General features: G+C 42.4%; 6 protein-coding genes and 1 non-coding gene across 12 annotated transcripts in view; 6 read left to right on the forward strand and 1 right to left on the reverse strand.

Annotated features, from left to right (window-relative positions):
* The first annotated feature begins 28,967 nt into the window (after positions 1-28,967).
* opn4b (opsin 4b) lies at positions 28,968-59,511 on the forward strand. The gene is made up of 11 exons (XM_048267832.1): positions 28,968-29,297; positions 39,050-39,192; positions 40,087-40,220; positions 48,467-48,670; positions 48,851-49,022; positions 49,205-49,366; positions 51,403-51,510; positions 53,102-53,285; positions 53,411-53,632; positions 54,764-54,828; positions 56,914-59,511. The coding sequence occupies exons 1-10, from the start codon at positions 29,151-29,153 to the stop codon at positions 54,806-54,808; spliced, it is 1,521 nt and encodes a 506-aa protein (XP_048123789.1). The 5' UTR covers positions 28,968-29,150; the 3' UTR covers positions 54,809-54,828; positions 56,914-59,511.
* Positions 59,512-60,402: 891 nt separating this feature from the next.
* ldb3b (LIM domain binding 3b) lies at positions 60,403-78,727 on the forward strand. 5 transcript variants are annotated; one of them, XM_048267835.1, is made up of 10 exons: positions 60,406-60,774; positions 66,829-66,980; positions 69,070-69,145; positions 72,638-72,660; positions 73,297-73,305; positions 74,118-74,303; positions 75,465-75,494; positions 77,423-77,589; positions 77,942-77,978; positions 78,129-78,727. In XM_048267835.1, the coding sequence occupies exons 1-10, from the start codon at positions 60,679-60,681 to the stop codon at positions 78,223-78,225; spliced, it is 873 nt and encodes a 290-aa protein (XP_048123792.1). In that variant the 5' UTR covers positions 60,406-60,678; the 3' UTR covers positions 78,226-78,727. The 5 variants fall into 5 exon arrangements, with proteins under 5 accessions (XP_048123793.1, XP_048123794.1, XP_048123792.1 ...); XM_048267833.1 differs by having other exon boundaries at positions 60,407-60,774; positions 74,100-74,303; XM_048267836.1 differs by lacking the exon at positions 75,465-75,494 and having other exon boundaries at positions 60,403-60,774; positions 74,100-74,303.
* A 1,066-nt stretch (positions 78,728-79,793) lies between these two features.
* Positions 79,794-82,337, forward strand: dusp12 (dual specificity phosphatase 12). The gene is made up of 6 exons (XM_048268220.1): positions 79,794-80,211; positions 80,294-80,407; positions 80,501-80,619; positions 80,769-80,856; positions 80,939-81,116; positions 81,639-82,337. Exons 1-6 carry the CDS (start codon positions 79,958-79,960, stop codon positions 81,786-81,788), a joined length of 903 nt encoding a protein of 300 aa, XP_048124177.1. The 5' UTR covers positions 79,794-79,957; the 3' UTR covers positions 81,789-82,337.
* Positions 82,338-83,080: 743 nt separating this feature from the next.
* mta3 (metastasis associated 1 family, member 3) lies at positions 83,081-105,510 on the reverse strand. Its single transcript, XM_048267810.1, is given in 20 exon segments — positions 83,081-84,392; positions 88,607-88,725; positions 88,875-88,906; positions 88,988-89,167; positions 89,314-89,406; positions 92,673-92,895; positions 93,371-93,528; positions 93,825-93,861; positions 93,863-93,947; positions 94,068-94,126; positions 94,563-94,637; positions 95,503-95,691; positions 96,508-96,607; positions 98,466-98,568; positions 99,227-99,344; positions 100,002-100,065; positions 100,484-100,610; positions 100,933-101,026; positions 103,056-103,123; positions 105,110-105,510. Coding segments are annotated over 20 exon segments (2,118 nt in total). The 5' UTR covers positions 105,138-105,510; the 3' UTR covers positions 83,081-84,226.
* A 2,079-nt stretch (positions 105,511-107,589) lies between these two features.
* LOC125310420 (potassium voltage-gated channel subfamily G member 3-like) lies at positions 107,590-114,001 on the forward strand. Its single transcript, XM_048267811.1, has 2 exons — positions 107,590-108,444; positions 111,436-114,001. The coding sequence occupies exons 1-2, from the start codon at positions 107,816-107,818 to the stop codon at positions 112,079-112,081; spliced, it is 1,275 nt and encodes a 424-aa protein (XP_048123768.1). The 5' UTR covers positions 107,590-107,815; the 3' UTR covers positions 112,082-114,001.
* Positions 114,002-119,667: 5,666 nt separating this feature from the next.
* Positions 119,668-119,761, forward strand: trnai-uau. Its single transcript has 2 exons — positions 119,668-119,705; positions 119,726-119,761. It is a non-coding gene; the product is annotated as a tRNA-Ile (tRNA).
* A 24,067-nt stretch (positions 119,762-143,828) lies between these two features.
* The window catches only part of ppm1bb (protein phosphatase, Mg2+/Mn2+ dependent, 1Bb), a 17,387-nt gene continuing 17,036 nt past the window's right edge, over positions 143,829-144,179 (forward strand). Inside the window, exon 1 of one of the 2 annotated variants that reach the window (XM_048267874.1) lies at positions 143,829-144,179. This exon is cut by the window's right edge and continues 17 nt beyond it. The gene's annotated coding sequence lies outside the window, so the exon portion shown is untranslated. The other variant, XM_048267875.1, reaches the window with a different exon arrangement.

Consider the following 144,179-nt stretch of genomic DNA (forward strand, 5'->3'; position numbering starts at 1 on the left):
TATGGCACCTTTATAAAAGATGAGAAAAAGTTATTTCATGTGATGTCTGTGAGGCTACTTCGCGAGTAGTTCCTAGAGAAGAATGGGCGGCCACACTTTATGTCGGTCTGCCTCATGTCTAAATAGCAGCGTGTTTGGTGAAGGTGTCGCGGACCGAATTAAAATAGCCTAGTCAGCGAAATCAGAAATCAGAGAAAACTGCGCTGAGAACGTTGTAGGCGGATATTAGGCCTACCTGCTGTTGGTCTAGACATATGTATGCCTTAAACTCGTATCCTGTCATTTAGAAACAATGCTGGGGTCTAGTCTAGTCATCAACAAAAAAAATGAACGGATTGCAAAAAAAAAGAATGGATTTTGCGTGACATTTCTTGAGTGTGCGTGAGAGCGTGAGATTGGTGCTGAAAGCGTGAGTGTCACGCCAGATGCGTGAGAGTTGGCAACCATGACTAGTGCTACAGAAAACAACACGTAACTAGTGCTACAGAAAACAACACGTAACTAGTGCTACAGAAAACAATACGTAACTAGTGCTGGAGAAAACAACACATAACTAGCAACACATAACTAGCGCTGGAGAAAACAACACATAACTAGCAACACATAACTAGCAACACATAACTAGCAACACATAACTAGCACTGGAGAAAACAACACATAACTAGCAACACATAACTAGCGCTGGAGAAAACAACACGTAACTAGTGCTGGAGAGAACAACACGTGTTCATCTGTTCTTCACCTGGCCATCATGAACGCCTACATGCCACCAAAAATAGTTGCTTGAAAACCAGCTCAAAAGTGGCAGTGTGTCACTTTATGTTAAACAAAAAGTACTCCACTGATTTAAGCAAAAAACATTGTTAGGACTTTAAGGTCGGATGAGATTTTGTACACTTGTGTTTTGACACATTGTTGAAAATATTAAATTAAATTTCATTAATTTGTTAACTGTCAATAACAAAAGTTGTCTGAAACTAGACTTGCACCATGTGCTATTTCTGTATTCTTTTTGAACGGATAGCACGGATACTTTGAGCTCGGTTTTCACAGAGCATTAGATGGGTTTAATCATTTCAAACGCTGAAACCACACATAATCTTTCCCACCCACATTTAGGCCAGACTCCTCTGTGACTTTCCCCAGATGGGTGTTGTAACATGTCTGCCAGGGGGCTTAGTTAAATGTGGTTAGCGTGTAAAAATATATTTTGGGGTAATATATGTGGTGTCACAATTTTTCTAGGCCTCATGCTAGCATGAGTATGCATAAAGTCACTTTTCTCTCAAACTCCTAAATTTTAATTTAATATCTAACAGAAATGAATGTTGTATTTTAATTTCACTATGACCACCATGTTGCAGTAACCTTGCAAGCCCCCAGCATATCTACCATTATTAAAGTGGGACTCCAGCAATTTATCACACCCTTAGATCTCTTCTCTCTCTCCCTCTAAAGGTGTTTTTGCGGAAAAAAATCCCTACTGTATGTGGCCTTAAAATTACTATATATATATATAGTATACTCTTTTGATCTCGTGAGGGAAATTTGGTCTCTGCATTTATCCCAATCCGTGAATTAGTGAAACACACTCAGCACACAGTGAACACACAGCGTGGTGAAGCAGACACTCTAATTCCAACGCAGTGAGCTGCCTGCTACAGCAGTGAGGGGTTAGATGCCTTGCTCAAGGGCACTTCAGCCGTGCCTACTGGTCGGAGTTCGAGCCGGCAACCCTCCGGTTACAAGTCCGAAGCCCTAACCAGTAGGCCGCGGCTGCCCCAAATTGTGACAAAGACTTACTGTAAGTGTAGCAAAGATTTACGCCTTCCTCCTTATTTCGGGTGTTGGGATCTATCTCTCTATACAAACTGTCCCAGGTACTCAGGATTTGTTCTGTAACCTTATGACACACTAATGAACTGATGCCTGAATTGGCCCACCTGGGCTATGATTGATCGAAATGTAGAAATGTGTGGTAGGAGCAGGCTTTACTCAGTTTCTTACCTCTTTTTAGAGTGCTTGGCCAAATGTATGAGTAACATCAAAGAAGAAAAAGGCTGCTTTTTGCATACAAATGTGTTCATTGCACACTATACAATAAACTGTGCAATGAACACATTTGTATGCAAAGTGCAGCCTTTTTCTCCTTTGGTCGAAACATAGATCCAAAAGAGAAATCCTCAGCCATGACATTAGACTCATTCGACTTCACGCAGCACTGCGTAGGTCTGGCTTAATGTGATTCATGCGTTATGTTAAGTCCAGCATGCATCACGCCAGCCAGATTAGCACAGCTCTGCATTAAGTCGAATGAGCCTATTGACTGCTTATTTCACTCATGATATGTCTGAGTAAAACATAGAAGACATCAAACAAACAAGTTAACAAGGTTTAAAACTTGATTTTCACCATCGGGCGCCGAAATACCACCCTCAGTGTGTTTGGTTTAGATTGAAAACTTTACTTACTTATCAATCTGAAGTGTTAACTCTTTCAGGGTGGTCCCTAGTCATATATTTGTTTATGAGAATGGACTCGACCCTGAAACCCACTGCCTTTCTCCTGTCCTAACATGCTGACTAAGTTAACCATGAGTCATGTCCTCACTGAGGCAATGGACCAACCTGAACCTCTAAAACTTTCATATTTCTTGGGTGTCTGCATTACAGGTAAGTGTGATTCCACTAGTGTTTGAATATGCATTAGGTTAGTTTGGTATCTCAGGCATGTAGCTACCCCCATATCCCAGTCATTAGCCATGCTGAATGAGTGAAACCCAGTGGTTATGAATTGTTGTTAATACAGCTGGTATGTGTGTATGAAAGTTAAAGGGCGATTTTGCTCTTTGTCCTCTCAGCAGGGAATCTTCAAGCCTTATCCACCAGGTGTCAGCAAGGACCCACTTGTGGAGACATCGCTCTTGGCAGGGGTAGCCGCTATAATGTGTGGCAAGTTAACAGGACCTCTTAGGGTGAGTTTCACTCTGATAAATTAAAATGGTCTCAGGCTTCTCTTAATACCCCCTGTCATCTCTACAGTGCTTTGATCAGTAAAATGAGTCCATCAATGCGGCTCACATCACAACCTAAATGTCTACATGCGTACAGGTGTGTAAGTGGAGGGGGATGTTGAGAAGAAAAGACGATTAGAGAATTTCAATTGCAGTTCTTCAGTGTGTTGACCTTTCAAGACAGGTGGTAGCAACAATACAAATGTAGAACAGTGCCACAAATAAAGAGAAATGCTGATCTCCGCTTCATTCACAATCATTGTATTAATGCACATGCACTTGAGTGCTTTCGGTTCCTTAGCTTTCGGTTGATCTGAAATTGTCAAACAGCAACCTGAATGACACAAAGCCATGCTCTGCATTCCCATTGTTTTGGTGTTGATGAAAATGTCAAATTAAACAGGCTCTCTCTGGGGGGAGCGCAGCAAGAGATGATCGGGGAGGGAATCAATATTCCTTCTCTGTTGTTTGTTTACATGTTCTCCAGGAAATTGTGCAGGGCAACTTTGTTTCTTCTTTTTTTTTCAAGCGATGAGTTGTTTACTTATCCCAAGGGGGCCATGTTGATGTTCTGTTTTTAGTGTTTCACCCTCTTTCTTATCATGACTAAGGGAAAATAAGGCCCACTCATTGACACTGAGTGTAAGTGAATAGTCTGCAGTGCAGCTCAGCAAAAGCAAACAGCTTGTGTTTTTTAAAAGTGGATATCAAAGGGGTAAATATACTCTTTATTTTCTACAGCAGACCTCGTCTCAGGCTGTGCTGCACAGGGGGGAGTGTTTCTTCTGCAGCCCATCTTACTCAAAGAGCATGCTGTAGAGTGCAAGGCCATAGAATAAGCACAGAGGTCCACAGGATGTGCTTTTGTTGTGGATCTTTTGTTGAAGGTAAATTCGTCCTCCTCTGTGGCACTACCTTTATAGAAATTTCAGGTTTCTGATGAACAGAAGTCATATTATTTTCACATGCAAATTAGATTGCGGTTAACTTTTGGCAATGTTGCAGCAAATTTGCGGCAAAGTCATGTGCAAATTAGGTTTGTCACCAGAAGTTCACTGGAAGTTTGCCATTATTGGCTAATAGTCAGGGGGACTATGTGGTTTCTGTGGGATTAAAATGTTAATTTTTGGAGAGTGGTTGGACTGTCTTTAGAGGTCATTGAACATGGAGAAAAATGATGTCTCCATTTTTTTTTTACCTGTTTTAACCCTATTTCTGTGAATTTGTATATTTCACTATAATTAACACCATACATTTCGCCTAAATCACTGGCTATGTTGAATAAAGTGCACAAAACAGTTATTTTCTTATTTTTAACAGTATGATTGTATGTCAGTATTATGATTGTATGTCAAACAATTAGAGATAAGATCAATAACCAATCAGTTTCACCAAATACACATACTCCATTGCTGAGATGAGACCTCAAACAACATTTAATTCATTTACATATACACAACATATTAGATCTCACCTCCACAATTTCCTCATCAAAATCTACTAGTCTACTACTACAACTAGTCTACTAAACCTTATTCCTACTCACCTTCTTAAGACTGCTCTCCCCTTCCTAGATAATGTTTTGCTCTAGATTATAAATAATTCAATGCTATCAGGGCATGTACCGCAGTCGTTTAAGACATCTGTTATTAAGCCCTCCCTCAAAAAACCTAGCCTTGTATCGATACTGGTCTTCCTGGACCTCAGCGCTGCCTTTGACACCATAGACAATGACATACTACTTACAGGCTTGTAGGCTTGAAAATTTGGTAGGCATCAAAGACTCAGCACTCGCTTGGTTAGATCAGTGTTTTTCAACCACTGTGCTCAACCACTAGTGTGCCGTGAGAGATCATCAGGTGTGCCACAGAAAATTACCCAAATGTCACTCACTGGTCCAGAAAAGCAACTGTTGCATCAAAGAATTTACTACCACATACTCTCATTGATTGTATGATTGCACTATTTGTGGTATGCAGGCATTGTACAACGAGGGCCCCATATCCAGTATTCACAGAACCATCACAGATCCAGTTCAAAACAACAATTAAATTAGATATAGTCACCTACAAATGAAACAGAGGGCGCTTGTTATATTGAGCAGGTCTTGCATAGAAGCCATAATAAGGCCATATCTGTGTATTATTTGAAATTTTAGGCTATGGTATGTTTATTTTTTCTTCACACAGGATTAGTGTGTTAGTGTGCCGTGGGACATTTTAAGTGTCAAAAGTGTGCCGTGGCACAAAAAAAGGTCGAAAAACACTGGTTTAGATCATACCTTCCTAGCCGTCAACAATTTGTACAGGTCCATAATAAACCATCTACCCAGATTATGGTAAAATGTGGAGTGCCTCAAGGCTCAGTACTGAGGCCCCTGTTGTTTAGCAGATGATGCATAACTATGCCTCTCTATAAAACCTGATGAATTAACACTGTTAGCCAAACTTGACACATGTATAAGAGATATAAAGACATGGATGACGAATAATTTCCTGCTTTTGAACTCAGATAAAACAGAAGTCATGGTTTTAGGTTCTAAAAAGATGAGGGATATCCTATCCACATCACAGGCTACATACAGTATAGTGATCTTCCACTGACCTCATCCACAAGTGTTAAAAACCTAGGAGTTATAATTGACCAGGACCTAGCACTAAGTAATCACATAAAACAGATCACCAAAACTTAATTTTACCATTTAAGGAACATTTCAAAGATAAGAAAGTCCTTATCCTTACCAGATGCCGAGAAATTAATGTTTTGTCATCTCAAGGATAGACTATTGCAATGCTATTGCAATGCTATTGTGCTGGCTGTAACAATACCTGTCTAAAGAGCTTACAGCTTATACAAAATGCAGCTGCTCTCACACACAAAAAATATGAACATATTTCCCCCATTCTAGCATCTTAACACTGGCTACCTGTTAAAAGTCATTGACTTCAAAATATTACTTATAGTTCTTGGTTGGTTGCCTGCATTGAAAGAGGACATCTCATGAAGACGCTCTTTTGTCTGCTTCTGACAGAAGAAGCACTTATCTATGCTGCTGCTGAACAAGTGTCCCTCTAGATGGACTTGATGCAGTTGCAGGTGTTGCTGCAGGTTCAGAAGATGGTCTACCGCGTCTTTTCTTAAGACACTGAGTCCTGCCTGCTTCACATGATTTCTAGATGCTCACTGTTACAGGTGGATTTGTAGCAGTTCCTGTGCCAAACTGCTTTGTTCTGTTGTAAAATAACTGCACTGTAACAATTTAATCATTGGCTGATCTGTGATACCCATCTCCATACTCTCTCATGGACAAAAACAAGAAATTTGGCATATGTCTCTAGTGATGGGTCATTCACCAGTCCACACATATCTGCCACTGGATACAAAGCCCAAAATCTGTTTCTTTTAGAATATGTGTGCTATCACCTGACTAACAGAAAGACACACCTCAGAAACTAGACTGTGCCACCATGAACTATGAAAATGTGCTTGCTCAAATGTAGAAGGCTAGAAGGTCACTAATATCACCAACCATGAAGAACAGAGCACTATGTGCTTCAAGTTATTCGATATTCTAAATTCTATTACTGCCAGCTATCAACAGCCAACTGTCACTGGTAGTCAGGGATGGATTACTGCACGGGCCTACCGGGCCCAAACCCAGAGGCCCAAGGAGTCAGAGGGCCCAAGCCATTGCATGGAATCATTGCCTCAATATCAACACATCATATCAACACATAGGCTATGAATCTGATTGAAATAAAGTATTGGCCATCCCCAAAATGCACCAGAATACAGGAAATCACATTAATACATCTGGGCCCAGGGGCCAGAAAGTTCATAATCCGTCCATGCTGGTAGTGTCTCTCTTTCTCTTTCTCTCTCTTACACACACACACTCACCTGTCTGTTTGTCTAGCTGATCCTTTACCCTTTCTTTTCTTCACACTTACATAGGCTTCAGAAGGGCTTACAGACTTCAGCTGGTACTATGTAAAAGTCTATTAAACTTGATTTAACAGAGATCTCGGCACTTTGTGCTCTGAATTTTTTTTTTATAATGTTGTATTGTTTATGTGGTCCACTTTTGCACACTACCTTGTAGAATATCTTTGCTTTTTGGCACCAAACCCTATGCTATAATACCAGCAATGTGAGGTTTATGGACAAAACACCAAATTTGACCTTTGATTTGGGTCCTTCAAAACCTTCAAAAAAAATGGAGACATGTTTTTTTTTACTCTTAAGAACCTCTAGAACAAAGATATATATCTCCAAAAATTAACATGTGAATCCCACAAGCCCCCAAATTAGACACATAGGCCCCCCTACTATAAGCATGGTGGCAAATCACTGGCGAACACATTTGCCACTAGTGGGAAACTTCTCATTGTTGCCAGAACTTTGCTGGAAGTTTGCCTCTAGCGGTAGCCTGACGTTGTCATACTCAAATTCTAGTCAGAATATGAGTCTGATACTGCTCCATTGAGAAGTAATTATGGGGCGTGTTTCAACCAATACAGGGGGGGAATGCCTCTGCACTCAATTGGATAGACCTAACCAATCAGAGCAACAAAATAGCTTACCGTGAGATGTAGGAAGAACACACGAACCATCCTTCTTCTCCACAAATGCCTTAACATTGTTTTCTGGTCTTTTGTAAAAGTTATTGTGCCGTCAATATCTCCTACAACACTCATTTGCGAAATCTAAGAGATACAGAGCAGGGTATTAGGAAAAAACTGATAGCCTATATCCCCTCCGTTTTTAAAAATAATTCTGTTGAACACTGATATGCTACAAACATGTTATAAACAGCTGGGAAAGGCTGTCGCAAATCCCTCGAACAGGTGGTCAATCAGAGATTTCAAATGAACGAGGGAACATGTCGCAATGCAACAGCGCTGTTTTCCCTTGATGAAAGTGAAACCACCAGTTTTCCCACATCTCAACTTTGGCCAAAGTTTTCAGAAATAATCGTTTTCAGTGATAAAACCTCATTGAAATAATATGCATTTTCCATATGGGGTCTTAGAAGCCTGTCTCCTTCTAGCCACAGTGTTTTTGTTGCAAACATACTGTAATCAACCTAAGTGTGCTCAGATGATGTTATATACGAGGCGCTCACCTGTCCATCATCGCAAATCCCGATTTGATTGGTCCGCACAGCTCTGGCGCGAGCATAGTTGCTCCACAACGGAGCAATGCCAGACCGAACTTCCCGACCTCAAATGTTGTGGGCGGGACTAAGTTCGGCTGGCACCCAGGCTACTCTAGCTGCCAATATTGGCAAACTTCTGGCAATATTTTCTAGTGAATTCATTTGTTTCCCACAAATCGCCCAGTTTTAATTCCCAAATTTAATTTTTTTAAAGGTACAACCAAACAAAGATAGACTGGATACACAAACACATTGCAAACACATGATTTAGTCTTGAAAGACGCATTGGCTTCCTTGGGGAATGTTCTGTGATGAGATCAATAACTTTTAGTATACAGGTTTATTTCATTAGTAAACCAATCACATGGTGCAGCTCAGGGGGGTGTGTCTCCTCAGCAGCACATTCAGTTGTAATGTACATATCTGTAGTAGTTTGCTCATGGTATTTTCTTTTTTTTAATTTTTCTCACTGACTTTTTCCAGTAGTGTACTTTCCCATCTTTCAACATCTAATAGTCTGACATTAGATGGAGAAAAAAATGAGATAAACTGGCAGCGTGTGGTCTTTATGCCATTTTGTTTGACCCCACCAAAATTTTAGTTGACATGACTCCCAGAGTCGGAAGTCTTTTTTTCTGTTGTTTCATTCTTATATTCTGTCTTTCTTTCTGTCTTTTTTATTCTTTCTTTCTCTTTGTTGCTTTGATCCCGATTCCTGTACGTGAGCTGCAAACTGATTCAGCTCCTGACAGCGCGTGTGAGTGTGTGTGTCTGTGTGTGCGCGCATGTGTTTGTGAGGCTTGGCTGCACGTGTCGCTGTCTCACGTGCGTGGGGTTGCAGCAGAAGACTCAACGCCTGAATGAAAAACGTCTTGAGAGGCTAAAAATACACTCGACGAGAGCTCCATGCAGCAGGGGAGGAGAGAAATAGAAACAGGAGGTTATTTTTGTCTCAGGATGGTCCTTGTTGAATGTGAATTCCGGGCTTCCTGTTCAATTATTATGGCTCGTTTTTGAGGTCTTTTCTCTTCATCTCACTTTGCAGGTTTATTTTTAGAGCAGAAGCTACCGGAAGGATGATGCCTTGGCTGAGTTTATCAGGTGTTTCCTCACACTTACACAGACAACACATCAGTTTCCTAAAGGCGTCCTTTGTGTGGGGTGTGTGTGGGTGTGTGCATGTCAGTTTATGAGTGAGTGAGTGAGAGAGAGAGAGAGAGAGAGAGAGAGATAGATAGCTGGAAAGAAATTCACTTGAGGCTACTCCTTTCTTATATACAGATGTAAACCTGACAAATTCCTTGACTCATTTTTTGCAAGCAAATGTCCATCACTACCTTAGTGGCATCTCATCATACACCCAAACAAACCCCCGGGGACCAGCCTCCACTGGAGCAGAGCAGACGCACGCAGAGGCAGCTCAGTATCACTAACACACACACACACACACACACACTGTCCCCAAAACCTGTCTTTTGTACAGACAGCATATGACTCAAGGCTGATGCGCAAAGTCTGCTTGCGAGCACAGAAAGGTTAGGGGACATCAGTTCACAGTCCACAGACCTTTCCAGAAATAAAGGTTTGAGGACTTGCGGAGGCATTGCGGAGGCAATTTACATTAGCAATTAAGAGCAAGCAAATGTGATCTATTGTAATCGCCTTGCTTTTTCTTAGAACAGTGCTGCCCTTCAGCAGAAACTCATTAATTTATTCAGCTTGTTATCAGATTAATATAGGCATAATTGTTAGATCTCACACATTTGATGGCATGCATCTCCCTGTGACTCCCAGGCTTTTAAGGTATTAAATATACCATATATACATTGGAATTCCAAGAAATCCTGAATTACAGCATATATTTAGAATTGTGTTGCCTAGCAACAGTTTTAATGGGGCCATCACTTTCCCACTGAATTCGTGAAATCTCATTTTTATCTGTAGAATCCTGGGATGACATTTGAAATGTCAGTATTGTTTGCAAATAAATAAATAAGAACCAAACAACAGGAAAATAACACAGAAATGAGAAGCAGATAAAAAAATGGTGTCTTATTTACTGCCATGTCTGAGGACAGTCATGATGTGACCGCACCGTACACCCACGCACTTTATGACTTGCATGACTTCCCTTCCGGCTAATGCTGTCCTGCCCATAGTTCTTATGAGGTTGCATGCACACCTCTGCTGCATCTTAGGAAAAGCAAACAAGAACCACCCAAAGAGTCTCCAGTGGTGTAAATAGATAGGCTTGATGCAGGAGCTTTGGATTTTGACTTCAGGGATCATTTCCGTTTTTTTTTTTCCAAAACAGCTGAGCCAAAAGACGTAGGCCTTACTGACAGGCCCCAGATGAAAATGATCAGACTGATTGTCTTCTCCGCTCTAGTGTGAAAGCTTTTCTTTTCCACCTGGCAAGGCCCGTCTCACCGCCGCAGTGAGCTAATCACTTCTGAATCTGCCTGGAACAGACCTCAGGATGAGTCACAGCATGGGAACTCTAATGGCCATGTTAGAGGCTCTGGCCCTTGGTCAATACCCCACCGAAGCACTTAAGACAACCTCCTGCCGTTGATGTTGAGGAAATCTGGGCGCCTTTGAAGAATTTGTAGTGTCCTTCTTTGGGCAGAGGCTTCAAATCAGCCAGTAGGTGTCTTGTTGTGTGTGTGTGTGTGTGTGTGTGTGTGGAACAGGTCCGGTGATGTGCTCATGTGGAATCGGTTGTCCTCGTTTTTAATGGTTTTCAGACACTCCGCATGCGTTGCCTCCACCCACCAACTTCCAGACCTAATGACCTCTTCTATGCCTCTGCTGCCGTTATTTTCCAGTGGCCCTCTTTCCAGGTTAATTAACTACCAGTGCATCATAAGCCTGTGGGCAAGGGTGGGGGTCTGCGGCACAATTGATAGGATCTCCGGGAAAGGTCGATATTTGGCCTGGTGAGACCCAGTTCTTTGAAGTCAGAAGGGGCACATATTCACTCCTACTTCCACCCCACAGCTTTAGGACAGCTCCACGCCACCCTCCCCTCGTCTGGCCCAGGGGTGGAGAAGGCGGGTTTATGGGTTTGGGAGGAGAGGAGCTGATCCAGAGCAGTTAATTACCAGACAAGTTTTTGCCAAAACTCCCGGGAGAAGGATCCTGCTCCCTATGTTTACACATCAGACCTCCATAAGCCCACACCCCATACACTGCTAAATCTCTTCAACAGCAACGTTTAGTCTGCTTGCTTGTGTTCCCTCACAGAAGCCACTGTTGAATTGTTTAGACAAGTGGTGCCCCCTCCGGTCAGGGCTCCCAGTCCACAATACACTGATGTAGCTGACCTGAGGCGGACTGTCCCCCATCATCAGTCTGGTACTCCGCACTGGTATAATAGACATCACAAACATGCAGAGTGCAAAGTGCATTTCTACACTGAAAACAGTTTATTACTCAAATGACAAAATATTGTGAACATCTAGGAAACAACTGCAGCATTGTGAAATAGCTGATGTGGAGTTTGGAGAAGTTCCAGTGTAGTGGAGAAGATTTCTTGGCACACTAGGTGCCAGAAGTTGAAGACACTAATCTAAACACCTTTGTTTTTGAGAAAAAGAAATTGTGTGCAATATTGGAAATTCCCCAGCCGCCAGACAAAGGGTTGCATATATTTTTTCAGTAGCCTGACTTTTTTTTATTTATTTTTTTATCAATTACAGTGGTCGTATTCGCTTGAGACACTTTAAACACATTTTCATATAGGCATGATGAAGACCTGACAGTATTGTAAGTTATATATTTACAGAAACCATTCTACCATTATATTCATTCAAATGTTCTGTGTCATACTGTTTGAGCATGTTTGAAATCCAGAGTAAAATACGAATGCATTGATTTATTCTTCTCATATAATACTGTATTGAAAAAGTGCATGTTTGCAAAATTCGTATCAATTGCACACATTCATATTAGATGCAGAGGGTCACCAGTCTGCTCATAGATGTATGCAGTCTGAAACCTCAGTCTCTCTCTCCTACTTATCGTCCCATAGAGTAGAGGGGACCTCAGCCGAGGGCACTTACCACTGAATACTGCCATGTTAACTTGCCTTGTCGATACAGTTGCTCCATGCATTGATTTGTTTTTGTGGAAAGTGGTGGCAAGAGAGTAGAATTAATCACATCCTTTGTCATCAGCAGAGAAGTGTCTGACCCGCACTGGTGTGGAACTCGTGCAAAGTGACAGCGCCTCGAAAACAAATGGGCCTGTCGTCTTCTCAAAAGGCACAGTTAGCCTGACCTTGTCCTTCCTGTAAACCTGCCATGGCTTGTCAGATTAGATAGGCTACACCAGGGAAGCATAGTTCATGGAGAGCCTTTGCCGAATCAATGATCTGACAGGCCCAGTGGGCCAGCTGAAGACGAAGAGGATAAATCAGACATTCCACTAAGCGCTGGCTGTAAAGAAAGTTGTCTTTACAGCTGTTAAAGGCCAGAAATTAAATTCTGTAATTATCAGAATAGGCCTACACTATGTATTAGGTTTCTTGTGCGGCAAAGCATACTGTAAGTGGGTTAGACAGCAGAGCGTCTCATGCATGGTTTAGACTGTCTCTCTACAGGGTGCGTACAGAAAATGATGACCAATTCTGTCTGATCACAGGGATTCTTCTGGATAAATCATTTTAACGGCTCTGGCAAGCAAACCAGTGGCCCTCAATTGAACAGATTGGACTCAATTTTTGGATGAGCTATCCATTTTCACATTTTTATGTAAATGCAAAAGTTGTTGAATAATTTGTCTCCATTAAAAAAGTTGTTAATAATTTGTCTCCATTAATTCACAAGAAACACAGAACTTAAACTCATTGTTTCTACAGAAACGGACACAATAAGAAGCAGCAATATGTTATCCAATTAAGTGTAGCCCTATATCTTTTTTGTGTAATCAAGATTCTACAGCGTTGGTCCTCAACCTTTTTTTGTGGCATAATCAGTTTTTACGACATCCCACCTCTCCCCACTAGTGTGCTCCCTGCATTTATTTGCCCACAGACTGAATACATTTCCATTTTACATTTACTACTGTTTTTAGATTAGATTTTTCTGAGAAGCTTTCCCTGTAGGCATTGGATGGTGCTTCTACTTTACCAACTATCACAGGTTATGTAGGGCAATAATATAATGTTCATAACAGAAACACTTGACCATAAGCAACAATGCAGAGCTAATGGAGGACTATACACCAATCCGCCGCAAACTCTATGGGCGCCGCCATATTGCCTGTCGCCATTACTGCGTGCCTGCGGAGTGTGACGGTGTGACACTTGCGGTGCCTTCTAATGGCTTTTTTTAATGAAAGCATCCTGTCAGAGAATATCAAATAGGAGATCCTGCTCATGAAAAATGGTGAAAGGGAACATTGGGTAGATGATGTCAGGCAGTGGCCAAAACTTACCGATGAAGGTAATCTATTGACAACATAATGTATTAAGACGTGTATTAATTAATGACAACAATAAGCCGAATGCTATCATTAGTAGCTGTGTTGCTAATTAGGGGTTTGCACGGACGTCACGTTCTGGCTGGTAACCACGGTAACCCAGCACGCCATACCACCATACACCATAGTGGCGGTACTCAGTGAATGAAGTACATTGGAGTATTATGCACTTTGGATATCTTACGTGATTGTAGCCGTGTCTAAACAACAGAAAAGCTCATTACATCAAAATGCGTCTAAGATGCGAAGGCATATAGGGCAGGACTTGGACCACAAGAAAAGGCGCGATATTACGAAGTACCAAGTTCAACCACAAGCGCCCCCCCCTTCCTCTGATAACTTCTGGCATTATTCTCATTTCTCCCTGGTTTTTTAATAACTTTTGGAAGTTGATACCTACACCAGATGTTTTTGTCAGTCTGACCTACAGAATAGGGAGGGAAAGTGAAAACCAGCGCCCCAAGTGGTTGCGTTCCTATCGAAGAGCAGCTCCACTGTTAAGTCCCATAGACCTATTTCTTTTTTTAAATATTGTGAAGCCAAAACAGCGAAGTTATCCACCAAAAATATTTTTCAGTGTGTACAGTATACAGTAATAATCTTCTAACTGTGCAAATGTCAGGCCCTATTTTGCCTTATTTTAAAAAAATCGAAATTGCTCCTTTTGTTTCATAAATGGACTACAAAAGAAGTAACGTGACTACCCTTCGACGTTACTCACGGTAGCATGGTTTGTTTATTAGCCTGGTTAGCATTGACACTTAACACTTACTTCCAGTTCTTCATGTGAGTCGAAGCACAACACCAGTTATCCAGACATAAAGGTAATCACCACGCGATTTACATCACGCTCAGTTATTACAACAATATGTTAAGCCAGTTAAGCAAATTGCCGTATTGATCAGTTAGAGATGAAGCGCCCAAACCTGTGATGTCACATGCAACTGTAGTTCGTTATCACCATGTTAAGACAAAAACTCAAAACAATTCAACTGATCCTAAAAATAAGGTATGACCACTAGAAGCAATAGAGGTGACCCCAGTGCCTAACATATGGAAAGCATTAAATTAAGATCCCAATGTGCACCGAGATATATTTTTTCTAAAAAAAAAATCCCATCCACTCCGCTAAACTCTAGGAACGCAACCAGTAGGTGGCGATGAGATTACTTTCCCTACCTATTGGTACAACCTAAAACGCGGCATTAATTAACCATTTTCCTTAACGATGTTAGGGATTTACTTCATTGCCTAATGCGTTCTAATGAGGCGAGTATCTCCAATATGGCGACGTCCAGATCTGATGACACGCCGTGCAAACCCTAATATATTCACAAGCTTCAGAAGTTGCAAATAACTATTAGCCACGACCACTTGTAGCAGTAAAATACATGTTCTTACAGGTATTCAGGATTATTTTATATGTATTTCATCCACTTTTAACGCACATCTTGGTCCTCCACTCGACAAGGAACTGTGTGTAATCTGTAAGCCTGTAAACATGGGCACTCAGTGTGCAAGGTTTGTGAATTTCACAAACGGTTTAATTCTAGGTCTGTATATTCCTACTGTTGTTAAAACAGCTGACCACACAACACGCTTTTCCCGGCATCACTGAACAGCATACGTACTAAATAAAAATTAAGAAAAAGAAGAAGATTTCGCATCTACAGCTAACATCTGCTACAGCCGCCTATAGGACCAACATGTTACTTCGCTACTTCCTTAGCAGCAAGGCAACGCAGTAATGGCGGTGCTGCTTTACTTCCGTGTTTCGCTAGATTTGTGTATTAGCAGTGCCTGTCTACGGAGAGCCTGGCCACTCTGTATTAAGTCCCATTGTACCGAATTTTGGTTGCAGTTTCACCAGAGTTCCACTGGGGGAGATCGCCATGAGTGCAGAATGAATGGGAGTCAATGGAGCTAGACGGCTAAATTTGTCTCTTTCACCTGATTATCGTTGACAAATCTCAGATTTGATTGTAGTTTGTATAACTTCAACATGGGTTATAGGTCAAAAGTTGAATGAACGAGTACTTATGTCCTTTTGATTTCTTACAGGTTGGGTCGCTAGCATTGTGCTAATGAATGACGTCATTGACACGTTTGAAAGGCTTTTTAGAACAATTAAGTGACTTTAAAAAATATAATACGCAACCAAGTGTATTTTCTTTGCCTCCCCTTTCGAATACAATATTCAAATTACTTGGAAAAAAAATTATATCCCGAGAAAAGTGGATTTTGAGGGGTACAGCTCCATAGACCTCCATGCATTCTGCACTCGTGGACGAGCGTGGAACCACAGAAGGAACTGCAACCAGTTCAGAAACCTAAAGTTTTCCGAGAGTGGCAGTCCCCTTATTAGACATTCTCTGGTATTAGCTACCTGTTTGCATTAGCTATACCTGTTTGCATTAGCTATTCCTGTTTGCATTAGCTATACTGTACCTGTTTGCATTAGCTATACTGTACCTTTTTGCATTAGCTATTCCTGTTTGCATTAGCTATACTGTACCTGTTTGCATTAGCTATACCTGTTTGCATTAGTTATTCCTGTTTGCATTAGCTATTCCTGTTTGCATTAGCTATTCCTGTTTGCATTAGCTATACTGTACCTGTTTGCATTAGCTATACTGTACCTTTTTGCATTAGCTATTCCTGTTTGCATTAGCTATACCTGTTTGCATTAGTTATTCCTGTTTGCATTAGCTATTCCTGTTTGCATTAGCTATTCCTATGTGCATTAGCTATTCCTGTTTGCTTTTGTTTATGTAAAGCACATATGAATGAGCCTTTTGCAGTATAGTCCATGAGCCACAGGCCCAAAAAGGGGCGTGTCACTACCACTTGGGGGGGCAAATTCTCACTATATTTTTCTGAAAGCTACATATCTCTGGAGTATAAAATGGTATGATAGCAAGTTGGATCTTGTAGCTTTGTGGCTGTACAGGCCTTCAAAGTTGACCTCTGATTTGAAAAAAGGAAATTCCACCTATTGGCTTTTTTTTGTTAAACCACTCATAAGAGCCCAGAAAACAATTCAAACCTCATTATTACTTTAACATTATTATTACCTCATTAATCAATGTATTTATACCTTCCTACCTCCCAGCAGAGACTTGAAATACAAATGATTACATAGGTCTGCATTGCTATGCTATTTACTATTTGTAAATGTACTATTCGGAAACACCCCAAAATTCAGTAAATTAGTATTTTATTGAAACTACCCATAAGAGATATTCCAAGAGATCAAAACATCATGATTACCAATAACATATTACCTTTACATTCAAGAAATACCATATGAAAATTGTTCACATCACCACATGTACCCAGCTTAACATAAATATTATAATTTTATAATGTCCAGGGCACATGAAATACATACAGTAATTTCCTGTGTATTAGCCGTATTGTGTATAAGCCACAGGACAGTGTTTTATGCAAGTTAAAAGAAACAAAACCATATACCATATTAACTGCCCCCGTGTATTAACCTCATAGCTGAAGAAATTTTGCAAAATCATTGTATAAGCTGCAGCTAATAGTTGGGAAATTATGGTACAGTAATTGCATCACAGGTGCTAAAATGATCTACATTATACATTTCAGTTGTACTTTTGACTAGTAAGAATGTGGGAATGAGATGTAGATGAACTGGTTGGTGAAAATATTCATACTTTACACATTGTTATCATTATGTACAATTATTATTATTGTTATTATTATTATTATTATTATTATTATTATTATCATTATTATTATCATACTTAACGTTGTCTTTCATCTGATGTTAAAATAATTTCCATTAAAAAGAAATAATAACTATTTTCCAAGACTTGATCTACAAGTACATACATTTACAACAGTTTTAAAAATTCTACACAGTTAGATTTGATGAGACAGAAACTGAAATTGGATCAATCCATTTTCAGAGGAACATGAGTTCATTTGCATATCTACAGCAGGCAAAGCAACACGAGGTTAGGGATGATCTGATTCAGGCTCATACTACAGGCAAAGATCATGACATAGAGGCTGGAGTCAGATACACCTAAGCACAAATTCCATGATACATTGACAAAGCAAAAATTAAATACATTTACGAGCATGAGTCAAAAAAGAAAACACAGGCACATGGCAAGACCATCATGTTAAAGACTGGACATGAGAGAAGTCTTTTGTCACCCTTTGGACCTTAACCATGGTCATTGGCGACACCTGAGGGGACCCCAAGGAAAACCTCTAAAGCAGCACTTGCAAAGCATTTGCAGAAACTTGCATCACTATCAGATAATCTTCCAGATGAATATAATACAGCAACAATCATTGATGGAATGTCTCTGGTCCAGAAGGTCAATAACAATGTCTCAACTTATGCAGGCATTGCTGCTGCTATTCATAGCATGATCCGTAAAGAGGCAAAGCAGAGGCAGATCATTTTTTAGATTAAATTAGATTAGATTTAACTTTATTGTCATTGTGCAGAGAACAAGTACTGAGACAACAAAATGCAGTTTGTGTCTAACCAGAAGTGCAAAAAAGCAGAAAAGTACAATGTGATATACACAGTATAGGCAGGTGGTGCATAGACAGGACAAGAAATATAGTGCAGTGTAGACAGTAGTATACAGTTGTTTTGCAGAAGGTGGTTTAGAGTAGCATAAATTAAATATAAATATGTGCAGTGTATTAGAAGTTACCTTATAAGAGCAGAATAAATATGGCTATGTACTGTAATATGAACAATGTATGAACAACATGTACAGGTATGTGCAATGTAGTGGCGGTACCATTATAGTAGTAGTAAGAACAATATAGATATATGCAGGGTATTAACAGAATATATTACAGAAAAACTGAATAAATATGGATATTTAGTATGAACCATATAGACAGATATGTACAGTATGTACAACTATGTGCAGTGTGGTAACAGTACCATTGTAGTGCAGAAACAGTAACATTACAATAGTATTAATAATAAGTGTATGTGCAGGATGAAAAGCAGTAGAATATGGCTATGTACAGTATAAGTGTAATTACAGTATGTACATTTGTAAATAAATAGATGGATGGGATAGATGGGTGGGATAGGGTAGTGCAGTTGTGGGGGGGGCTAGGGGATGTCCGCCTCCTTGTTGTCTCTGTCAAGGTTGCCATGGTCGTGGACACCTCAACAGGCACAGGCAAGGAGGCATCAGGCGGGGGCGGGGCAGGGGGTGATGGGGGCTTAGTTTGTTGGATGTCACCGGGATGGAGAGCTAGAGTTCAGTAGGGTGACAGCCGCAGGAAAGAAGCTTCCTCTGAACCTGCTGGTTTGGATGCGGAGAGACCTGTAACGCCTTCCGGAGGGGAGTGGGGTGAACAGTCTGTGGTTGGGGTGAGAACAGTCTTTGATGATGCGCGCCTTACGCAAGCATCGCTTGCCCTGGATGGCCTCGATGGAGGGGAGTGAGGAACCGGTGATGTGTTGGGCAGTTTTCACCACCCTCTGCAGTGCTTTCCGGTCGTGGGCAGAGCAGTTGCCATACCAAACTGTGACACAGTTGGTGAGGATGCCTTGATGTTGCAGCGGTAGACGTTCACCAGGATCTGAGGAGACAGATGGACCTCAGAAAGAAGAGACGCTGGTGAGCCTTTTTGATCAGGGTAGAGGTGTTGAGGGTCCAATCGGGTCCTCAGAGATGTGGACACCCAGAAACTTGAAGCTGGTGACATGCTCCACCTCAGTCCTGTTGATGAAAATGGGTGTGTGTGTGCTGGCTTTAGACTTCCTGAAGTCCACAATGAGCTCTTTGGTCTTCTTGGTGTTGAGAGCCAGGTTGTTATCAGTGCACCACGATGTTAGGTGCTGGACCTCCTCCCTGTAGGCCGTCTCATTGTTATTGCTGATGAGCCCAATCACCGTAGTGTCATCTGCAAACTTGACAATGGTGTTAGAGCCATGTACAGGTGTGCAGTCGTAGATGAAGAGGGAGTAAAGGAGAGGGCTCAGCACACATCCCTGTGGTACACTGGTGTTCGATGGTTGAGGAGGTGAGGTCTCAGGTGAGACTGAGGTCTGTTGGTTAGGAAGTCCAGAATCCATAAGTTTGTTTTTTCTTTTATCACATACACATATGAATGTCATCAAAAAACTGACAGGTGGATCACACCTCCGTAACAACATCAGCTGATAAAAACAAGTCACACTACTCCACCGTGTGACCTTCTGATGAAGATGGAAGTATACGTCGAAACATGTCAAGGTAAAGAAAAAACATCTACCAATAAATGTGAATGTGATAAAAGAAAAACCAAACTTATTTATCTCAAGTGTAGACACAATGAATGCAATACAAGTAGTCCAGAATCCAGTTACAGACGGAGGTATTGATGCCCAGTTCACTGAGTTTGGTGATCCGTTTGGAGGGGATGATGGTGTTGAAAGCTGAGCTGAAGTCAATGAACAGCATTCTTACATAGACGTTGCTATTGTCAAGGTGGGACAGGGCAGAGTGAAGTGCCATGGAGATGGCATCCTCTGTGCTCCTGTTCTGACGATGAATTCAATGAATAGATTAAAGATCCTTTGTACTCGTTTCAGCTACAATTTAAAAAACATTTCTACTGCAGACCTATGTATGTCATAATTTAACATTAATTTCAACTCGCAATTGAAAGTAAGGAGGGTAGAATAGTAATGATCAATAAGGTCTGCATTCAGGTATTGCCATAACATGTTGCTCTGAAAACTCAAATTAGCTTTTTTTTTTGCACATAAATCTTGAATTTTATCAGCCAAAATGAAGAGCAAAATCACATAATGAGTCAAAATATGTATGCCAACATCAAACACCACATATGCATCAGTAATAATAAGATTTGGATTATTTTCTGGGCTCTTATGAGTATTTTAACAAAAAAAAGCCAATAGGCGGAATTTCCTTTTTTTTCAATCAGAGGTCAACTTTGAAGGCCTGTACAGCCACAAAGCTACAAGATCCAACTTGCTATCATACCATTTTATACTCCAGAGATATGTAGCTTTCAGAAAAATATAGTGAGAATTTGCCCCCCCAAGTGGTAGTGACGACCCCCTGTGGCTCATGGACTAGTAGGCTACATTGGTATCTCTTGGCATGGCGTGCAGGGGCTGTGAAACTTAATCTGATATTCTCTGCTCTTTTGTGATGATATGCTTTGCCGTGTTGTCATGAGATGAGTCTGAAATAGGGCATCGCTATGTTCTTAATCCTGCATGGGCAGGTATGTAAGCACAAATTAAATCTCTTTTGTTCTTGTCATCCCAACATGCAAGAGCAGACGCATAACCTAAACCCAAGGTATTTCAAGGCCAGTATCCATTACTGTTTCATTTGCAGGCGCTAATGTATGTTTGTTCATTTTGCATAAAATATTGGAAATGTATAAATTACATATGCCATTATCAGAGCAAAACATTTCACCATTAACCTCACCCTTTACCTTCTCTTTACAAGATCATCAGACATCCTTTACCAACTTCCTATTCAGCTTTCACTTTATTCATCATTATCTTGCCATTCATGGAGATTTGTTTTATAATTATGTCCATTCATTTGGTAGTCTAATATTTCTTATCTTAAGACTTTATCCTCATTTAATATTCTCAAACTTTTCATTGGGCTTGTGCCTGCATGGAATGACCACTTCTGAATATTCAAAAAAAAAAAAGAGATTGAAATGAAATTCCAACTTGGACTTTTCTAAAACACCTGTAGGATACACTATCACATTTGAACAGACAGGACTTATGTAACTAGTTCTTCCAGAGGAAATCCTCCACACCTGATTTCTGAGTGCCCCATTCATGTCCTTCCTTCATCTCTCACAAATGTGCAATAGGTTATATATATATATATATATATATATATATATATATATATATATATATATATATATATATATATATATATATATATATATATATATATATATATATATATATATATATATATATATATATATATATATATATATATATGTGTGTGTGTATTGTCTGTATATATAATGTTTTGTCCTTTCTACAAATATTCCCCATTCGTTACCACACACACACACACACACACAGATACCACTGCCATGCTCTGGTGGATAGGTTTACTGGCCACTCTAGGCTGCACTATAGCATTGTGTGTTGAGGAGGGATGCTGCAGGATTATTGTGGGATTAATGTAAATTGTGTTTGAAAATCCAGTCTCCCTGTTTTGCCATAATCCTCCCATCAGTCTAAATCCTGACATGGAGGAAGGAAGAGATCTCTGGGGGTTATAATCTTAGAGCAACTGCCTGATTTCCTCAACGATGACTCTTTGTCACACAGATGAACCTCTCTGCTCTCACATGAGTCTCAACTTTTGAAAAGCAGAGAATTGGTTTCCTAAGTCTTTTAAAAATGACCTCGCTGGGGCAGTTTGTCGTGTATGACAGGGGCTTCAGCTGGGTTTTCACACAGATATACTGGAGTAAGCACCAACCTCCGTAAATCCAAGGGATGTTTAAGCCCTGACATGAAAACTCCTAGAAAGTATACCACTCACTCATTGATGTGCTTAATCATCCACATATTTCCCTTTTCTTGATAGCAACAAGTCAACTGAGCTCAGTCCTGTGAATACCAGCAAGGTCACTGTATGGCCCCTGTACTGTTCTATATGAATAGCCTTTACACAGTACAATGCAACAAAATTAATCTCCTTATGATAGTCATTAGAGTGTAAACAGACATCTAGGCTTTCTATGATCTTGTGGGATTTCCTGAGTCTTTAACTAAGCAGAATATTTTACTGGACATATTTATTCTAAGCCTGTCTTTACCATTCCACAAGTTTCAGTCCTCTCTCCGTGGTCTGGAATCTCTTAGTATGGATTTCTTGTGTGGGCTAATGCCATTGTTGATAGGCCTAGACCAGCAAATACAAATACAGCAACTGGATCAGCTCATGCCATTTACTATATTGAAATTCTGTTTGTGACAATTTAGGCAGACAAAATATGGATGAGGAGACCTTGGACTCAGAAACAAAAAGTCAGAATGTCTTTCATTTGATGACATTAAATGCAGCGGCCAATTTGCAAGCTACAATTTCAGTACTTTGACTGTATTTATATAACTGGTCAATGCCACTCACCTGTGCCTTCAATGGCAGGTCAAGCTTCAAGAATGTCAATTGGTACACAACATTGTGTCATTACCAACATATAGTGCCAATTCCGCCATGCACCTTTGGACTACCTCTAGCCTGGTAAACCAGACCCTGGAATCTTTCAGATTAAGGGTCTGGCCACGAGTAATGAAAATGGCCCAATTCGAGGGGCGGCACCAAGCATGCATTTGAAACTCTCACTGCACGCAGTTGGATAACGCTACGACCAATCACAACAATTCATCAGTGTCAGTCATCAGTGTAGCTCGCCTTTGTCCCGCCTACACCGATTTGATTGGTCCCTCTCGCTCGAGAGATAGAAGAAATTTGGATCATTGCTCGTGGCCAGAGTATCTTGCGGGCACAATTCAAATTGTGCTCTCGCGAGAACTCTGGATTTCCAGGGTAGACTACCTCTGGAATGAAGCACTACTATATTCTGCACCTGAGTGTCAGGTCATTAGAGAGTGGCTTTTATCTGTGTCATTATCTGTGGCTATCTAATGGATATTGTTCAGTCATAATTGATGCTGTCATTTATTATATACTAATTCTAATTCCATAATGATGACTTCCTCAAAGTTTCTGAAGTGTTTGTATTTTTCCTGGCCTCCATAGCTGTTGTTGCTCTGTTTTCCAGGAAAAATCTATGGGGAGAGATTCACTGTGCAGTGAAGTGGATGTCTATTTTGTGTGTCTTCCTTGTGTCAATAATATTTAATATTGGAGGGAGCACTGAAAGGTGAAAAGGTCATCGATTCCTTCAAAGTGTGTCTAGATCCATGCTGACAGCATGTCAGTTGAAAGTAGACCAAAAGACTGCATTCAAAGGCAAGCCTGTTGTGTTTTATGTGTGTATACTGTATATCATATAATTTTATTTTGAATAGAGTCATTGGAGCATGTTTACCTGACAAGATTCATTATTGTAATGTTTGTATGTAATCTTTGTATGTATTGTTTGTCTTAATCCCTGATCTTGAGGGAATGTTCAATTTATGCCTACCCTTATCTTTTGGGTTAGCCAAGGTGACAACTGTGTTTAGATCCATGTGTATGGCCCATACACTGTTTAAAGGAACTGTTTGTGATTCACTGATGTAAAAATGTGTGAATTTCAAATAAGGACAACAAACAAGGACCTTCTTAGTCCATATTATGCTATGCTGTGTCAGTTTGCATTGAAATACAGAATGTTCGTTCTGTTAATTTCACAATTGAAACAGTTACCAGTTCACCATCATTATCAAACATTTTAATTTTAAGGGTTGTGCAGGATCAAGCAATTCTTTGGTAATGAACAATCACTTACTTCTTGTCTGAATTGTTTAGTGATTAGTTGGTGTAATGACGCATGCCTTACTTTAGCTGGCAAGGCTTACACCCCTCTAGGTGTAATCTGGCTGCTGTGAGCAGTGAGACTGGTAGACTAGGTAGATGATCTGTCCCCTCAGATCTGATCAGATCTGCCCCTGATCTTCTTGGAAGGTTTTTATTCAAAATAACTCCCCACCACACTGGACTGTGGAGGTGAGCCAAACAATTAAAAACCTAACAATGGACTCTTTGCCGCAGTGGGTCCAGCTTTAAAGCCATAACTCGAATATAAAGCTCTGTTTATACGCGTATCAATCCGTGTGCCAGAATTCTGAGCATATGACACATTTAGCAGACTGCAGCTTCTCTTGGGAATTATACAAGTTATTAATACTATTAGCATAACACTGTTACTCGGTGGAATGATTTCAAAGTTATTGGACAAAGGTTGGTCTTTTAAACGCTGATCCACTTACAGGGGGTTTATGTTCTTGACCTATTTCTTTTTGTTTGTTTTTTGCTCCTTCCACGAATAATTAATAAGAATAATAAGACATTGCTTAGTTTTTCAATCTCTTGCACAGAGATAAGATGAATATTTCATCTTATATTATATATTGCCTCATTATTAGTGTGTTGAAGGGAAAGCACATATTTTCCTGCAGTTGGCTGATAGGGGGGGTTCCTGTGTTAGCTTGCTTATTTTCGCTGGTGTGAGTATGTGGATACTGGGTGACTTCCACCAACAACCATTGTGGTGGATGTCGATGTTCTTGTTCTCACTGGTTTGGGCTCCCTGGTGCTAACCAATGGTCTGTGTTTCCTCAGTCGGGCAGCCAAGTTTGAGTTACAGCTTCCTGGTGCTCCCATGAGCCTCTGCTTCATCTCCGACAGCTGTGAGAGAAATAGATTGCATGTTTGGCTGTGGGTGAGAGAGATTGGGAGTTTGGCTGTGTGTGAGAGAGATTGGGTGTTTGGCTGTGTGTGAGAGAGATTGGGTGTTTGGCTGTGTGTGAGAGAGATTGGGTGTTTGGCTGTGTGTGAGAGAGATTGGGTGTTTGGCTGTGTGTGAGAGAGATTGGGTGTTTGCGTGGGTGAGCCTGGTGTGCACAGGAGGGTAGAAGTAATGGTGAAATAACAAAAATCTGTGAGGTGCAGAGAGAAAAAACAAGACGTGTCTCGGGTCTTGAGAGGGTTTGCTAAACAACAGAATTAATTAAATACATTATAGGCATAGGTTGTTTCTTTGGTAGATTTACTGTAGTATATTAAAGCAACAACAAAGAGTTTTTGTACCTTAAAACAATGTTTCCAAAATCCCATGTTTCCAAATGGTTCAACTCGTAACAGGGTGAACGGCACTTCTGCATTCGCTTCGCGGCCCTCTATCGGCTATAACCGCACTATGTAAGTTTGCCAGCTCGGGTAGCGGATCTGTAGTTCGATGGAATGAGACAGAAGAAAGTACTTTTATAAGTCATGCAAAATATTCTACCTTGTCTGTGGACATCGTTATTTGCAAAGCCGGTGCTGGATAAACAATTAGTGTGCGTGCGACAGAGGGAAAGTTCTTTGGTGTTGCTTTAAAGGGAAGGCAGTCACAAGAGTGCCCAATACAATAAATTGACCTTTTCAAAACAAAGTTTAGTTTTAGGACAAACAAGTGGTGGAAGGATAACAGAACACATCACAACCCTCTGTGCAGGGGCGCTGCTAGAAAATGTCCTGTCAGTGCTGGGTCCTTAGAATCGTCCTGCACTGGACTGTTACTCAGCTGATTTTACTTTTTGTATCTTTGTATAATAATTTAAACTACAATAAAGATAATAGGTTGTATTGTTGTGATAATAAAAAAATAAATAAATACTGACAAAATAATCTTACAAATGTCAACACACTTGTTTTTATTTCAATTTAGTGTATTCTTTTGTCTTTCCCTTGTTGATAGATTACTAGGAGATTTAGCCTCTATTGGTTTATTTAGCCTACTTTGGTGAAAAAGAAAGTCATTAATTACTTCTTAAAGTTCTCAGACACTCATTAACTTAAAGAAATTGAATATAAATGCTTCTGTTACATTTTGTATATAAGATTTTCTAGTGGTGCCAGTAATTGTGGGCAGTGTGTTTTTGTTAAAAAATATTTATTTCTTTATGAATTTTTCCTTTTTCTCAGAATAAATTTGGATTGGATGGAAAGGTTGGATTTTGCCTCATTGATTTCATTGTGAGATTATAATAAATCACCAAAAGATAATTTTTTGTACCCTTTTTTAGTCAACTTTACCAAAGGTGCCAATAATTCTGGAGGGTACTAGCCTGGGTGTTCCCATGCTGCCTTGCGCGCGATTTGATTCACGCTGCTAAGGCAGCCTGGAGACCATGGAGCAAATTTTCGCCTGAGATAGGGAACCAATCACAGAACAGGGGGGAAAGCAAGACGATGATGAGCTATGCACAGACGCATTTGATGGACATCCATGGCACCCAATAAACGGATCTGGGCATTTTTTTAAAATACGAGAAAATGAACGTTTGGTTCCCAGACCACGTCTCATTGAGAACCCTAGCCAGGCTAGGAGGGTACTGTATTGGAGTTGGATGATGCAGTTGATTAGCAGTAGATTTAAGACCACTATAAAGCCATTGCGTAGTACGTACAGTAGTAACCCCCTCTAACCTATCCTAGTCTGTGCAGAGAAGATGCCAGAATGCTCTGAAAGACAGACTGATTTATGCCATGGATGTTGCATACTGAAATGTATTTCATAGGCTTATCGGGTTATGACAATATCAGCATAGAACCAAAAGCAAGCACAGCAAACCAAGGGCAGTAGTCAATCACAAAGCTGCAAATTTAAGACCATTGAGACTATTAACATGTCCCATGGCCAAAGATTCATCACTCGTATATCCCACCAGTGCAGGCAGGAGGTGGTTCAGATAAAAGCAGTGGCCATCACGCTGAACCTTTCTGTTTGATCAGAAGAGCAGAGGATGGTAAGCAAATCTAGGGACAGCTTCCTACAATGATTGCTCACTCTTAGTCGAAAGAAACCATATATGGAGACAAGGAATTCATCAGTGACCTTGAAAACGCAGTTCTGTGGGGAAGTATGGAGACGTTCTGAGAAAAGGGGGCAACAATGTGTAAAGCAGAATAACATAAAAATCATTCAGATCCATATTAATTTATTAAAGTTTGACATGGCAGGGTACAACAACATAAAACATAGTTTTTAAAACAGTGCAACCTGAATAGCAACTTGAACAGTGCATGGGAAAAAATCAATGACACCCTAAAATATCAGCAGTAGACAAAGACTATACTGGCCCCTTTTGCAGTACTTGCCACTTGTAACGCTGTCTGTAGTCTGCTGTCTGTATTTTGAACTCTAGACCCCCACAGTCTTTACCAGCCAGCTCAGGTTGGAGGGCAGAGGTCAAAGGTTGCCTTTCAAAACAGACCGCATGCTTCCTCCCCAAAATCTCTCCCACTATTCTTTCGTTTGTGTTGTTTGTTTTCCTTTATGCACCATTGTGGAAATAGACATGCTGTTGTATTTCTTGAACAACAAAAGTTTTCTTGTGTCTCTATCACAGTAGTCGATTTTGTGTTTTCTGCATTTCAGTACTAAGCAGCACAACGTCCTCTTGCATATCCTTCTGCACGTACTGATGCCTGACATGATGCACGGCCGGCATCCTCTCTGGGTTCAACCTCAGCAGCACACTATCTCTGACATTCTGCTCCATCTGGCTTCTCTGCATGGCTATTGGTCAGCTCAATGGGCAGCCAGTCTTATGATGAAAATTATGGAGAACAGCCAAACCTAAACAAGAGGATCAATCATGAGAAACTGTTACGTACGCATTCATATGTCGACCGATTGCACAATGGTTGCTTACTGGGTAAACAGCTCTTTTCCACTTCCCTTGGGTAACAAAGGTAGTCTTTGTCGCTGACCCCAAGAATGCCCCATATCCTGTTCTTAACCTCAGGAAAGCACTTTAGACGATTTTCATTGTGAATGCATTGATCTTTTCTCCCTGCATACTAGGTCAAGCAAATTCACTGTCTTGCCAATTGGCACTATAGCTGCTCGTTTGTGAAACCATGAACAGTTGGTGAAACTTGTTTAATCAGTTTAGACCTACCACCCTCAAAGTTTTATTCAAAGGAAATAATTTGTGATTGATTTTATTTACCTCAAAAGCACCATAACTTTAACCGCAATTCTTGAGAATTCCTGCTAAAAAGACAGAAATGTTTCTTGCAGAAAATTCAGTCACTTTTGGCAACAATCCAGCTCCTGAAGGGGAAAGTTATTTCTAAAGGATTTAACCATGCAAGTTCATGATATGATGACTTGAAACAAGCAGTGTACGTGAGAGTCATTAAGTATGGATTCCAGGCAAGTAAACAGGTCACACAAATAGATAAGTGAAAAATATGCTGAGTTATTTCCCCATGAGTAACTGCAGGACGCGTTGGCGTTGGCTATGTGGACGGAATGAAGCATTTGAAGCAGTGTTATAAAACACTGTTCAGAATTCTGTTTGTGCACAGAGGCAACTAGATATTAATTGGAATTAACCTGGGATGGAGAGAGAGAGAGATTGCACTTGCTTCACCCCAACATACACACACACACACACATATTCCAGGAAAAATAAATAAATTCCCTGCAGGCATTCTTATCAGATATTATACAGTAGGTGAACAGCTGCGGCACACCCACAAGCACACTATAATCTATACTTGCATGTCTGCACTCACACACTGTCCACACACATTTCCATCCCATACGTGGTTAGGCCACCAAACTCCGAGCATCAGCGGGCTTTAGAGAGGGAAGGGAGGCTGAAGCATAGCGGGCATAGTGACATCTACTTCGCACACTTTCGGTCAGTCCGTCACGCCGTGAATGGGAAATAAAAAAGTGATGCGGGGTTTATGGAACTAAAGCGACCGCTCTCTCGTCAACGTTGACACCAGCCCGGCAATGATGACCACGCTCCCGCCGGTCATCAAGGGCACCCCTACTCTGGATCCTCACGGTACCTTTAGCATAACTGAGACGGAGAAACCATGGAATTACAGCGCTGCCAGTGCCTACAATTTGATGGAACTGCCCGCTCTCTCCACCTCGGTAAGTGGTACAGCTGTTGTGTAGCCTATATTACGCGTCTTTTTGCGCACTGTGGCGAGATACGAGATGTATTTTACTCAAGCATTGCATCATAGGCAGTACGTTAGGCTCTGAGAAGTTCAAAAGGTTGTGTATTTGGAGAAATAAAGAGCGCTGTGGATGTATTGTTTCTTTCCTTTTCATGAAAGTGCAGGCGTAATAAATGCGGAGCGCAACGAATGAACTTCAGTGTTTGTGAATGACGCGTCACGCGTGCCGGTCTAGTGTCTAGGATCGTGCAAATTCAGAACAGCTCATGAATGGGAAATATTCAGTGGACTCATTCACGGCGATTATTTCATATCACATTCAATAGAAAACACACAATTTGAACAGAATTGGAACTGAGAATGTAGTAGTGAGCCTAATAAGATTCTTCCAAATATTTGTAACAGTTTAATTGCGAAAACATTTAACAAAGGAAGAGTAATCATACATAAACCAAACATTTTGGTTAAAACATATTCATGAAATACTTAGATTAAGTGGTTTGTTTCATTTATCATTTATGTGTAGGCGGGCCAGTTCGAGATCATGTTTGGTAAAGTGGAGAAATACGATCGTTTATTGTCACCTTTACAGAGTGTGAGCGATGGGAAATGGGAAATTCATCTTTATTTGAGAAGGTTGAGTTTTCCCTTTATGTAGATCCTGTCTACCACTTCTCGTCTCATTGAGGAAAACTTGGGCAAGGTCTAACTGGCGGTTCTGTGCAGACTCTAATTAGGTGCGAAGCCAAAAGCACATTTACAGTAGAGTACATGAGTCTAATAAATCTGTGAACATGAAAAAAAACATGAAAACATGTATCGTAACTATGGTAAGCTTAAGTGATGCTTCTCCTTCCTGTAGTCGTAGCATTCGCCAATTTCGTCATGTGCATTCTGGTTCGACTGCACTTGGCAAACTGATCGCCTGGACACTCCAAAAGTTCTTCGTGAACAAGATAAGCAGACACTGAAGCATGTTACACATGTCCGCAATGGTCATTGCTCATGACTCACTGTGGAATATCCCACAATTTCTTGCAAACATAGGCATGACGATCATATTGAATCCAATATTATCTCTTCCGATAAGAATATGAGTAAAGCCAGTATTTTGAAAACTATTAGTCAAATGGGGTGCTTAGAGCACACTGTGTAGCCTATCATACTATCCGTAGCCTATATTGTCATGACCAACTTTCTTAAATGAAATGAAAGGCTATAGCAGCACTGTGGATATGTGTGGACACATTTTGTCATGTGTATTGATCTTCCTTCACCTGATATTCTAGTTTGTTAGTCAAGTCAAGTCAAGTCAAAATGTATTATCCCACAGGGGGAAATTAAGTAGATGAATGTTATACATTCATTTCAATTCAGACTGTCATATTCCTATGGGAGACATTTCTATCACTCAGTGGTATTACCGCATCAGTAATTACTGCCTCATAATACCAGTACCATGGTAATTCACTAATAATGAACTGAATCCACAATCTTAATAGAATCTTGTTCTGGATGAGGTTGTCAGGATTAACAAGTCTTAGCTAATCACTCTGTGGTATTACTGTCAAATTACTATCAAATTCATTGCCATGTGTGTGGACATTTCTTTGAAGATCTCACATGATAATTGTGACAGAAATGCATTCTGTCTACCAGAGTTATTACAAGTTTGCAGGCTTGGGTAGTCAGAAGACTGTTGCAGCTCATGGCAAGAAGAAGGCATTATTGTGGTTACGGGGTAATCCAGAGGTTTACATGAAAGTACACATCAACATCTAATTAGTGGCTATATCAAATGATACAAATAAATACATTCAGCATAATGTGACCACTGCCGGTCTCTACTCTGGTGGACATTAGTGTTGCTTTCAAATGTTTAAGAAGATGGCATTGATATTTTTATTCTGTTATAGCATGTTTATATTACACGCGCATACGGTATACAAGAGAGGGAGAGGGAGAGAGAGAGGGGGGGAGAGAGAGAGAGACATGAAGGGTTAGACAATAGACAGACAGTTATAAGATCAAAATAGAGATAGTGATAGCAGTATGTCTGATTGAACATATTGATGGTCACAGAAGGACTGCAAATTTATCTGCTCCATTGGTTTTCATATAGTATTTTGCAACTCAACAGCAAGAGTCATCACTTTTAGTCACTTAATCAAACAACAACAATGACTGAAAAGTAACTACGTAAATGCAACTAAATTACACATTTCAGTAACATACTCAGGAACCTCATCACTCCTATAGCACTGACTTTTCTGGCATGACGATTTGCACAAGAGAGAGAACGGGGAGCTACTTAGCTACAGTACAAAGAAAGCTTAACTATTGCAGCATTTGATACCTTGTGAATAGGGAAGCAGACCTGCTGCCTGCTAATTAACCATAATGATGGAAGCTATGAACCTTTTGTGGAGAGTTACTTGACTGAAATGGGGGTCCGTTTGTGCGAGAGGTACGGACAGCATTACGTGTATAGTATGCAGAGCTCTTACAGCATAATAGTAGACCTGTGATGTCATGACTGACAGACTTTGCAATACGATTATCTTCCTTGTGACTCTGGAGACAATCAGTGATGTGAAAAAAAGGGTAAAAAAAAACAAAGAAAACAAACAGACGCTAGAACTTCATAGAAAATCTCAAGGTCTAAGACTCTCTACAAGTATACATTTCAAAATGATTAAGAGTGGGATTTGTGTTGGCAGCAGCACTGTATAAATATTACAACCAAAATGAGTTTCAAAATGGAAAGCAGAAAAACACAGAGTGACCTTAAGACACTGTGCAAATGCTGTAATTGCTTTGAACTGGTCAACTACTGTCCCTCTTTCTCTCTGTACGGACAGAGGAGAGTCTCCGAGGATTTACTGCTGGTTGTAGTTGGAGTCCTAGGTGGCACTGTCGTGCTCCCTATACTTCATCTGCTCTGATTAAGTAGATTCTACTTATCCTGACTCAAGTTACAGGATGCTAAGCTGAGCTTACGTGCTGCTGTTTGTGAGTACAGCTGTCTCTCCTAGATAAGTAATGTTCAGGCAAATGAAATGGCAATAAGCTGAAAATACTGTAGAGGGGGGAAATCTAACTAATTTATAGTATACGCAAATCCAGACAGACACCTCTTCTTTCGCCATTGATGAATGTGCACTCACCTGAGAAATGAACAGGGGGAAGGAGAAGTTGAATTGAGATTGCTTGTCTGCTCAGAATTGGCGGAGGAGAGAGTGGTGGGCTTTGTGTTGTGTTTGGTCACTGTAGCAGCTAATTCATCTCCTGTTGTTACTGCTTCAGAAACAGCTGTAAAAGCAGGAGACCACTTTTGCCTTTTCACTCAGTGGCAGAGAGACATATTTATACTAACTTTCAGTTTTACTTGTGTGGCCTAATCTGTTTAATGTTTTAATACTCATATGATTCTATGAGGTTGTGAGTTGCGAGCGTTAAGGGTTGTTTTAAAGACATGTTTGTGCATGCCTGTAGCCAGCCACTCTGAAGCAGTCAAAGGCGATTTTAAACGAGTCAAAAAGTCGAGACAGGACCCATCATCAACATTTTTCTGTTCACCACTCTAGTTCATTCTAAACAAACCAGTAAAGGGACTCAAAGTGCTACATACCGGAATTGTCCTTTAACTGGAAACATAGTTCAGTTCAGTTCAGATAAAACTTGTCTTTTTGACTGATCACCAATTAAGACCTGTGAAATATATGAATATTGTTCCTGTCGTTCAGGTATGAAGTATTTTACATTTTACAAAAAAATCCATATTTCCCTTTTCCTTGACAATTTCTGTTATGTCCTGGAGTTGCCTTTGTGAAAAACAGGATATGAATAAGCCACTGCAGTGACCAAACACAACACAAACACTGTCACAGAGCTCTCTCTCCTCAGCCAATTCTTTGGTAAGGATTTTCTGTAGGCAGTGATTTCATATGATAACATTATGATGACATCTAATGTACTGTACTCAGACAAAGGACAACGAGAGAGGAGGAAACAGCAGAACTGATGCGACACCAAGTCAATTCTTGTCCATTTTACCAGTGCTAATGAAATGATGCATGCAGCTGTGAAGATGAAAACATCCAAATGAAAACATCAGACTAGGGAGAAATGCAACACACCTGGTGTGATCTTCAGGTTGGATGGTTTGGAAGATGCTCTGTAATATTTTGTATTCACCTTTTTCAAATAGGATCAATCACAGAATCTTCTGGCTGCTGACTAGAATAGAGTAGTACAGCATCCCTTCTAATTTGTCAAGACCTCAGACATTCAGACGTAGGCAGTGGTGTAGACTATGTGATACGCAGAATTACGCAGTATACCCACTTAAAAAGCATAACCATCTCTGTATACCCACTTAAAGAGCATAACAATATCTGTATACCCAATTAAAATAGGCAAGGATACAATATGTATTAACATGGGGTTGATTGCAGTATACCCACTACAGCTACAGTAACTAGACTACACCACTGGACATAGGCATTAGAAAAGTATGACTGGTGCATCAGCATTCTGCAGTACATCAGTGCAACAGGATTGTCATGACTGAACCCTTTCTACCACTAAAGTGAAATGCACCTGTTCTCTGAACAACCCCCTCTCCTGCCTCTCATCATTACAGTATAGTGTCTGGACACTAATGTTAGTGTAACTGACATGCATTGACTTGCAACAGTCTGCGATATTTTGGTGGTGAAACTATTTGGTGTGAGTTCAGACAGGGTCAGTGACGTGGTCTGAATCTCCCTCGGATCATCTCTCTATTTGGCTCTACTCACGGCCCCCTCTCACCCACCCATTTATCCTCTGCTGAGCTCTCTCCTCACACAGTAGCGTGCGCGCAGTTATCACATCCTGATGCTGTGCAGTAACACTGAGGTCTGGACCTGACTTCCTGCCTCTGGCAAAAGAGCCAATGACGACTCTGCCACCACCCTCACCTGCTGGGGCGCCTCCATAGCACACGGCCAGTGTCCACTCACCCACACTCCGGTCTCCGGTCAACCCTCCTCATTAACAGTGCCAAGGTGTCTCTCACATGGCGAGGACCCACGAGAGCCCGGGGACCCCCAGCCGCTCTATTAAACAGCACTAATGAGATGAGTGCAGTCACGCTCAAGGGAGGAGATATGGGGGCTCTGGCCAGCTCACACTGACCGCTCACAGTCACATGTTGGACTCTCAGTGTGAGAGTGAAGAGATAAGAGCAATAGCCTGAAATGTTGTGTGCATGTTGCCATGACATTGTTTATCTGTTACTCCAAGTGCGTGTGTGTAATGACCCAAGAGATATAACATAAACCGGAAAACTACTGTGTAGAGAGACTCTTACAATTATGAACACATCTAGCAACACCTTTACATACATCCCAACCTGCAAAAAGTCCTTTCAGCTATTCCTTTTCCATCTGAGGCTAACTAAGACACACCAGGCACAGGCAAACCATGGACATACTGTACTGTAGCTCTCGGAAACTTCATCGATACGTGGGGCAGAGCCACAGACACTTTCGGCGAGTGTTTGGCTCAGGTGACACTGCAAAAAATCGAAAATGGCCAACATATAGCCTGTGAAAACACATCAACCAGAAGTAAAATCAATAGCAGACACATTCCAAAGGTGCTGTGCTAGTTAAAGGTTAGTTGGAGTTGAAAGGCATGTAACTGAACAGCAAATGAACAGTTCATCATCCAGTGAGCACATGTCAGGTAATGGCATGCCTTTACTCTCTTTAAAGATGTGTACCCTCAAATACACCTTGGCAGAGAAAGCAAAAACAGTATTCACTTTATGAAATATATATGATAACGTCTTAGAGAAGCAGAAGGCCCAAGTGAGATTTTAGGAACTTTGCTTTGTGTCATGCCCAACAACATCCCTTAGCTATTCTAAAATCATGGGCTTATTACACTCTATCAGACATCTCATTTATTTGACTGATCCCAGTGTTTACAATTATTCACATGTCACATGCTCTCTCCCAACAGCCGAACTAAACTAAATTAAACTAAATTAACTAAAGTGCATACAAATGTGGAGGAAGATGTGCACAGACGTCCACATTTCTATGCACTTTAGTTAATATACAAAATGTAAAAGGAGAATACAACATTAGCAATTGTGAAAGTAAATTTACTGGGCATGTCATCACTGACAAATAAGATCTTAGCTAACCTGTCAATTACTGGAAAAGAAATGTTGTGGGATGTGAGCTGGTGTAGTTACTATTGTAGGTCTACTTATTATACTCAGGGCATATGTATTCAATAAAAAATATGGCATTAATGTATCTATTATTAGATTATTATTCATCTTGAATGCTGTGAAAATTAAATGAGTTGTAAGTAAGTCTTTCCTTGTTCTCTCTGTGGATTGTGGCTGTGAAAAAGAGACATTGGGTAAAACATGTGGTAAAAACATCTGTGTCCAGATGAGGGCTTCACAGCTGGACCATCAGCTAAGCACAGCCGTGCACCCACGCACAGTTCTTTGTGCGTTGACATCGTCTGCTCACACAGCTGCCTGACCGGTCCTGATGCTTCTGCTCTGCGGTGTCAACAGCTGTGCAGAGTGCTGCGTTAGATTTCCATCCTCATCTAAAAGAGCCGCCGTGTAATTAGGGGCTCTTTTCTACTGCTCCGCTGACTAAAGGGACCCGATGTCCTGAACTCAATAGGAAATCTATTTGTTACCATTTCTATGGATTACTGCTTATCATGCTCAAGTCGCACAGTAGCAAACAGCGTGGGGGGAATTAAGGCCTGATGTGACACTATTCTACTGCCCACACAGCACCTGACACCTCCTGCAACACTTTTGGTTTTGTAAATAGACATTGATTGCAGCGTTGAATTAAGATATATTGATATTCTCTCAAGTGTATGACGTGTGTGTGTGTGTGTGTGTGTGTGTGTGTGTGAGAGAGAGAGAGAGAGAGAGAGAGAGAGAGAGAGAGAGAGAGAGAGAGAGACACTGCAAGTAACCTAAACAATCTCAGCATGGTGAACACTTAAGCATTATCAGCCACCACTGCTGTGGAATGCAAATGTAATGCCCGCCCTGACAGGAACATGGCCTACATGAGCATGACTGCCAAACATACTCTTTAGTCAAGGCATTCTGCCACTTTACAATAGTGTGACACCAGTGTTATTACATTTAAAATACAAACCACACTGACTCACAGTTGCATTACATTCATAATTACATTCATGCTCATCCTTATTAATAACATCAGAACTATATTACATTTGGTTACAAATCAAGTCTTCCAGTAATGGAGAGTGATCAAATGTCTCAGTGGGGAACCTAAAGCAATGTTGAGAATAGTGTTTTAATGTGGCAAGCAGGGGATGGCTGTGGCCGCCTGCTCTTCACTGCCTGCAGTAAGCTCCGGGCCTCAGTGGAAAATGCTCTTTTGGCCGTTTGGCCATCTACAACGTCACATTTAATATGTCTAACACAGAGGGTATTACGTGTTTTAGGAACATCAGACATGGAAAAGCTGTGTGATACTATGATAAAGAAAATGAAACTGCCATCTCATCCCATTTGAATCAAAAAACATTTATCCTTTTAAGGGAAATTGGAAATAGTTTTCCAAGAAACATGACAAATGTTATACAACAGCATTTACTTTAGAGAACGTTTTTAATATTATTGAGGTTACTTTACAATTGAGGTTACTTTTCTGCATCACTAATTCATTTGTTTAGTGCGCTTCAGATGCCAGACACCTTTAGCAAAATGATGCTATGCAACCATTTAAATATGCATGACACCATATGAAGAACGAAGCACAAATGCATGCATTCAGAAAATATTCACAACCCTTCACTTTTTCACTTTTGTTATGTTGTAACTAAAACCATTTCAATTATTTCCCCCTTATCATCCCACACTCAATAACCCATAATGACAAAGCAAAAACAGGATTTAAAAAAAAAAAAAAGCTAATGTATTAAAAAATGAAATGGCCCGGAAAACTATGCAGGCCCTTTACACAATAATTAAATTAACAACTTCTGTAGCAATAACATCCTCCAGACTTCATGGCAAAACAAATTTTGCACACCGGGATTTGGGGATTTTCTTCCACTCTACTCTGCAGACACTCTCATGCTCTGTCAGGTTGGATGAGGACCAACAGTGGACAGACTTTTTGAAGGGTTCTCCAGAGATGTTTGATTGAATTCAGGTCAAGGTTTGGCCACTCACAGAGTTGTCCCCAACACTCAAGTGTTTTCAAAGTTCCTGTGACCTCAGTGCTTGGGTCTGATATTCCTTTACAGCTCTGAGACCTTTTGGGCGCTAAATGTTAAGGGTCACAAGGATCTGAACACTTATGGCAACATGTGAGATCAGCATTCTTAAGAACGATAATTATTTCTCACATAATTGCACACCTACAAATTATTTCATTACGCTTGTATCAATTTGCCAAACTCCTTGAGAAGTTTAAATGAACTGTCACGTTGCAACAGAGCTATAAATTAGCAATCTGACAGACAACATAGCAACATTGTATGAGGTGTTATGAGGATAAGAATGAGCATACCACTGGGAAATTGTAAGATGAAAGTCCAACATGTCTGCTAGAATGCAAGGGCACAAGATTTAAAGATGGCCTTACTTTGAACAACTTTGGAAACATATTACAATTTGAGAGAGAGAGAGAGAGAGAGAGAGAGAGAGAGAGAGAGAGAGGAATCTAACATTCCAGCTGGAGTTATTATTTGTGTGGTTCAAAACGATGCTTAGCTATCATCTCAATTATATCAGGGCTATACACTGGAACAGACCAAACTCTTATTTAATGACAGGAGTGGACCAGGTCAAGACCAAAGGTCTTGAGTGAGTTCTGCCCAATGGTGCCTTTTTCTGCTAGATCTAACTGCTTCAAAGGGAGGTATGAATCTCTCTGATGTTAAGAAGGGCATTTGAACCACTCTGGATAAGCAGAATAAATCTAAAATCTTCTACAGTAATCAGACCTACTTTTCTGGGGGTGAATGAGGGGTAGACGCAAGGAATCTTTGCCACATCTTTCTCTTTCTGATGAGGCCAACGGATTATTCCATTATACCATGGAAATAACTGTGTATTTACAGACACTCTGACAAACACACACACACACACACACACAGACACACTCACACACACACAGACACACTTGGACACACACACACACACACACACTAATCCACTCCAAAAGGAAAGATTATAAACTCATTAATTCAGCTCTGTCACTCCTCTGATGCGATTTGTGTGCTTTCACTGAAAGTGTAACTAACTGATGCAGTGACCTGTCATTGTGTTCAGGTTCACATTCAAGCTGATTGCTCCAGTTTGCCTGTCGATACAGTGATTGACAGTAGTTAGGGTCACAGTGCATGACAGTCACATTCAGATGTACTGCATCTTTTATGCTGTTGTGGAAACCCGATAATCCCAGGAGAGGAACTTGTCTGCAGTCTCTTCTGGCAGTCTTAGCAGTTTTCTCAGGGCAGAATCACCATTATACTAAACTCCATCTGTACACTTCAGGTACAGTTGGTTTAACACTGCTTACACACAAAATCCGTACAAGTCGTGTCACACAATTTCTGAAAGTTGTCAAACAGCAAAATCACATACCATATCTGCAAAACATTTCTCAGTTTTCATCAGCTGTTTCACAATCTCATCTTTGCTTCAAGGTGGCAATGGTTAGAGATCTCCGCTACCCTTTCCCCACTGTGGACGTCCCAGACCATGCCCACTACACAATTGGCTCCGTCATCCTAGGTGTGGGAATCACTGGCATGGTGGGCAACTTCCTGGTCATTTACGCCTTCTGCAAGTAAGAGTCATTCCTTTTTAGAACCTTTCCTCTTTAGAACCCTTCCTCTAGAATGTTACTCTCTCTTCCTTCTTGTCCTTTACTGTCTAACCATAATTAACATGCAGCCCACACATGGAATGAATCAGGCTGGGATTGCTTTGGGATTGAAATCTTGGGGGAATAATATGAATGAGAATTGACCTAAGACAGATTCTTAAATGGTTCTCAGAAGCAAAGGGATGTACTCTCATGGCCCAGAATGCTTTGCTCCCAGTGATGTGTTTGTATGCTCCTCACAGAGAGACCTGAGGGGCCTGGAGCCAATTCCCATTGGCAGCAAGACACCTGGAAGACAGTTGGAGAGGACAGATGAGAGGAGTGGAGATGTGAGGAGAGGAGAGGAGAATAAAATGGAATTGATGAAAGGAGGCGAGAGGAAAAATAAGACATGAGATGAGGACAGAACATGAAAGAGTGATAGAGGAGAGACTGAGACGATAGGTTAAAGACGGGGGGAGATGGAGGGTGTTGGAAGGAGAGTGAGAAACATAGAAGATGGAGAGAGTAGGAGGAGGAGGAGGAGTGTGAGAGTCAGAGGAGGAGAGAGCAGGGCCCAAAGGCATGAGATTTATCCAATCTCTCAGGTCCAGCCAATGATCTGTATTGAGTAAGCGCCTCGGGCAGAGAGATGGGTGCTGCTCCCCCTCACAGCCAGAGAGATCCCGGGAGGAAAGTCGCAGCTTCAAACGCACACGATTTATTTATGATTTATCACAAGCCTTATCAGACACTTTACACTACCCCCACACGCACACCATGTTTTTAAACTTCTCACGCGTCTATTGTATGTATGTATGTATGTGTGTGTGTGTGTGTGTGTGTGTGTGTGTGTGTGTGTGTGGTGTGTTGCAGGAGCAGAGGTCTGCGAACGCCTTCCAACATGTTCATCATCAACCTGGCCATCGCAGACTTCCTGATGTGCATCACGCAGACGCCCACCTTCTTCGTCAACAGCATGCACAAGCGCTGGGTCTTTGGGGAGAAAGGTAGAGTAGAGAAGCTGTCCATCTGCAACCTGCTGCTCCTGCTCCCGCAGGCCTCAGATGTCCCCTCCATGGGGAAGTCCCAGGCTCCTTTTGTGTGTGTGCCCCAAGCCTGTCGTCTTAGGCTTTTACACAGAATTAAGTGATCAACTCAGACAAGCTTGAACTTGCACAGTAGTTTCTCTTTCAAGTCCATCACAACCCATGACGTCATTCCCTATGGCCTTGACAGTGACCGGCTGTATGTTGTGTGTTCACTAAAAGTTCTGTGCAGAAGTTCTTTGTCAACAAAGGATTTAATGTCCATTAAGTAGCTGTCAGAATGTGTAATGGTAGAGTATGTCCTCTCCTGTGGACTAGACTGAACTTTATTTGGCCTTGTCTAGAATGGCAAAATGCTTGCTTCGTGTGCCCAATGTAGACTTCATGATGCTGGAGATGGAGATGCCATGTAAGTGAAGGGATTGGTCTTTTTCACTTTAGGGAAACTCATTTGACTAATCAAGTCAAGTCAGTTTATTTATAGAGCACATTTTAAACAACAGGGTTGACCCAAAGTGCTTTACAAATGATTAAATATGAGTAATAACAAAATAACAAATAATAATGTAATAATATACAAAATGCCTACAAAAGAAATACAATAAAATCAAAACAAATGAAGAATACATCAAATAATAATAAAGCAGTGGTAATAGTAATACATAACCACAAGCGGTAATTCTGGGGTCCAAGCAAAATGGCAAGCACTGTAGTGCTTACACTTATACTGCGGAAAAACAATAATAATAGGGAAGAATAATCAGAACAAAAACAATATGTGTTCCCATGCACAGCTTCTCTACTTGAACCCCTAAAAGGTTTGCTGGGCGCTAGGCTAAGGTGGCAAACTACAATCCTTCTGTCAAAGCAGAATTGAACAGTGTTTGATAATCTCTACCATTTCTGCAAACAGTGGTGCGACCAACACAGCTCTGTAGAGTGCCAGGGACCAATGTGAACAATAGGAAGAGCTCATCTTTCAGCACTGACTCATGAGTCATCGTGCTCTCTTTCTGTCAGCCTCACCCGAACTCTTTGGTGTCCAACGTTTTGGAGTTAGATGAAGTTTATGTCTAACTTCATCCTTTTTTGTGATATGACATTTGAGCAACCATGCTCTTGTCTTGATGTGTAATGCAATGCTTTGTAGTAGTAAACACAAATACTATTACATGTTTAGACATCCCCTCCTCTCTCCCTCTCTATCTATCTATATATCTATCACTCTATCCAGTTGTCTTGCCCTTACACTTCTCTTTAATTAGTTTCTTTCTCTCCATGACCTTTCATGTGGTGCAGTTCTCCTGAAAGCTTCCCTGGGCAGTTGAAGATTATGAAGCATGATTGCAGACTCATGGCCACATATTTGACCCACAGACATTTGTACGCCAGTGGCTATATATGGAAGCCTGCGATATTAATTCCTTTCATCGCCTTCCATTATGGCCATTATCTTATTGACTTGGCTCGGGTCTCCTAGGTGACTGAAGGACCTCTCTCTGGCCTCAGAATAGAAGATTAGACACCATGATCCGGTGCCTCAACTCATTAGATAATCTCATGACTGTCTTCTGAAATGGTCCATGTAAATTCAAAACAGAACGGTTATACAGTTTTACTGTCTATCCTTTATCTTATTTTTTTATGGTTGGTTGGCATTGCAATCCTTCTAGAAACTCACACTTTTACCCCAACACTCTGAGAATATGGACAGGATCTGAAGCATTATGAATCAAAATTCACTTGTCTTCCACTCACTTAACCTTTGCATAGCCACCAGCACTGTATTTAAATGTCAGTTGTTTGGAAACCTTAAGGGCCTATTTTGACGATCAGAAACGCAGTGCAAAACGTATTCTTATTACAACGCAAAGCTTATTTCTATCTTACACACAATTTCTTTGCTATGTGCTTCTCTTTTATTAAACAATGAACCCAGGAGTGTGGCAATTAATGACCTAAGGTATGGTCTGGTGCATTATCTAAAAATCACTATCTTACATCATCTAAAAAGCATTACGCCACTGACCAAGAAAAACCTGGTCTATAGCGAAAGATGCATATCAAGCATAGCTGAAGACGCACTGTCACGAGATGTAAGCGGCAACTCCTCTGCAGGATAAATGTCCTTAGGTTTTTTTATTCAGTCATTAGAACATTATTGGGATAAGTGTTTTCGATGGTAACCCATTGTCAGTCAATAGTGAAAGTAATTAACTGTGTATAACTGTTTTGTCGTTGACTATGACACCACGGTGAAGTTAGTTTCACTTTGCCTATGAGTTCAAATAATAGACGAGTGCAGATCCGTGTAGGCTATACTCTGCTAGGTTTTAGTAAAGCATGGTTTAGTGGAATAACTCGTGGTGCAAGGAGATTACTTCAAATGCGCCGCTGAATATCAAAATACTGATGCGCTGCTTGAAGTTGCGCTGCTTGCTGTCAAAGGGAATGACAGATGTCATTTTCATTGGTTAAAAGGATGTTACGCCCAAAACACACCCATGACTGATTAAGAAACATAAGAACCGCCTTTTTGTGCCAAGTGCCCGACATTTGATAACAAAACCATCCCGAATGTGGACTGGACAAACCCCTAGTACCCCTGTATTTAAGCTATTCGCCAGTGACCCTGAGTTTTAGATCGCTGAAATAGGGCCCAAACAGTTTCTCCATTCATATATGGTCAAACACATGGCGCATACTCCAGACAGACACACATTATACATGGATGCAAGCAAGGCATTCTCTCTTTCTCTCTCTTACACACACATGTTCACACACATATACACCTACACATAGACACGTATGTGCACACACACAAGCACACACACGCACACACAAGCACACACACACACACAAGTCCGCGCACACACACTCATACTGTACAGACACTCGCCCCTCATTTGTTTGATTGAGTAGAAATCCCTTGAACAAAGCTAAACCTTTATCGCATTCTAATCCTCTAATGGTCTCTTCCCAGAAGTGAGGCACCCACCGTTACTGGGTTACCATCCTGCCTGTGTTTTGATTCCAGGTCACTTATTTGCTCTCTCTCTCTCTCTCTCTCTCTCTCTCTCTCTCTCTCTCTCTCTCTCTCTCTCTCTCTCTCTCTCTCTCTCTCTCTCTCCATCTCTTTCACTCCCGCCTCCCGATTTTCTTCCTTTTGTTTCCTTCATTGTCACTCTCTCCTCTTTGTGCACTATCTACAGTACTTGCCTTCCTTCATTTCAACTCTTCTGCTCTCATTTTTTCCCCCCATAGTTGTCTTCCTCCAAGCTTCTCATCTCCCACTGTGTTATTGTCTGTGCCTCATTCCATTTCAGTATTAATCACTTCCTGGGCTACCATCAGGGAAAGGCTTTAATTAATATTGTTTTATCTCTAAAAGTGGGCACACGCCCATCACAGGAAAGACAGAATTCTTCCTCAAATAGTCCTGACCGAGCTTACCAGTGGGACTCTCTCAGGGCATACATAATCCATAAACAAAGACAAGTAAATACATAAACCTATTTTCTTCAATCCGTCAATATCTCTAGGATCATATTTATCTATTTGTTTCTTTATGTGTTTACTTATACTGATATTAGATGGTGCTTAGGGGTTGCTAAGTAACCTTTTAAGCCCTTTTTACATTAACAAATATGACATAATAACATGTTCCTTGTGACAATCATGTCTTTTTTATCAACATTTTGCCTAATGCTAAGTTTGAATGTCACTGTAACTCAGTGTTGTCTGTGTAGGTGCCAAGTGCTGAACAGAAAGAAAACATCCACAATCAAAAGAAAAGAAATCTCAAACGAAACAAAAAGACAGGTGACAGATCAAAGCAAACACATCCAAGCGAGGCTAAATCTGCACACTGTTTGATGCTTTCAGACTGGATTTAATCATTGGTGCGTCACTTCGCGCTGTCGGACCCTCATCAGGTAAAAGACGCCCACTTGAGAGGGTTAGCTGTCAGGCCAGCTGTGACCCTTTAGCTGAATCAGATGGTATTGGACAGCGAAAACAGCTCAACTCCCTGCAAACTCCTGAGACGTCACCCTTGGTTGTTTCCTGTGTATAGGATGTATCTTTGTGTTATCTACAGTATGTAAGAATCAGTGCCTTGTTGTTAGCCTGGTTTCACCAGACTCACTCACATTGTGCATTGTGAACAGTCAGTTACTTCCTACTTCACCTAACATTTACAAGCTGATCATAAATCACATTGACAGTAAAGAAACAACATATTTACCTTTGCTGGTAAATTTACACATTCTTCTGACTGCAATTTGTTTTATGTTTGCAGGTGTTGCTACTACCGTTTACTACAGCCACTTTCGATTAGTAAAACTAACATCCCTTCTTGTTGCTGTTTGGTGCACCATCCTGGTGGCTTGAGGGAAACGTAAACACATTGAGAGGAGCCAGACTATAATAATACTACTAATAATAACAACAACAACAGCAACAACAACAATAATAATAATTAGGGCTGTCAATCGATTAAAAAAAATAATCTAATTAATTACATACTCTGTGATTAATTAATCTAAATTAATCGCATATATAATTTTTGCTGTGAAAGTATTTTAAATATTTAAATTCAGTTATTTTTTCTCAAATTAATTAATCAAAATGAATCAGTTATTTTGACAGCCCTAATAATAATAGTACATTTATTTTGTATAATGCTTTTACAGACACTCAAATACGCTTTTATAGTTTTATATAGGGTGAAAGGGGGTCAGCTGAGTTCTGGACGTATTGAAGTTTATTGGTGATTTTGTTGCATGTCAGGTGAGGGAGTTTGGACCAATTATGAGAATCTCTGATTCATTGCAGTTGAGTTGGAGAAAGCGTTCTTGCATCCATGATTTTATGTCAGTGAGACAGGATGTGAGGGTGGAGTGGGTAGAGGAGAGGTAGAGCATTAGGCATAGGCATAGCAGTGGAAGTAGAGGCCATGTTGGCGGAGGATCTGTCCAAGGGGGAGGATGTACAGGATGAAAAGGAGGGGGCCAAGAACTGAACCCTGGGGGACACCATGAGTTAGTGGTGGAGTACTTGCAGTTGATTATAGAGATGCAATGGTGTCTGTCAGAAAGATAGCAGGTGAACCAGGTGAGGGCGGAGCCAGTTACCAATTAGGTGCTGAAGGCGTGAGAGGAGGGTGGAGTGTTGGAGTGTCAAAGGCTGCACTGAGGTCTAGAAGGATGAGGATGGTGAGGAGACCGGAGTCAGCAGCAGGAAGAATTTTGAGGAGGCCAGTTTCGGTGCTGTGTTTGGAGCGGAAGCCAGATTGGAATGGTTCATAGAGGTTACTGTGAGTTTGAAATTGAGTAGTTGAACAGCTCGTTCCAGGGTTTTAGACAGAAATGGGAGGTTTAAGATGGGGCAGTAGTTGTTGGGGATGTCTGGGTCCAGACTAGGGATGGCGAAAACAAAAATTTTTGTTGACCGACCACCGAGCCTCATTAGCCGGTTGAAACCGGTTAACTGATTAGTTTAGAATATGCTACGCTATTTGAAATAACAGCCATTTCGAGCCGGGCCTGCAATTTCGCAACTCTGTCGCATCGCCGCCCTTCCACTCACGTCACTTTTTTTTAAATCCCCTACAGCGCGAAACATGAGTCCCGCAAACGCGCCGCCAAGGAGCTTGTCGGAGGACAAATGGCTTCTTAGTTTCGAAATGGTTTGGGTACAAGGTGATCGCGTTGAAAATAAAGGTGTTTGTCTAGCGTTAGAAGCTCATTTGAAACATTGAACTCAAGAAAATGACAGCTCCGAAGAGACGCCGCTTTAGTTTGAGGTAGTGCTAACAATAATAAAGAAAGCTGATGATCATCAACACCTTATCTGTTACCATTGATGATACTTCCTGAAATGTAGATGTAATGTATTTCCAAATCTAAGCCCATCTTATGCGGAATGTTGCCTAATAGACTGCAACACGATAAAACTAATGGATAAAACAAGCACCTTCAGAATGCGTAAAAGACGCACCGGCCAAGGCAGGTCTAACCTTCTAATAGCGGACAGAACAACTCTTTTCTTTAATTAATTGCGTAAGCTCTAGAAAGCCCTCACCGCTTACAAAGTCAAGGGGCAGCATGTCTTTTTCAATCCTTCCGCATATCTTTTGGGTAATAGTCTCTGGGCGCTGTTTGTCACATTTCCTACCAGCTAGCATAGATGACACGGTAGGTTGGCTTTGGCTTGCGGGTGTCGCGTTTTCAAGTGATACATCATTAGGGGTTTGCACGGACGTCACATTCTGGCCGGTAACCATGGTAACCCAGCACGCGCGGCCATATTGGCGATACTCGGTGAATGAAGTACAATGGAGTATTATGCACTTTGGATATCTTAGGTGATTGTAGCCGTGTCTAAACAACAGAAAAGCTAATCAAAATGCGTCTAAGATGCAAAGGAATATAGGGCAGGACTTGGACCACAAGAAAAGGCGCGATGTTTCGAGAAATTACAGTTTATTGGCAGCGCAGATCCATATGAGTTGGGTGAGGGAGACGAAGTACCAAGTTCAACCACAAGCGCCCCCCTTCCTCTGATAACTTCTGGCATTATTCTCCTTTCTCCCTGTTTTTTTAATAACTTTTGGAAGTCGATACCTACACCAGATGTTTTTCTCAGTCTGACCTATTGGTACAACCTAAAACACGGCAATAATTAACCATTTTCCTTGACGATGTTAGGGATTTACTTCAGTGCCTAATGTTTTCTAATGAGGCTAGTATCTCCAATATGGCAACGTCCAGATCTGATGACACGCCGTGCAAACCGCTAATAGACGATGTGCTACTAGGCTACTATATTTAAAGGACAATTCCGGCGCAAAATGAACCTAGGGGTTAATAACACATGTGTACCGAGTTCGACCGTTCGCTGGGATTTGTTTTCATGCTAGTCGAATGTGACCAGTATGTGAACCAGACGTGAACGGTAATGTGATTCTTTTTAATAAACTGCCTGTACACTTACAAAGTTCTCAATGTTTCGGTTTACATGTAGAGACCCTCATTATGCTACTGTGTAAGTGTGGTGCTATTTTGAGCCTTGTTAGAGGTATAGAAATAGCGATTTCTTTTTACTGTACGTGTGCCCCGAAGGCTAGCGTTAAACGCAGCGGTTTGCAATAAAACTGGTCACATTCGACTAGCATGAAAACAAATCCCAGCGAACGGTCGAACTCGGTACACGTGTGTTATTAACCCCTAGGTTCATTTTGCGCCGGAATTGTCCTTTAAGCACTGTATCACACAAGTTGCAACTTACATCTGTGTCATTCTTTTAGATGAAATGGTCCAACACACTACTTTTATTTCCACGCTTCATCCTGTCGTATGCCCTGGCTCTAACCTTGAGTGTTTTAGCCTGTAGCCTATACTTTTCGCAAACCTTGTGAGCGCGCGAACCCAAACGCTGTGACCTCACGCCAAATGTTGTATTGGTTTATTAAGTACAAACACGCAAACACGCAAGGGAGTGATGGCAGCAAGCTTGATGTGGGAGAGGACAATGCCAGAGGCCAGAGAGAAGTTGATTATGTTGGTGATGAGAGGAGAGAGTGAGGGGAGCAGGCCTGAGCAGGAAATGTTGGGATCAGGTCAAGGGGAGAGGTTGAGGACTTCAGCTTCAGTGATTGGAGTGATTATAGAAAGTGATTTGGATGGAGGAGGGTGGGAGGGGAGTGGGGGTCCAGGGTTGAGGGAGGGAGAATTATGGGCCAGTTGGTTATGCATGATCTTGGTTTTGAAGGAGAGGAAGGAATCACACTTGGAGGTGGAGATAGCCTGGCTCCATATGGGTAGTATCTCGACCTAGTAGGCTATCTTCTTGTGGCTTGCCCCATTAAATTAGCACCAACTCCGATAATAATATAACCATTATTCTGAGTGAGGCTGTATTGTATGTGTTATATTTTGTCTGCTTAATCAACCAAATAAAAAATGAATGACTGAATGAATACCTAATGAGATAGTGTTAGTGTCGTGCCTAAGTGTTTCAGAAATGAGGTTTCCGTGTCGTGCCTCTTTGTTTCAGAAATGAGGTTTCAGTGTCATGCCTCTGTGTTTGAGAAATGAGGTTTCAGTGTCGTGCCTCTGTGTTTGAGAAATGAGGTTTCAGTGTCGTGCCTCTGTGTTTGAGAAATGAGGTTTCAGTGTCGTGCCTCTGTTGTTCCTCTTTGGCAGCCTGTGAGTTCTATGCGTTCTGTGGGGCTCTGTTCGGGATTTGCTCCATGATTACACTCACAGTCATCGCAGTGGACCGCTACTTTGTGATCACCCGACCGCTGGCGTCCATTGGGAAGATGTCCCGCAAACGATCCCTGCTCATCCTGGCAGCAGCCTGGATTTACTCCATGTTGTGGAGTCTGCCTCCTTTCTTTGGATGGAGTGAGTTTGTTGTGTTATTTCTCTCTCTCTCTCTCTCTCTCTCTCTCTCTCTCTCTCTCTCACTCACTCACACACACACACACACACACACACACACACACACACACACACACACACACACACACACACACACACACACACACAGGGCTAATGTTGATACGGTCTAATTTGTTGCTATAGGTGCCTATGTCCCGGAGGGCCTGATGACCTCCTGTTCGTGGGACTACACAACCTTCACTCCATCAGTGAGGGCCTACACCATGCTCCTCTTCACCTTCGTCTTCTTCATCCCCCTCTTCATCATCATGTACTGCTACTTCTTCATCTTCCGCGCCATCCGCAACACCAACAGGTACCATGGGGACAGTTAGAAAGATTACACAAGCCGCAAGACAGCAGTTACAATTCTTTATGACGAAAATGATTAAGATATCAGTGCAGCAGAATCAATTGGGTGATGATTGCCAGATGGGGTCAATATGGTCTTGATTATTATGCATGGTCACTTCTCATCTCTCTTGTGTATGCTGTCAGGGCGGTGGGAAAAATCAATGGGGAGAGCACGAGAGACTCCGTGAGGAGGTCCAACCACATGCAGAACGAGTGGAAGATGGCGAAGGTGGCCCTCATCGTCATCCTCCTGTATGTCATCTCCTGGTCACCATACTCGTGTGTGGCACTCACTGCCTTTGCTGGGTAAGGGTCGGTCTATTCATTTATAATTTTTTATTTACATTTATTTTGTTTATTTAAAACTTCTTTAAACATCTTATCCTTTAACAATTGAACCGATCTGTTATCACACGTTACATTGGTGGTGGTTGAAGTGAGGTTCCACTGTGTAAGTGCTTTGAGTAATTAGATAAAGCGCTATGTAAACGTTTAGTGTTGTAGTTTTTGTTGTTTTGAAATCATTACTGTGCACACATGACTACAGCATCATTCATTTTCCATGAGACCCGGCATCTCTCAGCGGCGAGAAGCAGCAAAGCTGTTTGTCACGCTTTGACCGTTTTGAGCATCGAGAGCGTCAAACGGAAAGTTGAAGCTTGGCCAACTTTATGGTTGTGAGCTATAATGCGAATCAGAGGCAATCACCCACCACCAATTCAGAATTAGTTGTGCGCAGTTGATAGAACCCTATATGAACTTTAGTTCCTATGAAACATGTGTCTCGTTTAGTGTTTACAATCATGAGAATGAGAGGTTAAAGGGACACCAGGCAACGTTTTCGTGTTAATTACTCATCTTCGTAAGTCGGTATATGGTTAAATGACTCATTACAGGGCGAATGAAGACTCTCTCGCCCGCCCCTACTGCCTGTAGGAAGAATATCCCGCTTGCAAGTTCAGTGTATCGTACCCGGCGACCGAAGCAGTTTCAGTTTCCATCCTGCATCCACAGCACAGAAACGCTATGAAACCCATTACTTTCAATGCCATGCTCACGCAAGAACTGGTCTGCCGCAGAAATTTTGCTAAATCAATGTATAAGCCACGGCTAATAGTTGGGAAATGACGGTATGTCAAAATGGTTGTTTCTTAAATGTTTTAAACATGGGGCAGCCGTGGCCTACTGGTTAGGGCTTCAGACTTGTAACCGGAGGGTTGCCGGTAGAACCCCGACCAGTAGGCATGGCTGAAGTGCCCTTGAGCAAGGCACCTAACCTCTCACTGCTGGCGGAGCGCCGCTGTTGTGCAGGCAGCTCATTGCGCCGGGATTAGTGTGTGCTTCACCTCACTGTGTGTTCACTAATTCACGGATTGGGATAAATGCAGAGACCAAATTTCCCTCACGGGATCAAAAGGCTATATATACTTATACTTAAACTAAACTCCACATAGCCCATTTAGCAGGTCCATTGTTACAGCCATGTAGAACTCTGAAAGGTCCTCGAATAATCCAATAAATGGTTCTTTGTAGCATCCTATGGAACTTTGAAAGGTTGTATGAAACCTCAATGTTATCAGAGAACCTATGAAGGTCATTTAGGGGTGCTACTCAGCATTTCTGTCAGAATACAGTGTTATGGCAGCTAAAGGTCACACATGTGAGGCCTTCATGTGTCAAACATGCCTCATTACCTAGTCCTGAGTGAATGTTCCTGTTGTCTACCTTTGATCAGTAATGATAGAGTTCCCTGGCTGGTAGGTTAATTACAACAATTTCATCTTTTCAAATGCTAATGACATAATACTATCAACAACAGCATGATGTGGCTGAACAGCAGCAGTTTTGTTTGCTGATTTAATGATTTTGTTTTCTGCCCGGAAATTGCCCTTCTGATAACAAAATTTAGACGGTTACTCCACTGCACTGTCACCTCTCCCGGCAGCTCATTTTCTTCTTTAAATAAACACATGAAATTACAAAATATGTTATATGAAAATCTTGTTAGAAACACAGTTAAACAAGCGCATTGCCTTGTCCTCCAAAAGGTTTCTATAGACTAAAATGAGAGCATATAATCAATATTCTCTGTTTAAGCATGCAATGAGAAAACAAGGGTATTTGAAATCTTCACAGCTCGCTTCATAACTATTTCACAACATACCTGTATGAATATATCTCCACATGTTCATGTTTTTGATCAGAACAAGGCCACCCTGTTTTTCTGCAGATGCTCTAGTTTTCAGCTAGCTATTACCTTTTCTCATGTGAGTTATACAACATCCATTTGTGAGTCCACCATGTTTATGTCTAATCCATGTCTTCCACTTTCCTCCCTCTAGCTATGCAGACAAACTCACACCATACATTCATTCTGTTCCGGCTGTGATTGCCAAGGCCTCTGCCATCCACAACCCCATAATCTACGCCATCACACATCCTAAGTACAGGTACAGTGTGTTGTTATTACGCTCCCCCTCTCCCGCCACACACACACACACACACACACACACACACACACACACACACACACACACACACACACCACCATCACCATCACCATCACACACCAATTATGGCAGCTGGACTTTTGAAACAATGGAGAATTAGTGACCTGACTTTTACTTCCGTTCAATTATGGCAGCTGGGCTTTTTTAGACACAATCATACATGTTAAAGCAAAGACGTGACAGGAATGTAGCAGACCCAAGTCTGACAGATCGTCTGCCAGCCACACTACTGCAGCTCCGGCACGGCCATGTTTGTTGTAAAGCACATATGGCAACGGTACTGTCATAAGGAGTCAGGTCCATAAGGCGAGCCTGACGTCATGTGTCGAAGGGAAAACATGCACATTTGTTGGGCAGCATTTCAATAGCTCAGGGGAGAAATGAACATTCCTGGGGAAGGTGTGACCTTTCCATTCTGCAACACATGAACCGTGATAATTATCACAACGCTAAAGGCTCTTGAGTTTCTAAGTGCTGTTTTTTCCTCCTTTATATACTTGAAATGTCAGGCCAAATTTACTCTGTTGCAGGTGTAAGATAGAGCTGAGAGCAGACACCGAAATCATGAAAAGATGTCAGAATATTTGGAACCCTGGACTGGGCTGTTTGCTATCATCGTGTCAGATTTTTTTAGAAGTTCATGATCAGTTTTTACAGGGCTGCGGAGAGGAAAAAATTGCAAAAAAACAAAAATAGTACAGGTGTCTGAAGCGCTCTGCCCTTTGAAAGAAAACGAAATAATCCTCTCCAGGGAAGAGTGACTCACTCACACTCACTCCTAACAAGCAAGCTACTGGGTGTTTATGCACTCTCCTGGAGAGAAGAAAGATGCTTTCGCAGGCCGTCCAATCTCCGCTTTGAAATCCAGCACTTTCTGAACAATCGGATTCAGAGATGTGAGATTGGAGGTGTGGTGACTGCACACACTTGTGTCAGGCAGGCTTTCACTGTAACCTTTAAGAGGAAGAAATAAATTTTGGAGTCCCAGCTCACCCCTTTGGTAGCCCTGCACGCTGTTCACCTCCCACTTTTGGACAGCTGCAGTGTAACAGCACTTACCACACACTTCACAAACCACATGTGTTATGGTCTGTTATTAAGTGACATTCGGTTTTTGTCATAACAAGTTAGGGTTAGGATTAGGGTTAGGGTTAGGTTTAGAGTTAGGGTTGGGTTTAGGATTAGGGTTAGAGGTTAAGTTTAGGGTTAGGTTTCATGTGTCATGACAGTGTCATGTGTTCATGACAGTGTCATGTCACTCTTATGTCGATACTGTCAAGTAAAGTGTTAACTATTACCCTAATCATGGTACACTTGTATCTTATGACACTTGCATTTAGCATTAACCCTTTAATATCTGCAAATGAGACGGTGAAATCAGTTCACCCCAAAGATGTCATGCTGGAATACTGTATGCATTCACACTATAATTACAATCACCAGATAATGTGATGATACCTTTGTCATAAATGCCATAAAAAGGCTGAATTCTGCACTGGTCCCTCTGGTCTCCGTCCCCCTCTGTCCGCAGGTCAGCCCTCGCTAAGTACATCCCATGGCTGGGAGTGATCATGTGTGTCCCGCGCCGAGATCGCTTCACCAGCAGCAGCTTCATGTCCACCCGCCGCTCCACTGTCACTAGCCAGTCATCCGAGAACAGCACCTACCACCGCACCGTCAAGCCCTGCCTCTCCTCCGTGTCCGACAGCGAGTCGGTAAGAATCAGCCCTCAGCCCTCGCCCCTGCCCAGCCCTGACCATCTCCGTGTCTAGTCTGTATATTTTGGTCAGTGCACTGGCCCAACTCAATTGTGTGTGTGGGTGTGTGTGCGCTCACTCAGGGGTGGACAGACTTGGACGGAGACGTCTCCAGTGTGGGCTCTCGGCCCGTCAGTCGGCAGATGTCTTGCGATGTGCCGAGACGGGACACTGCAGAGCTGGTCAACCTGAGGCCCACCAGCTCGCTCAAGGTCAAAGTGCACCGGCTTGACTCCGGCACCACTGACAAGAAGTCGGGCCAAAGCCCAGCAGAAGCGGGCCGCAGCCGGTCTCAGCAGATCAGGGTGAGTTGCTACTCTCATCTCATATGGCACGTGCCCATGCATGTGTGACCAATATTAACAACTGCACTCAATATTTACTGGTCTTAAATCATTTCTGAACTCCCAAGTAACTTTAATCCACTTGCACACATTATAAATGTAATGAGCAAGCAGTACTCTGGAACCACTTAAATAATTCCATTAGAATTGGTGGGTCTCAGTGGTGTACCAGGTACATGTTCTTGTTGAGCTTTAAAAGAGCTACAGTGTGAGTGGTCCATCACAAAACAACTCTATTGAAAGAGATGTATCGGTTACAGGCAATAATCTAGAGCAAATCAATCCATTTCTGTGCCGTAATACATGAAAATGGAAACACCACTTTATCCAGTCAATGTGGTTGTGTAACTGACCGAGACATGCTTTAGAATAAATGTAGCAGCTCATACATGATCAGATTAGTCCCGAGAAGAATTAAGGCTATTGGGTAGATTGCGCAACAGTGACTGTAGAGTTTCACAGCGTTTCACACTGTGGGAAGATTTCTAAGCGGCATTTTATTTTGTGAATGAATGTGAGCCATTGAACATATCGACTTGTTGGGGGTGAGTGGGAAACATTGATTTTCCTCTGGTTTTTCCACTGGCCGACTGAGGGGACGAGGCCCTGGGCCCTAATGGGCTGGCTCAGCTCCACAGGCTGATGTGGGTCAGTGTTTGCCTGGCCAGGCCAGTCTCCACAGCCTCCGCTGCCAGATTAGCCACTTTCCTCGCAGGCCGGCGTAATCTGTTGGACCTTCTCATAATCCCGCAACTGGCCAAGAGCGGGACTGACCATATCCTCAGGGCATCGTTCGATAACCTGCTTCTCAGATGAAAAAACGAATTCCTTTTCCTTCCAGCGTGGCAGTGGGGTTGAAAGTGATGCGCTTACGTCACTGTCTTTCCTTGTTGCTGATTTCCTCATCAGTGTAAAGGATGCATCCACCCACATGCCGTTCCGTGGAGACAGCCATTACACATCATTTGTATTTGTTTCCATGTTTCCAATGGAATACACATGTTTAATAAAATCTATCACTCTCTAAGTTTCCAAATGGCCTATCAGCTCAGACCTTGCATGTCCTCACACCCTTTTCTCTCTTCTCTGTAGACCCTGACGGATGCAGACGCCGTCTCCCTGACTGACGTCCCGTAGCCTGCCGCCTACCCTCACTGGTTAGCAGCTATTGATTTCAGGGCTTGTCCTCTGCCTGGCAGATTGCCTCCTATTGCATGAATGAGTTTGTTTTAGTGTGTCTCTGAGCGAGTTCCCCAAACACAGTCAGCAGCAGCAGCACACATCAGCTTGATGACAAAGGACACAGAATAAGCACTTCGGACCCGTCCACCCCTGACCCACTGGGGGATAGCGCACCACATTAAAGATGGGAGTGTTCGGCCCAATTGTCTTCTGTATTCTGTGTCACTAAGGACCCTTTTGAAATATGCAAGACCCGCGGAGTCAGCCGGAGTTAATGGAAGATGCTTGAACGAGGCTCCCGACTCCAGCTCTCAGCTCCCTCCCCTCCCTCCTGCGCCTAGTTGGCCTGGGTTGTGTGCACCGTGTCGGCCGGGCGAGGAGTGGGAGTGTTTGTGACGGCTCAGTGGCCACTGGGAGAGCTGTTATCGGGGACATCATCAGCTACATTTGCACTAATTGTGGAAGAGATGGCATTAGACAGGTTCTAGGGCTTCTCCCCTCTGCCGTGGCCTCCCCATCTCTCCTCCTCATCCCTTTCTCCTCCTTCAATCTGTCTTTCATTCCAGTCTGCCTCTTTCTCTTTTTCACCCCTTCATCCTCTCTTATCTTTCCTCTAGACTCCTTATCTCTCTTTCCCTCTGCCCCTCTGATTCCTTATTTCCTCTCTCTACTTCTTTATCCTAGTCCTTATCGTATCCCTCTTCCCCCTGCCTCTATCTCTCCATCTCTCCTTGACTCATATTCTCTCACCCTTTCTCTCTCTCCTCTCTTTCACTCTCTCTCTCTGTCTTCCTCATCTCTGGTTCTGTCAGTATCCTGTGGTTAGAGGGGAGGCTTGTGGACATGGCTCTGCGCAAGACTCATTAATGGATTAAAGGTTGCCCCTCTGAACGTTTTGAGACTCACTGAAAAGAGAAATTGGTTTGTTATTTTAGGGGGGAGGGATGTTTTTGCTTAAGCAAATGCATTGTTTTCCCCCTGAAATGTCCCCAGAAATGAAAGGCTACACTCCAGATTTTCCAAGAAGATCCGTAATGATGACAAGGATCTCAAAACAATCTCACAGTCTCTGTCTGTGGATTTGATGTGAACAAGACTCCTCTAGCGCCACCCCCTGACTGATATTGATACATCTGCCTTGTCCCCACTTGAACCAAATTCTCAGGACTCTCACTACTATATACATTTCTCTCCTATTAATTTCCCAAAGCAGTTTTTTCTTATCATCTCAGTATCAGACATCTGTGTTTTTTACATGGAATACTTCCCATGAACTACATGGCCTCAGGGGCTTTGGATTTGCTTTGTTTTAACCAAACAACAATATGGTCAATGTACACAAACTATTAAACTAAGTAAATGTCATCTCTGTTCCAAAAACTTAAGGGTCCTTGGTACTTAACCATTTCAGCTCTAGGCTGCCATCTGGTGGAATCATCTCACTCAAAAAATGGCTGGTCAATTTGGACCAATCTTCACTGTGTCCCCCAAAGGGAAAGTCTGGGAAGTGGGTCCACTGTTCCTCAGGTCTCTGATATAACCCACAACAAACAGTCACTAATCTCTCTCCGAGATGAATAAAGGGTGAAAGTTCCTGTTGTTCCTTTGTAGGTGTACAGCAAATTAAATGTGCCCCACATTTTGGATTCTGGTTTCCTGACTGGAGCAGGGATCTTTTACACATCACTAAGAATATATATTTTTTCATTTCCTCATTTCCTATGTACAAGTAATTATGGATATTCAAAGAACCCCATCACCAGAAATAGTTTGGCATACCTTTAATAAGTAGGGCCTGAAAGGAAATGAATGAAAAAATATGAGTTGTTGTTATACTGTGCTTAAGAATGTTGGTACAAAATAACCTGTAACCAGTTACCAGTTCTAACTTGAAAAATATAAGTTTTTTAGAAGGATTTTCCTACACAGGACTGCATTGCACTTCACAATAGCAAGTCATAAATATAATCTGACAGGCCAGATAAGAAAAAAAAACATACTTTAATGAAATCTACATTCCAAAGCAGAATAATATACTCTCTCTCTCTCTTCTGTTGCAGCCATGCACAGTCATGGACCATTCGAGCCAAATACCTTCCATCATTGTCACTTCAGAATCCACCCCTACCTTGACCTCAACCAGTCTCCGTGGCAACCAAGCTGGAAAGAGTGCTCCATCCAGTGTGGCGGAGCCTGCTGGTGCCCCTGAGCTCGCCACTTCCTCCCCAACTCCCCCACTGCCTTAAGACTCTGACTTAAACTCCACACGCTTTTTCTCTCTGTGCTTGAAGTCCAAATAAGGCTTTCTCAACAAGAAACATGCACTGTTCGTAATCCCATCATTTTACCTGACTTTGGTACTAGTTGTCATCGTGCACCTTCACTCGTCTGCCTCGTCTGTGACATTTCCACATCATCGTTGTTTTTGATGTAATTATGCACATGTTCTGTTTTATCTGTGAAGCCGGACTGTGAGGGCTTCACGGCAAAGCTGCAGAGCATGCACATGCAGAAGTGTGTGGTGGCTCTTCTTCCGCATGGCTCACGCTGCTTCACAGCTGGACGGGTGCAGTAGGGGGCGCAACATTCTAAAGGGTGATGGAGGGGTTGGACCTGTGAGGTTGCGATGGCCGCCAGGTCCTGGCATGGTGCGGAGCGGTCAAACGCTGCAGCATTAAAGAGCAGATAGAGTGGCAGCACTGTAGAGGATCACACCAGCCCCAGAGAGGAAGGCTGCAGCTTCCTCATCGGCTCTGCAAGAACAGCATAATGGCTGCCCTGAGAGAAATTCAATTTTTTTCAAGGTAGTGTAAGTGGTAAAATATGAGAATATAATTTAACTTTTTAGTTTGATGAATTTCAGAGGTTAGAGTGCTTGGGGCCTTGAAAGAAAATGGTCAGGAGTTAAGGAACTACTGAGATTTTATTCTCTCAGGTGTATGGAAAATACACACTGTATTCAAGGTAAAACTAAAAGATTAAAAAATAGTGTGTGTGTGTATTAAAGGCACTCTAAGCTATGTAACGTGGTTTCTAAGCTAAAACATTTTTTGTCACATACAGCTAACATCACCTCACCATCCGCTAGCTGCCTGTGCCCTGAATTCACAAAAAATGCTGTCTCTGCAGACAGCCCAGGCTCCAAAAACGGCAACAAAAACAACTTGCACCAACCTGGACCATAACAAACTGTTCCAGCCAATCACCAACAAGATGCGCATTTAGGAGAGTTTCAGATGATTGGAAGGGAGGGGGAGGGAGTAGCGAGCTAGCTCTCTGTTTTGTGTGAACGTCAACAGAAGTGACGTTACCCAACATTGCTTAGAGCGCCTTTAATATGGGGAATAGGTGCAGAATTCAGAGTGAGTCCTTCAAGCTGCTGACATGTTCTGTGTCAGCCAAATAGCATCCTGCCCTTCTCACAGCACAGTCAAGTAAAACCCCTTCTCCATCTCTGTGTCCCTCTACGTGTAGAGATGCCTGCGGGGCCACCCACACCCTGGCCCAAGTCAGAGCCAGTCTCTGCAGTACAGTACAATATGCCCCCTGGTCTCTTCTCAGCAGAGAACCTAGCGCAGCATGGACACCTCCAACATATCGCCACACCTGGCTCCTGCACCTTCCATGCCCTGGAGGAAAGCTATGTGGAGGCAGGCCACCAGGCAGGATGCACGTGTGTATGTGTCACCCACAGGCACAGCTGAGATACTATGTGTCTCTGAGATTAGCTAGTGAGGCATGAGGCTGGAGAGCAGAGAGCAGAGAGATGTCTTTCCTCCTCCCTGAGGTGGCCCAGACAACCCTGAGAAATAGGGCCTCGTAGTCTCCATCTGTCAGCTTGGATAGCTGGGGGCTGGACGTGCCCACACAGGGATGTCTCGCTTTCCTAAAAGCCCATTGTCTTCATCCTTCCTCCATCCATTTCCATTTATCCATCTCTCTGTCCTTGTGCAATCTCTTTCTCCACAACATTTACCAGCTCTGCTCGCTCCCAAGGTTTTATCTCCTGCAGTGGCCACTAGTCCAACTGCTTAATGTATTTGAATAAATGCAATGATATTTTTGATACCTGAGCAATGTTTTCATCATGAATATTGTACATAGAGCTGTATTGTAATCATTTGTAGTGTTGCAAGATCATTGCCATCCAAATAAATGATTTATCTATCCCAGCAGTGCTAATGTAACGTCAGCAGTGATGTAAGTCATCTTTGTGAGCGCTGTCCTGATGATGTGTGTAAGAGTGATTATCTAGATTACTTCATTTTTTTTTCTCAAGTTCATGTGGTTTTCTGCTGTTGTGAAATAAAACACGTGCAAATTTGATCTGCATATTTTAAATACGGCTTCCATCTAGGTGGAGGTGGACTGTTGTCTGCTGTTGTGTGCTGTGCGTCTGTGGCCCCCACAGGCTGTGATGGGCCAGAAAGGGTTCAGAGGCAGATCTGTCCTCCGTCTGTTGTGTGCGGTTAGCTGCAGGTACATGTTTAGTTTGTTCACGTGCTGTACGCCATGGATTTGAAATGCACTGTCATATTACGGGTGTCTGTGAGGTCAGTCAGCAGTTGTGTGTTTTAGAAGCTGAAGTGATTTCATGCTGATTTGGTTTTGTGTTTGTGTTTTTACTTATTTTTTTAAAATAAAATCATTAATTAACACTATTGTTTGCTAGTGTTTTTGTATTTATGTGTGTGTGTGTGTGTGTGTGTGTGTGTTTGTGTGTGTGTGTGTGTGTGTGTGTGTGTGTGTGTGTGTGTGGTCCTACTACCGTCTGGCATGCACCAGCTACAAAGTGGTGGCAGCAGTGAGTTATTGGACAGGCAGAAGACGAGGATTATATTACACACACTCACACACAAACAAACTCACATAAACGCATATTATGTAACTCCTATTATACTGACAGGCATGCAGAGAAAAGCAATGAAAGGGACCTAAGAAGGTTAACCCTCCCCCGTCACACAGGCTTAATGGGCTGTTGAAACTGACCTCCTGGATGTCCATGCTAAAGAAGAAGAGAGGGGGAGAGAAAGGGAAGTGAGAGAATGGGAGGATATAGAGGATGGAAATAAAAAAGAATAAGAGCAAATATTACCATTTGAGAGACAATGTGCTGTTGTGTGTATGTATGTGTGTGTGTGTGTGTGTGTGTGTGTGTGTGTGCACAAACACTTGTGTAATTGTCTGTATGTGCGTGGTCTCATCAAAGAGGGAATGAGTGAGTGTGTGTGTGTGTGTGTGTGTGTGTGTGTGTTGTGTGTTGTGTGTGTGTGTGTGTGCCCATCAGGGGAGATAAGAAGAATGTGTTGGCCTAAGACGAGGCTAAATTCGCCCGCATGAATCACGGTGCCCCCCAGCAAACACAGTGTCCCCTTACATTCCATATATGGACCCTGGGGGTCGGAGCGCTATCGGCACTCTTCAGTGAGGGGCTATTCTTAGGCTTGTCTGTCCAGGCCATCCGAGCAGGCAAGAGCTCTTCCTCTTTCCTGTGCCTAGCGCCTTTTCCATTAAATATTCAGGGAGCTCAAGGGGGTCTTTGGGGGCTATCAGAGGGTGGGGTCGGACTCAGGGCTATAGTACGCTTGTGTGCACGTGGGCAAGGGAGAGTACTGCTGTTAAGGGCCCGCAGTGGCCAACGTCTGACTCCGCTGTTTGCATTTGTTGTTGTTGATTGTTTACAGAGGCTCCTTCGGCGGCCGTCACCCCGTGCGCAGGGAGAGACGTGACTGGAAGAACACTCCACGGAGTTCCCGACGCCCCCCCTTGCCCCCACGTTCAAAAGAAGCGTTCGAGCTCTCTCACTACTTACTTCTCGGATCAAGATGAGCGGCTACACTGTCACCCTCAGTGGCCCTGCGCCCTGGGGCTTCAGACTGCAAGGGGGCAAAGACTTCAACATGCCCCTGACCATCTCCAGGGTAAGGACCTGGTGTCCTGCACCCACTCACCAGCACACTCGGCTCACACTCATCCTCACTCTCACCTCATTACACAGCACTAGTCCACAGCTCACACTTACTCTTACCACAACCTCCGACACCCACTAACAACTACAAACATACACTAACAAAACTCGTCAAAAACAAATACTTGCCTGCTGCAAACACATTTCACACAAACAAACCAACCAGATACAGATGCTTCACTGTCCCGTTACACTGCTTACACTTGGGTAGTGCTGAAACATTTATCAGTGGTCCATACAACCCTAATACAAACTCTTTCACACCATCTCTTACATAACCACTTAAAGTGTACAGCATGATAACAAACTTTTCACTACATAACACCCCTTCACTTTAGTCAAGCTTGTCACATTTCTCAGATCTATGTATGTGATGTTCACCTCTACTGTCACTGAAAATATCTGTTGTAGTGTATTGTACTTGTAATGTAATGTAATGTAATGTAATGTAATGTAATGGGACTGAGATGGGTACACCTCAGTGCTAGAACATTCTCTGTTGTTATTGTTTATGGTTTGGCTGAGCCTGCCATGGCCTTAGGACAGTGAATCTTCTGAGGTATTTACAGTCTGTTGGCCTATGAATAGCTGATGGTGAGGTGTGCTTTGTGCTAAAGTTGTCTGCGCGTGTGTGTGTGTGTGTGTGTGTGTGTGTGTGTGTGTGTGTGTGTGTGTGTGTGTGTGTGTGTGTGTGTGTGTGTGTGTGTGTGTGTGTGTGTGTGTGTGTGTGTATGTGTGTGTATGTGTGTGAGTGTGTGTGTATGTGTGTGTGTGAGTGTGTGTGTATGTGTGTGTGTAAGTGTATGTGTGTGTGTGAGTGTATGTGTGTGTGTGAGTGTGTGTGTGTGTTTGTGTGTGAGTGTGTGTGCGTACGTATGTATGTGTGAAAGTTGAGGGTAAGTGAAAGGTGAGAGCCCCCCCACCCCACAATTCAGCTGTGATGGCTCTCTCTATCCGCTCACATAATCTTGTCACGGCTTTGGCTCTTGAGGGAGCTGTCTGGTTTCCTCATTAAATGATTTATTTCTCTCGTGTTCCAGCCACCGTCACCCCAGGGAGTGTTACCTGCTCACGTGTACCAACCCCGTCCATAAAACAAAAGCCCCAAAGCCTTAACCTCCCCTACCCAGAGTCAGAGGGGGCATTGCATTAGCTAATACTGCCAGGTCCATCACCCAAGTGTGTTCTGTTCATATATTTCTCTCAGAGACAAGGTGTTATTGCCTAAGCTCATTGAAACAGGCTTTAGTTCAGAAATCTCAGCTTACTGGACATGAGATGTGCGCGGTGTGCTTTCTGACCGATGGCACTGCCAACCTCTCAGTCTGACACTGAGCTGCTGGGTCGGGCAGATGTGTGTGAGAGAGAAAGAGAGAGAGAGAGAGAGAGAGAGAGAGAGAGAGAGAGAGAGAGAGAGATAGATATGTGTGTGTGTGTGTGTGAGAGAGAGATAGAAAGAGAGAGAGAGAGAGAGAGAGAGAGAGAGAGAGAGAGAGAGAGAGGGAGAGATAGTGTGTATGTGTGCGAGTGTGTGTGTGTGAGAGAGAGAAAGAGAGAGATTGTGTGTATGTGTGCGAGTGTGTGTGTGTGTGAGAGAGAGAGAGATAGTGTGTATGTGTGTGAGTGTGTGTGTGAGAGAGAGATAGAGATAGAAAGAGAGAGAGAGAGAGAGAGAGGGGGAGAGAGAGATTGTTCACTATTATATTAGTGCAAGTAAATATTAGATATTTATTGATATTAATATTAGATATTTATTGAGTATCAATGAGAATACAGAGGCTTCTACCTATGGACACCAGGAAAGAACTGATCACTAGGAATATGGGAACATTCAGATAGGAAATCCACTTGAAACTGTTTGAATTTGACAAGCATTTTCAATATGAATGCCCTGGGGTCTGACAGGAAATACCTTCATTGCAAAGCAGGGGATCCATTGTAGTTGTAAGGATATGAAAAATATTTCTGAACACCAAAGAAATCTGGACTCAAATTGGTACTAAAATTGAGCTGACAGGGCAATAAGCCAAATGCTACAGAAGTTGGGGTGTTAATAAGCAATGCAGTACGGAGTAAGACTTGTATACTACTACTACTACTACTGACCACAAGTGAAATGTGATTATGTTATATGTTTCCCACCTGTATTTAAGTAGATTACAGTGCGATATTCTAATTCCACTTATTATCAAATTCAATGAATTGCTCCTCTCGGTCTTTGAGCTATCTGTTCACCAGTGTTTGTGCTCAGAAAACAGTGTTTGTATACAATGCTTCCTCTTTAAATGGGAAATAAATATAGTGGCTTGAGCCATAAACTACCCCTGCCAATCAAGCACAGGAGGGCGTTGTGTGGCTGTAGCACAAAAATCAACAACATTTCGCAAAACCTTAAACAAATCATAGCCCAGTCTAGCCCAGAGATGGCATATGCCCCCTGCTTATATGTCTGGTTTTGTATAAACCTGTCTGTGTCTTAGTGCTAGGTTATCCTAGGAATTCAAGGGGAGAAGCATCCCATGCAATTTCATAGATTTTTATTTTGTGTGTGACAAAGAACAAACAGAGAATGTAATAAATTTGATCTAATTTATTATTTTTCCTGACATTTCATTCTGTCAATGACTGTGAGATTGGCCATTACGTATTGACAAATGGATCTGTGTTTGTGCAGCAACCTTTCGAAAATGTCATTTTAAGAAAGCCCCTGCTTTAGTGGTCTTAGTGTTGCAGCAGGGAGTGATCTTGCGTTGACACTGACATCCTGCATTCCATCTCACACAGTAAAAAGAAACACAACTCTGATTAAACAATGTGTGCACTACTAGCCTGCTCCAACGCTCAATGCTAAATTATCAATCACTTTATCTTACACCATACACATCTGCCACTCAAAACAAACACACCGCACCACACAATAAACCATTCACTGACTAAATAATGCCCCGCTACATCATTTACACATAAAACCATAAGTCACTTTTCTGTCCATATTAGTCATGGGCGTCCATGTGGGGCTCCCTATAAAAAGCATTCTGTAATCTCAGCTGATGGCCAGGGCTGGGGTGGCATCCTGCCACTCGGAGGGCTCTGCCTGGTAACTGATTTAGAATGGGGATGAGAATGGGGATGAGAGGGTGAAGGTCGGAGCTCATGCAGATTTGGTGGGCCATAAATATGTTTGGGATCAAGACAATGGACAGCAAAGGACAATGGCTGCTCTCTCTCTCTCTCTCTCTCTCTCTCTCTCTCTCCTCTCTCTCTCTCTCTCTCTCCTCTGATATGTTTGGAGAAAGATGCATGGAAGAGTTGATGGTAGCCATTGGCAACCCTTCAGCATTCAGATTCACTTATAACACTCTTGCTATTTCCGTGAGGGGGGTTTGTTCACTCTGCCAAAAGAAAGTCTCTCTTCAGCATGTTCTGTTGGCAAACATGCTTCTCAAAAGGGTGACAGTCAACTCCTGCTGTGTCTGTATTCTGTTTCCCTCCCTCCTCTCCCTCTCTCTCTCTCTCTCTCTCTCTCTCTCTTTCACCAATTCTGTTTCTTGCTTCTGTTTGTGTTCTCGGTTATGTGTAGGAGTTTCTCAGCCTCTGTGTATTGACAGCATTAGGGAAGAGGCGGGAGGTATGCATTGTGAAGGTCAGCTGTGGAAAAGCCAAAGGTCAAGGTACCGTTCCCATGGTGAAGTACTCTCCTACAGTAATAATGGGATATGGATTGCGCTCTGTGCATATGGAACTATACTAGAGGACACTGCCTGACAGCAGGGATGTTCAGCCCATCATCAACCATCACAATCACTGCCTCTCTCCAGGGCACCTGTCAATCACGCACCAATTGCTCACTGGTGGAGGGCAGGTCTGTCACACACCTCCCCCTAATCGCCACTGGTCTGGACACTTCAGCTGCAAGAGCTCCAATAATCAGCACACAGCTCTTCCCAGCTTGGCACCTCTTCACTCCCTTTCGCTGCCTCTCTGCCACAACGCAGAGTGAACACCAAAGCTTCTCATTGCCTTTGTGGCTAATTGCATTGATAGCCGAAACTACGATTTCACACCTTATAAGGTTACTCATGAAGTGTGGACTTATTAATCAAAGCGAGGCTCTTTTGTGTGCGCGACGGATGCCAGTGGGAGTCTGTGCCAGTAGCCTCTTTCTCAAGTGCCCTCACAGTGCCAGGGTGAGGAGAGGGTTTAATGAACGGCGAGGGCTTTGGTTTTGATCGTCATTTGTCTAATTAGGGTTCCGTTCGCTGCTCAAGACAGATAGGCAAAGCCATCCAATGAGAATGATCCAAAGCCCCCTATTATTGATAAGTGATGTAATGGTCCCACAGGAATGTGTAGAAGGACTTTCGCATACTGAAAGGACTGGTTGTCCTAGTGACTACTCTGAATCACTCGTGTGAAACTACCTCGTCTTCAAAGGCAGTGAATGCTGATGGACACCGGCATTTCGGCTTGATCACTTCAAAACGTTTTAGAGGCTAATTTTATTTGCCAAAACCCACTGATCTAAATGACACCAAATGTTCCAGTTATTCAGGTCTGCACTTTGGAGATTTGTTTTTTCCGACCCACAAAAGATTGTCTTGGTTATACAACTGAAACTGAGCAATGCTGAAGTCTGAGCAGAGCCACACCCCTCCTCCACTTCTCTCTTCCATGTCGAGCTTACATAAGCAGAGTGCAACAGTAAACCTCAGGGGCGACATAACTGGGAGCCCTAAAAAAGCTCATGGCATCCGACTGTGGATCCGTTCCGTGCCTGCGGCAAACTCTGCTTAGAGAGAGGATGGGGAGAGATGCTCCAAGTTTAACGTAGTGTGCCCACTGCTTTAAGCATCCAAATCCCTTTATTTGTGGTGAAAGGGTGAATAAACTCCCAATGAAGGGAGAGTCTACAGAGGCTTTGCAGGTCAGTTCTACTGATGGCACTTTATGAGGAGGGTAGGAGACACTGGATCTGCGCCAACTGTAGGAAAACATCATACTGATGACCATACCACTGTCATGAATGAGATATATTGTCAATAAACCCAACAGGGGAGCAATGAGTCACTTGACTGTCATTAGTTGACCATGTCTGATTCTGCATATTTGAAAGCTGATAAATATATTTATACATTTTATTATTTATAAATGTATCACAGCTATCATGTGGAAACTCTGGCTTAATGATCCCAGCTTGTGTACTGATCTCATGGAGCAGATGATGCTCACCCATGCCTGCTGAGAAGCAAAGCTACAAATAGCTGGTGTTTTTCTGGTATATTACCGAATAGAGTTTTGCGGAGCATGTGTGCGTGCGCGTGTGTGTAGGATCACCTATTCGTTAAGGGAACACCTCTGGGACTGGTGCTGTGCCATGCTGCCCCCTCTCTGGGCTGTGAGTGATGGGAGCACATGGATGGGCAAAGAAGGAAGCGGGGGGGGTTGGGGGAGTGGGCGTGAACAACGGCCTTTATTTTTAACACTTTAACGAGCTGCCTGTAAGAGTAGTCATGCACCCCTGGCCCCAGAGCATACTCACTTTGAGCTGTTTCTTTGTTTGTTTGTTGCGCGCGTTCATTTAAATTCATAACTGTTTGGTAAAAAGAGGTAAAAACCATTCTTGAGGGAAGACGGTATATAAAAAGAACCTCATAATGTCATTTTACGTCATTATTATGAAAATGAATCTCTGTTACCTCTGCTGCAGCATTAGTAATAGGATATGTACAAAACACAGCAATCCCAAACATGTCATAGTAATAGCCCCCACATATGCTGGAGTACTCATGAACTAAAACTTGTCAGACAGAGGTCATAGCTTATACTTTGTTTCCTAGCGCTGTATATTTTAACTGTTCAATTGTAGTATATCCTTAGATTGAAATCTTAACATGGGCAAAGTTAGGGCTTGTGGCAGTTTACTGGCAGTAGAGGCTGTATTAAGATCAGGGAGAGTGACAGTGGTACTGTGAGACTTGTGTCCACTGATGGATCTCTCTATCCCTAGATCTCACCAGGCAGCAAGGCAGCAACAGGCAACCTGGCCCAGGGTGATGTCATCGCTTCCATCGATGGTGTCAGCACAGAGGGCATGAGCCACCTGGAGGCCCAGAACAAGATCAAGCAAGCTACCCACAAACTCGTTCTCACCATGCAGAGGTAAGCTAACAGCTTACACCAAACTCATCTTCACTATGCAGAGGTATCCAGACCAACAATTGCCAAAATCTAACATCCTAGTCCAGCGATATGACAATTCATGCCATACTCATAGCATCAGCATCCTCCCTGTATACAGTACTGGTACATTAGTCAGCATTACACTTCTTCTATAAAGGATAAAGTACCCATTAAGTAAACATCCTTCTCACCTTTGTATATGTAAGCTATAGGAACCCCACAACATCATAAACAGGAAAGGACACACTAATAAAAACTTGAAGCCACACCTTGTACACAGCCCAAAATCCAAACACATCATAAGAACTCCACTCCATGTTCAGTGACTGATGGTGAGGATAACAATTTTATCAGCATCATTTGAAAGCATTATCATTGGATGAAAGATAAGTGAATTTGGAAAAGAGAAAGCTGAACTATTTTGCCTGGTGTATCTAAACAGTGTTCAAAGAGATCTGTGGTCTGTGTTTATCTTGTGGCTCTTCCCTCCTTCAAGGGATGCACTCCAAACTAATCCCAGCGAGGCTTATCCCCCTTTTAGTCACAACAAAAGCCTCCCTACCCAAAGGGGACTTGTCACCCAGTGTTAGAATACATTATGACATTTTGGATGAGAAACATTTCACTTAGCTTTATATATCTCTCTATGTCCCTTAATGAAGGATGAAGCACACCTTACTTTCAACAGTAATAGGTGACATATGGGCAATATATTCATAATTGTTATGTTGCCAAACAGTCTATCAGGCAGGCATATATCCGACAGGCACCCACATATCTGACTAGAACAGCATGCCTTCATTTTAGGTTATAAGCTTTATTATCATGATTGTTTGATGGTGATCCAAACACATTTCCTTTGATGGTTTCGAAATGTGCACTGAGAATGCTGCGATTTTGAGTCTGCTCCCACGTTGATTAATTATTTAATGTCACGTTTCTCTCATTCACTCTCTGTTTTCTCAGTTCATGTCCTTCTTTTTGGGGCAGCAGCAGTGATTGACAGGCTCAGCTTTGCAGAGGAGTAGGGGCAGTCTTGCTTCTCATATTGAGTGCTGTGTTATGGATTTCAAGTGACTGTTTAGAGATGGCTGCTATTTTTCCAGAGTAAATGTAACCCTCCACAGGGGCTGTGATTATCTACCATCTTTAAAAGCAAAAGTTAAGGCAACAGACACCATTTGTATGAGGAAGAATAAGAAAGAAAGAGAAAGGAACTTTTAAGGTTATTACTAATGTCTTGGTTTGATACAAAAAGTGAGTAGAGCTGGAACAATTATGGCATCAAGACACTATATCATAAGACACAATATCATAAACGTGATATTCATATTGACTCATATTGAATAGACTTGGGGAGTTTTATGTGAATTATCAATGAGTGATGTTGAGGGCTCTCAGGGACCCAGAATATGTGGGGAATTGTTTCCCTGTAGTGAGTGGATAGCCTGGGAATACCCATACGAACTTTCAGCAATTTTGGGAGGCCATTGAAGTCTGTTTCCAATGTCCCTAAAAAACGGGCACACAAATACAATTGCTAATCTGGCATGGACATGTATTTCTTTGTAACTGAGTAAACAACTGCATTTAAAACCTTGGTTTACAAGATTGCTACATTTCTGAAACGATTTGGTAGAGTTTAATGCACTAATTTAAGTTTACCTTTTCCAGACCCACTCTCAATTGAGAAGGGTCTGGTGTCAACGAGACTATAGTGTGGATGTACCCTCATGGTGATATTTAATAACACTGTAATATGAGATATTACACACTGCCTCTAAAAGTTGCTATGCCATAATGGATCATGATGACCCCTATCTGATGAGTTACATTATCAGTAATTTGATGATAATGATAATATTAATGATAGGGTAAGTGAAACATTGTATCTCCATAAGTGACACTCGTTGATAGGACCGGTTCAAAAGCTCTTCACCCTGAATGGCTAGGACAGTGTGGTGTGATAGACCTGACCCTCTCTAATCTTACACAGTCCATCTGTAAAGGTCTAGCTGTTGAGTGACCAGAGGCAGTCACAGTCATAGGTGCTGTCATTGTGTTCCAGGTCGAGACGTCCCGCCCCTGTTCCAACAGCCACCCCCAGAATGGACTCACCAATGCCAGTTATCCCACACCAGAAGGTATGGCAAACATTTTGACACAAATAAACGCACATGCACACACACACACACACACACACACACACACACACACACACACACACACACACACACACACACACACCCATATATCTATGTATGTGTATACTCAAACGGACGTGCATGTATTTATAATGTCATATCTCAAACAGATACAATAATTTAGTCCACCAAGATGAAAAAACTCTGGGCTCTGGTCCATATTTAGCTCTGTGGGGAGATTTCCTCTGAGATCTTTACATGGCTGTGGACTCCCCCTGCCCCCCTACAGTCAGCTGTTGAAAAAGCTGTCATCCCCTGGCTTCCCCTGAACTCCCCATTTGTATAAGCAGCGTGTGATGACATAAGACGGCAGCTTTGAGAGGACTCGCACCTGAATTATTTACATAATACCTGCCTAGAGCAGCTGGAGCTGGAGCTGGCCCTGGCCCTGGCCCGCATCCTCCTCGTCTGGGTCGAGTAGAGGAAGCATGTGGAGCACACAGAGGACCATCCAGACAGTGTGCCTGTCAAACGTGGCTAGACAGCCTTTCGAAAAGCTCCTCGGCACTTCAAGGCTGAGGCATGGGACAGACAGAGAGAGAAGGATGGACAGAGAGAGAGAGAGAGAGAGGTGGTGGGTTAGGTGAGAAGAGCAGAATGGAACATTAATAAGCTGCTAAAAGCTGCTCTTGGATGAACTTCTGCTGCCCATCATAAAGCTCAGAGCACACTGTGGTCATTCATGGCAATCCAGAACAGATGAAAGAGTGCTGGAATCACACACACACACACACACACACAGACACACACAGACACACAGATATACACAGATATACACACATATACACAGATACACACATACACACATACACACACACACACACACACACACACACACACACACACACACACACACACACACACACACACACACACACACACACACACACACACACACACACACACACACCTCCCTCTACCTGCCTTCTCTACCTGGACCACAGTCTACAATCTCTTCTACAGTGGAAGTTAAGATAGGCTAGATGCTCAGAACAGAGTGCAATTGGCACCACACTTTCTAACCCCTCACATGCCAAGCTCAGCTGGGAATGTGCCTGCTGAAGAGAACAGCAGGCTTACCTGACCCCGACCATACCACCACCCCGTCCCCCACGGCCCCCATCACTTAACCCTGCTCTCGGTAACATGAACAGTACCCTGGCAAAAGCCTCCTGCTTCTATGAGCGCAAGCGTTTTCCAAATGACAGCATACAGTGGTTATTTTTGACCGTGCTCATGACGGTTCCGCCCCGAGACGAGTGTCACGTTTCTTGGAAAAGTGGCCGCCAGGAGCCTAGCAGGATCATTTAAAAGATATCCTGCACATAGCATTCATATCACTTTGCTTTAGCCGGTTAAAAAACAAAACAAAAATGGCCTCTAAGCTAGCACTATCTAGCATAACCTTTTCATTGGTGAGAGCCTGTGTCTCAAGACAGGACACCCTAGAGAACATACTTGGGGACAATTTGAAGCATTTGGTATAGATAGACAACAATCTGTTAGTTGTGCATTAGGGTGAGTGTTTAGCCCTCTGCCTCTCAGCACCTACAGGTGGTATGATATGGCTTGGGTTACCCCCATATCCCAAATCTAACCCCTCTCAGGTATGTTCCATAATTTATTCCAGCCTCTATTTGCAGCTCACGGGAACAGAATTCCCACCAAGAGACAGCACATGGTGTCTCTGCCAGTTACACGTGCCGGTGTTCTAATACTCAACGGGGCATTTAATCCGCGTTGTACTCCGACCTTTAAGACAGTATAGAGTGTTGGGCCAAACTGTATGTCATCTCATTATATCCACGCGGTATGGGAGCAGCCTGACTGGTTGTGTGTCATCATCGTGTCATCATTTTCAGGGAAACATAATGTTACATTAATGTTAATCACAGGCAGCGTTGTGGACGCCTAACTTCTGTCCTTGTCAGTCACAGTCCACCTGTGGGCCTGGCCATTTCTTCCCAATGAGATGTACACCACTAATATCTATGCCATCATGTGACAAGAAAAGAGCACGTGCCACCATTTCCATGGCTAGGTTATAACGCTGTGGGTGAAAGGATATATTCGTGTCTGTATTCTGCCAAGCACTAAATACGTAGTGTTATTGAGGACTGAAGCACTAAATATGTAGTGTCACTGAGGACTGAAGCACTAAATACGTAGTGTTATTGAGGACTGAAGCACTAAATATGTAGTGTCACTGAGGACTGAAGCACTAAATACGTAGTGTTATTGAGGACTGAAGCACTAAATACGTAGTGTCACTGAGGACTGAAGCACTAAATACGATGAGTGTCACTGAGGACTGAAGCACTAAATAATGTGGTGTGTCATTGAGGACTGAAGCACTAAATAATGTAGTGTCACTGAGGACTGAAGCACTAAATAATGTAGTGTGTCTTTGAGGACTGAAGCACTAAATACGAGTGTTATTGAGGACTGAAGCACTAAATAATGTAGTGTCATTGAGGACTGAAGCACTAAATAATGAGTGTCACTGAGGACTGAAGCACTAAATACGTAGTGTTATTGAGGACTGAAGCACTAAATACGTAGTGTCACTGAGGACTGAAGCACTAAATACGTAGTGTCACTGAGGACTGAAGCACTAAATACGTAGTGTTATTGAGGACTGAAGCACTAAATATGTAGTGTCACTGAGGACTGAAGCACTAAATACGTAGTGTTATTGAGGACTGAAGCACTAGAAGGGCACAGCCCTTAATAATAATTCAATATGACTGGGATTATTGTACCCTTATATCACACTGCAATTGAGGGACTGGGTTTTTACAAGTATTTTGTAATAGATGTGTGGTCTATTGGCTTGTGTGAAATCATGATTTACTCTGCTGCTTATTTTAATCACAGACACAGAGACAAATTGCATTGCTTTTTATGAGCAGACGATTTCCACAACCATGCTGAATTTCTTTTGACACTGATCCAATGAAGTCGTTGTAATTGTTACATGATTTAGAAGCAGTACACTCCTTTTCATGATGAGTTGTGAAGTGTGTTACTGAGTTAAAGCAAACACTTCCACTTTAATCATTCACCACAGCCTCTGATACTCTTGACACTGGTGCAAATTGTGCTCATTTACGCATTACTTAAGAGTATAATTAAATACAATTGTTTTGCTTTTTCTCTGTATTACCAGTGAATATTAAGCTTATGAAATTATGAGTACGGGAGCATGACAGACAGAATAGACCTGAGTATATTAAAGCACAGTGCATGCTATCTTTCAAACATCTTTCAACGTGTCTCCAATCACAATATTGATTCAAATAAAAACAAATTTTTATTTTGATTCAAATAAAAACAAATTACTATTATTCACACAGAGACATTATGAAGTGAAGAGCTCTAGGGCTGAGTTATAACTGCTGTCATATGTTTCTCTTTTGGTTTCTCCTGCAGATCATTGCCAACACAGCAGGAAAGTCAGTACCAACACTTCTACAAATTGCTCATGTGTGTGTTTGTGTGTCCTGGCCTGGCCTGGTGTGACTACATTCATTCTGACATTAAGAGTGTACATTTCTGGTTGTCTTATGTGATTAATGTGTTAATTTGATTTACATTTGAATGCATGTACGGATACATTTAAAGTATATTTAATGTATCAATAAAGCTGAGTGTTGTTTGAGGTTGGCTATTTCATATGTGATGAATGTGTGATAAATCTGCAATCCGTCTAACTCTCAACATCAACAGAAGCTGCTCCATTTGGGCATGTGCTAAATCTGCTTCATTTAAATCATAAACCTTGACAAAAAGTACAGTCTGCGCAGTAAGTATTGAGGGGACTGTTGTAGTGCATGAAAATAGACCTGCCTGCTCTTCGATTAAGTATTCAAAAACCCCAAGACCAATGAGCATGAGATAAAAGCCACACTGTTAATAAAATATAACTGAACTTGTTCTAGTCACAACTAGTTAAAGCACATTAGTTCTGAAACTTTGCACTGTTTGAACACATCCCTTTGCGCTCACTTCATCTCACTGCACAACAGCACCCCCATCTGGTCGTTTTGAATTATCACATTCTGTATGTCTTGTCTTCTTTTGTCTTTCAGTTCATCAAAGTAAGTTTGTCTTCAAGTGTGTGCAAGCAAGCTTGAACCCTAAAATCAGAAATAGAAAACTCTGGCTTTAGAGAGTAAAGGCCTCCACACTCTCTGCTTTCGATATTTGAATATGTTTCGATTCCATTGTTTTTCAATACAACCCCACACACCAGCGGCCAGCTACGCTGCTGCCATAGTGGCAATACTGATACAGTTCTATTTTTGGCGGCACCGCTCAATAAAATCCATTGTTAAGCAAATGCTTGTCAGTTAAAAATGTCGAAGCTGGGATGTGTGGCAAGTAACAGGGCACTCATGTTGGTGCTCATTTGTGGAGCGCTTAAATGTCCTACCGTATTTTGGTTCCAACCATTCACTAATTCAGCTGATTCTACTTAGCACACGTCTTTGGCCAGCTACATAGATAGATAGATAGATAGATAGATAGATAGATAGATAGATAGATAGATAGATAGATAGATAGATAGATACTTTATTGATCCCCAAGGGGAAATTCAAGACATCAACTCAATGGTGAAATCACCTGTGCTAAGTGCACAGATAGAACCAATACATGGTAGGACTTTCTGAAGCCGGAGTTTTTTACACCTCAGACCAATTAATGTGGCTACATCCAAAAGCTCCTCCTGCTTCTTCCTTCTAACAGTCCCCCTCCCACAACCTGTTCTATCCCTTTCTTTGTTCCCCTCTTTCACAACTCCAACTCCTCCCTGTGTGGAAATCCCTCTCTAACCAACCTCTCACCACCCTAAACTCCACCCTTGGGCCTCACTACCTGCTGCCACTCACAGTCAAGAGTATGTCCCCAGCTTCAACCCCAGCGTGCTGAAGGACTCCGCCCTGTCCACCCACAAGCCCATTGAGGTGAAAGGGCCCGGTGGCAAGGCCACCATCATCCACGCGCAGTACAACACTCCCATTAGTATGTACTCACAGGACGCCATCATGGACGCTATCGCTGGCCAGGCGCAGGCCAAGGGCCACGAGGGAGCGAGGTACGTGCCAAAACTCGACCGAAACTCACCACCACCTCTCGTCCACAGAGTCTGCGCTTGTTTAGGCAAGCATAGCGCTGAATGCCTCTGGCAGTGCAGAATTATGGATCTCTCCTTCTCTGCTGACCTCTGACCTATGGGGTTTTGCATTTGCCATGCTAAGTTTTGCATTGAAATGTATTTCATTATTGCAGATGGAATGGTAAATGATGACAATAAACTGTACTGTGGATTCTGTGATTTGTAGTTTTATGGATATCTGTGGTCTGCTAAATCTAAACATTTCCAGTACAGAAGTGTGTGTAGTTTGGGTTGGCTGGCCTGCCTTGTGGTTACAGTAGATTTTGAGCTTTTGCATTTGTTGTCTGTATCAACTTCATCTCTGCTTTCCCTCTGATCTCTGTTCTCCCCCATCCACACTCCACCACTCCACCAACACTCCACCAACACTCCACCACCACTCCACCAACACTCCACCACTCCACCACCACTCCACCACCACTCCACCAACACTCCACCACTCCACCACCACCCACCAACACTCCACCACCACTCCACCAACACTCCACCACTCCACCAACACTCCACCAACACTCCACCACTCCACCAACACTCCACCACCACTCCACCACCACTCCACCACCACTCCACCACCACTACACCACCACTACACCAACACTCCACAACCACTCTACCAACACTCCACACTCCACCAACACTCCACCAACACTCCACCAACACACCACCACTCCACCAACACTCCACCACTCCACCAACACACCACCACTCCACCAACACACCACCAACACACCACCACTCTACCAACACACCACCACTCCACCAACACTCCACCACTCCACCAACACTCCACCACCACTCTACCAACACTCCACCACTCCACCAACACTCCACCAACACTCCACCACTCCACCAACACTCCACTAACACTCCACCACTCCACCAACTCTCCACCAACTCTCCACCAACACACCACCACTCCACCAATACTCCACCACTCCACCAACACTCCACCTCATCCACCTGCACCCCCCCTCGCACCCCACAACTCCCTTCTGCTTACCCCCCCTTTCCCTATCCCCCACCCCACCCCACCTCAATACCCTCCTACCCACCTCTGGCCCATCATGTGACCGTCACTAGTGAGGAGCCAGAACCCGGAGCGGCCTTTGCGTAAGTAAAACCCACTGCCGTCCCAGCGCTCTGTGCCCAATTCTGCCCACTAGCTGCCCGTTCACCTCGCCCATCTCTTTCCTGACCCATCCTCAGCTGCATGCATGCACATCCATCTCCATTCAGCGTCTGCATCTGTGACCTGAGCATTCCAAGGCTCGCTCTCAGCTCGAGGCCCACAGGACATGGAAACCGCTGGAAACTATTCCACTGATTCTGTTGAATGTACAGCAGGGCGTTCTAGTAAATTGTTTCCAATTACACTGAAATCAATGAATACACTCTACAGACTGACGGATGGGTTTTGATTTAAAAAAAAAAAAAAAAGATTAGGGCTCGAACTGGTGCCATGACAACAACAAATGGAAATGCATCATGTTTGAAGACAACAACAGTAAAGCAGAGATTAACAATCATGAAAGCATACTTATGTGTAAAAACTAGGGCTGTCAAAATAACTGATTAATTTCGATTCATTAATTTCAGAAAAAATAACTGATTAAAAAAAATAGCGCAGATAAATCGATTCTGTATGACCTTTGACCCTGATCCGTTCTAGTCAGTAACCATTAGACTGTAAAATGAAGGAGAGAGAAGAATATGTGCTGCCTAGATCATTGATTGGAACATTTACTTTTAAAAAACGGCCTGATGGTGTTGATAAAAATAAAGTGATTAAAATAAATTCCTCTGCAATGTCTGCAGCAAGTCGCACATCAATGCAAAGAAATAGTGTTGATATTGAGGGGAGTGTTCATTTATTTTCATTGTGTCTATGTGAAAAACTTTTGAATTTATTTCCTCAGCGTATTAGGTAATATCATAGATTATTATGGCCATTATTTGAACAGTGAAAATAATAATAAAAGAGTTTTTGAACTTTAATGTCACTAACGCTGAATATTCAATGATTCATTTGAATTTAAATATTTAAAATACTTTCACAGCAAAAATTATATATGCGATTAATTCAGATTAATTAATCACAGAGTATGTAATTAATTCTATTAATTTTTTTAATCGATTGACAGACCTAGTAAAAACAATCTGCCATCTCCTTCAGGCAGCATTGAACTTGGGTCATTTTCTTTAAAGGAAAATTCCGGTATTTAGCACTATAAGTCCCTTTTCTGGTTTGTTTTGGATGAACTAGGGTGGTGGATACCGAAATTTTGACGATTGGTCCTGTCTCGACTTTTCTGACTCAACAAACCTTAACAACCCTTAACGTTCGTTTTCAAAACTGTGCAACTCACCGAGTGGTTAGTGGTGTTCGTTGATTATTAAAATAAAATATATCGGCGCAATGTATGATTTCCAGCCGTCTTATTTGCTATTGTGGAACTATTTTTTCAGACACCTCACAACCCTGTATAAACTTCCGCTTAAATATTTGAACCTGAAGCATAGACGGTGGCGCAGTAATATCAATGTGCAATGAGTCTTCCAACAGAAATCAATGGGATTTAACAAAATGGCAAATAAAACACGCCAGAAACTGTATTTCACTACGCTACTTGTTTTGGAACATAAACGAACACCACTAACCACTCGGTGAGTTGCACAGTTTTGAAAACGAACGTTAAGGGTTGTTTTAGGACATGTTTCAGCATGCCTGTTGGCAGCCACTCTGAGTAGTCAAAGGCCATTCAAAACGAGTCAGAAAAGTCGAGACAGGACCAATCGTCAAAATTTCGGTGTCTACCACTCTAGTTCATCCAAAACAAACCAGAAAGGGGACTCAAAGTGCTAAATACCGGAATTGTCCTTTAAATATGATTCTCCAAACTCTCAATTCAACAATTCCACAATAAGTCCACAATTATGACATTAACTAGTCTTAACTTAAAAATAATAAATCACTGGATATCCACAGCAGACTGATATACTGAGAGCTCTCTCTCTCGTTCTCTCATTTCTCTCTCTAGCACTCTCCCTATGAAAGACCCTCTGGTAGACAGTGCTTCCCCTGTATACCAGGCCTGTATTAAGCCAGAGGACAGGGAGTCCGAGATGTCCGAGTGGGCTCGCCGTGCAGCCAACCTACAGTCCAAGTCCTTCCGCATCCTTGCCCATCTTACAGGGACCGAATACAGTAAGTCCAATCCTCATCTCTTCCTGTCCTCCTCTCTCTATTCAGTTACTACAGTTGTCCTCGGATTGCTAAAAAATATGTTTTGGGGGAGTGCAGCATGTGGCACAAGCAAGTAACATGTACAGGTCCAGGTGCTCCTACCTGCAGTCATTTCCCGATCCCAATCTCTCTCTGCCAGTCATTTCCAGTCTTTCTCCATGCATCCTAAATAAACAAAACACAAAGCCTGGTGAAGTACAGATAAATTGTGTAATTCAGTCGGTCCTAAATGGAATTGTCACTTACATTAGATGGAAATAAAGTTAGTTATCAAGAATGTTAGTTCTTTTCTCATATTTCTTTTTCTTCACAGTGCAAGACCCAGATGAGGAAGCTCTGAGGAAATCGAGGTACTGTAAATTTGAGTGTGCCACAGTTTCCTTTTTCATAGTACAGATGTTAGCATCAAGTGTAGAGAATATACACTGTGTCATTTCAGGATAACGATTCTAAAATATTTCTTAAACATTAATAACGTCTCCTTTTGCTTCCCTGCACAGGGAAAAGTTCGAGTCTGAGGTGAAAGGCCCACGATTTGCTAAACTGAAGAACTGGCACCAGGGCCTGTCCTCACAGATCCTCAATGTCACGGAGTGAGCTGGACCTATAGACTATGGCAGGGGGGCAGAGAAAAGAGGAGGAAGAGAGGAGGTGCAGGAGAGGAGAGGAGAGGAGTTATCTAACTTACTGTCTGGGTTGTGAGTTCAACTGGTAGACGGTGGCCCATATAAGGGGAATCGGCTCCCTTCGTGTGTGTGCTGTTCATGCGTCCACTTGTCTCATGCAATGCTCCGCCTGTAGCCGCAGTTTTCACTTTCACTCGTTTTCACTTTTTTTTCGTAGACTTCTTTGTTTGTGTATGTTTTGCTTGTTCTGTTTCTCCTGAAAATGAAAGTTATTATTGATGTACAAAGACAAAGCCAGAAAAGGGAATGATGAAAATGATACTCTAAACTTGTAACACAAATTTCTCACTTTCACACACATGAACACTACCCTTACACTTCCCACGCACACACCTTACCAAATGTACTATTGTTAATGTGAATAATATATATATATATATATACATATAATAAAATACTTTATTTAAAACATATCAAAGTGTTATGTGCTTTTGTGTGACTATGTACCAGCCTAAACTCATAAATGTTGTCTCACCTTGAACAATAAAGTTTCATTTAATGTGTTTCAAGTAATTCTAGATTATAATTCACCAATGTCAGCATTTTCCACATGTTGTGGCAAAGGCCTATAAACCGAATGCCTTGTCCATTCTGTGAACTACCTGCTCTTCGTCACTGGTGCCAGAGAAGAGAGTTTGGCCTGCAGTCACAGTCAGCCCAGTGGTATGCAGCCCGCTTCATAAGACTGCAGAACTCTTCATCCGTGACACTGATCAAGGGAACATAATCCCTATGTGGATCATCTTGAAAGTGTCTGGCTAAACTACAGGATAGTCAGTTCTCTCTCTCTCTCTCTCTCTCTCTCTCTGTCAAAGTTTGCTGCTCTCCAGGGAACTTTAGAGTGATGAAAACGGCTCTGCCAGCGGGAAGGCCCTGCTGCATCAGCATTTGGCCAAACTCCTATCAAAGAGCAAGCTTACATTCCTCTGCACAGAACTTAACAGTTTATTAGAGCTGTGTTTGTGACAAGAGCTGCAGTCCTCGTCATGTAAGCTATTTTCTATCAGCTGTCCATGATGGCCTCTATCAATGATCAGCCACATCTAGATTAATGATTCCTATAGGCTACTTACCCCAATGTCAACATAACCTGCACCTTGCAAGTTACTCAAGGCTATTTTTGAAACGTCTATTGATGAACATACTGGCTAATTCTTAAAATAATGTAATCACATTTCATCCACCACAAGCAGGGGCAGTAGTCTACCTGAGACAGTCCAGTGATCTGTTCTACTCTGTAAGAGAGTCAGAGGTCGATTGTTGCCATCTAGCGCTCATAGGCCGGCACACACATAGGCTAAATCATTTTACATCAATAACACACATAATGTTACAAATGCAATTGTGAGCTGTTAGCCAGACCCAAAGGTAGCCTACGCTCATTATTTTTTTCTAGGTAGACTACAGGTTCCAGTTTGACGTGTTCTTCAACGTCAAGAAAACAATCAAGTCGGAACCAATGTTTTTCGCAGGGGTTTATTCCGGGACTGCAAAGATGGAGGACATCAACAAACTCTGGTCCTCACTCGTGGTAGTAGCAGAGAATGTCTAATCATAGGAACTATTGGGGTCCATGCACTTATCTCTCATTTATATAGATTTATTTAGCGATTTGATCATATGTCGTCTTTGTTCTCATAAGCATGATTTTGGTTGAATCTGGTCTTTACATTGGGGCTGCCTCGGACCTCAAAGACCTCACAAAATTATCAAGTCAGGGTATCACTCATGTTCTCACTGTGGATTCGGAACAAGTAGCTCTACCGTCGTCTCAGTTCATCACCAAATATGTTCGGGCCCTTGACGATTCGACCACTGATCTCCTGAGTAAATTCGACGAGTGCGTTCAATTTATCGACGTTGGGAAGGAACCCTCGTGTTCAGTACTTGTTCACTGGTAAGGTGGCATGCTGTAGGTGGAAATTGTGACAATATAACACTTGATGCAGGAGGCTAATCGGCAATGACTTGTCTCACAGTCATGCAGGCCAAAGTAGGAGTGCTGCGGTGGTGACAGCATACCTCATGAAAACTCACAAGATTACTCTTGAACAAGCTCAAAGTAAACTCATTCAGGTTAAACCTGATGTGAAGTAAGCCATTTCTATATCTCGTACTCGCTCAAGCTGTGATTTGTTTTGGCACAGGTAGTGTATTTTTAACGTGCCTCAATGTCACACTTTTAGGATAAACGAGAATTTTCTGGATCAGTTAACATTGTTCGAGTCGTTTGGATACGTAGTGGACATCTCCTCGCCACAGTACAAACAGTTCAGATTAAAAAACCTGACGGAACGGTACTCAGGTATTGTACCTATTAACTTACTTTTCTTGTCAGATCGCAGTAAATTATGAAATATTCCTCATGTTCTGTCATACCATATCAGAAAACGTATTTCTGGTAAGATGTCAGTTTAGAGAATACCAGTGAGCAGTATCTCTTTACCTCTCCAGATCTGAAAGATTTGCCAAAAGAGGTCTTTGCTGCAGATCCTGGACAAAGCCAAAACACAGAGATTTCCTACAGATGTAGAAAGTGCAGGTATATCTCTGCCAACAATATTACAGTCAGTTTTTTTTTCTTTTTACGGGACTTACTGCCTTGAGTTTATCCCCCCATCTAGGCGCACACTCTTCTGTGGTTCCAGTATCCTCAGCCATGAGGTGGGTAACGGCCCAAATGCCTTTCCCCACAAGAAGACTGCAGGCCCTGGCTCTGGACACCACGCAAGCTGCACCTCCTACTTTATTGAACCAGTGCGGTGGATGGAGGACGCCCTGCTGGGAGTCATGGATGGGCAGGTAAGTTAATATCACCTCTTAGCTTTATCAATAGGTCAACACACTGTACCATACTGTAGAAATCTTTCTATCTTTCTGTTAGGTAAAGAAAGCAGTTCTGCACTCTGCCACGCCCAGTAATGTTGCTTCTGTGTGGGTCTGACCCCTACATTCTTACACTAACCATCTTACTCTTGACCAACTAACCAGCAAAGGCAACGAGCACTAGCCACTCAGAGGCAGAGTAGAAAGCCAGTGGGAAGAGCTTTAGGACTCGTTCTGAGGAGGAGACCGTTGAAGAATCAGCTAAGACCAGACACTTTGAAAAGGGGCTATATTTTGAGGCGAAAAGGACACAGCAGATATACTGTAATAGCTAGAAATGCGTAAGCAAAGTTAATATCTCTCTGAAGTGTATCCCAAAGAGCATGAATCAGACATTGGAATTCTGTGGACACGTAAACAGTGTGGATGAAGAACCAGTGTGTGAATCATTGCACAGTAACATGGATTCCCTATCCTCTATGTTCCTGCTGGTTTCAGCTCCTATGTCCGAAGTGCACCTCCAAGCTGGGCTCCTTCAACTGGTATGGGGAGCAGTGTTCCTGTGGCCGCTGGGTGACTCCTGCCTTCCAGATACACAAGAACAGAGTGGACGAAATCAAGCACATCAACATACCTGCTCTTAAGTGATGGATTGGGAAGTGTCTGAATTTAAAATCACAACTTGATTGTGATTTTTGATATTGTGACTGTAAATCCCACGTGTGAACTTTGACCAAGTGCTTATGTTTAGTGGTGCAATGCAAAACAGCTTGAATAAGAATCAGAATCATGCTATGCTTTATGTTTTATACTGCATTTTTACACCTTGATTATTCTTTTCCTAAATCTACACTCTGAATGAATAGCTGACATTCTCCCAATGTCCTGATATTATGATATTTTTTGCAATACATTTCATAACCACAAGGGGTCATTGAAAGCATGAGAGAACAGCTCCACGGTACGGTATACAGTACTACAAGCATTCTCAAATTATGGAAAATCTAAAAAATGCAGACAGTCTATTTTAGGTATTCGTGTACTGTTTAAGTACACTACAATAACACATATGTACAAGTACTCTGCTTATTTGTACATTTTGTATTCAAAATGAACATCTGGGGGAAAATAAGTGTTTGTCATACACAAATATTTCACCTTACTCTGTAGAATTAAACTGTATTTGCAATGATCTAATCAGCCTATGAGTGCTCATCTCTTACTATGACATTATGTGTAGGAATGTTCTGCTACATCTTAGAATAGATCAGATTCAGCATATTTTCATTGATCGAATTAAAATAGTGTGGTTTAAGTTGTACCAACGAGGAAGCTTCTTCATTTGAAACCTAGCTGTTCAGAAGAAGCCCTTTTGAGAGAGAACATGGTGTGCCTTCGTTTGTTTTTATCACAAAATGTCTGGTAGGCACAGCCTGGCTCAGAGTATCCTCCACTGGTTGTGCTAGTCAATGATATGAGGGTAGCTGGCGGGGCTAAGAAACTCCAGACCCTTATGTCCATAATGGTAACTAATTTTCTCTTTTTATTCGATTAAGGGAGGGGAATGACTAGGCAATACTTCAACAATCCCCACTATGTAATGAGACAGCCTGAAATGAATTTTGCTGTAGACTAAAAGTGGGTATAGACATTGATGCATTAAAACATAATTTTTTGGATGAAATAATGAGAAGGCATCAGTTATCACAGAATAAGCCTGATGAGATCAGATGGGTCAACATCATTTCCTCCTCTGTTATTCTTTTCTAAACAGCTCAGCCAATAAAGGAAAGGCTTCCAGCTCCACACTTCAAAAGGGGATTTTTAAACTAATGTAGTGTTCATATGCTGCAAGTCACATAACAGTCGCACAATGTAGTCTTATTTGTACTTATTTGTAAATGCTTACAGATTGTTGTTCGTAGATGTATACACATAAATGTGTTTCGATTTTTTTTTATTTAGCATATTTCATCAAACACTTGTGACATACAAGGGAAACCAACAAAAACATGACAAATTAGAAATGAAAGTTCATTATTACAACGGCCACATGCAGATGCGGGTCCTATGGGTGATCGCTCTCTGGACAAGTGCATGATCACCAGAAGTCCCATTTTTTTTATTTTACATTTTTGAAGAAGAGATAGGATAGAACCTGTAAGAGATAGCATGGGAGAAATAACTAGGCTTTTTCTTCCGCAGTTGTTTAGACATCATATCAGGTGTCCTCTTACAGTCACTTTACCTAATAAGGTAATCAAAAGAGGCTTCAAGCAGCCAGTGATTGAGGATGTAAAAGAGCTGGCATTAGCAGTCTGCTAGCCATTCCTCTGCTGTAGAATATGATCAAACTCTGATGCAGTCTTGTACTGGAGGAAGGCCAAATGAATGTCTGTTCACTATACTCAACATGCTGTACATACATCATTTTCATGGCTGAAAAGATTTTTTTTTTCCAAAATAAAAAAGCACATACATTGGTACAGCCATGTTTGCACTCACAGAAGACAGATGAAAAAGAATAAGAATCCTTCAAAGGTTTGTTAATAACTTTATAAAAAAGAGCACATTAATCTTTCCAGAGAAGTTTGTTTTGAGTGGTGAGCTTTTTTTTGTTGCTGGAGGGGATCTGTACACTGTTCTTGCACAGCCATGTCATCTTGCTAAGTGCCACCCTGTTTTACATGAGAACTTTAAAGCTGCCGTCTCTTTTCCACGCTTGTCAGAAGCAGAAGCACAGCTGGCCGTACCGGGGGCAGCCAAGGGCTGGGACAGAAGTTAGAAGGTAGATATCATATCAGCAATGAATGAGGTCAGCTTTTAAAGAAAGATTTACTGGATGCATTAATACAGACTCTGTGCAGTCTATCAGATGCCTGTACTGAAATACTGGAGGATAGGCGGTCACATGAGTAAAGATTTGGAGTTCTTTGGGAGGAGGGTGTAGAAGAGTGATCTGGAGCAGTGTTTGGGCAGTGTGGGTGTGTGGGGGGGGGAGGCGGAGGGTCAGGGGAGGATGAGAGGGGCCAGGCGGGGCAGTTGGGAAGGGGATCGGAGCAGAGGGTGGCCAGCAGCACTAGAGATCAGTCGTGGATGACAATGGGGCCGCGCATCCTCAGGCTGGGGTGTGGGGGGGCCACCACCGGCCCCTGAGGAGGCCCCTGGGAGACCCTGCGCAGGTGGATCTGCTCACATGGCTGTCTACAAGCTTTTCTGAGTTGAGAGCGAGTGAGCAGCCTCCGAGCTTTCCTAGAGGCCAGAGAAAGACAGAGAGAAAAGAATGGGACTGAATGCAGTCATTTGAAAAGTCACTTAGCTTGTCAAATGCTAAACGTTCTCTTATAAGCACATAGACAAACAAACTATTTTAGAAGCACATTCACTAAATAGCAACAACATTGCTTCTATCTACATCTATCCCTTTAGCTGATAGCCACTGCCAAATGCGAAAAGCAGTTGAGAAAAGGGCATTATCCTTACCCTTGTGAGTAAATGTCAGCCTTGTCGTGGTGAGCTTGCCTCAACGTGTGACAAGAGTTTCGCAAAACACGATTTTCTAAATGCTTGTTTGGGGTGTTCAGACACTGTTTGAGTTGTTGGTATTCAGACACTGCTAAGCCAGCATGTCTCCTCCAGACCCCACCCTGCACCAGTGATCTCAATGAAAAGTTTTAGGTTTCTTCTCTCTTTCCATTAACTGGTCAATCAGCTGCACTCTATGCAATACATGATAAACCAGACGACTCAGATTGATGCCTTTTACTGTAAAGTACTCCCTATGGTGTAGTGCACTTCTAAGTTACGTTGTGCAAATGGCATACTGTAACAACCTAACTGAGTAGGTGCCCAATAAAATCCTCTATAATAATAATAATAATAATAATAATAATAATAATAATAATAATAAAAGCGTATGACTCAGTGGCTGACTCTTCCACAAGAATTCGTTTTTACCTGCTGGTAGACAGTGTGTTTGAAATGCATGATGAACCAGAGGGCTGCAGAGGGATCTGCCTCAAATGAGTCCCTATGGTGTAGTGTCCTTCTAAGTTGTGCAAATGAACTGTAGGGTGTGTGTGTGTGTGTGTGTGTGTGTGTGTGTGTGTGTGTGTGTGTGTGTGTGTGTGTGTGTGTGTGTGTGTGCATGTGTGTGTGTGTGTGTGTGTGTGTGTGTGTGTGTGTGTGTGTGTTTGCATGCTCACGTATTGTGTTTGCTATTCTGATGTTTTGTGCTCCAGTGGACACTGCATGCCCTGTTACAGTGCATTATTGAACAGAAAAGTTTGATTCATTTTTATTTCATTTGTACTTTCATTGAGACCTCAAGGTTCTAAAGGCACAGAGATCATCACCACACCCACAGACCTGATCAAATAAATGTCTGCTATGTGGTAATAATCTGAGTGATGGACTATGGCTCTAGCCTACATCTCCAACTCATGCAAAATGCAAGAGAAACGAATGAGAAAGTCACAAGCTGGGTTCCAAATGGTCCATTTAACTGATTCATTATTATTGTGTGTGTGTGTGTGTGTGTGTGTGTGTGTGTGTGTGTGTGTGTGTGTGTGTGTGTGTGTGTGTGTGTGTGTGTTTGAGAGACGGTGGGAGAGAGATTAAAGACAATGCAGCTACAGTGCATTGTCTGACTCTTTTGATCACCCATCACCCATTTTCAGATCTCAGATAATTAACACACAAGCGTGTCTATCAACTCATCACATCACCAATCACGCATGACAGCTCCAATGGGAGGGGGGCGGGCGGTGACGGGGGGCTGTACTGGAGAAAAATGTGGCGCGCATGATGATTTGTACATTTGTCAGTACTGCTGAATATTCTAGATGATTCTGCTTGTGTACCAGCACAATAACACATCAATCATGGGTACCCGTGAGCGCTGGGCAGTGCAGGCCGGCCTGGCTGGCGGCCTGCCTCAGCAGGTTCATGGCTATTCTCAGTGGACTCATGATGAATGAGACGCCCGCCCCAGTTCCACTCCCACACAATCATTTCCCAGGGATCGAATAATTTCCTGTGCATTTAAGACATCTTTTGAATGGGCTTTTAGCTTTCTGCAACAACATGGAAGGTGGAAAATGGAGTGCTGCTTGCTCGCACGAACGTAATAGCCACATACTGAGGTGGAAAACAAGCAAGCGTTTTTGGATGTTTCAACAACAGAATTACAATGCACTCATGCATGCATGAAACTGCCATCTCATTAGACTGTGTGAGATATCAGATCATTATTTAACAGGGCCGTTCGCGCGTGAAGAGCTGCCGTTAACGTGGAGCTGCAGCAGGCGGCCTGGCGCTGCTGTCTGGCGTGGGCTCATTCGTCTCCCCGTGCGCTGGCAGCTCCTCCTGGCCCAGCCTGCCCAGCCGCCCTCTACCCAGCCGGGGGGTCAGAGATCAGTGGGCTCCTGCTGCAGGGCGCAGGGGTGGCCGTGACTCACTCTGATGCTCCGCTAATAGCCCAGTGGGTGGGTGTGGAGTTCCACTGCAGTCCCTGCTGGGTCTCCCCACCAGCCCTCATTTGAGAGCACTCACTCTGGCTGGGCTTTCTCAGAGGCTGGGCTAAGACATCTTGAAAATATGTGGGGCAATTTGGCTTTAACATTAACTAAATCTATCACACTATCTGAGTTCATTCATACAGGAAAATACACTGGCTGCATATCCACAACCAAAATGTAAACAAACTCAGGACTAACATCATATAAGACCGGGGTTATCCCTATGTTCCGCGGGTCCTATGTTCCCCGCTCGGGGTTAGGGTTAGGTTTTTTTTTTTTTTTTTTAGGGTCCTATGTTCCCCAGCCCCATATACAAAGCGGGGAACATAGGACCCGGGAAACATAGGTAGGCCTACACTCCCATAAGACCCTTCTGTATGCTATTCTATGGATCTATATCTATATTGGACGTTTGGCCTGCATCAGCAAAAGCTGTTTTAAAGATCCTATTTTATAAGGTCTCTTGAGTCTGCATTGTGTGTCTCTCTGAAGCTTGATATTGCTGCTCCCTCTCTGCAACAGACTGCCCAGGGGCAGCAAGGAAGTGATCAACTGTTGGCCCACTCTATTGCTCAGGGGAAAAATGTATCAGGAGGCGATGAGAAATAATCTCCGGTGCCAAGCAGTCATTAAACTTTAATCTGGTTGCAGCAACTCGCTGCACATTAAGGACCGGAATCAATGCTTGGCTTTAGGGAATATTATTCTCTGGTGTGATGCTAGATCTCCACAGGTAAGCTAGGTTTGTGGTGTGTGTGTGTGTGTGTGTGTGTGTGTGTGTGTGTGTGTGGAGTGGACTTACCATGAGCAGGTGTCTAACGGCTGCAGCACTGAAATGAAACAAGCAGCCAGTCATTAGCAGACAGTCACAACGACACGTGACCCATGATGCAGTGGGGCACGGGTGCAGAGGGGACCTTTGAGGGACCCACACACTGCCACAAAGAAAAATAACAGAGAGCCATCGTCCATTAGGCTGCTTTTGCACAGCTCACAACTGGACCATGTTTTGTAACCACATCCCTTTAGGACGGACATGTTCAGGTTACAGTGTGGCCTTAAAGTCTCAGCTCCGATCGAGCGTCAACATTCAATCATTGTGTAGGTGGGATTCAAAAAGGCTCCCGTGGCTCTGAGCAATGATGTACCAGGAATGCTGTAATGGCTCAGGTGAAATCACCTGCTACACAATATGCCCTGTGTAAATAACAGGGCAGGAATTCTCACAATGACAAGGCACGGTATGTAGAAATATATCAAAACAACTGTGTATAAATGCCATGATTATGTGTAACTGGATATGTGTGTGAGCATTTGTGTGTGCTTTGTCTTTTGTCCAGCCTTAAGTTACCTGTGGAGCATTCATCACAGAACAACATGGCCAATTATGCTACAGAAAGCTGAGGATACAGAAAAATAGTGAACTGAACCTCCGTGAACCAACAGGGATCTTGAATAGATTTGCATTAGTGCTTGGGCAATATATGGATATTACAGAAACACTACACTCTGTCATTGCAACATTATTGTGTGGGCAGTATCAAACTAAGAGACAGACAAACATCAGTCTCACTGTTAACCAGGGAGATATCTATCAATGTTATGCAGGGGTCATGAGCTCCTTTCTGTCAATTGTGTCTCTATTGATCTATTGTTGTGTGTTAAATTGGATCGAGGCATTCATGATGATTGGATTGAAACAGTCAGAATTCATGATGTTTGTGGGTGGCCATGTGTGTCTGACCAGAGATGTCTGGGTCTATTGTCTCTGGGCACAAGGTTAGATATTGGCTCTCCACAAACTGGCCTTGGGTCAGTTAGCTTTGGCATGATTTAGTTCTCTCTGGGCAGGCACTGACACAAGTGGCCGCAGAGACAGGAGTGAGTGTGTGCTACGATGCAGCGGTGAGAGGAACGTGCACGTAAGATATAACCCAGCAAACCTACCTGGTCTCCCGGGAAACGAGGAAGAAGCTGTCGTCAGGGGCGTCGATCCAGTTGGGCCGGCGCTTACGCAGCATCATGCTGCTAGCACGCATGTTTGACCCGCTGCTCTTCCCATTATGCTGAGAGAGGGGGATAGAGGGAGAGAGAGAGAGAGAAAGCTAAGGACCAGATTCAAAGGCTATCATTTACTTTATTACCAATGCATAAGTGCATTTATATTTTATTATATTATATAACACTTCTATCTTATATAAACAATCAAGCTTACCAGAACAGGTCCTACAATGTGTCCTGGGTTATCTATTAGAGCAGAAACAAAACATTAGACATGAAGTATACCGGTATGTGTCTAAGGAAATGCAGAGGACAGGATCGGCTGACCTTGCGCTGCGGTGGCTCCCCTCCTCTCCGCCTCTGGCCGGCTGTGGTGCTGGTAGCTGCGTTTCCCCAGCATGCTGAGTGACCCGTGACTGGGCAGGGAGGAGAGCAGACGACGCGGAGGCTGCACCTGCAGACTGGGGGTCCTCGGGGGCCTCAATCCGTGGGGGGCTGGGCGGGACTCTGACGTAAACAAACAAAGCACACACACACACACACACACACATACCGCATCACTTCAACATGAACCAAACCGAGCAGCCCCAGCCCCCACTTATAGGGGGCGACGTTGAGTGTTTGTGGTATCGCATGCGGGACAGCGGACTCACCAAGGAACTGCAGCACGCTGGTCAGGGTGCTTCTGGGTGTGGGTCTGACTCGCACCGGCCTTCCTCCTGTCCCCTCCGACGCTCTGATCATATCTACACATCAGAATGCAGTGAGGCACGGTGAACAACTCTCTCTCATGCTCTCTCGCTCTCCCTCACCGCCCTCCACCTCAGCAGATTTAACCAGTCAGCTTGATGAAGGGGCCCGCGAGACTCCAGCCTCTAGTTATTGATGGCTGGTGAGTTTGCCCAGACAGATGCTTACAGAGGCTGCGCACTCACAGAGGGGGAAAAAAATCTCCTTCAGCGTAATCAACCCGCTCCTTCAGCTCTCTGAGCACCCGACTGATGTCTGAAAACATTAACATTTCATGAGGCGTCACAAGGTGACACAGGCACAACACACACTCAGCCTCATGTCTGACAGAACGTGTTTGAGAAATATTTGGAAAATTTAATATGCATGACAGGTTTCTATTTCTATGAGTAAGATTTATTCAAGATTACTGCCGCTGTCAGTTTTTTAGGTAAGTGATTTAGGATGGTCTGAGTAAGCTTCCTGTTCACAACAGCTGCTCTAATCTACCAGTCTGTGCCTCACAGCTGACAGGCCACTTAGATGCTTTCACTTTTATATGTAAACAGTCCTGAATTACATTTGACAAACAAGCCATTTGCATATGTTTTGCAGACAATCACAGCCAGAAAGTTGGCATGTCACTGGTTTTATGTTGCAGAGTTTCAAGACTATTTAATGTACAAGGATGAATTGTGCAGACTTTCCGAGCTGTAGGCTGAAATACAAATGAGCCTTAGCAGAGCGGAGGATTGCAGTGGCAGCAATTCTCAGAAGTGGTGAGATTCAATAACTGTGTCTTTTGGCAGCAAAGGTGCTGAGTGGGTCTAGGTCTCGGTCGTGACAAAAACCAATAGCAATCGGAGTGGTGCTTGGGGGCAGCAGGATTCAGCTGGACAGGCTTAGCCTCGCAGGAGTGCTGGTCATTAGCCTGGAACTTGAGAAGTGAAGCACCAGTAGATTGGTCTGACAGTGTGACAGGCTCCAACCCAGCAGAGAAGGCCATGGAACTAACAGCACTAAAGCTCTGGGCATGCTGCTGAGTGGTTGCAAGAAATACCCACAACACACACACAAGCATACACACACACACACACACACAATGAAACACACATATACAAGCACACATAGGCACACACACACACACACACACACACACACATACACAATCACACACACACAACGAAACACACATACACAACACTATCACACACACAATGAAACACACATACACAATACAATCACACACATACACACACACACATACATATATATACACTGATATCTGATATTGACTGCAACTAAAGAGTGTTGATGGCGGGGATGGGGATGGGTGGAGGCCATGCTGATCTCCTGTTTGAGATACACACTGTTGTGGTGGTGGACAACTGATGGACACACAGGACACATGAACACTACGAGGACGCGCAGAGGATGCTTTCAGCCATGGTTTTATTGGGAGTCCTTTTTGTTGTAGTTTTTTTTTTTTTTTTTTTTTGGTGTTGCTCAGAAAACTTTCTCTGTCATTCCTTCTCAGGGGCACACACATGCACACACAAAAAAGTTAAAAGTCAAACGGAGGAGAGAGAGAGAGAGAGAGAGAGAGAGAGCAACGAAGGACAAAAAAAAGAAGAAAAAAAAACAGAGAGCATGCCACCGGGTCTTGGTGCTGTGGGACAGAGGAGACAGCACACTCCTGGAGCAGACGGAGGCATTCACGGGACAAACACCGGCGTGAGACAGGCAAAGACAAAACAGGCAGGGGGAGGGAGGGAGGGAGGCTGGGGAGAACCAATGTGGCATGGGGGAGCAATGCAAGAACACCAATGAGATGGAGGGCGTGTTGTGAGTGTTGATGTGTATAGGAGGGGACAGCTTCTCTTATCTTTGACACTGAGGGCAGAGTTCTCTCCTGACAGAGAATCTCATCGCCTCAAACTAATTGGTGCCTTTTCTGCTAAGGCGGAAAACCACTGATCCTAAGACTGCGGATAGTTTCTGTTTGGGGAAAAGGAATAGCAAACTTAGCAGTGATGGAGAAGCATGTGTAATCTTGGCCACCTCATGCTCTGGTTAACCATCTAGGGAGCGGAGAGCGTCTCTCTCTCCTGAATCAGGCCATCCTACTAACCCTCCAGCATACAACTGCCCTGATTAGTTTCCCCCTACACTAAATCAGCAGATGACCGTAGAGTTACTCGATATGAGACTGGAAAATCTACTATCTTCGATAGTAGTCAATCTCGATGTCAATCTAACGCATCTAACAAAACCAAACCTCATCACAGCTCAACTACCTCTTCTTCTCATGACTACAAGCCATATTCTGAATCACCGCCACATCACTAACACAACAGTTCCTTCCCATATTCCAACAGTGCTTTGGTACACTTCCAACTGCACTCAACTTATTAGATCAACTGCTTCATACAGGTTCAACAGTAGCACCCTGCCCAATCACCCTGTATACACTAAGAGCTAAGTGATTGCCAGCACTAGCTTAATCGCACACACACATACACTCGCTTATGATAGAGAACAGGGCTATATGCCAGGTCTGCAGTCAATAGGTTATTATTATCTGTCTCAGATGTTTAAGCTGACGGTCTAACCGCTAGTTAAACAAAATAAAATTGTCTCTAATTTTAAAAAACAGCATTTTATAATAAATTGATTATGATGTGCAGCTTTCATAGGCAAAATACATTCATCAATCTGGATTTGGGTTTGTCAGTGTAAGGCTCTTACTATGACATATTCAGGTGTAACCACAAGTTGTGGCTTCAGCAAGATGATGTTCTGGTGCATGTTTCAAATGTGTATGTGCACGTTCCTTTTACTCTGGAGTCTAAGAAGGATGTGCTTGTGTTTAACCCTTTGTAGTGCACTGTCTGTCATATTTACAATAAGACGTTCATGACAAATGGAAACTGATCACGGGACAAAGAAACGTAAACAAAAGAAACAAAGAAGCCGGACAGAACAAAAGATGATGAAACACTTGTGTGATGGAGGACAGGCAGTCTTTATTGGAAACGGAGGGAGTGGGGGAAGAATACAAAAAATGAAATAATAATATAATAACAATAATAATAATAAAAAGAGCGAGAGACAGAGGGGGATGAGGGAGGAATGGCAGCGCGATGTGGTGGCCGTGCGTGAGCGTGTTATCTGTCTGTCTGTGAGAGTGTGTGTGTGTGTGTGTGTGTCTGTGTGTCTGTCTGTGTGCATGTGGGTCGGTGAGTGTGTGAGGACTGAAGTTAGGAATTTAAAGAGCTCTTACACTCCGCCTTTATGGCGCCACAGTTAATGGGCACAAAGGGGCGGCGCGCGGCGCGGCGCAGCCTGATGAGGTCACGGCACATGTGACGCGCCAGCTTGGTGAGGCGCGTGGCTTGCAGCAGGAAGGCCTGTTTGGTCTTCATGGAGGACTTGGGGCTGCCGCTGTTGCGCACCGGCACCATGTGGGAGGACTGGCGCATGCCGTGACTGCGGGACCGAGGTTCCTGGAAGAACACGCAGAAGAGAAGAGAAGGAGGAGAGAAAGAGGGGAGGGGCAAAAAGAGAAACAGAAAAGAAAGGAAGAGTGTTAACATTCTTCAGGAACAAGAGTAGCTTTTTCAAACTGAAAGACAACTTTCAGTTTCATCTCATCTCACCTCCCTGACTGACTGTGCGTGCTGCAGCTACGTAGCCTCTTTCTGCTTCTCTGCTCTCTTCATCAGAGCTGTTTCTCCAACACTGACTGTCTGGCCATCCCATCAACCTATCTCTGTTGGCATGGCAACACATCTGCCTTATGTACATTCTGGGACTGCTCTCTGAGTGCTCCATTATTCGGAGATTGAGGCACTAGGGTGGGGTGCCTGAAGAGATTGGTGTGTGTGTGTGTGTGTGTGTGTGTGTGTGTGTGTGTGTGTGTGTGTGTGTGTGTGTGAGTGCGAGGGGGCGTGCTCTTACGGTGGATGTGTGTGCTCTTACGGTGGCTGTGGGGCTCGGAGGTGTTCTCTCCTCAGCACCTTCTGCTCTGCTTGGCATCTTCAGGCCACCGTACTTTTTCCAGTACATCCAGCAGGCGATGCACAGACGACACTGCATGTTGGGGGGACCCCATGAGTACCACTGTGGGGACTGGATGGCTGCAGAGGGACAGAGCAAATGGGGTCAGAAACACACACCAAGGCATGGGTACATGTGGTGTGTGTACTTTCTTACATATGGCTCATGTGAAGCTTCCCTACAATACAGTTGTGTGTGTGTGTAATGTGCATATGTATGTTAGATAGGGAGAGAGAGAGAGAGAGAGAGAGAGAGAGAGAGAGAGAGAGAGAGAGAGAGAGAGAAGGAGAGAGAGGCAGAGAAGAGGGAGAGAGAAAGAGGTATGTGTGTGTGTGTGTGTGTGTGTGTGTGTAAGTGCACATGAGGAGTTCCTCACCGAAGCAGCTCTCGCATGCGCGGCCGGGCCCCTGAGGAAGGGAAGGTTCCAGGAGCTGCAGCCCCGTTCATGGTGGCCATTTTGCCGTTACTCAGCGAGATCTGGTTGGGGTTGGGCTTATTACTGCAGCACAGACAGACAGACAGCAGGGAGAGAGAAGAGAGTCTTAGCTGAGCACATAATGCATCTCACACAATCACACCACATGGTGATGGAGCCGTAGGTTAGTCTAGACACACTCACTATGTTGGGATGTAAACCTGCTTCAGTTTGCTCTCGGCTTCTGCTGCTTTCAGACGTTTCTGGAAAGAACAGAGAGAGAGAGAACAGAGAGAGAGAGAGAGAGAGAGAGAGAGAGAGAGAGAGAGAGAGAGAGAGAGAGAACAGAGAGAGAGAGAACAGAGAACAGAGAGAGAAACAGAGAGAGAGAGAGAGAGAGAGAGAGAGAGAGGGAGAGAGAGAGAGAGGGAGAGAGAGAGCAGAGAGAGAGCGAGAGGGAGAGAACAGAGAGAGAGAGAGAGAGAGAGAGCAGAGAGGGAGAGAGAGCAGAGAGAGAGAGAGAGAGCAGAGAGAGAGAGAGCAGAGAGAGAGAGAGAGAGAGAGAGAGAGAGAGAGAGAGAGAGAGAGAGAGAGAGAGAGAGAGGGAGGATCAGCAAAGTCCACATGGGGAAAAAGCTCTTCAAGCATTCAGGTCAGGCAAGGTGGCTTTATTATCTCTATACTTCTAGTGAGCCTTACCTGTTGAACGTATCTGTCTGTGGTCTTCCACATGTAGTAATACTCAATGATGCTGGTAAGAGACTTCCACGGGAGCTGGCAAGCCAAAAGGAATGGATGACATTAGTCGCAAATCAACAAGTGTTACCCTGCGTTGCGGTTTCAATAAAACCTGCTACTTCACACTTCACACTTTAATAACATTTGTTATTAAATACTGACTTATATCATTTATTTTGCTTAATTAATGAAGTGCACTTTACTCCCAAGATTCCAGAGAAAGCGTTCATGCTTTTCCCCCCAGCAGTGTTGATTATGGCAATGTTTTTTTTTCACAGGACTTCCAAAATGCTCAAAAAAAGACCATAAAACAGCTTCAGCCTGCACAAAATGCAGCTGCTAGAATTCTTAGGAAAACCAAAGCGACTAACCACATTACTCCAATACTTGAGTCCTTGCACTGGCATGCAGTAAATCACAGAACTGCGTCTTCTTTATAAATCACTTAATGGGCCAGAGCTAAAATACCTCTCAGATATGTTTCAGCAGTACACAGCTGCTAGAGCTCTCTAGTGACAGGAGAGAAATGTGCTGGTAATACCTACAGACCAAACTAATGCCTTCTAGCTGCAGTGCTGCTCAGCTCTGGAACCACCTTCCTGAAGTTATCAAAGACGCAAGAAAGAACTGTAGCCAATATCAACTTTAGACTGAAAACCCAGCCGTTCTCAGATGCTTTTTATGACCTTTTCTATTATCTGGTCTAATGCACTCTTCCTTTTAATCTGTTAATTTCAACAGTTTTCATGTAATTTACCTTTTTAATCTATTTTTTTTATATGCTCTTTTTATCAGCTCATGTGGAAAGCACTTTGAATTACCAATATATTTAAATAGTTCTATGCAAATACATGTTCTTGCCTTGGCCTGCTTAAGAGGTCACTGATACTCATGTACTCACAAAGTCTTGCCGGATGTCGTTGAAGTCCTTGCCGTACTTCTCGAGGGCCTCCTCAAACAGGTTGGCCTCGGAGGAGCTCCACTCCTCCATCTCGTCGCGGCACAGCACCGGCCCGCCCTGCGGCACCAGTACGCTCAGGGCACTCGACAGGTCATAGTTGTGCCGGTGCAGCGTGTCCATGGCGTGGAACTGCAAATGGCACAGGACCATTAGATCAGAGAGCAAGCGAGCAAGACTGGTAGAGGGGGGGGGGAGTTATAAAGAAAGAAAAGTCAAACAACAGGTTGTTAGAGAAGGAAGATATGAGTACAAGTGAAGATTAGGAGGATTAGATTCCAAGATAAGGAGAGAAGGGTTGAATAAAATAGAGGTACTTATGGCACCACTTCTATGAGATGGGAAGAGAGGAAAAGGTCCAGAGAGAGACAAGAGAAGAGGACAGGAAGAGAGGGCAGAGGGACACTTCAGAGAGATGTTGAGGACAGAGAGATGATGAGGACAGAGATGGTAAGGACAGAGAGATGGTGAGGACAGAGAGGTGTGTGGACAGAGAGGTGTGTGGACAGAGAGGTGTGAGGACAGAGAGATGGTGTGGACAGAGAGGTGTGTGGACAGAGAGGTGTGTGGAGAGGAGAGGTGTGTGGAGAGGAGAGGTGTGTGGAGAGGAGAGGTGTGTTGACAGAGAGATGTGTGGAGAGGAGAGGTGTGTGGACAGAGAGATGTTGAGGACAGAGAGGTGTGTGGACAGAGAGGGGTGTGGACGGAGAGGGGTGTGGACAGAGAGGGGTGTGGACGGAGAGGTGTGTGGACAGAGAGGGGTGTGGACGGAGAGGTGTGTGGAGAGGAGAGGTGTGTGGACAGAGAGGTGTGGACAGAGAGGTGTGTGGACAGAGAGGTGTGTGGACAGAGAGGTGTGTGGAGAGGAGAGGTGTGTGGAGAGGAGAGGTGTGTGGAGAGGAGAGGTGCGGAGCGGACGGGGAGGACATGCACTAAGAGTGGAAGTACCAGTGTGATGTCTCGCGACGCGGCCGCTGCGCTCATGTGTAAGCTGGGCTGTCTGACGGAGCTGCTGCAGTCCAGAGCCCGCGCGAACGTGCCCACCGCCCTGCAAAGGCATGACCATCATCAGCATCACAGAGGCTCAACTTCAGCCTTTGTATCCACGGACAGGATTATAATTAACTAGACTACACTACAGTGTCTATCTAAGAACTGACTCAGTCGATGCCACATTGGGGTCCTATTACAGTAAACATCTAGCCTGACGAGCCAGACCCACATTAAAATGTAGGGTCTGGACACTCACCGTTCGCAGTGCTCAGTCCGAGGGGCGGGATAATCAGTTGTCTTTCAAATTCCCTCTGCACTAATAGGACAGCGGCAGCGCTATGAGTCCCATGCGTTTCCCACCAGCGGAGCTAGTTAGCTAGTTCAAACGTTTGCCTACTTAATAAAAGCTTAACTCGTGTCACACTGTTTGCCAGCAGCAACATCCATCTTATTTGTTTTCAAGTAGCAGGGAATTCAAGCCAAACCGTTGTAACTCTGCCATCAATCATTATGTTAAGCCCACCTAACGACTCTATACACGATTTCATTGGCCTGATTAAGTTTCGATTTCTGGAGCTCACAAGCCAACGGAGAGTTGCTAGACTAGCCCTGGCAGCAAATGTAATTTGCGGCCGCTAGGGGCGCGTCTAGATTTCTAGGCTAGTAAACATCCCATGTAAAGGTAAACTAGGCCCAGGAGGAGAGAGTGAGGATGGTTCTGTCATATAGCCTATGGTGTTCTTCTGCTCAAGATACTCTGAAAGGTTTTGACTGAACACTCCTCATCAGGCTCCTGGGCAGGAAAACACTCCTGCAAACTCATTCCTCACACCTTCAAGGCCACTGCGCTATTTTTTTTAGCTAGGCGAGTAACAATCCATCAAATTGTATCAACGCATTAACCTAATAGCAAACGATGCATTTGCAGCATCGTGACTCGTAAACACTGAGACACGAATGTTTATTTTCAACTCAGTTCCAACATTTCCTCTATATTAAATGTTTTTCTTGCACTCCTGCAGCTTAAAAAACAAACACTCACTCCATCATTGGTGTGGAATGATTTTGGGGCAACTCTCTTAATAAGCATTGCTCATTAGCTTACCCTCCGCAGTAGAACTACTTCAGATGGAAGTTTTTGATTTTAGCACGCAGCTATGGACTTGACTACTGTGTAAATAGCTTGGGTTTAACTGACGCTGCCATCAAACTGCGAGTTTCCAGAACCATACAATGATTAAATTATTCCACCTAATGAGTCTATCTGTAACAAAGTTAGACATTTCAAATATTAATATATGTTATTAAAAGGCCATCAACGCTATCAACATAGCAACCAGGCAGCAAATTAAAGTTTTTATTTGATTTAGCAGTAGGACCTAATGTTAAAGTATTTAAATAGCCTACAGGAACATTAGGGAATATTCCAGGCTACTTTGAACCAACCCAATTAATTGCAGATCCTAATTGCACAATGTGTAAGACAAATGGCACTTCTACTGAAACTTGTGAGTCTAAACCATTTAAATTCTAAAATGCATCTCGCTAAGGACAGAGGAAGGAAAAGGAGAACAATTTACTCTTCTTTGTTTAGCTTACCGCATTCGACTTCAGTATTTAACACTTACTAATAAAATGTTCAAATTATAGCTTAAATGTTTTGCATTTGTAAATTCATTGAAATGAACCGGATTTTGTGAAACTGAATCTATCGTTTCATATGGACAATCGAATTGCTGCAAATTTTGAAGTATGGAAAACAATCAAATTGTTGGCGTAAAGAATTGGCATTGTATGGAATCGTCATTTAGACCCCTAATTTTAGTTACGAGCGAGTAGCACCATAAGCCCTGCTCCAAGGGAGGGGCGTAAGGTACGAAGTGTTGGTTAAAAGGTGAAAGGTGAAAAGGTACCGAGCCACCACCAGGAATTGGTCGATCTGCTTGTTGGTCAGCGGGCACTCTGGGTCCCACATCTGCTCCTCCAGCTTGGACTGATCTCGGTCATCAATGAGACCTGCAGGGGGACATGAGGAGAGGACAATCTCATACATTTGCATGCGTGCGTAAATGCATCCCAGGCAAACCCAAACGCTAGTGTAGCCATCACATACATTTCTACAGAACACACAAACAATAATGGACTCAATCTGGGACTCTAGCGCTGATGCATTCTGAATCTAGGGCTGGCAGGACACAGGAACGTAATATCTCCTGAGGGCTGGAATGACGATGGCATTCCTCATTGTCTGTGCTGGGGACGGCTCTCTATAGTTTATTTAAGGTTCAATTCGGCACAACCTGCTGAGTGTGGGCCTCTCGTCACACCTCCAGGCACCTCTGATAAATTCAGCTCATTTAAGATTCTCGCTCTCTCTATCTCTCACACACCCACACACACACACACACACCCTCGCAAGCCCCCCAGGCACAGGTGTCCACTCCACTGATGAAATCATTAGTCTTTTCCTTTTACAACCAGTTCCACCAGCTCACTTCCAAACAGCACTCACCCTCCCAGCTCTCACCGTCCAGGCCAAGAAGGAGAACCACCTCGGACATGTTGTGTACATAATGGGTAAAGGTGTGTTTGAATGTGGGAGATTGGCATCTCCAAAATGTGTGTGTAGTAGGGTGTGACCGGGTGTGTGAGGACTTAGTTTGTGCTTACTAACCCTCTTGCATCATCTCAGGGACATCTGCTTGAAAGCGTGGCCCTACGCGAATCTCCCCTTTATCAGCCAGCAGCGTTTTCTGTGTGGGATCGTACACCAGCGAGTAGAAGAATGTATCCTGGAAGAGATGGTCGGTGGCCTTTTAGAAGTCAGCTAAGCAACGCTCTTGTGTCACCTGGTCACCTGTTTATGACACACCTACACTCCCAGAGACATTCCACTGAACTATATCTCATGTCTTGAACCACTTGAATGTTATTGATATCGTTTGGCATTTTTGACTTGTGAGAGGATTCAGCCAGTTATTAACGCTAGTCATGAATACTTTAGCTATATGTAAGGCCACAGGCAATTTAAAGGTTGCACAGATGGGTACAATGATACATCATATATCACAATGAACATGAATAAGATGTGATCCAGTAGCCTGGCCAAGCAGTGACCTCTGCAATATGAACATGGGACCTTAAAAAGATCATTGAAAAACAAAGGTAAGGACCTTGGAATTTCGACATCAGCTACTTTTATAATGGACAGGTATGACAACTAATCAACATGAGTCCCAGAAATTCCTACCAAATGCCAAAATACAATGGTCTACTGTTTCAATGTTCTCACAGTTTTCAATGAGAGAGCATTAGACCATAAGAAATGATTCAAGTCAGTGACTGAGAGAAGGGGTTGTGTCAGAGCTCTGACAGATATTTCTGCAAGAATGGAGGGGTGTGGATGCAACATGGTCTGGTTTATGTGAACCAGACAGCAAGGTTGGTACCTCTTTATCCAGATAGGACAACACCGACTCCGTCTCATTAAGAAGCGCCACACTGCACTTCCCCCTGCCACACAAGAAGAAAACAATTACTTCACACTGAATGCTTTTACACGCACACGCACGCACACACACACACACACACGCACAAAGCCCTTGCTACACCAGTTTGGCATGGACCCTTTACTAATTTCGATCCTTAAAAGGCTCAAGTTGGGATCCTTAAAAGGCTCAAGCAAGGGAGATAATTGGCAAGGTGTGTATGCAAGATGTGTTCTTGAACAAGACTATATTGTATCTTGTCTGGAGAAAGAGGTGGTAATGAGGACAGGATGACACCACACTTTCAGCACAAGATCAACTCAAACATTAAATACACAGCAAATGATTCAGTACTACCTCTACTTGTGACTAGATATTTGGAAACCATGTGAAGGTGGGAGGCATGGTGTGTGTGAGTGTGTGTGTGTGTGTGTGCGTCTTACCGTATGTGTGTGGCTGGGAGGGATTCATACTGGCGTGACAGGAAAAGCTCTCTGTGGCGGAGCTGGTGCTTTTGTTTCTCTGACAGCTCAGGTTCTGATGGGCTATCTCTCTCTTCCTCCAGGTCCTCTGTGCACACAACCACACACGTTACTATTACTGTACGCTGTACACACTTCTATCAGTCACAAATATTTCTCTGAGTTCACATGAAGACACTACAGCACAGAAAGATGTATGACAATGTACTTGTATGGTCCAACCAAATACACATGGGCACATCCTCAGAAACATTTCCAATCACACACTTCCAAACACCAGGAACTGAACTGAACTGATTTAGTATGATAAACTGTTGTTCTAAAAACACCACCACATGAGAGCCCAATGGTTCAAACTCTGTGTGCAGCTACGGGAGCATTAAATCCCCCAGCCCATCTCCCACACGTACTCGCATGCTTGTCTGCCAGCTGGATCAGGCTGTGTGAGATGTCTCTCCTCCTGTAGAAACACACCACCTTGGCCTCCACATTTCCACTTGCCGTCTGCCAGAGACATGAGAGACACTTTCAGGACACTCGCTCATTCTGGGACAAGAAAGGACCCCTGTTATCCCTCGTAACATCCATTCACTTACAGATTGCGCTCTGTTATTACTGCACACAAGCAAAGATTTCCCGTCTGGATAAATTTGTTTAGATTGCAGGTCTTGCATTCCACATTCCATACACTTACATCAATGTACACATCACCAGAACAGAGAAGCGTTTCTGCTGCCATTCATCTGTGGTCAGCGTCACGCTTCACACACAAAAAAACATTAACAAAACACAAGTATTCAGATGGTGGAATTAGCCAGATACAACAGTCAAGCAGTCTTAAGTGTGCTTCAAAAAGCTATATTATAATTTCATAAATTATAATTTTTTACAGTTTTCCATTATCCACAACATTATTTCCCACAAGCAACAGAGTATTTTGGTTTGTGCATAAATAACCAGTTGTGGCACTGCTCAGATGACAGGTTCTCGCTCAAAAACTGCAAGTGAGTTAAACTGCAAGTGACTCAAATAGAACAACTGTATAACAATTCAATTACTGTTCTTTTAAGATATTCTGTATAGCTGCAACTGTGAAATAAACTACTATGCGGGCTATATAGTATGTTGAATTTGAGATGATCAAAGCGTCTTGAGTGTGGTAAATCTTTTCAGGCCAGGAAAATTAATTATTGTCTAGTTATCTGAAGAGACACTCTCACACACTACACAGCATCAGTAACATCGGAGAAAGGCTACTCCCAACACAACTAATTATATTAGCTCTCCTCTATGGGCAGGCTGGCATGCTGCAGGTTAAAGAGTAGTGGCATAAGGTCTATGAACACTACGATGTGATAGACAATGACAGCCATCAGTCATAATGCATCAGTCTAGGGTAACACAAGCCAGCAGGTACGTGCCAAATTCAAAGATGATACAAAGCCACGAAGCTAAATATACACTTCCTGGAGAACTGTAACGACACCACTGAATTGACCACACAAACACGTGACGTTATTCTCCCCACAATCGCGCCCCTTTTCATCCAAGTTCGTTAAACACACTTCTCCTTAATGGGATACCCATAATACTGTTGCGACTGTAGGGCTGAACAGACAATCACCGATTGCTCTGGACAAATCAGTATTCATGTTGTCCCTGACATTGTCTGCTACCAGTTGACTAGGTGTTGTCTGCTCGGTCAAGATAACTTGGATGGCCAGGGGAGAAGCCTTCCATTTACAAGCTCAAGAACAGTAACCATATAACAGATACCATCAGAAAAGGGCTAAGCTTCATGTCTATTTGGAGAAAGGTTTGTGATAGACACTCAAGAATAATCATTGTATTACATGTGCTGAAAGTACAAAAGATCCACGGTATCTGGACATCTTTGGTTGAGACCTATCCCAACCTCAGAACACCCCGAGGTGGTCCTCCACTCCAAGACACACACTATTCTAGATTCAAAAACAAAATCATAGCCATTTAAAGAAAAAAAGTCTTGGCATGACCTTAGTGTCCACACAATAGATCCCCATCTCACCTGACTCAGAAACATGATATGTGTACTGGGAGCGTTGCCAAAAGTAGTTACGAATAAGGCTTAAGTTAAAGTGATTCTGACTTTCCTTCTAAAACCAAGATTCTTTAGTCCTTGAGTTGCATAGGTCAAAACATGTCATCATTAATACTGTAGATTAACGTTAATTCATATTTTAGTAGACCTATAGTAAAGCCCGATCTGATCTTAAGGAGTGTGGTAACGACACTATAGACTTGCAAATGTATGTCCAGATATTAGGCTACATTTCCTATGTAAATGTAATCAGTTAAAATAATAGCTGCTTATTTCCCCATGTGGACTGAAAACTACAAGACAGTAAATGACCGGTTTTATTGTTGGGGGGGGGGGGACAAAAGAAATGTATGCTGTAGCCTTTAGGTCCGACTGTAAATGAGCCTTCTCACAGGGTAACTGTTAGGTGTGATGCTATGCCAGGATCCCCACTCAGCCCACATGTTACAGTACCTTATTGAGCTCCTCTATTCTTCTGATCAGGTACGGGTTGCTCGACGAATTCTCAAAGAAGACATAATCTGAAAAACAAGCACGTCAAGCAAATGGAACAAACGGGGTCAGGCCAATTAAATATGACTGCAGATGAGCACTAACATCAACATGCACTTAAACATGCATCTAAACATAGGCCTATTGGATGAGCTGGCTGGATCCGGTTTTAAATTAGTCTGCACACGGACCTATACAAACAAGTGACAAGACTCATGAGATACCTGTTACAGAGGCTGGAAAATCACATCAGTTAAGAGCATTCACCATCTAATCTACAGCATACGGTGCATATAGCCAAGCAATACATTTAGGGCACAGCAAAAAGACAAGAATTGCATCAGCAACTCATCAGCAAATAATGAGAACGGTGTGATTTTGTTACCAGAAGTCAATGTTATGCAATGTAAAGTACAAGTCAAACCATTATTACCTTTGGCTAGTCAAAAAGAAGAGAACTAACATCGTCTCAACTCTCAAAGCATAGTCACTGTTTTAAGAGCAAGGCCTGGCCTACAATCTGCTTGCAGATCTTTTAACACATGGGCCTTAGTAATCAAAGCTAAGCGGCACAAACTGACATTCAGCGAATTATTTAGAAGAAACCTTTCACTGGTGTATGCTTGACCAGGTATTGGATTAGAGTGCTTTGATCTCTTATGGGACACCAATATATACAAATAGCTATACTTGAATCCAGAGACAGTGCATTTTGGAAGTCTTGAACACTACCCATCAGCATTAACACTGGCCTATATTAGCATTAAAAAGTCAATGCAGACTTTCCTTGGAGAACCTACTAGGAAGGCCCGTTTCTATCAAGTTATGTTTGTTTGTATGTTGTTTTGTTTGAATGTATGTCTTTGTACAAAACAGCATGAATGGAGTTCTTAGACATACACAGTAAGGCGTTTCACCAATGTCCCAGTTATTTAAACATTAAATAAAAATACAAAACATGATTTACACACTAAGGGCGAGCGCTGATAAGTGTGCCTTCAGCTTCAACCCAGAAGAGAAAAGACGTTTATCGGTATGGATCACGTGACCAACATTCCGATACTTTGTAGCGAGAATTGTATAAATAGCGATACTGTTACACAGTTTAAACACATTGTAGCAAACAAAGGAAACAACTAACACCTAGTAGCACTCGCGACATCTGCTGTTACTGTCGAATTACCGGATGTTTGTTTACATAGGCCTAGTGCATCACACCGTTTCAAAACTGATGGAGAGACAATCATATTCCCTTTCATTGCCACGGTGCAACGACGCCATGAAACAATGTCAGATGCCGTGGCACAGACGGCTAATATAGCCACTGGTTAACTTAGCTGGCTAATTGCGCGGCTTGCTGGTGGCGAGCACGAACGTATTGTTCTTAAACACAGGCATTCCTAATCGCGCATGAAATGTTCTAATGCAGTGTACGTTCCTTCTCTAGTGTCCATCTAACTACAATAAAAAAATCTACCGTTTTGTTATTTGCAATTATAAGCATGCACGCTAAACTAGCATTGATAGCCAACAAGCCCAATGAGCTGGCTAGCTGGCTAACTAACTTCAAATGTATACGTTCATCCCTTACCGAATGAAAATGCTACTTATCCAAATATTCCTCGAGGACAATATATATACATTGTAAAAATATAAATAATCTTCAGTGCACATACCTAGTTGTCAACTACCTGAGGGATGATTTACTGAGGCGCATTACTACAAATGCAATGCAACGTTAGCATTTTAAAGGTTAATGTTATGGTCTTGCAACAATGCTAACTCGACACCTAGTCGATTGCTTGCTAGCTAGCTAGTGCTGCTAAAACAGAGGCCTGACCCAAATTCGAATCCAAAATATTTCTAAATCACGCCGCTCATTCAGTCTAACTGCGTGAGTCATGCAGTACATGTAAACAATCTTAAAACTGGACGATCTTGGATAATGTCAGCAAAACAATTGTTTTCGTGTTGGTAATTTTTTCGTGTCATTAAAAAACACTGACTTAACATACCTCCGACCCGGTACATGTTGGCCGCCATTTCTGCCCTCTTGGAGTGTTAAAAACCAAATCATAAACAAAAATGTTCAGAATAAATACATTAATCAACGATTTTAAAGTCCACCCTCGTATACATTAATTTATCAAAATGAAATGTAGGTAAGGCGGGGTGAATGAGAGGCGGATTAGCCTATCTTTAGAGGAGCCCCCCTCCCAAGATTCACAGTACAATACAGTAACACGCGAAAAAGCCTCCGATATCAGCCCAGAACGGCTTCCTGGTGCGGGAGGGAGAGAGGAGGAGAGGCGAGGGGTGGGAGGGAGAGAGCAGAGAGGAGTTCGCGACGATGGTAAGACTTATCGTTGTTCAGGGTAATGTGGAATGAAAGCATGGTAAAAAAAGTCGGTGATTCGTCAGAACATTTTCTTTTGCATTAGAGTCTCGATGCACATAGAACAATGGCCACGGCCACTAGGGCTTCCTCTAGATTCAGACTAAATACCGCATGTTGTCTCTATAACCCAATTCGGCCATTCCAAATGTTCATTTGGGTTCAGCATTGTAACCTACATTGAAAAGACTTTGGTCAACCAACTTGGCAACCTTGCTCATGAATTTCTTGAGACTAACCCTTAGGTCTACCAAAACTAAGCCGAGGTTGTGTGATAAGCTCGTGGAAGTGCATTCTTCTTACTCTTATTTTGTTGGCAGATTACAACCTAAGCCATCCTTACACCAGAAGACCTTGACAAGATTTGGGAAAGAAAGATTGTAGGCCTAGTCTTTTGAGTGAAGCTTCAAGTAAGGGGGGGGGGGGGGGGTCCTCCCCCAGAAATTTTTTGATTTGTTTGATGTGATTTCCGTTATTCTGGTGCATTTTGGGGATGGCCAATACTAAATTCAATCAGATTCATAGCCTACATCCTGATTTGTTGATATTGAGGCAATGATTCCATGCAAAGGCTTGGGCTTCAGGGCCCCCTGACCCCTTGGGCCCCTGGGCCTGGGCCCTGTAGGCTTGTGCAGTAATCCATCCCTGCTTGTCCACCTTGCTCTTCTACCCAGCCCTCAACTCCATTTTCAGTCTTCCATTCACCCCTAAAAAACTGAAATCAACTACTTTAATATTTGTGTCTACTTTTGTGGTGACACACAAAATATTGATACCTGATATGCTTGTTTGGTCTTCTTCACTGCACTTTTAAAATGTCTCCGCATCATGGCATGGAACATTCAACAATCTTCAACAAGTTATGAATTGTAGCCTATAATTCATTTTGCACCCTATTCATAGCTATTGTAGGCTGTTCAGACGGTGGGCATCCAATAGCCTAAAGTATCTGTACTTTACAGACTTACAAATTCAACAGAAAATAAATTAATCCAAATGGGTGTGTCAGATATGTTCTATATCGGGTGTATCAGGTTCTATATGTTCTGTATTGGGAGTAATGTGTTGATGTTAAAATTATAGGTAAATGGTCTTATGATCACTGTATTAGATATGATGCATAAACGCACATAAGCCTAAAGCTTTTAGTGGATGCTCAAATGAACAACAATGGCTCCAATCACACATCAACCATATACACGACCAAACATTGCTTTCTTGCACTGAAATGACCCTTCCATCATACATGTAAATCCTTTACAGGATCATTCTAAATGGCTTTAAAGTGCAGACATCTTATTGTATTGTCTTCCAAATGTATTATTTCCATTTACAATGTATCATCAATTTTGTGCTGTGTGTCTCTTGTTTTTGTGTCAAAGTAAACGGCATACAAGAGACACAAGAGATCTGCACTGCAAGGTTAGACATGTTGAGGATCGCTAACAGTAGCTCTTATCATCACATAACACTACTGGGTGTTTGTTTTAGAACTTAGTACCTTTGATTATCTATTTTTGCTGTTCAGGTCTGAGATTTGAAGTTCAAAAGTGAGTTATTGGTGTGTGGCGCATCCTTTTTTCACTGATATCAGTGTGTCATGCTTTTTTATACCTTTTGCATTCTCACTGAGACATAATGCGATTATGTCTCAGTGTATGATTTGTAGTTAAAACTTGTTGCATTCTATTACATTTTTGTTTTGTCACTCAGTGAATAAGATTTCATGGAACCTGATCATTGTTCCTGCAATAGAAAGTTCTGAAATGTTTCTGTAAATGAATGCATTAACTTTTATAACCAAATGTCTTCGTCTATAAATGCACATTATCAACCCATTGACTTTGTTATTAGGAAGGGTCATGCAATATTTCACATTATAATATAATTTAACCAACAAATAAACCACTTTAGTATAAGGAAATATGACGGGTGTAGACAATTTCGTGTTTTACGCATGGGAATCCTTAGTATTGATCCATTACGCTCGGTGTGCATGGAAGCATAATCGAACACCTAATGCAGAGGGGTGTGCTCAGTGACATCATTAGTGGTCCTTGAACGCACTAATCAGTCTGTTTCAGTAACGGGTTAGTTAACGCCAATCGAGGGCTACCCCCAACACCATGCGCACTACAATCAACTCCGAGCAGAGGAGTGGATGTAACCGGGCGTCATAACGTGTGTAGGCTCTTGGAAAACCATGTCTGTAGGAAATGATTTTACAGATAACAGAAATGACAGAAAAGGGGTATTTTAGAATGGATAGTGCGATGCATTTTCTCTGTCGTGATTTTGCACCCTTGGCGTTTCATGACAACACCCCATGATGAAGTTCGGAAAGAACATCTGTATTCTCAACGTCGGGGGCACCAAGTATGCATTTACAAGGGAAATCATAAAGGATTTCCCTCTCCGACGGGTAAGTAGACTGCACAATTGCGCATCCGAAAAAGAGGTTTTGGAGGTGTGTGATGATTATGACCACGAGCGGAATGAGTTCTTCTTCGATAGACATTCAGAGGCTTTCGTCTTCATCATGCTGTACGTGCGTTCGGGGAGGCTGAGATTTGCCCCGAAAATGTGCGAACTCTCTTTCTACAACGAGATGATCTACTGGGGTCTGGAGAGTACACATCTGGAGTTTTGTTGCCAGAGGCGACTCGACGACAGGATGTCCGATACACACACTTACTTTTTCGAGGAGGACGTAAAGGCAGACGAAGAGTCTGGAGACCAGTGCATGACCGTCACGGGCCCTACCGTCAACAGTGAATGGAACATCAGATGGATTGCAAAACTTCGAAGGATTTTTGAAGAACCGACGTCGTCGATCGCTGGTCAAATTTTGGCTGCTCTGTCCGTTATTTTCGTGATCTTATCCATGGTCATTCTTTGTGCAAGTACTCTGCCAGATTGGGAAACAGCCAAAAATAGAAACACAGAGGAACACAGGTAAGAAGTAATTTATCTTCATGACTTAACCAAGCGCAACAATTAATGTGCGACAAAGTAATTAATGAATTGAGCCACCCATTTGATTGATTTTAGACATCACATTGTGGATTAAATTAAACTTGGACACTTCGAAGTGTGCGGCAGCCCCATCATGTAGTTCATAGACTACATGAAGAATATAAGATAAGCCATGACGTGACGTGCTCGATGGATCAAAGCTTTAAATAGAGACTACAGAATGCAGTGGTCCCACCACACCCTTATTTCAATGCACTTGTAGTAAGCCTACTAATAATCAAGTCACTGTGTTCTATCAGGAAGGATAAATTAGCCTATGGATCGTGTCTGTGTGGGCCTGTGAATTATTTTCACCCATCTGCTGAATGTTTTCAAGGAATCCATACTTGATGATGCACAGAGGATTGTGCATGTCAACCTTCTGCTTAGAAGTTAACAGCACATCTCTGTCTCCCTGCTTGGGAAAGACTGTAGAGGGCTTGGGATGTGTCATGGTATACATGCAAAGTAGCCTAAACGTAGGCTGCATTTCCAACGCTCTTGAAAAAAAGCACACAATTAGGGTAGGGTAAATAATATCAATGGCGTAGGCCTTGATAGCCTCAGGATCAAATGGCATAATGTCAAATGAAATGTAATCATTCATTTAAAAAAAATATTTTCATCGGGCTCTGTTGAGGAGAGAAATGTGCTCTCATTTTATTAGTTCTTAGTTGGCTAAATTGTACTCACAATTTAGTAAAATGTGCGCATGTTTTCTGGATATACACTAAAAAAATATCTTGCAATGACCCCTCCAGGGTTCCGTATAAAATGAACACACTATTTAGTAAAACATGGTTGTCACATGATTTAGTAAAACGTGTGCATGATTTACTAAATTGAGAGCACGATCTAGTAAAATGATAGCATGATTTAGTAAAAGCATTGTGTTTAGAGCACACAAAAGAGCATGTTCTCTGGATATACACAGAACATATATTACCTTTGGGGTTTCGACAGCAAAATGAACATTAGCCTAGATAAGAACAAATAAAACACAGTAAAAACACAATAACTATCTAAGGAATATCTAAATTACCATTATACTATAGGCCTACCTGTCTGTTTTCATTGAAATATATGCTAAAGTGCAGGTGACAGCTTGATCAAACAGTATGTCTCACACAAAGACCAGTGTCTTCTCTTTGCTGTTGCTCTTCCTGGCATTATGCCTACCTATATAATTTCTAAAAGTGATTACTGTCACAAGCAACAAGGACCAGTTTACTTTGTTGATGATGACCCATTTATACTCTTAAATGGTTTTAGAGTATCAGTGAAACCCGTCTTCTAAGTGCCCTGGATGCAGATGTTCTGTTTTCTGCATTTACTGAGGTCTACATCAGATGATATGGTATAGACATGTTAGCTTATAGCCTTAAACTGTTGAAAGTTTATTTTTTGATTGTAGAGTATGTTTAATCATGATTGTTCTACCATTAGACACCTTGAATGACAGTTTTCAAATGAGTTGTATTCAGTCTAATCTGTCACGGTTTGGATACCCATTATATCAACAAATAGATATTGTGCATGTCATCACAACATTTGTTTATTGCAAATGAGCGCTGACTGATATTGTCTTTAGGAACTATTTGATATTTTGTAAATGAGTAATGGTTTGCATGTTTGCAAAATAAGTTATTGCTTGAGGTAGCCTAAGTAACTAGTTGCAGTGTGCACTCACATAATAAGTGTATTGCATTAAAGTTCTTAATTAATCAAATGTGTCTTCATTAAATCTAATATCATTGTATAATGACCAACAAAAATGGACTTAACATGCATAACCAAGCTATTGAACAAACATGGCTAGCCTGAGCCACTGTGGATGAATTGCACAGTTATGTCTGTATCTGCCAATGACTTCAATGTTTTTGTAGATGTAGCAGACTAGAGGCGTAAATTAAAGCTCATATTAGGTCTGGTATTGTATAATGAGACTAACGTGTACCCTGGTATGACCGAAGTGCTCCATGCGTGGACATCGTTAGTCATAACATCATGTGCTCTCATTTGCTAAATTAGTTTGTGCCTGCACCAAGTCTAACAGATTACTGCTATTTACACAGCGTGTGTGTGTGAAAAAATATTTTTACGTTATATACGTTATAAAATTATGTTATGGACATGATGATGGATGGAACAAATGTGCCCCTTCACATGCGTTTTGCCATCCGCACACTGAGTCCTTCTGTTGTTCCATATGGGCAGATTTCTGATTAGAGTTTGATATCCCCATCCCTAAAAACAAGCACGATCTTGGCAGAACAACCACACTTGTTCTTGTGGCAGAACAAGATGAACTGTTAAAGGAAACAGGGTCTCCTGCAGGCAAGTTGGAGAACCATGCAGTTAGCAGAAAAGGGATTCCTTTGCAGTTGTCAGAATTAAACAGAAATGTATGTATGTATGTGGCTTGGATATGGATTCACTTAAACTGAGGAAAAAATAGGACAGAAACCCCATTGTGTGGTGTGCAGTAGATGGCTGGCACATGAGAGCATGAAACCATCAAAACTAAAATGCCACATGGAAACAAGGCACCCCTGTCAAAGTCATACCTGTCGAGTACTTTGAAAGGTGACATCAAGAGTTGAAGACTTCACAATGTAGGCTAATGCCAAACAAGTAGGCCTACAGGCACTTCGCTTGTCTTACCATGTAGCTCACCATATCCATTGGCTTGAACGCTAAAATATATATATATATATATATATATATATGGGTCGCGACTTTATGAACATGGGAAATTGTGGGTCCCAAAGTCAGACCACTTAAGAACCACTGATCTACAATACATACTATATAATATAGTGATTCCCCATGTATTCTTCGATCTAATTAATTAATAAGGTATTTTAGGATTGTGATCTTCTGGGGATTGAATGTTTCTGGGCACTGACCACCTGTTTCTCTCTCTCTCAGGACCATCGAGGCCGTGTGCATTGGCTGGTTCACCGCTGAGTGTGGCATGCGTTTCCTGCTCTCCCGCAACAAGTATGACTTCGTCCGTCAGCCGCTGAACCTCTTGGACATTCTGGCCATCAGCCCGTACTACATCCTGCTGGTCACCACGGCGCTGCTGGGCGAGAGCCTGGAGATCCAGCGCGCCGGCACCATGCTGTGCATGCTGCGCATGACGCGCGTCTTCTGGCTGGTCAAGTTGGCGCGCCACTTCCACGGCCTGCAGACGCTGGGCCTGACGCTGCGCCGCTGCCGGAGTGAGCTGGTCATGCTGCTGGTCTTCATGTGCGTGGCCATGGCCATCTTCAGCGCTCTGGCCCAGCTGCTGGAGCACGGCCTGGACCTGGAGCCCAGGAACCACGACTACGACAGCATCCCCGCCGCCAGCTGGTGGGTGATCATCTCCATGACGACGGTGGGCTACGGGGACATGTACCCCATCACGGTGCCGGGGCGCATGCTGGGCGGCGTGTGCGTGGTGTGCGGCATCGTGCTGCTGTCGCTGCCCATCAGCTTTATCTACCACAGCTTCCTGCAGTGCTACCACCAGCAGCGCTTCCGCTCTTCTCGACCCTCAAAGAGCCTCTCGGCCGAGGTCCTCAACTGACCTGCGGTCAGTCTGGTGGCCTCCCGTTGGTCTTCATCTGTCACACATGCTGACCCTCTGTTAGCCTTACACAGTCTAGTAGAACCTTTTTAAAAAGTTCTTCTTCATTTTCAACATTGTGTCTTCACCATTTATAATGTTCAAAGCTACTGTTGGGGCCTCCACATATCATTGGTACCCCTGATAAAGATGAGTACAAAAAAAGAGGTATAAAAATGTCCTGTTGGCATTTTACCCTAGTTTCATAATAACATATAAAAATGCAATAGTAATTTTTTCTCTTTATGAGGATTTTTTTCCCAGAGTATGTTTGCTTCCCTTCAAGGTTGGATTTTTCATCATTATGTTCATTGTTAAACTAAGATGAAACGCCAGCACCAATGTTTTTGTAATATTGATTTTTACTCATCTTTACCTGGGGTCCCAATGGGCTGTTCTAATTATAGGAAGCTGTAGTTTATTACAAAATTATTAATCTAAATGTACTATCAGACATTAGTGACACACAAGTGAATTGTTTTCTTTGCAGATATAATACAAAGAGAGATTTCCTTTTGGACTTCCTACTTGTTTGATTGTATTGTTTTTACAAGGAACCGAGAGATCAAACAAGCACGTCTCTGGTTCAGCTGAACTTGGAGGGCATATCACAGTGCCTGCTGCAGATGGCCAGGTTGTCCTTGTAGAACTGTGCTAAGCCGCTTGGCTTAAGTCAGCCCACAAGAGCCATGTGCCCCCTCCATGTTCCCTAGTCCGGTTCCCATGGTGAGGCCTCTCCATCTTGGTAGATCAGTACCTTAGAGCAGTCTTAGAGCAGTCTGGCACAGTATGGGTTCCCATGGTGAGGCCTCTCCATCTTGGTAGATCAGTACCTTAGAGCAGTCTGGCACAGTGTGGGTTCCCATGGTGAGGCCTCTCCATCTTGGTAGATCAGTACCTTAGAGCAGTCTGGCACAGTGTGGGTTCCCATGGTGAGGCCTCTCCATCTTGGTAGATCAGTACCTTAGAGCAGTCTGGCACAGTGTGGGTTCCCATGGTGAGGCCTCTCCATCTTGGTAGATCAGTACCTTAGAGCAGTCTGGCACAGTGTGGGTTCCCATGGTGAGGGAGGGAGAGCGCAGAGAGTGAGGGAGGTCTGGCAGAAAGTCTCCTACATCTCGCCACGTTCCCTTGACGACAGTCATCACTACTGGGTAGGAAGAAGTGGGCAGTAAGCTTCACATGGCGGAGTTTTGTCCTTTTTCTTGGGCAAAGGTCATGGTCTACAGAAATATGGGCAACTGGCAGTTGGTATTTTGGGAAACAGGAAATGACAGGAAAAAATGGTCTTTGTCAATGTTTTATGCATCATGTTTGCCCCTCGTAGCATATTTCGTGCTATGAGTCAATGCTTTACATTAATAATGGACTCTTTCTAGCATTTGGTACTACACATGAAGAAAATAAACATAGTGCACAAATGGAATGTTATCCAATGCCAGCGTAATGTCTTGAATGGTGTGAATCGCTTTGATTTACACTTCACCCACACACTGGTGGGAGCACCACCACTCCACCACAATCCCCTCACACTACACGCTTAACTCCACAGTGAGACATTTCAGTGTGATTTTGGCTGGAGGGACGTACGTGTTTTTAATCTTGTGTCTGTCCTAAGCTATGGAACTATCATTTTTGCAAGGGAATTTCCTTCATTAAAATATAAAATGATGCACAGAAGGAAGAAAGTACAATGCATTAGTATTATGGCTGGTGGCTAGCTGTTTTTTTTTATATTGTTTCCACATTAATGCTTTGTAGCTTGTAAGGCTGTATACTGTACATGTGTGTTAACAATGCATAAAATGTTGTTAGTTATATGTGACAACATGTGTACAAATCCAGAGAATATTTAAATGTCTCACTGCATCAAATGTATCATTTCCTATGTGTTATTTTCATCTGCTGTGTTGTTTTTGTGTGTGTTACAGCACCTTGCAGATACAAAAATATGATCAATAAAAAATAGTGACGACTGAGGGATGTACAGGTTCATCCATCTATAAGAATGAATTCCCTGAGGCATGTATGCAGGCCTCTTTGACTGATGTATCTCAACCTGGTTATTTCTATACATGAAGCAAAAAGAACAGGGAGCTTTGCTACAGCACTGCTGTCTGCCCAAGCCACAGACGGGTGGAAATGAATGTTGTAAACAAGAGTAACAGCAGGGACAGACTTTTTGATACGTAGCTGTTCTGAAGTGTTTTCCTTTTGCTATTAAATAGGAACAAAGAAAACACTTTTCAAAAGCAATGTTGAACAGAAGTTCACCGGGAGATTTACAGCTGGGTACATCATGTCACATAGCAGGAGAGAATATTGCTTTCTACAGGGTGGTGTAGATCCCTTATTAGATCGATGAAATGGTGGTTCTCGTAGGTGAGTGATTGGCTTTGTGCAACTTAACAGCTGTGGTCCCTAGTGTCCTTCACCTCGTCAATGAACACAGACATTGATTTCAAATGTAACACGTTTTCTCTCCTCAACAGAGTCAGGTTGAGGTGACAGTGAAAAGTCCCTGCTTTGAAAATCTCATTCAATACAAATCACCAGTCAAAAACCAGTCAATACACATCACGATCACTCAGCCCGTAAACCTTGTTTAAACCCACATTGTGGTCTTGTAAATGTTACTGCATAATGGAAAAAAATCAGATAAAAACTCAGAGCAAGAGATTGTCTCAGAGCACCTGAAATGTAATAAAAAAAATACTAAAGCACACTGAGAATTTGAATGGGTGGAATGCATTCTTAATTTTATATGATATTAGATTTCTAGTGTAAGTGAAGGCAAATAATTGAATAGCTTCAACTCAGAGACATGGAGAAATATCCCCCACTTGCAAAGATGGCACTATATCAGGAATGGCAAACTTTCAAGTAACTAGGCATAAATAGAGAATGCTTGTTGGACTAATTACTATAAGTACCACTACTAACAAGTAAAATGTTATAATCTCTACAAAGTTACAGCAAGATCATAAAAATGTCAGCATTGCCAAACCAGCAATGATAACTGACTTAACAAATGGGGTCATTCTGTGTGGAATCACTGAGTACCATCTCAGAATTTCCATACATAATGAATGCATACAACACTACAATAACAGACATGATGTTATAAACATAGGTACATCATTACATCAATTCTGCTTCTACTTTATCCGCCTTCTTCATAGATGAATCTTCATAGATCCCGTTCTGATAATACATGCATACAGTAGCTAGCATACTTAATTCAAGCAAAGCAGTGAGACAAAGTGTTAAGTCAAATCAATTGTGGATCTCCTAATTCACCTCATTCTCTTCAAATCACAGCACCATATTGATCTTGGAAGAGCAATTAATGAAACACTCAGTCAGTCTTGCACAAAGCAGTGCCTGCGAGTAAGACCTAAGTATCTTTCAGAGATCTTCCATTTTCCCATCCAGAGCCCAAAGTGTTTTGCACCGCTAGGAACCCTCCATGGTCCTGGTCTTTATGCATGTCCATCATCATCTGTAGTTCATACTGGATCGACCCTTAAGCTTGAACTTCATCGTGAGGAACAGGCAGAAGTAGAGCCCAATCAAGGAAGTGGTGGTGTGAAACATCAAAATGCCAGTGCGCCACAGTTCAGGTCATCGGCAGGTCAACACTGAGTTCTACTTTAATGTTCTTAGGCGTCTGAGGAAGAATTCGGCACAAACAAATTAAACTGTGGCGCTCTGGCATTGCTCCATCCTGATGCGCACATTCAAAATGTGTGGAAAACATGCAAGTTATTGCAAACTATTGTTGCTCCACACCTTTACTACTGGCTGGATTTCGGTCCCTGTGATGTGTCTGATGAGGCTGATGATGGGTCCCTGTTTTAACACAACGGAAGATATCCAGTACATTCTGCAGATGGTGCGCCTAATGAATGAGACTGGTGTATCACTGCACAAGGTGACTTTGAAGGGGAAGGTGGCCAAACTTAAATAATTTCCTACTAATTGACTACAATCCCTTTAACCATTTTCCTCCATTAATCTAGTATAAGTGGATTGCACTTAGATTTTTAAAATAGGGCCCAAAAAGTTGATCACTTGCTGCCACATTGTGGCATGATACTTGGGCACAGCATACATTACATTACATTACATTACATTTGGCTGACACATTTTTAGCCAAAGCGACTAACAACATGGTAAACAGTTTAAGTTTTAAAGCAATTCTCAACAATTTTAGGACAATTTAAAAAATGGTAGATGTACATTAAGAATAAGTGCATCAGTGAGTGCTGTTTTTAACAGTTACGTGTCAGTTCAAGACGGTTGGTATAGTGTACCAGTAGTATAGTGCAATTCCTACTTGGGCAAAATGCAGACTAGTTTGGGGGAATAAGTCAAGTCAACTCTAGGCTCTCAAAGCTGCTTCTCATGTAGTCACTGCTGCAGTGCCAGTCATTTTCACCTTGTACTGGATTCATTCAGCTGGGGAAATTCAGTTCATGCTTAGCTATGAAATAGGTCTATAGTTTTCTGCATTGAGGACCAATGCACAACAACATTGGCGCCAGTGGGCTAATCTTCTTGATAATAACTTAAATAAAGTGAAGTCATTTAGTATGATAGTTTTGTTTCGTGGACGACACAACACTGGTGGGCCTCATCACTAAGGGCGATGAGGCTCACTACAGAGAAGAAGTAGACCTGCTGGCTAAATGGTGCAAAGACAACAACCTCCTGCTAAATGTCAGCAAGACCAAGGAGATTGTTGTCAACTTTCAGAGAGGCCACAAACAACTGCCACCACTGTCCATCGACGGAGATGCTGTGGAGAGAGTGAGCAGCACAAAATTTCTGGGGTGCACATCAGCGAATGACCTCTCCTGGACCACCAACACAGCATCACTGGCTTAAGAAAGCCCAGCAGCGCCTCTACTTCTTTAGCGCCAAATTGAAGAAGGCAAGTGCCACGCCTCCCGTCATGACTACATTCTACAGAGGGACCATCGAGAGCATCGTCTCCAGCAGCATCACAGTGTGGGGCGGAAGCTGCACAGATCAGAACAAGAAGACCCTCCAGCGCACTGTTAACACAGCTAAGAGGATCATTGGAGCACCACTCCCTCCCCTGCAGGACATTTATACCACCCGCCTCACCTGCAAAGCACTAATGATTGTCAAGGATACAACCCACCCTGCACACGAACTGTTCAGCCTCCCTGCCTCTCTGGAAAGCGGTACAGGAGCCTCATCCTCCCGCACCACCAGACTGGCAAGTAGCTTCATCCACCAAGCAATCAGGATGCTGAACACTCTACCCACTCTCCCATCACTGACAGCCCCCCACCCACCAGCCAGCCAGGAACCTGAGGAAACTGGGATCCTGTCTACCCCCAACACAGCCCTGTGGAACTGCACTGTGACTGCGCAGCCTAACGTGTTGCTGCTTCACATCAAGCCTGAAATACTTGAAATTACTGCATACTGCATATCAATGTAAATATACAGGTCACACAAGCACAAGTTTAAACTTCATGTAACTGTTAAGACTATATAAATATGCAACACAACTACCTCTATTTTTTTTTTTATATATATGTCCTATATTTCTTTTTTGATACATACATGTTCTATATTTCAGTCTTGCACTTTAATTTAATGTTTATTGTCTATGGCTATGTCTATAGTATTTTTGGTGTGGCCCAGGGGAGCTGCCTTGGTCCCCTGCTATTTTCTCTATATATGCTTCCATTGGGAAACGTCATAAGTCAGCATAATGTAAACTTCCACAGCTACGCAGATGATACCCAATTGTATCTTTCTGTGGAGCCAACTAACCCAGATGGCCTTTGCTCCCTCACTGCATGCCTAACCTCCATTAATCAGTGGATGAGCAAAAACTTTTTGAAACTAAATGATGACAAAACAGAGGTACTTCTGGTTGGACCAAAACTAAAGCGAGATATTATTCTTAGTAATCTGGGGAACTTGGCACACCAGGTCAAACCAAAAGTAACAAGCCTCGGTGTCATCTTAGATACAGAGTTAAGTTTTAAGCCCCATATCAGTAAAGTTACTCAGACAGCCTATTTCCACTTGAGAAACATTGCCAAAGTGCGGCCCTTTTTTATCACTCAACAAAATGCAGAAAAAACTAATTCACGCCTTTATCACTAGCAGGTTAGACTACTGCAATGCACTTTTCACTGGTCTTCCCAAAAAACATCTAAAGAAATTGGCACTCATACAGAACTCTGCGGCTAGACTTTTAACTAAGACTAAGAAGAGAGAACACATCACCCCTGTGTTGGCTGAACTGCACTGGCTCCCTATTTCCTATAGAATTGATTTTAAGGTTATGTTAATTACTTACAAAGCTCTGAATGGCATAGCACCTTCATATATCTCTGAGCTTTTAATATCTTATCAACCACAAAGGAAACTTAGATCATCCAATTCTAATCTTTTAATCGTACCCAAAGTGCTCCACAAACAAAGTGGAGAAGCTGCGTTTATCCATTATGCCCCCAAACTATGGAACACCCTGCCTCTGTACATCAAGCAGGCGAGTTCAGTAAATATTTTTAAAAAAGATCTGAAAACATACCTGTACAGGAAAGCTTTTAGTTAACTCATCTTATCCTGTAGACTACATTTTCAGATTATTCTACATCTGCTACTATTGGAGGGCGCAGCCAGCCAGAAGCAGATGGGCTCCCCCTATTAAGTCAGGTTCTGCTCAAGGTTTCTTCCTGGAATATGGGAGTTTTTCCTTGCCACAGTTGCCATATGGCGTGCTTGTGGGGGGTAAGAGGGTTAAGGCTGCCAGTCTTATGATGTCATTTTCTATATTTTTGATATGTTGCTGAGTATAACATAAACAGCAAAGAAAAGTGATTGATAATGACTGACTGACTATTATTGTGTTACATGCTTCAAATGTAAAGCACTTTGAGCTGCGTTCTGTGTATGAAAGGTGCTATACAAATAAAGCTTTATTATTATTATACAAATAAAGCTTTATTATTATAGTATGTCTATGTCTGTATTTAAAGTATGTCTATGTCTGCATGGGAAAGTAAGAAACGAAATTTCAATTCTTTGTATGACCAGTGCATGTAAAGAAATTGACAATAAAAGCCGACTTGACTTGACTTGACTTGACTTGTTTCAGTAGGCTATTTTGATACATTATGGCTATCAATAAAAAATAGCCTATGCTTTGACGCGGAGCCCCGACAGGTGGCGATGTTGGGTGGGGTTGATGAAAATGCAACAGCTTACTGTCTACTGCTGTGTAGAACTGTGTAGAACTTTCCTTTATGTTGTCTCACTCATGTCCTCAGCAAATGTACCGCTGCCTCAACTGTAGAGCCAATTCACTGACACCGACAGATCAGTCCAGCTACAGGCTTACTTGTAAACAACACTCAATTCTGTACTTAATCACGTACCTCACACACTAAACAAAAACAGTTTAAGTTACAATAATGTATGACACCATTTACTAAAAATAAAAAGTCTTTTTGATTGAATTCTCATGAAATTATTTTTTACCCAATGGGAAACCAGCTCCAGTGGCGCAATCGGTTAGCGCGCGGTACTTATACGACAGTACGTAGCAGAGCAATGCCGAGGTTGTGAGTTCGAGCCTCACCTGGAGCAGAGTTTTTCATTGACATCAACTCCACGAAATCTCCAGAAGATCTCGTGGTAAATCATCATCCACTGCCGATACACTAGATTAGGAGCTGCATCAATTGAAGCAGAAAGCAATTTGTGCAGTGTGTTATTGGTTAGGCCTATAATGCGATTAACTGTGCAGTCAAAATTGTGTTAAGCGTGCTTCTGAGATGGATGCGGTCTGTTGGTTTTTCCTCCATATGCTATATTTAAGTTCAAAGTCCATTAACCTACCCAAAAGTGCGCTCTGAACACAAGCTAGCCTATAATATTTTGTTCTTTTGATATTCTTTCTTCTTTTAGTAATAGTTCATTAAATTGCCATTTAAGTCTTCTCTCCCTAATTGGCTTTCCAGTCTACTTTTCTGTGTGCAGACTTCAAACAGAGATATTTATAGGCATATTTTGGCGGCATTTACAAAGCAACTAAATGACTCCTAGATGGCAGTGTTCTCCATTTTTTTGCGTGCCTCAGTCACACAAATCAGTAGTTCTTGACATCCATCGATTTCTTTGTCATTTTGATTAAATGCCACCCATCAATGCATAAACATGATGTGTAACGATTTAGATATAGGCCTACCTATGTATAGATAGCCTACTGGTGAACATGAAACACCATCTAAAAGGTCACTAAAACTTCCCTTGTTGAAGTAATCAAGACTGTATTAGCTACATAAATTACTAAATCATCAAGCAAGTAGGCCTTCACTAAAATAAGCAACATAGCACCATCCTCCAGGATATCGCTTTACTTTGTCAGATTAGACACCTAAAACATTACACTGCATTGCCAGCAGGAGTCAGTGTAAGCTCAGGGGAAGCTTGGGTCAGGGGAACCCTGAGAGTAAATCTAAAGAAAGTCTGCAGCAGAAAAAGACCTGTGTATGGCAAAAATGCACACTTCCTATAGCCTACTGAAGTAGAATCACAGGCTTACTTATGCTAAAACTAAAAACTCATGGCAATAATAAAAAATAAACTTATTTGCTCTATTGAAATGTATTGACAGTATAGGCTAAAAGTAAAAAGTGTCTTAGCCTTTTTGAAGGATTTTTTTGTCAGCTCTTTAGGCAAAGGTCACTGCAATGCTATCCTAACCCTGTAGCCCTAAAGCTTTGACCCAAATCTTAATTTAAGTGTATACCTATAGCATTATTTTTACGGTGGTATATACCACATAGGCTTAATCATTTCTCAGCATTAGACAAACTGGCACTCTGGTCCTTTTGTGCATTTAGATTAATATCTGTCTGCCATCTATAATTTTAGGCTACAACAATTCACTCAAATGCATTAAAAGAAAAGTAATCTATTTTGAAAATGCAAGGGGTAAAAACTGCAAGGGGTAAACACTGTAAAAACTGAGATTTATGTTAAAATGTAGAGGAGTGAAAGTAAAATGTTGCAAGAAAAGGAAATACGTAGAGTAGGCCTGCACATACCTGAAAATATTACCCAGACCCCCTAATGTTGGTGAATCGGTACCATTCAAGGGAAATGAGTCTTTTAGTGATTTTTGACAAGGTATATCACCCTAGAATTATACATTAAGTGATAGCATTGCATTTGGGGTAGCTTTTTGTGTTTTATCAGCCTTGTTATGTCCATTGTAAGTCTATGGAGGGAGTTTTAGATAGATATATCCCCACAAAACTTCCACAGCCGATTATTCATTAAGTCAATATTTTTTTGTATTGCAACTTTCCTGAACTTTAATGTATATAAATATGTAAATGAGCCATCATCTACTGAAATATGCAATAATTTGCATACATTTTAAGTACAGAAACCAGAACACTGGATATGGTCAGGTTCAAAACTCTTTTTTGTTTTTGTTTTTAATTTTGGACATATTGGAGTGAAATGTTATTACAGTGTGTTTTGAATTTAGGTATTTTGATTAGATCAAAAATACTTCCAACAGCCATAAAAAAAAAACAAATCAATTATTACCATTTTCACAACTCTGAACCAGAAAATGAAGACATTTTTAAAAATACAGCATTTCAGGAATTTCAGAAATAGCATTTCACTCTAATATGTCACCCAAATGAAATACAAAAATAAATTTGAACCTGACTTTATTCAATGTTAAGATTTCTGTACTTGACATTATTGCATAGGCAAATTATACATATTTTATAATGGCTAATTTACATATTTATACATACAATTTTTCAAAAGCATCCAATACAAAACCATATTGACATAATGTAAATAATCAGCTGTGGAAGTTTTGTGGGTTATATTAGTTAAGATTTGTGGGCTTTTCACCTGTAACATATCCCTGCATAAGTGTATAATAGACATAAACAGGAAAACAATAAAAGCTACTACAAGTGCAATGCTATCACTTGTAGTGCAATGCTATCACCCATGAGACTTATTTCCCTCAGATGGTACCAACCACCCCCTCTGGGTCAAGGACTATTACCAAAATCGTTACTTCCCACCTTGGAATATCTGTTTATCGATGCAGAGGAGTACTACTGTTAGGCTACACATGCAACCTGACACATTTGTTCATTTATGGCAGCCTAAAACAGCCTACTTCAAGGAAAACACTTTCTGCAGGCTGTCCTGCAGGGTTTTCTCTGCTATGATGTTTCTTCTTGTAATAAAGCACTCTTGCAGTTTTGGCCTCCAACAGCATTTTGCATGTGGTATTGTTTCACGTGCGAAAGATTAGATTGCATGGAACCATGACTTAGACAATTAGAGTGTGATCTCTTTGGGCCTGCAGATTTGTGTTAGATCCAGGCGCATTGGTCCAAACTAAAACACTGATAGAAACTTAAATAGCATATATGTTCTAAGATAATATCAGTGTTTCAAGAAGTGAAATTATAATATACCTTATAGCATTAAATCCCAGATGACATAGTGTAAATGGCATCAAACAATTTAGGCAAATTTCAATGGCCAGAGAATAATAATTTTCAGGGACCATTAAGAGGTCCTCATTCCACCTCAGTCACTCAGCAAACAGAACAGAAAGAACATGAAACTTTGATGTTTTTCCCATTAGGCCTTCCGTTGACTGGTTTAATGCACAATGCGCAAGCAAAAAATGGTCACGGACACTGGAAGTGAAAAGCTGTCTCACGGTTGATTGGCCCTCGCCGTTTTCTCACTCACGCAAGCTGGCAGGGCGAACTCTGACCCCCGCCTGCGTCTAAACTGCAGTGACACGGCGACACGGCCGAGCCGAATAGACCTGACTGGTGGAGAAGCGGGGACCGAGTGCCGGTCCGGGCTTGACCACAATCGCATTAGAGGCGAGCCACCAGTAAATAATTCAAACTCAGCAGTCGGAACAATGCAAACATGTTATCATTACAGTGTGTGTTAAATATTCATAACAGCAAGGGGAAGGCAGGGAGTGGGAACGCGATGAGTGGGGATGTGAGAGCACCGAGGCTCGCTTCGTTACTTTAGTCACCTGCCCAGGCGTCGTATCCGTTTATAAACACTTGATCACACGCAGAACAAAAAGGCTACACACAGACTTGTGACCTAAGATTGCATGGGTTCTCTTTTTATGGCAAGTTTGTGTCCACATTGCTTTGTGTTATCACACTGAAAAAGACAATAGTGTCCAGAAATCTCTAATGTGATCTAAAGATTGCATCACTAGGCCTATCAGTCAGGAGATTCATCTTCTCAGACATGTAAATGCCTGTGCAAATCTGAAGGACATTTATGTCAGCCCCCTGCACGTCTTAACTCCTGTATTATTTATTTATTTATTTTAATGAAGTGTCTTATCTGAATAATCTGTTGAACTTAACTGAGCAGCTGCTTCTTATCCCTCAGCCCTCCATATAGGCTGCCACAGCAGCCGCAATTAATATGCACTAATTCCCAGAAATCCCAACAAAATCCTGCAGCTGGGCCATTTGACTGCGCTGCTCCTCTGCCCCCTGTCCACCTAAAATGTGTGTGTTCCACTGATGTGCGGTGACCACAGAGTGAAACTAATGGCCTTAACCCACGTTCAGTTTGCGCGAACTCACACACACATGTGTGCATACACAAACACACAATATTGTTTTCCTGTCACTAAGAATAGGTTTGGTTGGTTGTTCAATGTCCAGCCGAATATCACTAAAATGTTGCAGATACAATGTACACTCTTGTGCACTGAGTTTTAGCGTCCCTCTCTCCCATCTCTGCATCGCACAGCTCTGACTGTCCCTCTCTGCCTTGTGGGGGACTCACACTTCATTCCTCTGTCTATGCTATGCGTACACCATGAACTGATCATCATAGAGGCATATATGATAGCCCTTCCCTGACCTCTGAATTGATATAATTTCTGTGTGGCTGGTACCGTGAGAGAATGACATGGGGAGAAGATGACATTTGAAAATCCCATCTTTAGCTGTGAGTTATTCTTTTGCAGCTTGTTCTCATCACAAAGCTCCTCATGTCATGTTCAGCCTTGACCTAACCTCTCAACCTCTCACCTTTATCTCCTAAGCATATCCACTGTCTGAACTTACAGTACAACCTGTATTACAAATATACATGGGATACTACACCATTTTAGAGTGTGTGTGTGTGTGTGTGTGTGTGTGTTGTGTGTTAAGAGTATGAGAAGATGGAACAGGCAGTAATTATGTGACCTACATGTCCCTTCCCTGATCTGTCGGAAGTGAAAGAGAGAGAGCAGCTTTGTGTGTGCCGCACCCTTGGAACAACCCAATCCCAGGCACCGAGGTCTCAGTGGGCTTAGCTCTGTAAACAACGGGGATCATCCTGCAGATTTAAGAATGTGGACCACTTGCACTTGGAACAGGCGCTGAAAGAAGATTAGACATGACAAATTTTAATTTGTCTCTGCAGCTACCCTATAAGACGATCAAGCTGCTACTGTCCTTTTTTTTTGCGGCGCAGGGACTTGATATTCTAATGAGAAAGAGGATCTCTTTTTCTGAGCAATCAGGAGGATAGGAGTGGCAGGACAGGATAACGGGAATCACGGCATTTTCCAGATGAGGGTGGTGAGAAGGGGAGAGGTTTAGGGCAGCGCTGTGATTGAGCACTCAGATAAGACCATGAGATCAGTGAAGATTGATCAAATTTTATTCACACTAATCTCCTCCTAAAAAATAGCCACACACACTTGCGCCCTTCTCAAACTTGCAGACACACACATGCATACAAGCACGCACACACACACACAAACACACATGTACACGCACACACACACATAAACACTTACACATTCACAGATATACACACACACACTAAAGGCTATGACGAAAGCACTGACACGCTTCCCTGCCCAGAGCTGAGCTTTGAGTGACATCCAATTCTGAGCATCAACATGTTCATCCAAGTTCCTCTGAGTCCCGAGAATGAGGTCTCAGTTAACGTCACACTGTCCAGAGATCGCCATGATAGCGTCTCTTGTAATCTAGAGTCTCTGATCCATGCAGCTCGTATTATTCCAGCCTGTCGGCATGTATTTAAAAGTAGAAAATCACCCCAAGACTTCCCCCAGAGACGCTGTTCCCCGTCTCAAAAAACATTATTTTATCCTCAGTGTGATAGAGCTGACATCTGATGAGTTGTTTATTAATAAGACCGGACTTAATCGGATGTCAACGACAGCAATAACAAAAATGACAACGACAATAATAATATTTTATTGAGGATGAGGGAGAGGAGAGTAATCTTGATGTGAGGTTGAGGTAATCCTAAATCCTTCTACTAGTCAGATACTAAACCCTTACACACACACACACACACTGGCAGAATGCACTCACACGCCAACTCACACACATATGCAAAGCCTAAATTATGCTATATGGTTTACATTTTCATCACTACGTGCTGGTTTCTTTGCACGATGGGATAGTTTCAAGCCAATCAATTTTACTCACTGTAAGCCTCACTTTCATCTGCAATTTTGTCTGTCTCTCTCTCTCACTCTCTTTCTCACTCTCTCTCTTTCTCTCTCTTTCTCTGGGCAGATGGAGCTCCTTGGACTCCAAAAGAACAATGAGGAGGCATTCTAAGCAGAGTGGCATCTGGGTCACATGGGCTTTGTTTGGCTTTGGCACAGTTTCTCTCGAAGGCCTGAAGTAGGACATCGGCCCTCTGTCACCTCCTGATAGTGGGTCAAATAAGCAATTGACCAGTTTAGGGCTGAAGTTAAGTTTAAAGAATCAAAATCACATGTGATGCATGACAACCCCATTATCCCAAATATAACTCCTTTGGAATCCTGTGTAAATCCTATGGTCAATTTGAACATAATTCCATCCATTGGTAAACAACAAGGCTAGCCTATTTTTCTGAATGAGACCAGCATTCCCTTGTACAGTGATACTCTGACAGAGGGGCAAGAGAGATAGTTAGAGAGAGAGGGGGAGAGAGAGAGAGAGAGAGATACACAAAAAGAGAAGCGTTTTTGAGTTAAGGGCCTTGTTTTAAGGACTTAATTGAAGTCATTCCAGACAGAGTGATTGACAATTTTAATGACAGTTTTAATGACAACTGCATTGTTCTTGGTAATTGTTTATGAAGAATTGCTGATGCAGGGACTGAGAGTGTCACTAAAACACACACAAACACACACACACAGAGGGAGAGAGAGGGAGAGACAGAGAGACGTAACTCAGGCTGACAGGACTGCTGGCTAATTGAGAAGCAAAAGCCTTAACCTTTAAGCGGAGTGTGTGAAACGTTCAAATGCTGTCAACAATCCACACAGAAGGTAAGCAGTGAGTTAAAGATACACAGAACAAGAGAGTGATTGTGGAATATTTGGGAATGTAATGGCAAATGTCTTTCTTGCTTTTTTCTGAATTTTTTTTCAGTGACATTTGTTGATTTTGAAATTATTCAAATAATACATACATATGCTTAGTTCTAGGTGGCATACACACACACACACACACACACACACACACACACACACACACAAATCGTTTCTCTTTAGTTGCATTGGGGAAGCAGACGAATGGTAAGGTCATGGGAAGGGAACGGAAAGACCCAGATGCCATGCCAGTGAGAGGCCAGAAACCATCTTTTTTTCCTTAATATCCAGTCAAAATGGATATTCCAGTCAATTGTAGTTTTTTTTTTTTTATCAGAACAACAATACACAAACACATACATCAATGGCCTCCAATCTTTTTAATATTTACATCATTTTTAGCATTTCAGTCCATGTTATTGCACCTTGGTATACCACTCGTTTTGAATAATAGTAATTGTTTGTTTTTATTTCTATGTTTTTAACATATAGCTGGATAATGTTAAATTCCAGTTGTAAGAATGACATAATTTCCATGTATATCAAAGGTTAAAAGCAGGGTTGTAGTGGAGGCTAAACGCAAGTTTATCCACCTCTGAAATTTCAGAAATAGAGTTTATTCACTTCCTTTTTAGAGTTTATCCACCAATTGCAACTTTTAACATTCAAAAATCACACTGTATTATCCACATTCACAATATGTACACTCATCAACACTCTAGGAATGCCACTGGTCTTGTTAAGCACTGGTATTGATAACCTCCACCAACATTAAACATGTTCTGAATGGCTTATTAAAAAATGTGATACTGCATGGCGCAGTCCACCGTACCGTGATCACAGAATTCATAGTTTACCCACCTCTTATTTTACCACTACACCCCTGGTTAAAAGTATATTAGTGTTTGGAAGTTGAATTCAGGTAATAATAACAAGATGATAACAAAAAGTAGTACTCCCAACGTCTGTTAGACCAGACAGACGTGCTTTTGTGAGAATCACTTTTACTTCATAATACTGACGACATACTACAATACTGTACAGTCTGTCTCAATCTCTGCACTGAATATTTAACACATCAGTTGGGAGAACCAACTTCATTTTAGTCTGTAGGGGGCAGTGGTCAGTCAAAAAGTAGGTTTGCACATTCCATTAGCCAATACTGACAAAGCCCCTTCGCTCTCTCTCGTTTCTCGACATTTTCACAGGCACTTGATGTTCATAGTGTAGATTTTGCTCTACTTACATATGAACTACTCTGCCTGAGAAAGGTATATGACCTAAAGCTTGCAGATTTAAAAAAAATATTGCACAGATCTGAAGTGCAGATTTTCCATTTTTACTGTTTCATGATAAACTCCAGCACCTCAGCTACCAGCTGAGTGGCGTTGATGTATTTTTTAGCTTTGGACCATTCCACCAGAAAATGAAATGAGCTACACAATGAACTACAAAAGACATCTTAAGGATATGATTCCTAGATAGAGACGATGTCAATCACAATGTCATGTAAAAATACCAAACTGACCAACATTCAAAATGTCAAGGGCATTCCTGGCGAATGTGTTTGATACTATAGCGTTTATTTTATTTTATGTTTACTTTTCCATAATATCTAAACAGGCATGTCTGAATTGAATTCCAATGAAAGAAAGTAAATAGATCAGCTGAGGTGTGTGTCTAACCTGCACCAGGATTTTACAGAGCTGTCGATCCACTGACAGTCATGAGTATTACGAATAGTGGTGTAATATGACCTATAAGAATAGCATATTTTGTGGTCATACAGATACAACATAATGGTAACCGTTAAGACACATTCACTTACAAATGCAGCAAGTGTGATTACCGTAGTAATTTTGCTCTGCACATGCTTAGTAGCCTCCTCTATGATTGATGGTGGGACATTTCAAGGTTGTTTGCCTCTCCAGTTAGAAGATATTGCCCCAAGTCATTGTGCAAGATTTTTCATGTCACAACCTCACTTTCACATTGAATAACCTCTTTTCCTTATAACACAGCTAAAAGGGAAGCTGGTCTTACAACAACCTCGGGTCTATTTGTGGATGACAAGAACTGTACATTTTCCATTTGGGACCTAAAACAACATACAGCGGGGGGAAATAAGTATTGAACACATTTTTTAAGTAAGTATACTTCCAATTTGGCTATTTGCATGAATTTTTCACCAGACGTTAGTATTAACTTAAAGGGGTGGCTCAGGATAGGACCTCATTTCCAAGTAAGCAAGTGTGATATTTATCAGTGGAGACCGTTTTGAACACGTTTCATCCAGTCCTTCTAATTGGAGAGTTCGCAGGTGCTAGGCTAGCGCAAGTCAACGGTATGTGTTAGCCTGCCACTAAAAACAGTATTACCCACTCCAAAGTACCCCCGAGGCAAATTCCAGACAATCGATGTAAATGTCTGTGTTGATAGAATAGTGTAAGAAATACAACTACCCTCGCATCGCGTTGCAATAGTTATACTTTGTTCCCTGAAGTTGGTAGTAGTCATTTTGCAACTCAGCGGCAGACTGATATTACTAAGGCTACTACTAGGTATCCCCATTGGAGTGCGCTTTACTGTTTACTTTTTGGCGCAGTACTACTAACCGGAGCAAGTATAAGTATAAAAAGAAACTAGTCTCTCAAAATGTAATGCGATCGTTGAAATGCAAGGATAGAATAATGTTAGAAATAAAACTATCAACACAGACATTTACATCGATATTCTGGCATTATAATTTATTTGCGTCGGGTATACTTTGGAGTGGGTAAGACTCTTTTTAGTGGCAGGCTAACACATACCGTTGACTTGCGCTAGCCTAGCACCTGCGAACTCTGCAATTAGAAGGACTGGATGAAACGTGTTGAAAACGGTCTCCACAACTTCACACTTGCTTACTTGGAAATGAGGTCCTATGTCCAAAATCCTGAACCACCATTGCTAATCCACACATATTAAAAAATCCAAACATTAAAGGAAAATTCCGGTGTAATATTGACCTAAAGTGTGTTGAAACATGATAACAAGTGTGAACGTATGTCTCATAGCACATCTCATAGCTTGTCCGGTATCATGTTTCAACACACTTTAGGTCAATATCACACCTGAATTCTCCTTTAATGTCCTTTAAGTATTAACCTGACTCTCGCCAGATGAATTTCGTTCCGCCTAACTCCACTCACATCCATCTGGGATCTTCCGTTGAGAGTGATTTCGGCACCAGATTGTATGGTAGAGCCAATCAGGACGCAGGGCGGGAGTTTCATAGATGTGACGTAGCGTAGAAGCGACTGTGACCTAGCGTTCATGGGCTTCGGAAAAACCTTTCTCCGAGTGAAAACATCATCATTCCGCGTCATTCACGTCACGTAATGTGTGAGTCAGAGGTCGGAAACTGGGGCTAGATTTTGCTAACAGAGTTGCCCAGTTAGGGGCTCGTCATCACTTTTGTCGTCACGTTGTAGTTCGTTTGTAGTCCATGTGGCCTTTCATGTCCAACAGTTTTAATGTGAACTTGGGAATTTGCCGTTTTTGTCACTTGAAAGCTGCATATCTTTCTTTCACGAGCGTCTTACACTATATTTTAAGCAAATACAGTTGTTTGTTTAGGATTAGTGAGTGTATGTTTTAACCTTTGTTGTGGCATCCGTGTTTGTCACACATTCCGACGGCAAAGCAAATGAACACTTGCTGTCGGAAAAACAAAGTAGCCATGGGGGCGGTCCTTGTCATTCCGAAGTGCCCTGAATGCACCCGGAGACTGTTCTCAGCGTCACGGGTTGGCTTCGATGTGAGTGGTTGAAGTAGCACGTCAATAGATGACGGACAAGTGGCTTATCCAATCATATGCAAGGATTTTTGATAAGGCCCAGCCTTCTGAAGCACCACTCCAATGGATCGATCCCAGATGGATGAGTGGAGCTAGGCGGAACGAAATTCATCTGGCGAGAGTCAGGTTACATAAGTATAGAGTTATGAGTAAAAAAGTGTAATGGCACAGGGGAAAAGTATTGAACAAGCTAAGAAAAAGCAGTAAAGGCAAGGAATGGCAAGGAACGAGCTAGTTAGAGTAATTATCCCTCTTATCTGTGCGAATTAATATAAGCTGGGTTAGTACATATTGATGGGATATAAAAAGGTTTTTCATTACTAAGGTGGTGTCACAGTCAGGAGGGGTTTAATATTAGTATTGTTATTATGTATAAATGTCTGATGCTGGGGGAAAATGCTTCTTTGTGCACAATGAACAATTCCCTGTGATGGACGTTTTCCTGCTTTCTCATGTGGAACACTGTGATTGGTGGATGGACTAATTGGACTGGGGTGTGTGAGGGTTTTGCGATTGGGAGAATGGGGAGGTAAAATCCTTTTATAGGGAAAGGGGAGGTTGTAGTGACGAGGGGGGGAACCCAGGGCTGGCCTGATGACGCGACCCTGAAGCAACAGCTGATGCGAGGTGGACTGCTGGATGACTGACCGCTGACGGGTTGATTAAGAGGACGCAAACTAGCGATCCATGAAGGAAAGTAACTTTTGCTTATCTGCTGTCTTGTTGTGTGAGTGGGCCATCGGTCATCTGTCTAAGTTTTAAGAACTGTCCTTTTCCGAGGGTGCCGACTTCCTGGAGCTGTCGCGGCCTGACTGAAGAGAGGAGACAGCTGATATCGCAGCGATCGTATCGTCTGCTAAAGGAAAGTAAAACAATCATTCTGTCTTAGTGTGGATGGGTCAGCTCAAGGTTTACAGAAGTATTAAACATTGTTCTCTCCCCGAGGGCGATTGCTGGGTGGAAAGAAGCTGGCGCCTGCCGACAAGGAAGTCTTCTGCGCATTTTGGACAGCAGTCTGAGCGTGCCCCTAACGTCACTGGCTGCAGGGAGAGGCGGACTCCACGGAGACAGCTGCTACACCACCCAGTGCATTGTGGGATTTGTATTCTTGGTCGGCGAGGAGGGTGCCGCCACCAATGTTATTTCTCTGATTGGGGGGCCAGCAAAGCGACAGCGGAGGGGGCGTGGACTGTGTCATGGTGAGCCCTCCCTCCTTATAACTGCTTGGGCCTATTGCACAATTGTCTACCTGTGTGGCAATTAAGAACAAACTGGACTGAAGTGATTTATTGTGTGCTTATTCCTATGTGGCTTTATTGGTGTTAAACGTATTGCTATGCAATTCTAAATGGTACATTCTGGAGTGCTGTGAATAATATTGTGTTTCTACTAGTGCTAGCCTGTGTGTTGGTAATGCTATTCCCTTTGCTGTGATTGAGTGTGTGTGTGTGGGCTATTTTATCTTAAGAGTCCTGTGATGTTCTTCTTGTTGCTCAGAGTTAGGGTTCTAGTGGCTTAACTGGTATTGCGGGCATTGTGTGGGTGATATCCTGGGCTTTAACAGAGGGTGGGCTCGGGCCTGACACTGTACACTTAACATCTTCTGCCGGCTCTGCATGTATGCTTGCTGCTGCTGCTCCCTTGTAATAAATAACTGTAAATGTATTCAGTGTGGTGGTTGTGTCTCAGAGAGGTTCGAATCTGCATTGTTTAGAGTGGCACGACAGTGGCACACAAGAAACATTTCATGGTGAGTAAAAGCACGAGCTCTCCCAAGACCTTTGCACGCTTGCAAAACATATCAATGGAACTGGTTACAGATGCATTTCAAAACTTCAGAATCATCCAGTAAGCAGTATTGGAGCCTTTATCTGCAAGTGGAAGGAACATAACTGCATCATGAACCGGCCATGCACAGGATCTCCTTGCAAGGTTTCTGACCAGGAAGTCAGAAGAATAGTCAGAAGAGTAGCCCAAGAGCCAAGGACCACTCGGAGAAAGCTCCAGAAAGACTTGGAGGCTTGTGCTTACCCCGTACGACTCTATTACCAAAGAAAAACATGTCGAAGCTTATTGAAAGTTTGCTACACAACATTTGGACAAGCCTACTGTAATTTCCAAACTTTTAGCCATGGGTGATACATTGATTTTGCAAAATTTCTTCAGCTATGAGCAAGGGCGTGGGTTTGGTCTCAGTTTTGGACACATCCCTCAACTCCTGTTGTCACGATACCAACATTATTGCTTCAATACTAAAACCAAGTGGATAATCTTGATTTTGATACTTTTGCGATTTTTTAAAATGTGATTTGGTTTGGAGGCCCCCACCACCTTGACGCCATCAGTAGGCCTACTATTGAATATTGTGTGATCATCCACATCAGTGGCAATCATAGAATTTGATTGACCCTCCACACACACACACACACACACACACAGAAAGTTTCTATTTCATATTTTGGAAATCACTTTATATATTGTATGTTGTTAATTATTTATAGTATATTATGATCTGCATAATTACTAATAGCTTAACATATTTAGTCATTTGAATACATCATATTGATATTTAAATTATTAGGCTACACTTTTCTTTAGTATCATCAGATTTGTGGTGTGTAAGTCTAATTGAGTGCCTGTCACTTTAAGAAGAACGTGAACATAAGCTTTCAGTCTCACGGTTTTAGGCTAGTGGAAAATAGTTTTGCATTGTGCAAGGATATGTGGATTCAATTCATCACGTTTGCTATGTCATTAGATAAAATAAATGTTCAAAAAACTAACAAGTCAAAGAAAATCTTTCTAGGATGAGATTATACTGTAGAAGAGATAAGTGCCTCGCAATGTTTATTTCTAAATGCACCATACTTTATCTTTTATACATTCATAAATACATTGGCCAGAATATAGGAACAGGAAAATGTCTCGGATCTATTGTTTATTGCGACTGCAAGATTGGTAGCCCAATTAACAGTCAGTGACATGGTGACTATTTTGTGCTATATGCGACTGTCCGTGCTGCACACCCCTATTCAACATGACTCTTGGTCAACCTTGGTTAAAAGATTACAGAAGCTAGGTTTAGCTGTGACAATATCCTGGGTAATATCCTAACAGTTAATGCTATTTTCCACAGTAAAATATGCATTTGAAAGCCTGGTCACCAATTGCCAGTTTGTATGGCTAGTTACTCTGCCTACTTACAGTAAACTCTGCATGATGAAAAAGCTTTGAATGTACCTTTTCTTCTTTGGTGGCATAGCTGATCTACAAAGCACAAAAGAGGGCAAAGTGTGCATGCTGAAGGGTAAAGGGAATATTAAAATGTTTTGCACTGGCCTTTTTTGGGTTATATATTGGTAGACATTAGGGGTGTGAATCTCTCATGTAAAAGACGATACGATTCGCATCTAGATATATGGGCATGATTCGATACAAGAAAAGATACATGTTTATAAAAACGATTCAGTACGATTCGATGCGATGCGATTCTATGCAATTCGATGCAGTTCAAGAATGGAAAGCATTCTGAAAGATTTATTATAATTTGCTCAAGGTGCACATTCATTTTATATTATCAATTATCATGGTCATGGTTGTCAATTAGGCAACAAAATGTGTGAATATGATTATCTAAACTGAGGTTTGTTTCATATACTGTATTGAAATGAAAAAAGAATAGTCTAAATTTCAGTCAAGCACAGCAGCCAAATACAACATAAAAATACATTTTTATAGACTTTACAGATTTTATAGAGTTATATCTGATTGTTTTCATGGAGCTGTAGCCTTGTTGAGGTAAGACCGAAATAAAATAAAACAGTGCTTAAGACACTCTTGGCCTTTTCTCAATAGGCCTAGCCTATTGAAAACCCTACAAGAAAAATAAAATAGGCCTACAAATCAATGAACTCTCTGGGCTTATTTTGTTCCAATAGTAGACCTAATGCAGAAACCTAAAATGCCACACGTCTGAGTGAATATGAACAAAATCATTGGCTAATAATTTATGCGTATATCGTTTTAGCAGCAAGGGCCAAATTATTATTTAACATTAAGGAAATCCCTTCATCAAAGGTAAGGCTACTCTACAGACTATCGTTGCTGTTTAGGAATGCTATAAGCAAAGATTGTTAAGGCGGAGCAAGATACTTCGTCGTAGTTCATGTCTATGGGCGCGAAATGGGGATCGAATCCTGTCTGCATAAAGAGGCGTGTCGATGACGTATTGACGAGCGTACGTTGCAACCGTCCAACAGCAGCTGCATAAATAACCGGCGCACACCTGATATAAGGTCGATTTTCTCCAGACTGGAATTCTCAAAAATGCTAAAAATGTACCTGAAATGTTCAGAAGGGTTTGAGGATCATGAAAACGTGCCCGAAATTCACATTCCTAACTCTATAGAACCAAGACCTTAGCATATGTGGTGAAATTCTGATCTATGCCCATAGACTTCAATGGAGCAGTCGCTGCCTCTGCTCTGCATAAAGGGGGATTTTGACCCCCCATCGTGCGATCCGGGTTCCCGGAAGTGGCTCCTGATGAAATATCTTGCTCCGCCTTAACAATCTTTGCTATAAGTGCTTAATTTCGCGCTGGATTTCGAAAAACAAAAGCCGACCGAGTGCAAGTTGTCACATGGTTAAGTTGCAATAGATGTATGGGTAATGAGGCCATTTGACAACTTTGGGCAATGAATGTAACCAAAAACGAACTGCATTACCCACAATTCCGTGCCAATGATAGTTTCAAAACCGGAAGTGGGATGAACGCGCTGTTTGAACGTAAATGAGTCTGAGCGAGCAGACAAGGTTGTGCACCGATTCATAACAAGTAAATCGATATAACGACCGGTTCGTTTCAGTTTTTTTTTCGATCACGGGCTTCACGTATCGATGTAGCCGTATCTTACACGTTAAAAACGGATACCGATACGTATCGGTTAATCTTTACACCCCTAGTAGACATCCCTGATAACTTATCCTATACGGACACACTCGCTCGCTTTTCAGCCAGTGTCACCACAAAGTGAAGTAGGCCTAGCCTAGGCTTTGACACTGTTGTGTGTGTCAAATAAACCCCCTTCGGTTGCAGCCAATCAAATGACAGTGTTTCGTTTACTGACGCCTTGGACGTCGGAATAGTCCAAATAGCATAAAGGAGTTCGCTAAAATATTGGTGGGGACAATTTTGTCATCTCAAAATATTGATTGGGACTAGTCCATAGCGTCCCACCCTAAACCTACACCCATGGATTCATAACGTTACTGCCTACTTCGCCTAAACCTTACAAACTCACAATAAACAGCATTGGTAGTCAGGAAACAATGTGGGCCTACCTTTGCTGTAAACAAATGTACACTTTCTTCCCGACTGCAATTTTTGATGCAGGCATTGCTACTACTGTTTACCACAGCCACTTTTGATTTCGAAACTAGCGTCATCCCATCTTGTCGCTGATTGGGCAGGTAATCTGCCGACCAATTGAAACAACAGTGAACTATGATGTTCCAGACTAGTATCTCCATAGAGGTATTATATATTAACCTGACCCTAGCCAGATGAATTTCGCTCCGCCTAGCTCCACTCATCCATCTGGAACCGATCCATTGAAGTGTTGCTTCAGAAGGCTGGGCCTAATAAAAAAATGCTTGCATATGATTGAATAAGCCACTTGTCCGTCATCTATTGACGTGCTACTTCAACCACTCACATCAAAGCCAACCCGTGGACGCTAATAACAGTCTCACAGTCGCTTCTACGCTTATGTCACATCTATGAAACTCCCCGCCCTGCGTCCTGATTGGCTGAACCATAAAGTCGGGTTGCAGAAATCACTCTCAATGGAAGAGGTCCCAGATGGATGTGAGTGAAGCTAGGTGGAGCTAAGCGGAACGAAATTCATCTGGCTAGGGTCAGGTTAATTATATATAACAGGAGAGTGGTTAAGTCCCGCCCTCTATACAAATGAATGGCGGAGGCTAGGCTAGTAAATCCGGCCAATTCTTAGTCAACGCCATATTGAACACTGGGGCTCAGATCTAGCGCCAGTCGGCTCTGACCATGTGCCAAGTTCCAAAACTGACTGGACCAACGTCGATTTTTATTGTACTGTAAAAAAAGAGTCGTCCTCCAGTTCAGAGGGTGGCGATAATGCACATACCTTGCTTGCCACGTAACAAGAAGAAGAAAAAGTTGCTCGGGAACGTGCATGGAGTCCGAGTGGAGTATGGGAAAGGGGAAAAAATTACTGTTTATGTAGTCAGTGCATTACCTTCTTGTTCTGGTGACTATCTTGAATGGAGAAAGTCTATAAGTCGATTACCAAATGCGGCACAAGCTACTGTCAATTGACACAAGAGGACGAGAGTTCGGTAATCAACTCGTACAGACTTTCTTCTCACAACATGGAAGAAGACCTGGGGCCGTATTCGGAAATTTAAGGCTAAAAGTAGCTCCTAACTGGCGAATTTAGGAGCAACTCCTAAAAATAATGCGTGTCACTCCTAACTTTAGGACTCCTAATTTTTTTCACTAAAAGTAATTCACAAAGCATTTTAGACCTAAAAGTAGCACCTAAGTCTGGGACAGCTTAAAAGAAGTCGAGAGGACTCCTAACTCACTAGACCTATTCACAAACCCTTTTTGTGGCATTTCATGTCGTGATGTTTTGAAATGCGCATGCGGCTACAGGAGCTTCCAATCGCGAGGGAACAATTTTGCATTGTAGGCAAAAAAGGGATGCAATAACACCACCAACAACAAACAAAACTACTCATTGTCAACATGTAACGTTTCATTGTGAATCAAATTGAAATGTTCTCCTCTTTGCAAACGTGGGCATAGGCTATGGTGAGAGGTTAATTAAATAATTTTGCAAAGATACTGCATCAATCCGCATGTTTCATTAGGCTACTAGGCTATTTGTTTTGCCTTACTGTTTATTCATTTAGGCTAGGCCTTTTTATTCAGTTCAGTTTATTCATCATCTTCCGCCCTTTTCGCGACAACCTGTGTAGCGACGATTCTCAGACCTGTCACTCATCATCGTAAGGGAGGTGTTTGGAATCATTCCCGCGTTACAATCATCAGCCAATCAAGGTGGTCACTTCAGTCAAGCTCGTGCATGAGTAATGACGTCATCCATAGCAACGAAGGCTCACTCTTAGTTTAGGAGTTGTCATTTTTCCTTACTAAAAGTAGGTCTGAAAGGCTTTGTGAATAACTTTTAAGAGAAAACTCCTAGGTAACATTTTTTAGTGCGATTTAGGAGTACTCCTAGTGGTAAGATAAAAGGCTTTGTGAATACGGCCCCTGAAGAAGAGCCATGGGGGTAGGCAAACGTTGAGAAAGTGTACAACCTATTGGAGACTATACGAGACCACTTAGAGTTGCATTGCTCCTTATTCGTTTTGGCTTCACTTTGACATCAAATAACTTTGGGAGCCTTAATATGACCACTGCTTATTTCAAAAGAAATATGACCAGGGATATATAAGGGATCAGATTCCAAAAATAATTCAGTGGAAATGCATGGATTCCAGTTTCTTCCAGTAGCAGCAACTGGAATCCATGCATTCCACAGAATTATTTTTGGAATCTGATCCCTTATCATACCTGTTCATTCTTACTCGTCGCTTGACTTATCGTGACTAAATTCAAAATGGCTGCAAACGCTAAACTTCATGAAGATACTGTCTGTATAAATCGTCTTGTAAGTGAACTACCAGTGCTTTTTCAAAGTTCTCAATGTCTCGTTTTAAATGTCAGGGCCCTCGGAAGTCTACCAATGAAGTGTGGAGATACATTGAGCCTCGTAAATGGTGTAAAACAGTGATTTATTTGCATGGCTAGCCCGATGCCGAAGCACCACCATTGAAAAAGCTGTTGGTAGCATTGGCTAACTAGCGCCAGATTTTGGAGTGCAGGGGACAAGCCGAGATGGGCTATGAGACATACGTTCACACTCGGTATCATGTTTCAACACACTTTAGGTCAATATCACACCGGAATTCTCCTTTAATAGGAGTCCACCTGTGCCTAAATGAATTCATACAGTAGGATATTATTAGGAGAGGCATATATAAGGTCCCACAGTTGATGGTGTATGTCAAGGGGACTTCACATTGCACGCAGCATGTGTTGCGCTCGCCGCCAGGTTGCTCTTGGTTGAGGTAATGTCCCAAAAAATGTTGTTGTGGTTGCCGCCGGGCTCAGCGCAAAAGACTTAAGATTTACAGCGTGCCGTGGTCAAAGTTCAACATGGTTGAACTTCGGCTGCGGTATGCACAGGAGCGGCAAAGTGGCAAAATGCAGCTTGCGCTGCGCTTTGCTCGACGCAGCAGCAGATCAAGCCATTGAAAACTAGATGTACCGCAGAGCGGTACAAAATACGACCGCCGTCCAGTCCAGCACATTTTTTCCACAAAAATAAATCACGCTGAAAGGCCTATATGATTCTAACTGTCTCACTAAATTGCATTATCCACACTCAATTCTCACTGGTATCTGCTAGACAACAAGTACCAAAACATGATTAGTTCATAGATTTCACATGTAAAATTCATTTTATACAACCCCACCCCCCATCTTGCCTGTTCATAATTCTGAGAAATTCTTGAATTGTGTGCATGTGTGCATGTACACGTTTATGTTTATGTTGTGTGTGTGTGTGTGTGTGTGTGCGTGCTTGTGTGTTTGCCTGCGTATGTGTGTTTGTGCATGTGCATGCATGCGTGCATATGTCTACTGTGTGAGTATGTGTCATATGATTACTGTAAATGTATGCATATGATTACTGTAAATGTATGTAGGTGCGTGTGTATCTGTTTATGCACATGTGTGCACATGGAATGGGTTAACATGACCCCTGGAGGCAAACATACAGAAAAATTGGTCATCATAGGCCCTACGGTTCTCAAGATATTCACAGAAAACTGTGTCTGCCCTACCCTCCTTTCGGGGGGTCCAGTACAGCAGGGGGGCTACAGATCAAAACGAAAAACGATGGTTCCATGCTATCCATGTGGGGTTACATGCCCACCAAGTTTCGTGTACCCCGGTCTTTCAGTGTCCCGGGAATTCTTGTTGGTGTATGGTCACTAAATGTACACAAAGTATTTTATTGTAAGGCCCCCCATGAAGATCCTACACTTTCAATTTCGTGCAGTTTTGACCATGTCAGCCAGAGATATTGTAATGAAAACACCACATTTTTTTATTTTTAATTTTTAACTAGGTGGCGCTATCATGCATTCGGAGGGTGTCATAATGATCCTACACTTTCAATTTCGTGCAGTTTTGACCATGTCAGCCAGAGATATTGTAATGAAAACACCACATTTTTTTATTTTTAATTTTTAACTAGGTGGCGCTATACATGAAATGAGTGGTTATGGAATGGGTTGACATGGCCCCTTGAGATCAACATACAAAAAAATGGTCCTCCTAAACCTTACGGTTCTCGAGATATTCACAGAAAACTGTGTCTGCCCTACCCTCCTTTCGGGGGGTGCAGTACAGCGGGGGGGCTACAGATCAAAACGAAAAACGATGGTTCCATGCTATCCATATGGGGTTACATGCCCACCAAGTTTCGTGTACCCCGGTCTTTCAGTGTCCCGGGAATTCTTGTTGGTGTATGGTCACTAAATGTACACAAAGTATTTTATTGTAAGGCCCCCCATGAACGAAAGTTCACAAAACTTGGCATGCATTCGGAGGGTGTCATAATGATCCTACACTTTCAATTTCGTGCAGTTTTGACCATGTCAGCCAGAGATATTGTGATGAAAACACCACATTTTTTTATTTTTAATTTTTAACTAGGTGGCGCTATACATGAAATGAGTGGTTATGGAATGGGTTGACATGGCCCCTTGAGATCAACATACAAAAAAATGGTCCTCCTAAACCTTACGGTTCTCGAGATATTCACAGAAAACTGTGTCTGCCCTACCCTCCTTTCGGGGGGTGCAGTACAGCGGGGGGGCTACAGATCAAAACGAAAAACGATGGTTCCATGCTATCCATATGGGGTTACATGCCCACCAAGTTTAGGCCTACCCCGGTCTTTCAGTGTCCCGGAATCTTTGACGGAAATTTGGACATGAAAAAAAAAAAAAAAAAAAAAGAAAGGAAAAAAAAAAAAAATCTGACTAAACCTACATGACCGCCGCTTCGCTGCGCGGCGGTCATAATAATGGGTTTCATAGCGCAGCGCTGGCGTTTGCACATGCAATGTGAACCCCACTTCAGAGTAAAAACCAACCACGAGGTCGAGAGAATTGGTGGAGTGCTGCACTGATGGTTCTCTCATCTTCACATATCCTCGGAATCTCATTCATAGTGACCACTGGGTCCTTGGTTACCTGCCTGACCAAGGCCCTTTATCCCGGATTACTCAGTTTGGCTGAATGGCCAGATCTAGGAAGACTGCTGGATGTTCCAGACTTTTCCATTAGAGAATGATAGAGGCTACCGTGCTCTTGGGCATTTTCAATGCTGCAGAAATGTTCTTGTATCCTTCCCCAGATCTGTGTCTGCACACTACCCTCAGAAACATAACAAAATGTGAAAAACTTGAAAGGGTCTGAAAACTTTCCGGTTGCGCTTGTAACATCTTTAAAGTGTGTTTTCCACTGCTGCTGCTACTTGCTCCTCAACCACAATTATCACGAGTTTGAAAATGCTCCCTCCCCTTCTGCTATGTAGCCAAGATGGCATCCATTAAGGACGAAAACGTTTTGACTGTTATGAGTGCACCATCCGGGTACTTGCAGTGCACTTTGTGTCGTCGTCAGAGTTTTCAGTGTGAATGCACTCATGCAATCAAATTCGGTATTTTAAGTAGGCTACAGATGTACAGAAGGGAAGTAACTGTATTCTCTGAATAAGAAACTGGAAGGCAGTTTGGGGAGTCCATGGGAAGGCTAGAGTAATTTCAAATATACACAGAAGCGATGTTAAATTATTAGTGCTATAGGTATGGGATTTCACACAGTGGCCAATCAACAACCAAGCCTACAGTATTTACCGTCAAACCCAAAATCACTAACAAAAACATCACCAACAGAACAGCCTTCCTTCATAGGTGTTTCATTGAATTAGGCAAATTCCAGACAATCGATGTAAATGTCTGTGTTGATAGAATAGTGTAAGAAATACAACTACCCTCGCATCGCGTTGCAATAGTTACACTTTGTTCCCTGAAGTTGGTAGTAGTCATTTAAGCAACTCAGCGGCAGACTGATATTACCAAGGCTACTACTAGGTATCCCCATTGGAGTGCGCTTTACTGTTTACTTTTCGGCGCAGTACTACTAACCGGAGGAAGTATAATTCCGCCGCTGCTAAGAAACTAGTCCCTCAAAATGTAATGCGATCGTTGAAATGCAAGGATAGAATAATGTTAGAAATAAAACTATCAACACAGACATTTACATCGATAGTCTGGCGTTATAATTTATTTGCCTCGGGTGTACTTTGGAGTGGGTAAGACTATTTTTAGTGGCAGGCTAACACATAACATTGACTTGCGCTAGCCTAGCACCTGAGAACTCTGCAATTAGAAGGACTGGATGAAACGTGTTGAAAACGGTCTCCACTGATAAATATCACACTTGCTTACTTGGAAATAAGGGTCCTATGTCCAAAATCCTGAACCACCCCTTTAAGACGAGGTGATCTCAGGTTTTGACTTGGGACTATATTGGGGCGAAGCACTGCTACTTGGGTGCAGAGGTTGTCCGTGATGTGTTGCATGATATCTGTGCGAAAGTAGCAGTGCTTCGCCCCAATATAGTCCATGTTAATGTTTATGGCTTAAAACAGTGATTTATTTTGATGTAGTGAAGTTACCCCTTAAAGCTAGCTATATTCAGTTGTAAATGCAGTTCAGTTGATGTTGTTTTGGTAACACTCGTTATAATTGGAAAATAGACCCTAGGTTTTTATACTGTAGGTCTGAGTTTCTCTTTAAACTGATCTAGAGGATTGTGTTCTTTAATTTGTGCTCTAGAGGATGACACATGTCAAGACTTCAAATCAATTCAATCCAATCCAATTCAATTCACAAAACTATATTTATTCCCGAGGGGACCTTTCATCTAGCCTGACGTCGTCATACTCAATTCTAGTCAGAGTCTGATACTGCTCCATTGGGACATGATTATGGGGCATGTTTCAATTTAAATGGGGGGCTGGGGGAACGGATGAAGAGCAACGAAATAGCTTACAGTGAGCTGTAGGAAGAACACCCGAACCATCCTTATTCTCCACAAATGCCTTAACATTGTTTTCTGGTCATTGGGAGCATTTTCAAGTAGTTTCGAGTTCAGAAGGTGAATAGCCTCAAAAGTAGTCCTTCAAAGTTATTGTGGTATTTAGACACGTGTGAGGCGGTCAGAAGGAACAGTTGGAACTGTGCCAACTGTACACGTGCAGTTCCCATTGTGTCAAATGGAGTTTGGCCTGTATAAGACTACAGAGCAATCAGACTAGCCTACAAAACTGCACATGCAGACAAATGAAAGGTTTATTTGTCATATTTGAGCTGATGACAATGATTATATTCTGTTTTCTGTGCTTATCAGCAAATGACCAATTATCTGATGTTATAAAAAGTCAGACCCTCACCCCATCTCGAAAAGAAAGTCTTACCAAATTCTAGCATCCAGAACCTGATCCTGATGATTATGTAAGGAGACAGATATGCTATTGGCCTGGGATACCCAATGTCCAGGGGTGAGAGCAAAAATATAAAAAAGTGGCAGTTTGTTCCACTTTAGCTTACAAATACCTCTTTCCTCTCACCAGAACCAAAAACTTCCTGAAAGATTGTTATGCTTTCTTTCCCAAACTAGGGTGCATAGTGTAGCCTACTAGCTTTGTTGCCTTCCAGTCTTGATACTGAATCCAACTGACAACTTGACTTGGTGCAAACTCTCATTCGATAGATCTAGAAGTTACATGCTTTTCCTCGCCAGTGGAAATGACTCTCTTCATCTGTGTCCTATGATTCCTTGTATAGCCTACCAGTCTACATTGAGACAGATTTTTTTGTGACTTGGGAGGCCTAATGACTTTATTTATAGGCTATGTATGTATGTATGTATGTATGTATGTTCTTGAATTTCCCCTAGGGATCAATAAAGTATCTATCTATCTATCTATGTATATATGTTTGTTTAATCAGTTTTTCAGCGAATCCATGAAACGATAAATTGATTTTAATTATTTGTCAGAAAGATGACACCTACTGCAAGATTTATTCACAAGTTGGACGTCTGCAAATATGGCAACGTTAGTGCGACAGTGCTTTACGAAGGATCATAGATGACGTTCTCTTCACAAACATTCGCCACTCGTAGCCTACTACAGAGACACAGCTAATAGCCAGGGGAGTAATCCAATCATGATACACCCTCTCTGGAATTGTAGTCCAATCATCAAACTAGCAGGAGAGCAAACCCTCCCCTTAACCAGGACTCTGAGCCGAAGGATAACTGGCCCTTCAATGGACGAAAAAACGTTCCTCGGTCTTAAAACACGACCTAACTTTAATATATATTAGAATATATTTATACGATTTAATGTGGAGTTTCTCAGTGGTGTCAAACATGCGTATATATCCACGCAGTCAAAGAAGAGGACCACCGAAAACGGAGTTAACGTTATCCTTTTTATTTTAAAGTCAAGCTTGGTTGTTATCGAAGCATTTTTCCACTTAACTTGCTAGCTAGCGAAAAAATCCTTCGGACAGGGGGTGACAACAGGACGATCATCA

The sequence above is a fragment of the Alosa alosa genome, chromosome 17 (genome assembly GCF_017589495.1).
Source record: "Alosa alosa isolate M-15738 ecotype Scorff River chromosome 17, AALO_Geno_1.1, whole genome shotgun sequence".
NCBI classification, from domain to species: domain Eukaryota; kingdom Metazoa; phylum Chordata; class Actinopteri; order Clupeiformes; family Clupeidae; genus Alosa; species Alosa alosa.

Bases quoted from the DNA above. Each gene is read 5' to 3' on its own strand.
- dusp12 (XM_048268220.1), top strand. From the start codon at position 79,958: ATGATTTTGGTTGAATCTGGTCTTTACATTGGGGCTGCCTCGGACCTC. The intron at 80,620-80,768 runs GTATTGTACCTA...TTACCTCTCCAG, and splicing joins CCTGACGGAACGGTACTCAG to ATCTGAAAGATTTGCCAAAA. The intron at 81,117-81,638 runs GTAAGTTAATAT...TGCTGGTTTCAG, and splicing joins TGGGAGTCATGGATGGGCAG to CTCCTATGTCCGAAGTGCAC.
- opn4b (XM_048267832.1), top strand. From the start codon at position 29,151: ATGATGACCACGCTCCCGCCGGTCATCAAGGGCACCCCTACTCTGGAT. The intron at 49,023-49,204 runs GTACCATGGGGA...GTATGCTGTCAG, and splicing joins GCCATCCGCAACACCAACAG to GGCGGTGGGAAAAATCAATG. The intron at 53,633-54,763 runs GTGAGTTGCTAC...TCTTCTCTGTAG, and splicing joins GCCGGTCTCAGCAGATCAGG to ACCCTGACGGATGCAGACGC.
- LOC125310420 (XM_048267811.1), top strand. From the start codon at position 107,816: ATGATGAAGTTCGGAAAGAACATCTGTATTCTCAACGTCGGGGGCACC. The intron at 108,445-111,435 runs GTAAGAAGTAAT...TCTCTCTCTCAG, and splicing joins AGAAACACAGAGGAACACAG to GACCATCGAGGCCGTGTGCA.
- ldb3b (XM_048267833.1), top strand. From the start codon at position 60,679: ATGAGCGGCTACACTGTCACCCTCAGTGGCCCTGCGCCCTGGGGCTTC. The intron at 69,146-72,637 runs GTATGGCAAACA...TTTCTCCTGCAG, and splicing joins CAGTTATCCCACACCAGAAG to ATCATTGCCAACACAGCAGG. The intron at 77,979-78,128 runs GTACTGTAAATT...TTCCCTGCACAG, and splicing joins GAAGCTCTGAGGAAATCGAG to GGAAAAGTTCGAGTCTGAGG.